Source organism: Lynx rufus, unplaced genomic scaffold (assembly GCF_022079265.1).
Source record: "Lynx rufus isolate CCGP_SWC_20201006 ecotype Redwood Valley unplaced genomic scaffold, mLynRuf1.p SCAF_9, whole genome shotgun sequence".
Classification (NCBI taxonomy): domain Eukaryota; kingdom Metazoa; phylum Chordata; class Mammalia; order Carnivora; family Felidae; genus Lynx; species Lynx rufus.
The window spans coordinates 70,069,903-70,214,081 of record NW_025814897.1 but is presented as its reverse complement, the minus strand read 5'-3'; the positions used below and the strand labels follow the sequence as shown (position 1 = coordinate 70,214,081).

At 40.2% G+C, this 144,179-nt stretch overlaps 1 protein-coding gene across 2 annotated transcripts; it reads right to left on the bottom strand.

Annotated features, from left to right (window-relative positions):
- Positions 1-47,696: 47,696 nt before the first annotated feature.
- FAR1 (fatty acyl-CoA reductase 1) lies at positions 47,697-128,513 on the bottom strand. Of its 2 annotated transcripts, XM_047070402.1 has the most exons (13): positions 128,266-128,513; positions 126,377-126,474; positions 87,103-87,298; positions 82,846-83,021; positions 74,792-74,971; positions 72,425-72,602; positions 71,352-71,396; positions 71,120-71,238; positions 70,180-70,247; positions 68,520-68,691; positions 60,485-60,614; positions 54,286-54,413; positions 47,697-51,477 (listed from the first exon to the last, which is right to left on the bottom strand). In XM_047070402.1, the coding sequence occupies exons 3-13, from the start codon at positions 87,289-87,291 to the stop codon at positions 51,315-51,317; spliced, it is 1,548 nt and encodes a 515-aa protein (XP_046926358.1). In that variant the 5' UTR covers positions 87,292-87,298; positions 126,377-126,474; positions 128,266-128,513; the 3' UTR covers positions 47,697-51,314. The 2 variants fall into 2 exon arrangements, with proteins under 2 accessions (XP_046926358.1, XP_046926357.1); XM_047070401.1 differs by lacking the exon at positions 126,377-126,474.
- Positions 128,514-144,179: the final 15,666 nt, after the last annotated feature.

The window sequence follows — 144,179 nt, the reverse complement described above, 5'->3', positions numbered from 1 at the left end:
TTCAGGCTCTGCACTGCCAGCACAGAGCCTGCTTGGGGTTCTCTCTCTCTCTCTTTCTCCCTCCCTCCCTCCCTCCCTCCCTGCCCCTCCCCCACTCACACTGTCTCTGACTCTCTCAAAATAAGTAAATTAGTTAAAAAATAATTATAAAATAAAAACAGCTTTCAGTTCTCTCCTAAAATCCTAGACCTTGTATTTTATCCCCTTGAATACTCTGATCCCCACTACTTCAAAGTCAGGATCTGATCATTCCAATATATTAAGCCCTATTGCTTCTGCCTCTGATGGTTTTCATTCTTATTGGTTTGCCTCTTTGTGTTGCTGGCTAGTTTTTTTTCTGGTCCAGGATGCTCTCTTTATAAACTGGTGGAAATAATTTGTGACCTACCTGATCATATCTTCTTCCTGAGACAACAGACAATTGCTATTGCCTGGTGTTTGGCACTGTGGGTTCATCTTAATTGTTAAGGATTGGGATAAAGCAAAGCTGAGTTACAGTCCCTGCGGTAGGTCTTCGAACTCCATTTCATGCTTACTCCTAGGGTCCAAAATTTAAGGGCCTAAGCCGAAAGCAAGTAGGGTTCACCAAGTTTCCCCCATGCCCAGAAAGTTAGCTGGTTATTATTAAGCTATTGTTACCCAGTTTCAAAGCCACCCTTCTATTCTCTGCTTTGTGCTGCTAGGGCTGGAATTCTGTGAAGAACCACATTGCAAATTGAATTAAACCATCATTCTGTGATTTTTCAGCTATAAACTGTTGTATGTTAAAATATCTTAAATGTAGTTGTAATCACTGGACTAATAAATGGCTGTATGTGTATATTTAATATTATTTAATATCCTTCCCTGACAAAATAAAATTTGCTAACCCTACGTTTGTCCCTATTGGTTTTTCTTTTTCTCTTATTGGGCTCTGAAAAAAAGCCTAATAAAAGTCTTGGATCGAAACTGCAGTAGACATTGTGGGTCTGGATTTCTGTTGGGTATTTGGCAAGTTCTTTAGGATGTGCTCATGGCCAAAATGGAGACAGGAGTTGGAGGCAAAGCCTGTGGAGGTAGGGCAGTGTTTTAAAACACGTCACCCTGTCCTGAGAGCGTGTTTTATAACATGCCACGCTGACAACTGAGCCTCACACATTCTCTGCTGCTTGTCATAACTCCTCCTCATGTGGCTCTCCCCCCTCCACCTCATGTCCTGTCCTCCTTCTGACCCTTGGCTTCATTACCTATTCACAATCCTGCACCTGGTCTTTCCTTGGTGTTTACATTTGGAACTCTGAACATAAATGAACTAAGCATTCCATTTAAAAGATTGGAACAAAGTAAAAGAAATATGAGGGAATTAATAAAGATAAAGTGCTGAAAATAATGAATCACAAAACAAATGCCAGCAGAAATGATAGATAAACCCAGGACTCTAGGAAGTTTGACTAAGAAAAAGTGCAAGACAAACAAATACATCAGGAATGAGAAAGAAGATAAAACCATAGTTGCAAAAAATCGTAAAAATCATTATAAAATATCATATAAAATGTTGTCAATAAATTTTCAAATCTAGATGAAATGGCTGATTTTCCTAGCACAACATAAATTATCAAAAATTGATTCACGAAAAACTAGACTCTCCAAACACATTAACAACCACACAATATACTAGCAAGGTTTCTCATAAATCTACCACTTTAAAGAGTAAAAATTAAATAAGAACATTAGACCTTGCTTGTTTTACAGGCAAGATCTAACTAACCTAGCTATCAAGGAACACATAATCCTACCTAAATTACTGAAACTCTTTCAGAATATATAAGTGGAAAGTTTCCCAAACCGTTTTATAAGTCTGTCATAAGCTTAATACCAAAACCTAATAAATAACATAGCAAAAAAAAAAGTCAATCTCACTTAAAAATAAATATGGAAAAGTTCTAAAGAAAATATTTGCAGCTGGTATATTAAAACAACAATACCCATATTCAAGGATGACTTATACCTCAATGAAGCACTGTTAGCATTATAGTATTGGTGTAATGTATATTTACTGTCCTCTGCTGGCTATGCCCCCACCCTTACAGATGACAATCTGGGTGTCTCAGACCTTGGGATTCCCTGCCAAGATGTCCCTAAAGCCAGTTAACTGGCCTGCACATGCCTCTTCCCCTGTCTGTTCTTCCAAGGGTGGTCTCTGCTATTAGAATATCCATGCCTATGCCCAAAGTGTGGCCAAGGGTGGCTCTTTGCAGAGGGCAAATGATGCTTGAATGCATGAATTAGTGTGTATCCCAGTCTAGGGTAGAAAGATAGGGGGAGAAGGCCATGGGTCAAGGAATAGCTTTTCCCATACTGCTACTTTTTTTTGGCGGGGGGTGGGGGGGTGGGGGGGGGATGTGGAGCAGAGAGAGAGAGAGGGAGAATCCCAAGCAGGCTCCACTATCAGCAAGGAGTCCTACTCAGGGCTGTGAGATCATGACTTGAGCCCAAATCAAGAGTTGAAGGTTTAACCGACTAAGCCATCCAGGTGCCCCACCCGCCCATACCACTACTTCTGATACAGAACCCTGAGGGATACAAGAGTTCTAAATTTGAACCTGGTATTCTAGGTTATTATGAAGATATAAGTGTCAAGGTAGGAGGACAGGACGTATTCTGTTTAACAATTTACTAGCTTGATTTATAGCTTTTAAATATCCTGACTTATGGTAAATAAGCTTTTATTTGTACTCTTGTCTCAGGCCCCAAAAAGAGTGAGCCAGCCCACCTCTTCCAGATTTAGCACAGGTGAAAACCAATAGCAGACTAATACATACAGCATGAATAAATATTAGTGGAATATATATATATATATATATATATATATATATATGGCATGTATGGGTATGTATACCTATGTGTACACATACATGCATAGTTATGTGTATATATACATCTATCTACCGATAGACAAAAAAGAATATATATGTATACCTGTGCATACATAGACACACAAATAGTTCTACATTGCACACACTCACAAATACACATACACCAGCAGCAACACAGAAAAGTCGGAGCTTCCAATTCTAGGCAAGATGAAAAACTAACGGCTGCTGTTGGCCCCCTTTCTCCCTACCAAACTAGAGATGCCAGAATAGATACAGGGAAACTGACCAAACACAGAGCCAGAACCAGAAGCCTCATCCTTACCAGATTGAAAGTAGCCAAGTTTTAATGTAGGAAGAGAATGATATCCTGAAGTCAATGGAGTCCAAAAGCATGGGTGAATGTTGGGAGCCAATATAAAGGAGTTGCAGGCCAGCAGAGGTTTTTAATTGTGCCCTCAACTCCACATTCCTCTGCTGGTGGAGGAGACTGGGACTGGTCAGGCTCAGTCCCACCACCCCTGTTAGGCTGTCCCTCTGGCCAGATATGCACCCAGGATGCCTGAGCTTTTTCAATAGGGACTCTGTCAGGGCAACTCCATGAGCAAACTCACCAGGCTGATGTCCTAACCAATGTTCATTGTCATTGTTCCAAGGGAAGAAAAGTAATGGCAGCAGCTGGAAGGACAGGAACATAGGCCTGGTAGTGCTTTAGCTCAAAAGAGCAGGGAAGTCTATTGGAATGGGTACAGACCAGCTGGCTAGGCCTTGAGCATCCATTCAATCACTTGTCATGGAGAATGGCTATATCAGTTAGCTCTTTTTACATAACAAATCATTCAAAACTCTCAGTGGCTTAAAATGACAATTATTTATTTTTGATCATAGATCTGGAGGTTGACCTCTTAGACTGATTGAGGCCAGGCTCTGCTCCCTGTGTCTCTCATCCTCCTCCGGAGCCAGCAGGCTAGCCCAGGCATGTTCTTTTTATGGAGATAGCTAAACCCCCCAAAGGCAATGGGAAATAAAGAAGGCCTCTTTTGCCTAGGCTTGGAACTAATGTGCCATTACTTCCACCTCATTATATTGTGTCACCCAAGTCACATAGTCAAATTCAAAGTCAAACGGTAAGAAAGTACATCATACAGCTTTTGCAGGAGAAATGGCAAAGTCACAAGGCAGAACATAAAATAATTTGCCATAAACTTTAAGAGATTGGAATCTTACAGAGTATGGGCTCTGCCCACAACAGACAACAAAACCAAGTAGTAACTATTAATAATAAGATACCTAGAAAAGCCCTTAAATATTTAGAAATTAAACAACAAATTTGTAAATTTGTAAATAATCCATTGGTCGAAGAAGTCACAAGAGAAATTGGGAAATTGTTTCAAATGAATAATAATGGAAACAAAACATACTAAAATGTATAGTATGCAGCAAAAACAGTGCTGAGAGTGAAATTTATAGCTTTCACAGCTAAAGTAGAAAAAAAGGCTTAAAATAAAAAAAGCAGAATTTTTACTTAGAGAAGCTAGAGGAAATATTAAAAATAAATACATAAATAAACACAAAGGAAGAAGGGAAGAAATAATAAAAATAAAAGTAGAAATAAATGATATAGAGAACAAACATTAGGAAAAATTGACAAAGCCAAGAGAGGATTCTGTGAAATATCAAAACTGATCAATCTCTGGTAAGAAAGAAAAAGAAGGAGAGAATTCAAATCGTTAACATAAAATGTTGGAGGTGGGGAAAGCTTACTGACAATCAAAATATATTAAGGAAATAGTAAGAACATATTTATGCCAATAAGTTTGATAGCATAGATGAAATGGATAAAAAAGCACAACATACTAAAACTAACTCAAGAAGAAAAATAACTTAATGACCGCATATCAATTAATGAAATCGAATCTGTAATTAAAAGGTTTCTAACATGGAAAATTCTAAGCTCAGAGCCTTCACTGGTGAATCCTATCGAATGCTAAGGAACATAAGATATCAAGCTTACCCAAATTCTTCGAGAAAATAGAAGAGAACACTTTTCAACTTATTTTATGTGGACAGCATTGCTCTGATGCAAAACCAAGAAAGATACTGTAAGAAAACAACACACTATAACTCATGAACACAGATATAAAATCTTCAACTCAACATTAGCAAATCACAGCCAAGAGGAGCCTAAGGAGACATGATGACTTAATATACATAGTATCGTAGATGGGATGCTGAACAGTAAAAGGACATTAGGCAAAAATGAAACAAATCTAAATAAAGTATGGACTTTGGTTGATAATAATGTATCAATATTGGTTCATTAAATGTGACAAGTACATGATTCTAATATAAATTGTTAATAATAGGGGAAACTGGATGTGTGATATACAAGAACTCTCTGTATTAGCTGTGCACCTTTCCTAGAAATCTAAAACTACTCTAAAATTAAAAGTTTATTTTTAAAAAGCTGTACGTGAATATTCTTATCAGAGTTATTCATATTAGCAAAAGTAGAAATAACCCAAATGTCCATCAACAAGCAAATGCACAAACATATTATGGCATGTTTCTACCACAGCATGTTGTTCAACAATAAAAATGACTGAACTAAAGAAGAAGAAGAAGAAAGATTGAACTACCGACACACAAAACATGGAAAATAGAAAGTGATGTTTGAAAAGACATAGAAGTCCTCAGAAACCTACCTTAGGAAGGAATACACTGAAAGCCAAGCAGGACCTTTACTCAGTTTCTATTGTTTCCCTGCCCTGTCCTAAATGTCAACCCATGGACTGGGGAACAAAACAAGATCCTTCTCAGATACCCCCACCAGCAATTAACTTTGTTTGTTTCCTGATTGCTTCCTCAATGCTCCAGCCCATATAGTTTTAGCTCCCTGGTGTGGAGGGGAAGCAAACTTACTGCATAAGTATTTTTCTAAACTCATTGCTAAAGTCCAGACTCAGTTTTTTAAAGTTCCAAAGCCAAAAAAAAAACCCAAACAAACAAAAAAACCCCACAAACTCTTCATTATCATTCTTTTTGCAACAACCCAACACCAAGAGGTGAAAATGCTGAGGTTTAATTTCAAATGTGGTTGGAAATAATGGGGGCTAGGACTGCAGGGGGAAAACATTTAACTCTTGGAATAAAATATTGTTTGTTTTTTTTTAAACCAGAGTTTACAATATAAATATTCTATGTTGGAGAAGGGAAATGAATCTTCCTTAAGGCTTTCCACTTTCTGGGCAGATAACATCAGCGGGAGATTCCTGGCTAGCCTTCTTTGGGTCCCTTTACAAAGTTGTCAGCACTTTTCATAAGCTACATTTGCTTCTCTATCCCCAAAGAAATGCTAAGGCTCTGAAAACATTCTCAAAGAGCAGATCTCCTGGTAATAGAAGGAGACAACAATGAGCTGTTGTGAATTGCTTCCTCTAAACGTCCCGCTGACCCCCCAATATGGCAGACTTCTTAGGTATCCTGAGCTGTAAGCCCCTGGTGGAGAAAAGGGTGATGATATTTCAAATATTCCTCATTAAAAATATAGAAATTACTCTAGAACTAAACAATCTAACACCTGAAACTAATTTTCTTGACATAGTCATGGACTTTAATGACAGCTTCATTAATTGAATGGAATCACATGGGGACAAAAATCATGTTTTCCTTAATGACTTGCCAGATGATGGATTTGTTTGGTTACTTACTTTACTATGAAGAATTTCCGAGGAAGGAAAAAGAAAGAAGGATGAGCCCTGTGTGTCATATTACAACCGAGCCTGACCAAGAGGTCCTCCTGGGGTCTTGGTGAGGAGCCAGTGTGAAAATAGCAAGTTGGATTTGGCAGGATGGGGAAGCGGTGTGATGTCATCATTAGGAACCTTATTAATCAAGGTGAAGTTCGTGAACCAGTAGCATCAACATCACTGGGAAGCTTATTAGAAATTCAACTTTTCAGGCCCCATCCCCGTGCTACTGAATTGCAATCTGCATTAAATATGATCCCCAGGTGATTTTCAGGCACTTTAGAGGCTAAGGAGCACTGGTTGGGAGCCCAAGATTTGGAGTCCAATGGACTTGGGTATTCCAGCTCCACTTACTGCTGACTGTGAATAGGGCATATTATTTAGCCTCTCAGCCTCAGTTTTTCTTTCTGTGAAATAGGCAAATAGTATCTACCTCATGAAATTATGAGGATTAAGCAATATAAGCACTTAGCGTATTTTCAGGTATATACTCTATGTTGAATAAATGGCATATAATAGTGCTATTGTGGCTTCTTTGTCCCTTCCACTGCAGAGAGGAAGTATCTTGGGAATCAGAACTGAGTTCAAATTCACGTTTTACAATTTAACAGCTATGTGATCTCGGTCGTGTTACCTGAGATTTTTCAGCCTCAAATTCTCTATCTATAAAATGGGTGTAATTTAAATGCCAGAGCCTCCCAAGTCTTAAGATATAGACCAATTACACAGCCTAGTGAAGTCATCATCCTTCACGAGATTCAGGCTGCCGGCACGATTCCTGCTTAGTCTGTGTTGCATCTCCACATGCTGTCCTTGTCCCTCTGCGAGTCTCTCACAGGGCAAAGTTCAGACCTTTCCACGGTTGCCACAAGAAATCCACTTCCTGCAAGCATTTCATGAGGTGGGTAGAAATTTCTAAAGATGTAGAGCGTGGGTCACAAGGAAGAATCACAGGACATGTGGCCCAGTCTTATGCCACCTCCCCGGCTCCTTCCTTCCTTTCCTCCTATGTCTGCCATCACAGCCCCCTTGTCATCCCAAAGACAGCCTACCTTCAGCAGACGTCGTGGAACCAGCCATGAACACAGAGTGAGAAGGGTGCGTTCTCAGGCTAGTAGCTCCTCTCTCCAGGCCTCCGGGTCCTCAGCGACACGTCAGCAGGAATTCCTTAGGCACAAGAGCGTCCCAAGAACTAAGGGAGGCCTCATGATTGACAATCCTCGTGCAGCCTGGTACCTGATGGGTGGCTGGTTACGAAGCCACTATTGTCTGCCCCAATCTTCCCCTCCTCCATAAGTCCACTTCTGAGGCCGGGGCTCAACTTCTGCAAACGACATTCTCCTTTTCCAGCTGGCTCCTTGTTCGGCTCTGTCTGTCAAGGAGGCCACAGGGAGCATGAGGGGTGGAGGGAGGATGGAGACTTTCTCCTTGGTTTGCTTCCCGTTCCTATCAGGTCTTCACCCCGCAGCAGCTGCTGGTTCCAGCCGCACAGGTGGCTCTAGTTTGCAGTTGTTCCTCACCCAGAACCAAGCCCATGAGCTCTCTCTGAAATAAGGCCCCAGCCACTGGCACCTCCCTCTGCAGAGTCAGAATCCCAGCTCCAAAGAGCTGCTTCTCCAGACTCCAAGCTCCGAGCAGAGTTCCATTTGAGCATGCCTTCTCCCTAGAGGCTGAGTCCCAGCTCTGCGGGCTCCTCCTAGAAACTTCCAAGTTTTAGTAATCTCGACATATCCCCATCTCTAAGGGAGACAGCTGCTTCCTGCAGCTACTACCTTTGTGATACCTCGTTGTCCCCTTTTTGCCTGCCCAGCTCTCTTCTGTCTGGGAAATAGTTTCGTTATGTCTCCCTGCTGAAATAATGGCATGGCTTTTGGCCTCTGACAGGATCCGTCTGATTTGGAAAGTTATGTAAAAGATACTAGTTTCCTTCCAAAACAAATTTTAAAAATCTACCTTCTAAATACCAAGTTTTGCCACTAATAAGGATATTCAAAAGAACATGCCAATGGCTTTGACAACAATTTCCAAAGAAAATTTTCCAAACTATTTTGGGCTCTGCCAGCATTGTTGGAATAGAACAGTAGTCCTGAGCATTTGGAACAAAGAGTCAAAACATGTTTCTAGAGAAAGAAATGCAGTTAGACATAACTCATAAGGCAGAACAGATGCACAATCTAGAGAGATGCTGACCTGTGTAGACACCAGCATAGACAAGAATAGGGAGAAGGTGAGGGGAGCCAGGGAAGGGCACCTATGAAGCAGGTGCAGGTTGTCACGTTTCTAGATGTTAATGAAGTCTATAACCAAAGTCGAACCAAAGTTGATTTAAAAGAACCTGGAAATAGCAGTTTAGTTAGCGGTGCTTAAAATGTCTGTGTTGACCACGGAGGAGTGGTACTTCAAAGGTGGTGGCCATGACTCAAATAGAAATTGAAATGGAACTGAAAATAATATTTTATGCTTATTTAATTAGTAAAGATAAACTGAAAATCGTAGCCCTCGTTGTGGGTGATCTTGGTCTAAAGTACATACCTACACAGAGTTGTCACAGTGTATATAAAGCAAGAGAGTAATAGCTTAAAAGAGTTAAAATGATATTCACCCCATTTAACCCAGCCATTCCATTACTAAAAATTAATCCTGGGCCACCTGAGTATCCGTCGTTTGCACATCCAGCTCTTGATTTTGGCTCAGGTCATGATTCAGGGGTCATGGTATTGAGCCCCATGTCAGGATCCACGATCAGCATGGAACCTGCTTAAGATTCTCTTTCTCTCGGGAAGCAAACCATAAAAAGACTCTTAAATAAATATAGAGGACAAACTGAGGGTTGCTGGTGGGGTGCTGGGTGGGTGGATGGGCTAAATGGGTGATGGGCATTAAGGAAGGCATTTGTTAGGTTGAGCACTGGGTGTTATATGTAAGTGATGAAGCACTAAATTCTACTCCTGAAATCATTATTATGCTATATGTTAATTAACTTGGACTTAAATTTTAAAAAATAATGATAAAAAAAGAAATAGAAGTGAACACATAGATTTATGTAGGAGTCAATGATAAGGACAAAGCATGGGCTGAGGAAGGTGGTCAGTGGTCCTGTGTGTACTTAGGATCTTAATTAAATGAATAATACATAGAAAACCTATTTTTAAAAAGATTCTCTCTCTCTCTCTCCCTCTGCCCATCTCCCCTGCTCACACACTCTCTTTCTCTAAAATAAAAAAATAAAATAAAAAATTTAAAAATGAAAAAAAAGGGTATTTAAATGCACTTGGTGAAATATTAAGTTATAAAAATCCTATAAAGGGGCGCCTGGGTGGTTCAGTCAGTTGAGCATCCGACTTCAGCTCAGGTCATGATCTCACAGTTTGTGGGTTCGAGCCCCGCCCCGCATCAGGCTCTGTGCTGACAGCTTGCTCAGAGCCTGCAGCCTGCTTCAGATTCTGTGTCTCCTTCTCTCTCTCTGCCCCTCCCCGCTCATGCTCTGTCTCTCTCTGTCTCTCAAAAATAAATAAATGTTAAAAAAATTTTTAAAAATCCTATAAAAACATGAAAAATGTTTATGGTGTGACAGTAAAGTAGAATAAAATCAGGATGTAAGATGTGGAGGAGAGTGTAGGAAAGAGAACAAGAAAGAATGTTCAGCAATGTTACTCTGTGTTACCACGGGGATGAGCATAGGGTGCATTCTGAGAGTATTACAAAGGCATCATGCCAGTGAAAAATGATTGGGGCCAGTGAGACAGAACTGAGAAGCCAGGCATGAACCGTCACCCCCTGTGGACTCTGCAAAGACTTTTGATCCTAAAATGAAGAGCCATCCTAAGAATCTCCAAGATTGCATGTGTGCTTGACTAAAGATAAGACAATTTTGTTACAAACTACAATCCTTCCCTTCTATGATAAACAGCCAAATTTTAAAGTTACACTAAGTTCTTTCTCTTCTTGGGTTGGCACTGAAGTTGGTTGTGCTCCAGGAGAAGGGGAGAGAGAGAATGAAGAGTAGAATCTGAGTCAGGCAGATAAATCTCTTGGGGAAGATTCTGTATATCTCAAGTAGGGAAGGAAGTGATAGACCACTGAGTTAAGCAGCTGGCCAGTGAAAAAAAGCCCCAACAGTTGGCCAAGCAATTAGTTCAAGAGATAATTGGCTGCAGGTGGTGAGTTAAGAGCCAAGTCTGGACTCTGACTAAAGAGATTTGCCAGGGCTTTGTATTTGACTGTCTAGGAGCCTTGGCTGACTGTAGAAAAGCTTGAAGAACTGATTTCTTAAGAGCCTCAGAGACCTCCAGCGTTCTAAAATTGATGCAGAACTGGGCTGCCATATTGGGCATAGAAGAAATTATTCCAAATAGAAGAGGAGATGAAATACTGGTTACTGAGAGTAGAGAGAAATCCTATTTTCCTGGTGGTATTTTCTACTACTAGAGAAAACCCATAGGAGTCGATTTCTTCCTTGAGATTGTCCATTAGCCTTTTTAGAGAATAGCCAAGGCTACAGGTCTGCATAAGAATAGGCGGGCTTAAAGCATAAGAGACTGTTATAAACTGAGAACAAACTGAGGGTTGATGGGGGGTGGGAAGGAGGGGAGGGTGGGTGATGGGTATTGAGGAGGGCACCTTTTGGGATGAGCACTGGGTGTTGTATGGAAACCAATTTGTCAATAAATTTCATATATATAAAAAAAAAAAAAGAATAGGCGGGCTTTCTTGGTTGCTGGGGAATGAAGAAGAGGAAGAGACCCATTTGGGTGAGGGAACTGCCACCAGAAACACTTGATTGCTTTGGAAGTACTCGCGGAACCATGTTCTACATGAGGCCCACATTCCATTAGGGCAGATAAAAATTGGAGACAATTCTGATAGAAGGTAACTGCTTTGCATAACCAAATGATCATACTTCAGAAAGAAAAGCATGGCTAGGTTTCTTTAGGAGGGACTTCTGGAGGAGATTCCTAAAAGAGATGCTCTCTGAGCTGAGTTTTGAAATAAGAATAGACATTTTATCAAACAGTGTATTGGGGAGAACAAAAGGGAGTTCTGGGTAGCTGGAATATTCAATATGAGGAGAGTGGTGGCAGGAGATGATGTCAGAGATGTGGTTCTGGCCAAGGTGGTGATGGCTCTTAAATACAGAGTTAAGGAATTGGACATTATGTAGATGTTGAGAAACACTGAACAGTTTTGTTTTCTTTTGTTTTTTAAGATCTTATTCTTGAGTAATCTCTATACCCAACGTGGGGCTCAAACTCACAAATCCGAGATCAAGAGTCACATACTCTACTATCTGAATCAGCCAGGTGCCCCCACACTGAACAGTTTTAAACACAGTAAAGAGGTGCATTTTAGGAAAAGGACTCGTGTCTGTGGGGGGATGGAATAGAGTGGGCCAAGGCTGGAGGCAGAGGAGGTAAGCAGGGAACTCCTCCAATGTTCAAGGCAGGAGAAAACGAACACCTGAATGACAGTCATGACCACAGCGACGGGAAGCTTGCATTTCCGCCTGCCCTTCCTCTCCCTGATGCCAAGGATGCAGCCCTTCCTCCTACCTCTGGCACTCACCCCAGGCCAGCGGCTGCCTGCCTGCACTAGGCTTGCCACCACGGTCTGACGCTGGCTCAGGGCATGGATGCCGGCACGTGGAGGGATCATGTGATGGGGCCCAGAAAGACAGGTTTGGGAGTCAGAGGAGAGGAATACAGTTCCCAATGCGACCATGTTATGGACCAAATTGTACCCGCCCCCCACCAATTCTCCGTTCACCCCCTAACACCCAATGGGACTCTATTTGGAGGAAGGACCTTTAGTAAGGTAATTAAGCTTAAATGAGGTCATAAGGGTGGAATCCTAATCTGAGAGGTTGCTGAGCCTATAAAGAGAGGAAGAGACACCAGAGGTATTTTTCTCTCCCTTCACGTGCATAAAAGAACGTCCCTATACGGATGCAGCAGGAAGGTGGCCATGTGTAAGCCAGGAAGAGAGGTCTCACCGGACCCTGGTACCTTGCCCTCGGACTTGTAGCCTCCAGAACTGAGAAAGTAAGTTCCTGTTGCTTAAGCCACTGTATGCCACCCAAGCATAAGGATTGTTTTGAGCTGAAGGCAAGTGAGAAGAAGCAGATAACGAGAAAAGCTTTCTTTACCTAAAGATAGGACATAAATCTCCTACCCTCTCTAGCAGGAAAAACAGAAGTTAATCACTGGAGACAACTTTAGACCTTTATCAGCCTGGTGCTGGAGAGGAATCTACATAACAAATTTTCCTTTTTTTTTTTTTTTCCAACTTTTTTAAATTTATTTTTGGGACAGAGAGAGACAGAGCATGAACGGGGGAGGGGCAGAGAGAGAGGGAGACACAGAATCAGAAACAGGCTCCAGGCTCCGAGCCATCAGCCCAGAGCCTGACGCGAGGCTCGAACTCACGGACCGCGAGATCGTGATCTGGCTGAAGTCAGACGCTTAACCGACTGCGCCACCCAGGCGCCCCTACATAACAAATTTTCCTAACCAGCTTTGATCTACCACTTGTTTGCTGTCCCTAGAAACTCAAGCTTCTTTTCCTCTGTCTTGACACACTCTAAAAATGTATTGTTATTTTGCTAAGAAGCTATGTAAGCCCAATTTCTGTTTTTGTTTTCTTTTTTCTTTTCTTTTTGTAAGCCCCATTTCTAATGAACCCTTTGAGTTACTCATCTCTGAGGGCTCCCATGTGTCAGGGTGAGGCACATGCTAATAAAGCTCTGTTTCTCTCTTGTAGCTATTCTTTTTCTCAGCCCAATGTATAGGACCCCAATCAGAGAACTCATGAGGATAGTAGGAAAAAGAGTTCTTTCTCCTGACACTACCCAGTGTATGACATTTTATTATGGCAGCCTGACTTGACTCATACGCACCATTGGCAGCTAAATCTCTTGAAGAAATTATTTAAGCTGACTGAGCCTCGTTTTCCTTATCTCTAAAATCAAATGGTAAAATAATAATAATCCCTACTTCACAGGGCTCTTGGGAGTGGTCAGATGAGGTACACAACCAGCAAATGGAGCTTACATGAAAGCTCTTTGTAAATTGTACATATGAAATTAAATAATAAATATTCCTTCCATGAGTGCCCTGGACTGATGAAAGATGAAAATATTTTCAATCATGGGGCGCCTGGGTGGCTCACTTGATTAAGCATCCAATATCAGCTCAAGTCATGATCTCACAGTCTGTGAGTCTGAGCCCCGTGTTAGGCTCTGTGCTGACAGCTCAGAGCCTGGAGCCTGCTTCTGATTCTGTGTCTCCCCCTCTCTCTGCCCCTCCCCCACTTGCGCTCTTTGTCTCTCTCAAAAATAAACATTTAAAAATTTTTTTTTTAATTTTTGCAATCATAATATTAGCTGAATTATTATACTTAACTGTAATATCCATCTCTTGGATATATTTTGAATGTACTTAATTAGCCAATAATCAAAAGCTAATTGATCACAGATGTCTAAAGGGCTTTCGGCCCAAATTCCATGAGGGTAACCCGTGCCAATAAAACTATTTGGGGAATTTCTATGTTTCATAAAAAAGAACACAGGCTTCCAAATATATGAAATACCCCAGATATAGCCTATAGAAGAGGAGACGTCCTTTAGACACATTCTAAAACCATTTTTAATAGTCTTCAACATTCATTTTGTTTTACTAATGTTTGTCACATAGAAATCTGTTAATAAGCTTGAACAGAAAGATAATCACATATAAAGTGTATTTGTAATTGACATAAATATTCCTATTATCTTAGGGTCTTAAGAGTGTTTCTCTATTTTTTTTCTCTACTGCCCCCAAGTAGCCTTGCAGGCATTTTTTCCCTAATATCATCCCGTGAAATTTTATTGCCACAGACATACTGTCTACCTGTTCATATGTATGTCTGTGCTTTATATACAACCAAGAACCAATTTTCACCTCTTTGGGGTGATATTGCCCCTATTGAGAACGCCACGGCCTTAAGAGGATTCATACAATAAATAAATAAAGCTGATTCATACAATAAATCGAATTGGTCTTCACGATGCAGCTGATGGAAAATGCACTCAATGTGAGAGATGAACCCATTTCTCAGAGGGCGTATCCAGACGTAAAGACAGACATAGCTGGAAGGGCCTGGCTTGAAGCCAAGCTGTGGTCACTCTAGGAGCTAGGTATGGCTAGGTATGTCTACTGAGAACCTGTTTGCATGAGGAGCCCAGGAATCTTCTGAGAAGGAATTTACCCTAAAGGGAAAGAGCACAAATTTGAGTCAGAGAGAGTAAACCAGTGGGAAAGATGAGCAGGTATCTAAGCCCCGCATGAGGTGTGTTCCATGGATCGTCCCTTGTCCCAGTGGACTCATCCTAGGTCCTAATGCAAAGGCGGTGCAATACAAGATCAATGGAAGCTAAAACATCCCACATGCCTCCCTGCCATTGTTCCCAGGGCAAACAGAAGCAAGGGGCCAGCGGTGGCACCAGTGCAAGGACCACGTGTGTGCACTGATAGGAGGGCTCCAGTGGCTGCTGCACGTGGGCAAATGTGACCTGTAACTGCTGTCCTTGTGCCGGTCTCACCTCCCTGAGCTGTGTGGCCTGGGAGCCATAGATCATACCCATATTACTATGGAGGTTGAGGGGCGTCTGAGTGGCTCAGCCGGTGAAGCGTTGGACTCTTGGTTTCGGCTCAGGTCATGATCTCAGGTTCGTGGGTTCGAGCCCCACATCAGGCTCTCTGTTGCCAGCACAGAGCCTGCTTCATATCCCCTATCTCCCTCTCTCTCGCCCTTCCCCACCTCTCAAAAATAAGCATTAAAAAAAAAAAAAAACCCCAAATGAACAATGGAGCTTGATATGTCCACCCAATGGCATCCAAACATCTTAGCACCACATTCAAGGGCTTTACAAGAGAGACTGGGCCTGTTTTTTAAGCTCTGGCATTGAAGCCCATTGGACTCAGGTTTGACACCTGTTTCTTCCATCAATTAGCTGTGTGATTGCAGGCACATCCCTTACCCTTTCTAAGCTTCCCATTTTCACCTCTGTAAAATGGGATAATAACCGCACCGAGTAGATTCAATTAGACAATGCATGCAAAGTGCCCTTTGCACCATCCCAACATAAGGCAAGTGCTCAAAAACTGCTAGCTGTTTTCAGCCCTTGACCATGATCATTCCACTCAATATTCCAGCCACATGAAATCGAGGAAAATTCTCAGATATGCTTCTGACCTTTGTAATGTTTCCTGTCTGGAGTGTTTTTTTAATGACATTTATCTGTCTGGATAACACATAGCCACCCTTTAAAATTCGATTCACATGTCATCTCTGAGAAGGAGATTCCAGAAGAATTAGTGAAGTTCTCTGCAACTCTTTGCTAATCCCCCGTTAGAGCTCTGCTCGCACTCCCTTCCTCCCCCCTCCCACTGGACCGTGAGCCCTTTGACAGAGAAAGCTGACCTCAACTCACTTCCACATCTCCAGGGGCCTAACACCGAGTCTGGACCAAGAAATGAGGCACTGGCGCAGGGCCTATTAATTATATTTCTAGAGCAATGCCCAATTCCAGGTGCCCCCACCTTGCATAGCCCACTTTGGGCTTCTCTCTGAAGCTTCATAAAGCCTAAGTCACTGGATTTTCTACGACCTCGGGAATGCCTGCTGCTGCTACCTATTCTGCCCAACCCAGCAGGCTTCTCTTCTTCCAGCCCAGGATGATATGCAGGTGATTGCTGCAAGGATACTCTGTGAATGTTAGCATCTTACGATAAACAGGTGGTAAACACCGCATTTGATATCCCAAACACGTATTAAGTGCCTCCTGTATGCCAGACATCTCCCTTTCAGGACCCAGTTCAGAGCACGGAGGCTCAGCGATTGAGCCACTTCTCAGAGATCACTCGGTGGCAGAGCTGGGATTCACTCCCACGCTTTCTGACTCCCAGTCCCTTGCTCTTTTATTATATCATGTTGTCTGTCTCTGTCACTGAAGCAGACCTGAGGCTTGAGGGACAGCCGACTCTGTGGGAGGAAGGCCGTTGAGGGGAGGATGCAGACGCGTTATGCTCACAGAGTTGCTGTGGGGACTTCCCTTCTATGCACCTAGAGGGCTGCCACCCTGTCCACGAGTGGCCTCCGATCTCTGCTCACCTCTGTGCTCATCCTTCCCAATTCCAGGGCCACACACACACACACACACACACACACACACACACACACACATGTGCACACAGACACACACACATTCAGGTAAAATTTTTAAAGTATACTTTTTTAAAAGTTTATTTACTTATTTTGAGAGAGAGAGAGAGCAGGGAAGGGGCAGAGAGAGAGGAAGAGAGAGAGAAAATCCCAACTCGGGGCTCCATCCCATGAACCGTGAGATGGTAACCCCCGCCAAGGTTGGGTGCTTAACCCCTTTGACGCTTAACCGACTGAGCCACCCAGGCACCCCTGCTGTTTGTCTTTTTTTTTTTAATCTTTATTTTTGAGAGAAAGAGAGAGACAGAGCATGAGCAGGGGAGGGGCAGAGAGAGAGGGAGACACAGAATCTGAAGCAGGTTCCAGGCTCCGAGCTGTCAGCACAGAGCCCTGCCGGGGCGGGGGCTCGAACTCACGAACCGCAAGATCATGACCTGAGCTGAAGTCGGATGCCCAACCCAACCGACTGAGTCACCCAGGCGCCCCCTTGCTGTTTGTCTTTCTAAACCTATGAAGTGCTTCTGAGCCGGCCTCCCAGCTTATGATGCACAACTCTAGCCAGGCATCTACTCTGGGATGGGTGGACATTACTTCCTTTTTTTAAATTGTGGTGGAACAGACCTAACATAAAATTTACCATTGTAGCCATTTCTAAGTGTACAGACCAGGGGCATTAAGTACATTCACACTGTTGTGCAGCTATCCCCACCTCCAGAACCCTTTTCATCTTGTAAAATTCAAAGTGTGCCTATTAAACACTAACTGTCCATCCCCCCTCTTCTCAGCCCCTGGGAGCCACCGTCTGCTTCCGGTGTCTACGAATTGACTGCTTTACTAAGTACTTCATCCAAGTAGAATCATACCATATATGTTCCTTTGTGACTGGCTTATCCCACTAAGCACAGTGTCTTCAGGGCTCGTCCATGGCATAGCACGTTTCAGAGTTTCCTTCCTTTTTAAGGCTGAATGGCTTTCTATTGCATGTATATAACACGTTTTATGTATCCAGTCGTCCATCAAAGGACACTTGGTGCACTTCCTCTTCTGGGCTCCTGTGAATAATGCTGCTGTGAGTGCTGGTGCACAAATATCTGTTTAAAATCCCCTGCTTTCCATTCTTTGGGGTATACGCCCAGAAGTGGAGTTGCTGGATCAAACGACAATTCTATGCTTAATTTTTTCAGGAACCACCGTACCGTTTTCTGATGTTGCTCATTTTTTTTTTCTTAACTTAGAAATTGTTCCCTTAATATTGCTGCTCTCTGTGCCTCCTTCCCACCCTGACTGGGCTTTGGGGGCCATATCTATCAGTATGTACAGGCTCATGTTTGCTGCTCGTGACCCATACTCTTCCATTTCAAGGGCTCCAGCCTCTAAACCTCTGTATCTTTCCTGCCCTTGGAACACTCCACCCGCCTCATATAGGTGAGGCCCAGAGCCCGCCCCCAGACTTTCTGTGGAAGCTAACACCCCAGAACCTTCGGATTGTGGTAGACACAGATCGGAGGAGGTGTTGCTTAAATCTGTTGTACAAAACGAGGGCCCCATAAGGGCAGCTCCCAAAAAGCAGCCATTGCGTTTGTCTCATTTGGGGAAGGAGGGACAATAACTTTGGAACTTCCCAAAGACTTAAAAAAACCCTGAATTTAAAGTAAATAACCTTGGGGCACCTGGGTGGCTCAGTGGGTTGAGCATCCGACTTCAGCTCAGGTCATGATCTCGCGGTCCGTGGGTTCGAGCCCCGCGTCGAGCTCTGTGCTGACAGCTCAGAGCCTGGAGCCTGTTCCGGATTCTGTGTCTCCCTCTCTCTCTGACCCTCCCCCATTCAAGATCTGTCTCTCTCTGTCTCAAAAAGAAATAAATGTTAAAAAGAATTTTAAAAAAATAAAAATAAAGTAAATAACCTTTGTCTCCATTTCTGGTAAAATAGCTAAGTTTATGTACATTTGTTCTTTGTTGTGGTGATTCTTTAACTCATTTTAGATTTTCAAATGCCTTGTCTGGTCCCACGGGCAGCATCCTTACAACCAGAACGTGCCTGCATTTCGGAGAAGCGATTATTAAAAATTGGTGTGAGGGGCACCTGGGTGGTTCAGTCAGTTAAGCATCCGGATTCGGCTCAGGTCATGATCTCACGGTTGGTGGCTTTGAGCCCCATGTCTGGCTCTGTGCTGACAGGGTCTGGAGCCTGCTTTGGATTCTGTGTCTCATTCTCCCTCTGCCCCTCCCCTGATCATTCTCTGTCTCTCTCTCTCAAATATAAATAAACATGAAAAAAATAAAAAAAAATTGGTGTGAGCTTGGGGCAACTGGGTAGCTCAGTAGATTAAGTGTCCAGCTTTGACTCAAATCACGATCTCTCAGTCTGTGAGTTCAAGCCCCACATCAGGTTCTGTGCTGACAGCTCAGAGCCTGGAGCCTGCTTCAACTTCTGTGTCTCCCTCTCTCTCTGCCCCTCCCCTGCTTGTGCTCAGTCTCTTGCTCTCAAAAAAAAAGAAAAAATATCGAAAAAAAATTTTTTAAAAAATTGGCGTGAGTTTAACGTCCAATAAACTCAGCCTGAATCCTCCCAAGAGAGACCGACACAAACCAAGGAGAGAAACACACTTGGGGGGAGGGGGAAGAAGCTTCCAACTATGAAAAAGAACACATGTTTCTTAGCAAGCATTACCTATTTGCTGAATCGGTGACTGATCAAGTTTCATTAAGGAGAGCAACCCAGTCTCCGTGTAGAGTCACAATCCTGGTTGGGGATAGTCCCTGGAGTTTATGTGAAAGGGAATGACCCCCCCCTCCCCGCCTCCTGTGCGCCCACCAGGATTGTGACTCTACACAGAGACTGGGTTGCTCTGCTTAATGACACTTTATCAGTCACTGATTCAGCAAGCACCTACTGGTCCACTCTATGCCAGGTACTGAGATAATAATAATGGCCCAGCTAACATGTTTATCAAGTTCAAGGGCCTCTGCCAACTGCCTTACAGGCATTGCTCAGTTGATCCTCAGGACAATGCTAATTGCTTACCATTGTCCCCACCTTACAACTGAGGTCTCTGAAGCTCAAGGTCACAGTGATAGAGGGGATTTTCACCCAGGCACCCAAATGCGGAGCCCATGTCCTTAACCACTTTGCTAAAATGCAGACAACCACTAGGCACTTTTAAGAATACAAATCTAATAAAGCATTATTGTTCCCCATTCCCTGCCCCCTACCAGGGAGCTCAGAGTCCAATCGGGAAGAATCAAGCAATACTGTTTCTTTTTTTTTTTTTTTTTTTTAATTTTTTTTTTTTCAACGTTTATTTATTTTTGGGACAGAGAGAGACAGAGCATGAACGGGGGAGGGGCAAAGAGAGAGGGAGACACAGAATCGGAAGCAGGCTCCAGGCTCTGGGCCATCATCAGCCCAGAGCCCGACGCGGGGCTCGAACTCACGGACCGCGAGATCGTGACCTGGCTGAAGTCGGACGCTTAACCGACTGCGCCACCCAGGCGCCCCAAGCAATACTGTTTCAATACTCCCTCGTAAGAGCTGTTGTAGTATGCTGGTCCAGATACACAGGTGACATCAAAAACACAACTAACAAAAGAAAAAGTGGTCTTGGGAGCTCCTGGGAGGGGCATACCCTGCCTGAGAGGTCACCTTCCAGGACTGAAATGGGAAGTAGACCTAGCATGGAGGAGAGCACAGCGATGCAAAGTCTCCAGGAGCAGAGTGAGTCCCTGACCCTAGGGCGCAGCTGGAGTTCACTGCAACATGTTGCTCTATCCAAAGCAGTGGTTCTAGAAGGGGGTGAATTTGCACCCCAGGGGACTTTTGGGACTGTCTGGAGACATTTTTGACTGTAACAAAAATGGAGGGGTGGAGTGCTACTGGCATCTCGTGACAGTGCACGAGGCAGCCTACCAACAACAAAGAATTATCTGGTCCGAAATGTCAGTAGCACCAAGAAGTTCAGAAACCCTGACGTAAAGCAAGTAAACATTGATCATCAGGGGAGCGGTCAGTCATAGAAAAGCTTAGACAAGGGGGAATTATAGAAGCCAGCTTTTAGCAGAGGACATCTGTTACAGTTGAATTTTATTCCCCCCCAAAGAGATGTTGAAATCCTAACCCCCAATCTCCCAGAATATGATCTCATTTGGAAATAGAATGGTCGCAGATGTAATTAGTTAAGATGAAGTCATACGAGAGTAGGATGGGCCCCGACCCAACATGGCTGACATCCTCGTAAAAAGAACACCAGTGACGGAGGCACGCACCAAAAAAAACACTGCCACATGAAAATGAAGGCAGATATAAGGGGGAAGCCTCTACAAGCCAAGACACACCAAGGATTGGCAGCAAACCACCAGAAGCTAGAAAAGAGACCTGCAACGAGACCTCTTTTACGCCTTCAGAAAGAAACAACCCCGTCCACACCTTGGTCAGACTTCTAGCCTCCAGAACTGTGAGAGAATAAATTTCTCAGGTCTCAGGCAGCCAGTCTGTGGTGCTCTGTCGTGGCAACCCTGACAAACCAACACACCATTTGACAATGCCTTGGCAAATGGACTTTGCATATCCTGGACCCCCAGGCATGGGCATCGTTCAGTCCCTATAATTTCCCTTTGTTTCAGCCTCACCAAGTTAGAGATCATTTTGATACTCATTCCCTCCCCAGCCCAGGGAAAGGATAGGCTGGCTCTTCAGCACACGTGTACCAGCCCTGATACCGCTGAAAACCTGAGCTCTCCTGAACGCTGACAGAAGAGAATCTCTGTCTCAGAGCAGAAAGCCAGACCTGGCCGGTCTCACCTTAAGCTGGCGGTTTCCAAAGTGTGCAGGGGGTATGGGCTGCAAGGGACGAACAAGACCTTCCATCAGAGTACAGGAAGGAAATATGAGGCATTATTTAGAATTTCTTTAAAATTAGAAATAGGCGCACCGGGGCGGCTCAGTCAGTTAAGCGTCCGACCTCGGCTCAGGGCATGATCTCACGATTCGTGAGTTCGAGCCCCACCTCGGGCTCTGTGCTGACAGCTCGGAGCCTGGAGCCTGCTTCGAATTCTGTGTCTCCCTCTCTCTGCCCTTCCCCCACTCATACTCTGTCTCTCTCTCTCAAAAAAAAAAAAAATTAAAAAAAAAGAAAGTCAAGAAAGTCTGAAGTAGGAAAGAAACTGTAGCCGTTCTGGGGGGATATCAACAGCACAGTAATGAGTGTGGATTCTGGAACCAGCTGAACAATTTCCTAGTTGTAATAGTTGTTACCTGCTTAATCTTGGGCAAGTTATTTAGCTTCTTTAAGCCTCTGTGAGGCTCATCTGTGAACAAAGATCATCAAGAGGAAACACCTCTTGATGTTGTAAGGATTAAAAGAGATACTGCATTCAGAGCGCCTCATACAGGGCACCCGGCAAGCCACGTTATGATCCTATTTTAGGACATCACTCTCTTGGACCCACATCTCAGTGCAAACTAAGATTCAGACCTCAAGCCACCACATTCTAGAACTTGCTCTTCAAATATTGGTGGGCGCTGCCTAAAAAGCAATGTTAGAAGAGACGTAAATTGGCTCCAAAACCTCCTGGTTTACTCAGTACTGGGAATAATGGCTTTGAAGTCATCTGGTAGCACGCAAAGGCAAGTCTGGAAGATACAGGCCAGTATATGCGGCATTTGTATAGAAGACAGAAAGCCAGGTCTACCAGACTCCAGTGCACCAAGCTGTCTTTATTCTAATGTGGTCAAATCAAAAACGAGTTCTTCCTGAAATGCCTTATTTTTTTCCTTCAAAGTATTATTACTTCCTGGTTTAACATCACAGCACTGGGGGCTATTCCTGCTCCCCCCGCCGCCCCCAACACTAATCAGCATTAATTGAATTTTTAAATTCAAATGAAAACATGACAGGTGGTGTTATTATGTTCTTAGCCACTCAGGCTTCTAGCTGGTTTTACAATTGCATTCCTCTCCCCATCGGAAACTCCAAGTCATTTGCTTAGTTTAAGAAGGAAGTATTTGCAGGTGCTGAATTGGCCTGGTAGAGCCAACGCGGAGGAGCCCTCTGCCAAATTACATTCAAGAGCGCCATCTCCTGGTCAAAGTTGAAACTAGCAAATGAAAGAATAAGCAGGTGCCTAAATGGTCTTGTGCCTTTAATCAGCAGCTTAACTACTTAACCATGAAAATGAGCTTCCCAGGGCTAATGAGAGTTGCCCAATTTGCAGAAAGTGGGTGTTTATTTTTGTAGCACAATTTTCCAGCTGCCTGAATCTCACGTCCTTTACAGCATATAGCATCTGCTTATGCTGTGTTGTTGGTGCATATGGTTTTGCTTAAAGGCCCTTCCTGGATGCTGAGAGGGCACAGCGAGGCCTTCCTGGTTTGACAATTAAATTCAGAGAGCCACAAAAATCTTCCAGGTTCACCCTATTAGGACCTGAGATTCAGGTGTAAGTCTCTTTATATTTCAATACTAAAGAAATAAACAAACAAAAGATTAAAAGACAGGTTGAACCTTGATAATACCATATAAAAGCAAGGAAATGAATGAGAACTGAAGCAACATGGTCCAAGGTCAGCATACCAATGCCCATCTATCATTCTGCTCTTTTGTAAAAAATGCAGGTGTTTCTGCAATAACAAGATACGTGCGTTCCTGGGGGAGGGAGAAAACACTTTCTGTAAAATTGCACACTAAAAATAATAAGGCTTATGGGAAAATAGGATTGAGGCAGACAATTCAAAACATACACAAGTTTGCAACCAGAGCAGTAACCAAAGCAATAACAATCTGAATTTTTTTTAAATGCCAGCAGAGTTTTAAAAAGAATGCTCAGCTCCTAATACATTAAAAAAAAAAATTCTACAGAAAATGAAGGACTTTGACTTGAAAAGGAAGAAAGAAGGAAAGGACTGATAGAAGGCAATGTAAGAGAAGCTGTAATGGAGTCATGGAGTTAAGGAACTGATGCCCAGGATCAGGGACCACCGAGCAGGAAGCACTCCTGAGACAGAGACTGTGGCTCAACTAAGGTGACACGAAGCAAGGGACAACTGTGTGTCACTTCCTCCCGCTTCCCCACTCTGCTTGCTGCAGCAAGCTGTGTTCCTGCACTGCGCCCTCAGCTCCTGGCCGGCTGGCAGCGTCACACATGAACCAGTGCCACCTTCCACATTTCACAGACATCGTTCCCACCGCTCATCCAACACATCTGAGCTAATTTGTGTTAAAATCACTCACAACACACAAGTGTTATAGCAAAACAGACTGAACGTGGGATGCTTCCCTAGCACACATTTGACTCTAACCCCTGCAGAAAGGGTGGATCTGTCGGCCCCACTTCTTCTTCTGGCCTTCTCCCTACAATTTCAATGTTGGATTCACAGATATCCCCATCTCCCAGCCACGGGGGCCCAGCCAAGGCTCTGGGCTTCAGTTATGTCTGAAGTGCTATCAGGAAGTGAGTAACACACTATTATTTGATGAGTTTATTTTGATTACTAGTGGGAGCATGTAAGCTAAAACTGTCTTAAGGAGGAAACTGTGCTAAGCTACTCAAAGTCCAGATGTAGATATGGCTTCAGGTGTAGCTGGATCCAGGAGCTCACATTTGGTCCCTGTATACTTCTCTTTCCCACCTTCACCCTCCCTATTTGCTGCTTTCCTTGGTGATAGGGCAGTTCTTTTCCAGGCCTCGCCCATGGATGGTACACATGAACCCTCCAGATGCATAATCCTTGTAGCTAGCTAGCAATCTCAGAGGAAACAGAGCTTCTCTTTCCCAATAATTTTTTTAAAAGAAATCCAGGAATTGCCTTATTGCCCTAGTCCACCGTGGCAGGAGGATGAGATTTCTGGCCAGGACAGGGTTGTGGGCTGACCCTAACACTCAGAGGTTGAGTCAGCCTCACCTAAACCACATGGACACGGAGGGAGAGAAGCACCCACCAAAGGAGAGCCAGATCCAGTACCTGGAAAAGGGGGAACAGGTCAACTCAGACACCACGCATGGTGGTCCAAGCCAGGAACCCATCTAGTAGCTTGTGACATTTGGAGAATCTGGTTTCTGATGATATCTGAGAGGCTATTTATCTTGGACTAAAACAAAGAAACAGAAAAGTGTGGAACTTGCCAGCTTATGTATTTTGTTTGGCTGGATAGTGCTGTTTGCCTTTTTTTTTTTTTAATTTATTTCTTTAATTAGCTGCCAACATTTAGAAATTGCAAAATTTAGGGCTTCTCTTAAACTGGAGCCACACTGCCCATTTTCCCACATGCTGACAACAGGCTGAGCTGAGTATCGGCTGCCTCTTTATTGAACAGTCCTCCCCTGTTCTGTGCTCCTCCATCCTCCCCCAGATCACTTGTTTTGTTACCCACCTGGCCCTGGAGGCATCTAAATTTGTAATTTGCCATGTAAGTGCAGCTCTGGTCACCTAGCCAGTTGGCCAAAATTCTCTAGTCAGGGAGCACCGGATCAGGTGCCTCCTGTCTTGCTCTGCTGTCTTATCCTTACAGTGTTTCAAACAAGCCTGAAAGTGAGTGGTCAGGTGCTCTATTATTAGGACTTTGCTGTCTTAGCATTAGACCTTTAAAGTTAACTAGCAGGTAAGTTATTGAGATATCTATTCTAGCTTATTCCCCCATCTATAAGCAAATGAAAAGGTAGATTTTCCCTCCCCCCCTTCTGGAAGATCAGCCAAGCATTTGTGTCCAAGAGATCTAAGTAACCTTTGCCTTGTGGGAGAATTAACAGGTTTTGTTTGTTTATTTTCAAGGGCCTAGTCATATAGAACCTTGAGCTGGATTGCTCCAGAATGGGGAGTCTTCCAGGGGCTGAAAATAGGGAAAACACCCAAACCAGAAAAGATCTATATTCTTGGAGACTTGAAGGATAGAGGGGAGATGCTGGATTCATAAATAGCCATGACTTTTGCCTCACTTAAAGTTCCCAGGAGCAGGACTCAGTATCTGTTGGGATACCTTCTATTGCAAATGATGGAAAACACAGGTAAACCAGGCTTAAGGGGGAAAAAGACAATGGAAGTTGGGCGATTTATCGGTTGGTTACTAAATAGTGCACGGGTAACTAACGTCAGGTATGGCTTGATCCAGGGATCTAAAATATATCATGAGAACTGTTTTTATCCATCTCTCAATATTGTATTTCCCTCTCTCTGTTGATTTCATTGGCAGGACCCATGTAATGTTCCCCAGAAGCTGTCTCCAAAAAATCATATTGGCTTTTCAATAGAATATATGTCAGTTACTCAGCCAATCACTAAATCCATGAGACATAGTACTCGAATTAGCCAGTCACATGCTTCTTCTGTGAAACTTAGAAAATTGGATATTATAACTGAAGGAAACGGGGGTTGGATGCTTAGTAGCAAAAAACTACGAGAGACTCCGAACAGAAACGGCTAAGGATCCTGGCCACCAGGCATAAGGGCTTAGGAATCTTAGCCAAGATCTCTGTGTTAAAGCGTGTTATAACATGCAAGGGGGGGTCACTGCTTCTGAATGGATCCAACAGAACATGGGCAAGCAGAACCAAGAGGTGTATCCACCTGCAAGGAGCCTTCTTTGGGGGTTGCCCATAAGCCCCCAGGGCTCTTGCACAATCAGTAGGCAGGAAAGTTGTGCCATGTAGGCATGCACATGTACACACACATGCACACACACACACAGAGGCACACATAGTGATAGACTTTGCTTTGCCACTAATTCCGACAGATAAAGGACTAAGCCAAATCCGTTTTGGAGTGTGATGTTTCTAACACCCAAATAACCATAATAAATTCATTTACATTCATCATGTAAACTTTTTGTCTCTGATCTACTGTCTCGTTCCTGCAGTTTCTGAGTGAGCACAACTGTATTCCACTCCATTCTCCTCTTGCTTCTTCTGTCTGCTCTAAGTCAACTCTCTCTAGGGTCCCTTGGTCACCAGGCACCACATCTCACTGGCCACAGCTGGCATTAAAGCTGTGTACCACACAGCCCTGGCTAGTTATAATCTCATTCTAATCTGCCCAAAGGAGATGGTTACATCCCTTCTAAAAGCACCTTCATTTATGTTAGAGAGAATTGGCTCCCTAACCAACACTACCTATCTCCAGTCAAAAAAATTTAAAGGGCGACTGGGTGGCTTGGTTGGTTAAACATATGACTTCAGGTCAGGTCATGATCTCACTATTGTGTTGGGCTGTCTGTGTTGGGCTCTCTGCTGTCAGCACAGAGCCTACTTCAGATCCTCTGTCTCTGCCCATCCCCTACTTATTCCCTCTCTCTCTCAAAATAAATAAACTTAAAAAATTTTTAAATTAAAAAAAAGGACTTCATATCGCAGCACACGGAGGTTTTATGAGTTTTAGCACCTTTTTAAGTCCTTACCACGCTTCAATAAAATTCTACTGGCTAATGTTGCATTTGAAAAACAAGTGTGAACACTGAGCACCTGAAGCCTCAAACTTGTGTGTATTGATATGTGCACACATACTTATACACTTAGATGCCCCATGTGTGTTTGTAAATATCCACCTGCACATAAACATATCCTTGGTTCATTTTTTGAATAGCAGGTATGTATTGAGCACTTACCATGTGTCTGACACTGCTGAATTGACAGCAAAAACTAGCCCCTGCCTGTCCTCACAGAGCTTATAGTCTAGCCAGGGAGATAAATATTAACCAAACAGTCTCACAAGTGTGATGATGGAGCTGTGTTTCACTGCTGCCCCAGCTCAGTGGCAATTACAAACTGGTTCTATCCAGCTCTCCCTTGGACAGGGAAAAGGTTCCCTCCCTGATTCTTGCATCCATCATCATCAAGACCCCCACCTTACATCCTAGGTATTCATGAGGGTGCTGAGGCATAGAACGGGGGCATGTCTGTAGTGGATGACAGGTGTTTTAAATCCGTTCTCGCCCCTTATCGTCTCTCCCGGAAGGAAAAGAACAGTCACCCTGCAAGTTTGTGCTGGAATAGACTTGTGCTTAGAAAAGCAACACTCTCTTCTTTGCTTACAGTTAAATATCTGCAGGGTTTTGCAACTCATTCCACAGTAGGGGACTTCTATCTGCCTGTTGCGGGGGAAGTCAAGGAGGTCAGTGAGCTCGGGGGCGGGGGGGGGGATGGGGGGAGAAACACGCACGTGAATTATTTTGAAATATGATCAACAAACACAAGGAAGACTAGCGTGGTGGAGGAGACCCAGCAATGAGGGATCTATTTATGGAGAATTGAATGGAATCGTTAATGGAGAAATAAGTGGGCTGAGCCTGGAAGCGATGAGACCAGGTAGGAGGTCACTGACGGTTGACCAGGTGGAGGATAACATAATGGTTTGGACCAGGGTGAGGACAGGGGCAATGTGGTGACTGTGAGCTCCGTTTTGCAAGTAGCACTACTTGCACTTTCTGAGCAGGCTGGATGCGGTGTGATGCCATTTATTGAGCCAAGGAATGCCTGGAGAGGGACAAATCCGGGGAGAGGAGAACTAAAGAGTTTTGACTTGCAACAGATAATCTCTGCATTTCATTTTTATCTTAGGGTCTCAGTGTGTGCTTTTAGGGGAGAGTGAGTGCAAGGGTGGATGAGGGTTTCAATCCTGGCTCTACCCCCCACTCCTTATTTGGCCATGATGAGGACCAAGGTGACCACACGGAAATGTTGACAGATCCCTGGCCCAGCCTGAGGAACCAGTTTTGAGCCATCCCCACCAGAGGTGGAGGATGGAGGGCAGGAAGTGGTAGGGGTGGGGAGGGTGAGAATAGGGTGAAGGTGAAGAGTGAAGAGGACAAAGTCAGAAACGGAGGACACTCTGTTCTTGAAGGACTTGCGAGCTGTTTTAAGGTGACTCAGAGTTGGGGAGGAGATGGTCACACCACACCTGACTCCCCACTGAGGGCTTGGGGCACCACCAACAGAGGCCAGCATGCCGGACAGGGCTGTGTAATAACCCAGGGGCACCATTAGCAGGGACAGAATGGTTTGCAGACACTGACCTGCATCAAGGAGTGGAAAAGCATGAATGAACTCGGCCTGAGTCCACGTAAGCAGAAATACCTGGGGGTGACTTTGAGACCACCTGGAGCCTTTTGTAAGCAGATGGGACCCACCGCGATTAAGATGTGAAATTCAAAGTTCATTCAACCATGTCTTATACTCTCAGGCTGGCAAAGCCAGGTAGATTTACACAGGCGAGGCTGGCAGTGGCCAGCAAAGAGTGGATATGGCCTACGTGGATCCCCACCCGTGCCTTGTCCTCTTTCCAATAAAAGTCCCCCCAGATTCTACTGTTTTTGTGCTAGAGTCAGAACCCTCAGTATTTCACCTCATGGTGAGCCTGAAGCTGGGCTCGAACTCATGAACCGTGAGATCATGAGCTGAGCTGAAGTCGAGAGTCAGACACTTAACCGACTGAGGCACCCAGGTGCCCCTCAAATGTCATTCACCCTTAAAATCATGGTCGGACAAGCCAAGTGGGTAATCACTGAGTGTGATCGTGGTCCAGACATATGCTAGAAGGAAGCACTGCAAAACAACTCTGTCCCGAGAGGTATTATGCCCCAACTGGACAGATAAGAGATACATCTGAAACCATTAAATGCCCTCCAAAAGGGACAGACACCTTCCAGGCAAACAGTAGGACTGCCTTCCTGGCCCTTTTGGAGGCATGTGGAGGTATGAGGCCTTGTGACAAGTTTGGTCTCACGTTCAGGGCAAACATTTAATTGTCCATGCAAGACACTCTAGAACTCTCTTTCCCCCGGCACAATGATCGACACCATCTGTTGGTGTCATTTTGGGTCCCTAAGTGTTCACTATGAGCAGAGCCCTATGCCAACCCATGATGGACACTTAGCAGGAACAAGAAATCAACCTGTTTTTACTTAAGCCAGTGAGTGTTGGAGGTTGTTTGTTACCAGGGCATGGCCCGGGTTATTCTGACTGAAACACTAAAAGAGTGAAGTGGCCAAACGTCCAGAGCATGCTAGAGCATAGGGGAGGGTATTAAAGAGCTCATAACCAGCAAAGGCAGCGATACTTTTTCAAGAGAGCGTTCCAAAAACCAACAGGCCGCCAAACTTGACACTGACTCTCTACAAGAGTCTAGAAGGAATAGGCACAAAGAATGGTGTGTGAACGCTTCAAAAAGAAAGCAGAGACCGTAAGGAATCGATATGGCTTAAAGACAGTCACAAGCAACCAATTTTCATTTACTTTGCAGAGAGGGGTTTTGTCAGGTAACTGATAGTGTACTCAAATTAGGATGGCCTTAGAATTTTATAAAGGAATTATATACAAAGATGAACAGGATGTAGGAAAACCCAAGGGGTAGTACAGTACCCCGGGCTACAACAGGGGGGATGTCACCTCCCTGAGCCTGAAGGTGAGTGAGAACCTGAAGACAGAGTTACTATAGCAGAGCCGCACCCCCTTTGGTGGAGGAACCTGGGCGGCCTGAAGTAATCTGACATTAAGGGAGCTTGGAAAATAAATATCTCGATTTGTCTTTCTCTTTCTGTCCAATTCCCTGTCTCTATTGGCCAACCTCAACTGAAAATCCAACCAGAGGGCAAAGGAACTGTTGATATAGTCCAGATAAGTCAACCTCCTGGGGCAAAGAGCAGGTGGAGAGCAGGGTAGAGGAGAAGGGTGGAGAGCAGATCTGGAGGGGCAGATAGGGGATATCCGGCCAAGATTATTAGAAAAATTAATATGTAACATATCTGGACTTGAGCGAGGTATTTGACAAAGGTTGTTAGGAATTCCTTAAGGAAGCAATACTGGTCACACCCTCTTGTCTGCTCCATAGCTCTTTGCACATATGCCCCAGAGTTGGCAGTGGTAACTATGGTTTCATCTTCTTGGCATGCTTCCCCATCTCATTTCTGCCAATATTCTCAAAGAAACTTGCCCCCAGTCCTTGTGTTTGAGATGCAATCAACTGCCACGCTTTATCTTTCCCTAATCCCCAGCTCCAAATGGTGGGCATCTGCGTCCGTCAGGCCAGAGTCCTAGGGACATTACGGCTGGAACTAGTGAGAATGATGCTATCTTGCCTTTGGGCTACCGTGCTGGAAAGACGCAGGTTTGGATCACTGGACAGCCATCTTCCCTAGCTTGGCAGAAGAAGCTGTTTATAGTATGAGAGTTTGTGATTCTCACACAAAGGAAAGCAGGGAAGAAATTCTAAAAGATGAACAAATATTCTCTGAGTTTCTTCACACTTGTTTTTCTTTTTTGAGAGAGAGAGAGAAAGAGACAGAGTACGAGCAGGGGAGGGGCAGAGAGAGGGGGAGACACAGAATCCGAAGCAGGCTCCAGGCTCTGAGCTGTCAGCACAGAGCCTGACACGGGGCTTGGACCTGTGAACTACGAGATCATGACCTGAGCCAAAGTCGGACGCTTAACCAACTGAACTACCCAGGCGCCCCTCTCTGAGTTTTTTAGTTCAACATTCCTGAGGTCAATCACCCTCTAAATTTCTAACTTACATGATCCACTCCACTACTTTTTTCATTTTTGCTACTCTGAGCTGGATTTATTTTGCATATAACAGAGATCTCTGATTACCTGTATTGTAAAGCCTTCAACATTAACCTCATAATTAATCATAGCTGATAGTGTCATCACGAATTATTAGAAAAAAATTTAATCCAAATATGAAAGGCTAGTATAGTGATAATAACAACTACTATTGAGGGCTCAGTAAATATTCGCAGGATGAATGATTGTCACAGAAGTAAGCAAAAGCCTTGCCAAAAAGCAAGGCATGGGGGCCCAGCCTACATAGTCCTGTGTCCTTCTCTAGGAACTTCAGTTCCTGCCCGCCCTAGCCCACCATAATGCCTGCCACTACTGGAGAAGCCACAGAAGGAAAAGAAGCTCATGGGCAGTTTCTTCCCTCTTCCTTACTCCATTGCCTTCCACTCACCAAGCTGCCATTTTGGGGCGTCTTCCAGATCATACGCAGAGATGCGCAGAAGATTTGAGGAAAAGGGCAAGGCCCTCCATAGGTAATGTTGTGATGTAGCCTCAGGACCCTCTGGGTGGCAGGTCCCAAGGTACAGGCTCTTTCTCTCATGGAATACTTTTATGGGTTTCCCAAGCCCTTCCCATTGCACATGCTCTGCTGTGAGTGATGAAAGCTCTGGCTGACTGCTCACAAGTGGCCCCTCAGTCCCTGCAGCCTCTCTGTACTGGCAGGACTACAATGCAGTGGCTCTCTCAAGGTGACAAATGTCCCAGGGAGAACATGCCCCTTGCCCTACCATATGCACAACCCACCTATTCACTCCACAGCCCTCTCTCCTTGCTCTGACATCAGGGTCAACTCCAGCCAGGTGCATTCCTTGGCTTCTCCAGGCACTACTCAGCCATCAGCCTGTGTAGTGTACAGAAGCTTCCCTTACATGGCTTAAATTGGAAGAGGGGGTCTAACCTCCTCTCCTCCACAGACAGGGGACGGGAATCACACAGCATGCCAACAATTCTTTTCAAAGAAATGCTCAATCCTCACTTCTACCTACCCTCCAACCCCCTACCTCCTCTTATAAATGATCCAGACACTGATGGTAGCATAAGGGTCAAAAGCTGGTAAGAGACTTCCAGTCAGCTGAGCCTTTCTTAGCCAAATTCCTTTGTTTAGAACCACACTATCCAATATGGCAGCCACTGGCCACATACAGCTACTGAGCACTTGAAATATGGCTGGTCCAATCTGAGATGTCCTGGAAGTATAATGGACACACCAGCTTTCAAAGACTCAGTGTGAATAAAGCAATATGAAAATACCTCACTAATATTCTTTATATCGATTACATGTTGGAATAATATTTTTGATATATTGGGTGAGTTAATTAATATCTCATTGAAACTGATTTCACCTCTTTTCCTTCTTTTTTTTTAAATGTGGCTCCTAGAAAATTTAAAATACATATGTGACTCTTTCTGGGAACAGCGCTGCTTTGAAATGTGTGGGCACATGGCTTTAGGGCCTTGCCCAAACTCTGAGACAGGAAAAGCCACTCTCAGGAGTCTGTTATGCGAGGTTGGTAGAATTCCTTAGGCCGCTGCCTGGCACGTGTGAACCACTCAATACTTAGGGCAGGGAAAAGACTGGAGGTGGGAGAAGTGATGCTGTTAGCTGATGGTGTTATCGATATTATTCACCTCCCTTTACCCACCTGTAAAATAACAATTGCGGCTCTGCCAACCTCACAGGGTTGCCGTGTGGTTTGAGTGGCAGAGTGTGGGTGAAATGGTGAAATGAAAGCTCCTTAAGCTGTAAATAGCTGCACAAACACAGGCTGGCGCAGTGATGATAATCACGATAGCTGCTGGAATACCGAGCCCCCGCCAGGAGCGCTGCCCTAAGCGGCCCCAGGGGCCCAAAGCACTGGCGGGCTGCCCCCCACCCCGGGCCCGGCTCATCGCCGGGCGCGGGATCGCCGCCAGGTGGCAGGGGAAGCCGAGCTGCGTCCCTGCCGGGTCCCCCTTAGTGCCGCCCCGCCCCGCCCAGGACCACGCCGCTTTCCCCCAGGACCCCTGCGTGAGGGGACCTTTTGCTTCTCCGGCTCAGATGAGGGCGAGGGATGTGAGAAGCCCACAGCTGCTTCTAAGATGTGCTCCTGCCCTTGGGGAGCTGCTGCGGGGGAAGGAAGGAAATCGACCTCCGGACAGCCCTCCAAGGGCGGAGATCTGCTGCGGAGTGGGGAGGGACCGCAGCTGTGACTGGGCCTCGGGGAATAAGGGGGCGCTTCCTCACACGTGGGATCTGACTCGGGTGTTCCCGGAGGGCTAGGTGGAGAGGTGGCGGGGTGGGCGGGGTGCGGAGGGACGTTCCGAGCGCGTGCCCAGGGCCTGGTGCACTTGGAAAAGGGGGAAGGCATCTGGAAATGAATCTTGGGGGGGGGGAGGAGGAGCGGTGAGGGCTACAGGCACTCAGTGAGTGGAGGCCTGCGAAGTCAAACGTCCAGGAATGTTCAAGATAGTCCTGCATCAGAAAGAATTGTACTGCCCCAGCGGACAGTAGCAGCTGTGTTGAGAAACTGATCGGCGGGGCTGGAAAGGGGAAGCGTTGAGTCAGAGCGCACGGTGGGTGGAACGATAAAGTGGGGCCAAGCTCAGAAGGGCCTCATGGCTAGACTCTGGGGTGGGGGCCTCTGGCAGGTGAGGCGGAGCTACTGAATGCCTTCCCATCTGCAGGGATACTCTCCAATTTCTAAACCCCAGCAGACGTCCCTGCAGGGCTCCGGAAGGGGAAGCCTAAGTGGGGGTACTCAGACCACCAACCCAGCTGTGCCCACCCCCCCCAGGCTGCTTCCCCACCCCACCCCTGCCCCATCCCTCACCCTGGGCCTCCTGCTCAGATTTCCCAGTGGTCCTGTCCCCGGCGGCCTCCCTTTGAAACTCCAGACTAAGTATGGACACAAATAGGCCCTTAAAACCTTATTTGCCAAATCGAATTCACTGCCCAGACCTGGTGTACCAGCTCAGTGAAAGAAAACCCACGTTCCTTGCTGTTCCTTGTCGTTTGTGCATATTTAGGTTGAGTAAAGGTGGCACCACTGGGTTGTCAGAATCTCTGCTCTGAGCCTGTAGGAAGGTCTTCATTCTAGGAGCAGGCCAAAGAGCTGGCTTGCCTGTTGATGATTGTGGCTAGCATTTACGAAGCACGTTAACTGTGGGCCGGGCATTGCCCAGGGTACATTACATACCTGATCACATTTCATCCACAGTGGCCCATTTCACAGGTGAGAAAACTGAGACTCAGACACTAAATGAGTTGCCTAGGGTGCTCAGGTGTCAGAGCCAGGCCTTGAGCCTAGGTCTGCTTGACTCTAAAGGTCTTGGTTCCTTCCCTAACATCAGCCTGTTCCTCTGTCATGAGAAAATGGTGGTTTGTTGGAAGGGAGGAAAAGGGACCTAAATCCAGATAATCCGCAGGCAATGAAGACAGGCATCTTCTTTCAGCCACGCAGCAGAACATGGTCGTCAGAGGGCTCTCTTGGCCCTCGCTCAATTCAGAATGGGGCCCGGGAGAGCTATGGAACGGAAGCAGGAAGGGGAACAGAGCTTGCGTGGGGCGTCACCTTCCAGGGCTGCCCAAGGTGGACTCTACCAATTTCTCGCTTTGGGCTGGCATCGTGGCTGCACAAGATGGTGGCCGCTCGTGGAGGAAGAGAAGCCTGTGCCTGTGGACACAGCACCTCACAGAGCCACCCCTCGCTCCCCAGAGCACCATAAAGGCCCACTGCTCACAGCCACTAGAACCAGAGCACAAGCCACATCCACCAGTTTCCTTTTCTTTGCATCTTCCTGGGTGAGGGTCAAGCCTCATTGCCAGAGCACTATTATCCTGCATGAAGAAACAAGAGATATTAATTGCTTTTAGGACTGACCCATGCAGGGTTGCTGTGCCCCTCACCAAATTCCTTCGACTTGGAACGAGGAATCGACAGAACAGTCTTTTCATCCATCTGTCCATCCACTGAGCACCAGGCACTGTGTTTAGGCCCAGGGAGCAAAAAAGGAATAAGAATAGTCCAATCATCAGCTTTTGGGGGCCACTGTGGGGAAACTGAAAATATAAACTCAATTTTCCCAGTCCACAATAACTTGCGAGTACAAATGGGGGCCCATTCATTCAAATAAACTCACTCAGAGTTAATTCCCTGTGAAGGGTCCCTCAAATATTTCTCAAAGTTCCCAAAGAATGTTTGACACGTAATCATGAACCAATCCATCAGTTTAACCAACACTTAACCCTCACATTACAGCCCGCCCAAGTTTCTTCCTTGTCAATGTCCTCTAAGCCTCACAGCTACAAAGGGGAGATTCTGCACACCAAGAAATGACAGTGCCCTTTCTGAAAAAGCCATAGCTACTCCAATATGGTTGCTACAAGAACACAAAGCCTCTGTGCAAAGTAGAGGAAGCTCTTCCTTGCTTTGGGTGGACTTGAGTCCCACTCCCAACCCTTTGTCTGGGTGTGCATGTGCAAGGCACAACCTGTGCCAGCCATACATGGTAGGGCTGGGAGCCAAGGCTGCCCCCCCCCCAAACCTCTAGGCCTGAAGGTGCTAAAGTGATACTGGGCTCCTTGCCAAGAAGGAGAGGATGGCCTCTCCTCACATTTGCATTGGTCCTTGTCACCAGGGGACCCTGAATTTGTGTTGTCTGAGCCCAGACTATGTGATTCACCGCCTCCCCCCCCAAGATTCACCAACATTTCCAGGGGCTTGGCAGAGAATAACCTCTCTGTGAGGGCCTCCTGTGAACAGCCCCAATGTGTTTCTACCTGCCATCTTTCTGTGTTCCGATCCCACACTCAGTGCTTCTCCCCAAACAACCCTCATGCTTATCTGCTCATGCAAACAGAATCCAAGAAGGCATCCTGTCCATCAATTCTGACCCCCATTCTAGGCTCAGCTAGAACACTCTTTGTGCATAACTACAAGGCATTTATGACAAAAGCTATCATAGATCTGTCTGTGGACCAGACAAGGGTGTCTCAAAGAAGGAACACTTGAATCAAGCCTTAAACAATGAGTAGGGAAAGTTAAAGTTAGGGATGACATTGCAGACAGAAGAACAGCCTGGGCAAAGCAGCAGAGGCTTCAGCTTGGTGTTGTTGGAGGATAAAGTGCCAGGCAGGGAGGGAGAGGGGAAGCCAACTGGAGGAGCCAACAGGAGCCAGATCAAGGTTGGTTTTATAGACTCTGTTGAGGGGACTGGACCATACTTTGCTTTAAGGCAAGGGAAGGGTATCAAGGTATCTAGCAGAGAGCGAAATGATCAGTCGTGTGCTTTAAAAAGATGGCTCTCGTTACCTAGAATGAATTTGAGGAGTACCAGAGGGGAGGGGGTGGATCTACCAGAGAGTGGGGATGTTGAAGTCCTTGGGCTAAGAGGTGATGAGGACCAGAGTTGAGCAGAGGAACAGGAGGAGGAGGAGGATAGGGAAGAGCAGGAGAGAGAAGAGGGGGAAGGAAGGAGGGTAAGGAGGAAGAGGAGGAGGATCGAGGCAAGTTCATGAGTCGTGGAACAGGGAGGACTCCCAAGTTTCAGGCTAAGATGGACGACACAGGAGAGGGAAGAATTGGAAGTTGGGAAGATGACCGTGAAGGTGTGTGTGTACATCCTTGAGGGGTGACCGGAAGACTCTGGAAACAGGGATCTGAAGCTCAGGAGAGGTGTCTGCAGCTTAGTCCCCAGCAACATCCATAAAGGAGATTGGGGAAACGCGGGATATAACTGTTAGGGAAAACCAGGGAGGGGAGTCAAGGATGATAGGGTGGTCAGTGGTGCCAGCTGGTGCAGACAGGAGGGCACATGAGATAACCACCTGCTGATAAGCGCCCGCTGGGTGTGACCAGCTAGAGTGCAAGGTGCTGAAGTGCTGGTGGTAAGGGAGAGAGCCAAGCGAAGAAAACAGGCCACTCTGTCAAGATTGGAGGGGACAGGGAGAAGTAAGAAGGCACCAGTGTGAGAAGGAGCCAGTGGAGCGAGTGCCTGCCGGTCAGTGGGGTCCATTTGAGCAGGAGAAGGAAGCAGGGGGAGCAATAGTGATTGATAACTAGGTATTCTGGAACAGTCGTGGGGAGAAGGGCACCTGAAATGGGGGGCTCCTCACTTGAACAAGGGGTGCAGCTCCTGAGACCCAGGGGAGGGTGGCCACACTGAGAGGTAAGCCTGGGAGCAGAGGGGCCCCTGCCTGAGGCTCTGACCTTTGCGGGGAGGAATCTGGACTGATGTGGGAACTTGGGAAGAGTGAAGAAGGCACTCCATGATTACATGAGCAGTGGGCAGAGCATCCCACCAGCAATGCCCAGAACACGCGTGTGTTGATTTTCCCTGCAGCCTAGGAGCAAGATTATTTGCCCTGGTAGAAAAACAACAGCCTGAGCATCCATGCTATTCCTTTCTTTCCGTTTTCTTTTCTCCAAAAAGCAAGTTATCTTGTGCAACATTAAGCTGCCTTTTTCATGTCATCGATTCAGCCAGTGCCAGGGCTTTGGTGGAAGGTCGGAAATTGCCCTGAAATAATGTTACTGTTCGAGTTTCCCAAAGGCCTCCCCAGGCCTTCTGCAGGTCTGCCTCCTCAGGCCCCTGTCAGCCATGCCTATTGGGATACTGGCTAGACCTCCCGGAGGGGTCTCTCTCCTCATAGCTTGGCTGGACCTGCCTGGATGAGAATAATCGTGTATGTTTCCGGTGTGGGAGCTGTGTCTCTGTAGCAGAGACAATATTTCAGGTTGAAGAGTCCTGGGCTTGTCTCAAGCTCCCCAAATAGCAGAGGCCTGAGAAATGAGGTCTATCCGGGGAGAGTGAGAGTTGGCCAAGTGAGAGGCTCCAGGCAGGTGCCCCCTTCAGAGCTGATCTCCCTTTCTTTCTCGCACTGTGACTTTCTCTCTTTGAAGATGCTGATGCACAGGCTCCCTGGTCAACCCTTAACCCAGCCTCCTAGGTCAGCCCTGGGTCAGGGAGAAGGCAACAGAGCAACAGGGAGAGAGTAGGGAAGCACCAAGTAAGCACATCCGAGAAAGAACATTGAGCAACAGTACCCTCCCACCCCAGCGGAAGTTGACCTTCTCTCTGCACTTGAATCTGTTCCCCTCCTGCTGGTCACAGACACTGCTGGTGCCTCACCCCTACTCCACTCCTACATCTGCCCAGCCTGTTTCTTCACTCCTCCATTTGTGGATCCGCTGCACTTTCGCTGGTCCCTCAAAGCTCAGCTGTGTCCTGTGCCCACATGCCTTTGAGTCTCCCCTAAAGCCCATTGCCTGTGCCCACCTCATGCAGCCCAGGCCGAGGCCTGACTCTTCCTTTGGCAGCTATTGCCAGCTCAGTCCTGCCCATGGCCTCATGCTGGTACTTATCCCCATGGGCTGACTTCTCAGTGCCTCCCACTCGCCTGCCATTGGCTTCTGGGCCCAGAAGCAGTGGGAATGACTGACCCACTGCTGAGGCCCTCTTACTGTAGGTCCAATCATCTGCCTGGGTCACAGTGATGACTGCTGTGCCCCTGTGATGTCACCCCCACTGCCTCTGAGTTCCTTGAGGGCAGGGAAGGGGTTGTAGCCACAGGTCCCTTCCCAACACCTGACCAAGAGCCTAACACAGGGAACATTTGTGGGCGGACACATGGAGAGATGGACAGATGGATGGATGTGTGGATCAACGCATGTTCGAGGCTGCCGGGTGGCCCCTGCCCCAACTTTAGCCTAGTGAGGCTCCATGACAGTCCAGTCCTCACTACTTCCTGGTATTTCAAAAGATGAGACTAGCTGGCTCCAGATTTTCTGACCAGATGGAGTTTAGGAGTGACAATTGGGTTGGGAAGATCAGCAAGAGTATTTGTCCTAAAGCTGCATTTCCACAGCAAGCACCTTTTTTTGTGGTAGCCCTGAGAGATGTACCACCACATTCTCCTTCGAGGGAGGACGTGCTGCTCAAACGCAGAGCGTGGTCAGCAGACAGCCTCTGAGACAGCTCCTGCAGGGTCTGTCTTGCTCTGAGAGTTGCCATACCCAAAGTTCTGCCCTAACTGGAGCAACACAGATCCGGTGACTGAGTGAGAGCGGTGGGGTATCTAGGTTCAGTCATTCGGCTTGATGCAAAGCACCTAACAGGCAATAATGACTCCCAAGCTCCCTGCTAGAGGGCTGAAGCCTTAGCAGGCCTCCAACAGAGTTGAATTTCCTCCTCTGCCAACCTGTTTTCAGTTCCTTCTTCTCACAGGTGTCAATCCCTAGTAAACAGCTTGATTCTGAAACCCCAACTCAGAGTCTGTTCCCAAGAACCCAAGTGGCCTCATTAATTTTTTAAATCTACAAAGACAGCAATATTTTATTTATTTATTTAATGTTTCTTTATTTATTTTGTGAGAGCGAGTGCACGCAAGTGAGCAGGGGAGGGGCAGAGAGGGAGAAAAAGGGAGGGAGAGAATCCCAAGCAGGCTCTGCACAGCACTGTCAGCACAGAGCCCGACATGGGGCCCAATCTCACAAACTGTGAGGTCATTACCTGAGCCGAAATCAAGAGCTGGACGCTTAACCGACTGAGCCACCCAGGCTCAGAATTGAAAGATTCTTATATTCAAGCTTTCCATAGCTTTGAGACAAATTATCCCTATCAAAGATTACCATGCAATGGCTAGGGGGTATTGGTGGGGATGATGGAGGAACTAAATCTCCTCCAGTCCCGCCCTTTCCACTGACACTGACCTCTGGTGTTCGGTGGTTTGGAAGGCATGAGAGTGCAGATGGATTTAGCAAGGGGTGGGGGGGGTGGACAGGGAGCTGGTTGCCTCCGCTGGATCTAGTGGGACAAAGGGAGCTGCAGGCTTCTTCCTGAATATCAGGCACATCCCTAATCAGACAGCCAGAAATACCAAGGTCACCTGGCTCTCTCAGGAGGGGTTTCCAGAACCTTGGGGAACCTAGGATTGAGTGTAGCCTTGCTATATGAAAGAAATAAAGATCAGAGTCTGGAGCTGCTGAGATGCTTGGAAATTGAAATTCAGGATACCAGAGGGGGGGGAGGTTCTTCAGGGCAGTAGCTCCTGAAATTGCGCATGGACCCCCTTGGGTCTTTGACTGAATACTAATCAGGAAAAGAGTTATCCTTCGGGGTCTGTGTAAGCCAAATGGAGATTCTGAATGTTACACAATCCGAAGTGTTTATATTCTGATTGGACACAATAAAGTGGCCCCCAGGCACTGAGTGGAAGAGCTCAGAAGGGCTGTACGTAGGAGTAGATCTGTTCTAGCCTTAGAATAAGGGCTACATGAAAGCCCAACTCCTTTAAGCTGATCTACCAACAAATTAACTCCTACAAAACCAAAACTCAATGTTCTTTAAAGGAAGAAAACAAAGTCCAGACTCTCAATACTGTCATATCCACATGGTTCAGCAAGCAATAAAAATTATAAGATAGGAGAAGGAGAAACAGGAAAATGTGACCTACAACCAGGAACAGCAGCAGCAACAACAACATAATGGCTCCCTAAAAAACCACACTCTGAGCGGACACAGACATTGGAATTAATAGCTAAGGACTTGAAAAGAGCTATTATAAGTATATGGAAGATTTAAAGGAAAAGATTGATGTAAGAAATTTCAGTAGAGAAACGAAAACTATAAAAAGACAGCTAAATGGAAACTGTAGAACTAAAAATTGTCATATCTGGCTTGAAATTTTACTAGATGGGTTTAACAGTAAATTAGACATTACAAAAAGAAAAAAAAAATCAGTATACTTGAAAACAAGTCAATATAAATGATCCAAACTGAAATACAGAGTGAAAAAGGGACTGAAAAATTAAGTATAGCTTCAGTGTCTATAAGACAATATTAAGCAGTCTAATACATATATATGTGGAGTCTTAGAGGAAAAGAACGTGTGAGTGACACAGAAAAAATTTTGAAGTAATAATGGCCAACATTTTCTAAATTTGATGAAAACTATTATTAACCCACAGACCCCAGACAAAACTCAGTAAAACATAAGCAGAATAAACATTAAAAAAAAAAACACCAAACAACTCAACATATCTATGATAGTCAAAGTGCTGAAAACAAAATAAAAGTAGCCAGAAGAAAACGTGCATGTTTACCTAAAAGGGGGCAATATAAGAATATTCACCGACTTCCCATGAGAAGCAATGGAGAGCAAAAGACAATGATGTACTTAAAATGATACATTTGAAATGCTAAAGAAGAAAAGCTGCCAACATAGACTTCTTTTTCCAGGGAAAATATCCTACAAAATGAAGATAAAATAAAGGCATTTCCAGATAAACAAAAGCTAAAGAATTCACCACCAGCAGACCTACACTACCAGAAATGTTCATGTTTTCAGGCCAAGGGGAAATGGTACCAGTTGGAAATATGGATCTACATGAAGGAATAAAGAACTCCATAAATGCTAACTACGTTTTGTTTTCTTAAGTTCATTGGCACGAAAAACAGTTGACTATTTGAAGCAAAAATGTTTCTGCAGTTTGCAATACTTGGAAAAGCTGAAAAAAAAGAATATTTGACAACAAAGGCATGAAAAATGGGAAGAGATAAATGTAACTACTGCTGTAAGGTTCTTATGTGTTAAGTGTTGTAACAATTCAAAGTTGACTGATGAGTAGAAATACTAGCAAGCTGAGCTGAGTAATGTACACAAAAAATAATAACTATACTACAACTAAATTGGGTTTAATCCTAGAAAAGTGAGGCTGTTTTATCATTTAAAGTGGAACAATGCACCAGGTATGCCAATTAGAGAAAAAGTAATCATAATGCTTTTCCTCATCTAGAATTGTGCTTTTTCATCCCAACAAGCTAACTGTGAAACCGTTTTTATTCCAAGCCGTTTAGAGATGCACAAGTTTGGCAAAAGACGGCAGACACATTGCACACATGCCACGCTTGTTTTCTGCACCCACGACAGATCACACAAGGCATTCTCTTCTGCTGAGTGTCTCGAGTCTCAAAATTTTTTCAACACAGGTATCAGTTATTAACCAATTGGCAACAATAGCTAAGATAAAACCTGTTTGTGATCCCCGGTTTGGAACCAGGGGAATGGGAATGTGGAATGGAGTTTTATCACAGCCACTGGATCACTTAAGAATAGGTTGGAAGACTGAACTTATGATTATAAATAATACCAATAATGCTGATGGTGACAGTAAATCAATGCTCACAAAAAATTAGCTGCCATCTGGCTTTCTTGGCTATTTGCAGTTGAAGGCATCCCTGATGTGGACTTGATGTCTAAACTGAAATGAGAAAGTTGGAGAGAGTAGACACAATTTTGCAGGTAGAGGGATATCGTGATCAAGGCAAGAGAGACTAGAGAGATTTGGTAGAACACCAAGTGGTTTGGACATGAGGAATAGGAAGAATGTGAGAGCCAAGAAGTTGTCCAGATCATGATGAGCTATTGAAACCGTGTCATGAAGTATGGGCTTGGTCCTGGGGACAGTGTGCAAAAGGGGAGTCCCTTAGGGTTTTAAGTATATAGGGGTAAACATGAACAGATTTGTGATTTAGGAAGATCATTCAGCTGCTGGAAGAGCATGCTTTGAAGAGGAACCAGACAAGGCATGGAAATCAGTTGCAAAGAGGAGGTCTGCAGGGGTGAAGGACGAACACTGCACATAGGAACCTTCGTCTTAGGGGCAAACGGGGGACTGTGCATCAGAATTAGAAACTCAAATGGAATAACTAGAAAGTTCTTGCCAAGGGAAAAATGGTAAAATGATGGGGATGGTTTTGTGTACGTGTCTTTTTGAGAAAACGCTAATATGTCTGCCCTTGTGCCAAGGAGGAGGGTCTCTGGATATGATCATGCTAAATCCCATCCGGGACCCCAGTATTGACAATTCTTCAAGAAACAGTCCATTTGCTCTGGGATGGTCACAGATAGGTAGAATTTGATGGTCTGTGAAGCCAACCAAGTATGGATATACAAAGTGTACTTGCAGGTAAAGTGCATCTGACAATACGGGAGAGGTAGGAGGATGGTCCTAACATGACAGGAGTTAGGACAATACTGATATTATACGAATGAAGGAATTGAGGGTTGAAGACATCAGAGCAGGGTGGGCAATTCTTACAGTGCATTGCGCACTATGAACTGGAAAACAATTCAAAAATTGGCCCAGGCCTGTAAGATGGATTCTGGCATAATGGGGAAGGCAGATGATGTAGTCAGGTAAAAGTGTTCCATTAGGTCATTCTACAATGCTGTTAGATGTTACACACAGCCCACCTTCCCAATGGCTTTAGCACTGCTAAGCATTCATAAAGCTCACCCCGAGTTTTTTCTAATCTAAAGCACACACCATTAGGAATCACCACGTTCCAGAAATCAACTAGGCTTCTTTGAATAGATATCTTTATCAAGAAAGACTCTGGAGGTAATACAGTCATCAGAGTTATTATTTTGATTATAACCTGCTAAGAGTTTAGAAGATAGAATTTAAGCATGATTTTACATTAGTGGATAAAAAGTCTTGTTGAATAAAAGACTTGGTAAAATTTGTCAATTGTGGAGTTTCTAACTTGGGGCAAGTGCATTGTCTGTTTTGTTAGCATCTCTAGCTTTATTAAAAAAATAAATAAATGGTTAACAGTGTAAACCACTTTCACATCCTTTTCGGCAAAGTCTCCTCAATTGCAAAATCTTGTACATGAGGAGGGAGCTTAAAATCTTGTGACTCACAGAAGGAAGAACAAAACAAACTTCACGTTATCAGTAAGTTGGAAGGCTTATTGAGTAACTTCTATGTGCCAGGTACTTTAACAGGCCCTGCTCTAAGGGACAGCTCACAATCAAATGCAGAAATCAAAGCGAAGAGGTATTTTCAATGTAATGGGGGAGGTGGGGCAAGTCCTGTTTTCATAAAGCTTAAGGCCACAGAACTCTGATCATTTCAGATTTCCTCAAAGATGACATTCTCAAATTAGCAACACTTTCAACTGCCTGCACCATGTTATGGTAGTTAAGAGAGATCCCCACGGCGCTGGTTCCAGAACTCCGCTTTAAGAACGAGGAACACCTTCTCAGTCTACCAAGAGCTGAATGGGAGCAGATTCTCTGTCAAATCACAATTAACCAATGTAGAATATGAACAAAGACCTGGTTTCAAGGGTCATTGCTGCCTAGTAAGTTGTCATTCCTTAATTGTGAGACTGAATTCCACCTCAAGATTTGGAGTTAAAAATCCAGAATGAATGGACTTTGACTCTTTATTGGAGAAAAGACACATTTTTACATTTTTGTTACTTTTCCAAATTCCATGCACCCACATCTGTAAAGTTATTTTAAAATAAAAACTCTGCTTTGGTTAAAAAAAAAAAAAAAGAAAAAGAAAACTCAGGCTCACGGCAGAAAACTTAGAAAATATGAGAATAAAGGACAAAAAGCCAAACCAACCATAACTCCACCACACAAGGCTAACTTGAACGTTTTGGCATTATCCCTGCCAGGCCAGACCCTTTTCTATGTATTACTATGTGTTTTGTATGGTGTTTTCTATAGTGATTTTTAGTTTCAAGTAGAACTTTCCAGACCTTGTCCCAGATCCTAGAACAGCACTCTGCCTGGACCTTGCTGGTACCTCACAAAGACTGACTATAGAGCCCAGAGCTTCTCCACCTTCAGTGCACTTTACAGTCACTTGGGAGTTTGTGAAACAGACTGCCAGGCCCACCCATTTCTGACTAAGTCTGGGATGGTTTGGAAAGCTGCATTTCTATGGAGTTCCCAGGAGACGCAGATGCTGCTGGTCTAGGGATCCTACTTGGAGAATCAAAAAACTGAAGACCAGAAACTAGTTGTTTAAATACTCTTGTGGTTTGTATTCTCAAAAGTACTTAGGGACACGGTAGGAGTAGACTTTTTTCTCTCAAACTAATTTCATTTATAAATGTAATGGGTCAGTACATTTAAAGTCACAAATCTATTGATATTTAATAGGTGGGCTTTGGCTGGGGAAACGGAGTGTTTTAGACAAGAGGTATTCCACAGCCTAGAGTGCACTGACCATGCACAGGCCCTCGTTGGCCCCTAACTTCATCTTCCCTTCGTCGTCTTCCTCTGTAGCACCAAAATATTTCCTCATTGCACCGCACTGCCCAGCCTTAACATGTGCTCTGCTCTATACATGGAATGCATCTCGATCCCAGCCTTGTCCCAATCAGACTTACAACCACAACTTAAATGTCAGGTGTTTATATGAGCCCTTCCCTGAAACACTAGGCAGGTTTTTAGTGCTTTTAGTATCTCGTCTTTTTCTTTCCTTGTATGTTGTATTAAAATTATGTTTACTTGGCTGGGGCGCGTGGGTGGCACAGTCAGTTAAGCGTCCGACTTCAGCCAGGTCACGATCTCGCGGTCCGTGAGTTCAAGCCCCGCGTCAGGCTCTGGGCTGATGGCTCGGAGCCTGGAGCCTGTTTGCGATTCTGTGTCTCCCTCTCTCTCTGCCCCTCCCCCGTTCATGCTCTGTCTCTCTCTGTCCCAAAAATAAAAATAAAAAAACGTTGAAAAAAAAATTAAAAAAATAAAATAAAATAAAATTATGTTTACTTGGGGCACCTAGATGGCTCAGTTGGTTAAGCGTCCAACTTCTGCTCAGGTCATGATCTCGCAGTTTGTGAGTTTGAGCCCCCACGTCAGGCTCTGCACTGACAGCTCAGAGCCTGGAGCCTGCTTCAGATTCTGTGTCGTCCTCTCTCTCTGTCCCTCCCCTGCTCTCGCTCTCTCTCTCTCAAAAATAAATAAACAAAAAGCCTGTTTAAAATTGTGTACTTATGTATGTTAAATCACCAAATCCTAAAGGGGAGGCAGTGTGTTATATTCATGTCTGGACCACTGAGAAGCTTACAGTGTGGTGAGTGATACGAATGGATAAACAGATAACTGCAGTATAAAACATAGCACCAGACCCATAGTAAGTTCTCAATATTTTGATGAGTGCTGGGTTTTAAAATGAAGAAGCCAATAAAGGGCGTGTGGGTGGCTCAGTCGACTGAGGGTCTGACTCTTGATTTCGACTCGGGTAATAATCTCACGGTTCATGAGTTCAAGCCCTGCATCCAACTCTGCTCCAAACAATGCGGGGCCTGCTTGGGGTTCTCTCTCTTCCCCTCTCTGCCCACCTCTTCCCCCACCCCCACTCACATACATGCTCTCTCTCAAAATAATAAACTTTAAAAATAAAATAAAAGGAAGAAGCCAATAAAGACATTTAGAACAACAGCATGTCAGGCAACTTCTCTGAATAGTCCAGAAACATTTATGTTCCTACAGTACTGTCTTGGGCATTGTGGAGCAGGGCTTTACCTAAGTTCACACCTAGGCTCTGCCACTAGAACTGGTAACATGGGTAAACATTTGCCTCAGTTACCCACCTATAAATCACAGATGATAGAGGGACCCTCCTCAAAGGGTTGCTAAAAGGCCTAAGTGGGTTGATATATGTAAAATGTTTACAGTACTGGCTGATACACAGCATAAATGCTCAACAAACGTTCGCTAGTGTTACTTCTACTACATGAAGGGTACAAGGCTGGTTTGCCTTTCAAGAAATCAACAACCAGGTGGGGAGAAATGACAAGAATCTATGAAAGATACAACATAAAGCAGAAAATTAGGTATTAAATGTCAAAAAAATTAAGTACTGATCTACAATCTCCCAGGATGACTATTTTAAATGAAACCACATTCTTCTGTATGTTTAGGTTCAGATGTTTTAAAAAAATAAAACCAAAAAAGCAGATCTAATACTAGGTTGAGTCATAAGAAAGCCTTAGACCTTTATAGGTCTAAGATGATCAAATATTAGCATTTTTACACGGTTCAGACTAAAACATTCTAGTTATACTTGGTCACCAAATCTCAAGATCAAACAGATTTACGCATAAGAGAGACACAGACAGCGAGAATGTATTAGGTTTTCTGTACAACCAGCGGAAAATAAAGCAATTTTGTCTCTAAAGCATCTTTGGAGGACACCTACTTCAACCCCATGAAGCTGTAATATGAAAATGAAGTTAAACATCTAGTAGAGAATCTTAAGGTAAATATTTCGAAGACAGTAACTATGAATATTTGTATATTTTAATGAACTCAGAAAAATCTCCAGTGCCTCTTTTCTTCTTGTATAAAATTAAAGGCAGTGTCTGCGATCTGTGACAAAAAAGAAAGAAAGAAAGAAAGAAAGAAAGAAAGAAAGAAAGAAAGAAAGAAAGAAAGAAAGAAAAACAATTATAGCCTTATTCCTTTCATTTCAGGCCTACAGTAAAGATATTAAATTCATACTTCTCACTTTGTGTTTTTCTACATAAATGTATTTTACAGCCATCAACTTGCAAAAGGAGCACGTCAAACTTAATGTTACTCAAACTTGTCTTTAATAAAGAAAAATCAAGGAATTATTTAACAATTAGACACAACTATGCTCAATTGACAAAGATGATTTGCTTAGGAATCTTAAGAGTAACAGAAATAGAAGAACATACCACCATAAAAAAAAAAAAGATAAATTCATTCTATGACTAGAAAATGCTTTAAGATAAAAACATTAATTATTCAATAAGAAAATATTTCATATTTCTTTTATCACAGAGACTATAAGTTTAATGAACTCATTTCTCTATCAAGTTATGCAGCATACCTTCCTGTCTCTAGTTTCTCATGCAAATGGCTAGAGAGTTTTTCTCAGAGTAGAGCAAATCAGTGCTAATGGTTTTGAGTCAGGGCTTGGAGGTGGCCTGGAAAAAGGCCATTTACACTCACCCGAACCCAGCCCAACACCTTCTTTTTTACGGTTAGTCTCTATTACCAGTGAGTGATCCCTCATCCTCCCTCAACAGATAAATTACTACAAAGGTACCCATAAATTAAAACGGTATCATTCAACGTGGAGGAGAGTGGCTGGAGCGCAATGAGACATTGACAGTCTCCTGGTAAAAACTACCTCATTCCAGACAAATACATGAAAATAATACTTTAATGAAAGGCATTCATCCTGTCCATATGCTACCCCTAAAATGCTTGTAAAAAACTCAGAATTAAATAACATTAAGATACAAGAGGTAATAAGTGCACCTAAAAAAAGGTAAGTAGCATACGTGAGGCCTGCTTCCTGGAATTCTAACCACGTCATCTCACAGGTAATTTTCAGGATAATTATCGTAAAAATACAATAAATACTATAATGGAAATATAGGGATTCATTTATTACTTTTTGGTTTACAAACAAAGGCACCCAATAATGCTTCTATTTACTTCTTATAAAAGATTATCAATTTACATTTAAAACAAAAAGCAAAAAAACCCTGAACCAGTTCCTATAGACACACACAAAAAAAGGGGAGAAGTAAGATTATTTTCCTCCCTACTTTCAATCTTTATTACCATTTTTATACCATGTTTATACCATTCTTAAGTCAAAGAACACATTGCCATGCTTCTTTGTTGACTTTTAAAACATATTAATGTTGCCAAGTCAAATTTAAATATAGCCACAAATGATGTCACAATTGACAAACGCACAGAATTATAAGAATCAAGAGTGAAGAGAGGGAAAAAGCCCAAATGTTTTACAATATAGCTCTTTATCAAATGAATTAAATGAAATGTCAAATTTATTAGGCTATCATGTTAAAAATGGAGCTCGTGTGAAAATATAATCAAACAAAACTAAAACTCTGTCTGACAAATGACATCAACAAAAATGATTTCCAAAATCTTTGAGTTAAGCTTAAGTCTAGTTGGTGGGGATTAACAACCTATGTATTCTTCACACTAATTTCAGAACTAAGTTCTACAATGATATATTAATTCATTCATGAGTTTCTTCTGACAACAGAATTCTAAACACACAAAATTAATGCAGTGGCCTCAGCACCCGCCTAGCTAGCATTTCCCTACACTGGATTACAAGAACAATGCCATGGTTCAGAAGACATACCCCCCTCTGTACTTCACATGCCTGTCAAAGTTGTACCTGATTCTTTTGCAAGATACAAAGACACTTCATCTGATTCTAAGTATATCTGGCAGAGCACAAACATCATACAAATATTAGCATGTTTTCAACCCATTACGGAAATGTATTTGGAGAGATGGAGTACTCAATGTATAGAGCATCTAGAGTTAATTATGGGCCACTTTAAATTAAAGGCATCATCATTTATTCCATTTTTAGACACTGTCCTGGTCTCTCACGCCTTACACAAGGTATGGTCCTAGACCAGAGACTTAGTATCGTTTCAAAGAATATGAATATATATATATATATATATATATATATATATATATATATACACACATACATACACACACACACACACACATACATACATATTTCTTTTAAAATAATGTTTAAAAGTTTTACTACAGAAAATCTGGCTTCACCATGGAAGCATTTTTCCTTCTCAAGATTACACACCTGCATGGAAGAAGGTGGTTTCCTTTACATTTAGGTTTTCACAATAACAAAATAAACTTCTTGCATTTAAATTGACAGAGAAAGTAAGATGTAAAGTTCTATGTAACTTTTTGTATTGTGAACTGACCTCATTAAACACATTCAAGATATACTGTTGATTTAAATATAGTACAACTTGATCAGCTAAATTCGAACATGTTATGCTAATCAATCCGTTAAACCAAACGTATGTTAAAACAGGACAGTTTACTACTATTAAGGTTTAAAGGTTTAAAGGGAATAATAATGTATCATTAAAATACACATTAATTTTCTTGCTATTACTTGTTTCTATAATGCATCTCTTTAAAACTACATGCAGAAAAAATAAATGATATCTCATTCAACAGTTTGCTACTTTAGGTGGTATGTAAATAAAGTCCTTTATTTAATTTTATACATGTTATTTTATGCACTATTTTATTTTTCTTGAAGGAATTCAGCTCTCAAGGTCAAAAGTTAGTATGTGTTTCCACACATGTGAGAACCTTTTCTTAATGTTAGGACTATCTGCAAATATATTCTTCCATAATAAAGCATTATCAGTTTTCACTGGAAAGACTGTATAAGCCTTAAAAGTCCTATTAATATAATGTACACAGGGAAGAGAGCACAAATATGGTGAATCCCTCCCCACCTGCACCCTTCTTTGCCAGTCTCAAGAAATCCTCCAGTTTATGTACTGAATTCTTGAACACAATTTCACAGGACTGATTTTTATTTGGTCATAATGTGGAGAAGAAAACTGTATTCGTCTTCTTTTTGACACCAATAGTCTTATTGAATTCGTTCTCATTTTCCTTCAAAAAATACATAGCATATGGTGATATGGATTCTCAAACTCATTAGATCCAGTAGGGTCTTTAGAATAACATATAGCCTTCTGATAATGGAAGCAACTGATTGCTTACAAAAAAATGATGTGCATCAGACCACTAATCAGAGAAAGGAAATGAGAACATGTCTTTCACATTGGAGACCACTTAATAACTTACGAAATGATGTAAAAAGAGTTTGGCTGTAATTTTAACAAAACTAAAACCCACTTCAACTGATGAAAAAAACCAAACACTGAAGAATTAAATATCTACCAACTTAGCTATGTATTCCTGTCCAAATAAATGCTTTCCACTGCACTATATATTAGAATTAGAAACTCACTATATGTTAAGGCATATTTTAATCAATATGTTCCAGAATTGCACAGTTATACTGGTCAGTGTTCCTATTTCCCCATTCCTACCCTCACCCCACCCCTTGTCCCCAGGGATCAAAATGTTAAGTCATGGTTTTGGTGGCTATTGTAGATTTGAGCTGGCATAACCACAGTGTGTTCACTAGATTTTGTAAGCATAAACGTTAAAATGTTACATAAAATGTACCATACTGTACTCCACACTCTGATCTAAGATGATTTAATGTCTTGACAAAAGGTGAGATGACTTAAGTACATTTTACATTTTGTGCATTTAGACCACCATATGCATAGATGTTCTAATGCTAAATTCTCGTCTTCAGTATCTCATAGTGCTGGATGCCCGGAAGTATGACAGAAACTTGTAACACAGACTAACCACAAAGTACCAGATGTTTCTTGCCATTTGTGATCTTGCAATAAAAATGCGCCAAATCAGGATCACAAGGATAGTATTGAAACCATACCGTATGTTCCTCAACCTGGAAAGCAAATCAAGAGACATATCAGACAATGTTTTCTAGAATAAAATATTGTTGGATGGCAGATAATCAATGCCCAGTTGCTGATCTCATCAAAGCTCAAATCCATTACGGTATAATGACTGCAGAGCAAGTCATTTTGAAATGCAGCAAGAAGAAACAAGTTTTCTTCCTCCACTCTACTGTCCAACTATTTGGTTCGAGAAGTTGCTATGACATATAGATCTCTTTGTGCTAGGCCAAGATTGGCCAATTGAAAAAGAGTTCTCAAAGAGTTTAAATATACAGATTGTGTATGAGCACCTATTCTTTTCTCCTTTTCTTTACTACCTTAATGCCCTTTCTACTTGTGGAACAATTCATCCATTTTGCTTTATGACCAGCTTTAATTCCAGTCTGAAAATAATAGCAACCCTAGAGATTGATACAAAACAGCATTGAAATACTTTTTTCAAATGATGACACCTAAAATCATCCACCCAGCTTAGAACTGAACTGAATTTCTATGAAAGAAAGTTATTATTTTAAATGCTAATTATGTTAAAACTATTTAATTCTAAAAACTATGTCTTTAAAAAAAAATTTTTTTTTAAGTTTATTTATTTTTGAGATAGAGAGAGACAGAGCATGAACGGAGGAGGGGCAGAGAGCGAGGGAGACGCAGAATCGGAAGCAGGCTCCAGGCTCCGAGCCATCAGCCCAGAGCCCGACGCGGGGCTTGAACTCACAGACCGCAAGATCGTGGCCTGAGCTGAAGTCAGATGCTTAACCGACTGAGCCACCCAGGCACCCCTAAAAACTATGTCTTTAAACATATTCCAAAAGTTTCACTTTCAGAGGATATTCCTTAAAAAAGGCATACTGAACATAGATGGGAAAGTGTAAAATATTCTGACAGAATTCTTCATTATTCCATATTTAACTTCATGTTTGTTATTGTACCACAAGTATAGATAGTGTCATTCTAGGATTAAAATGTTGGATTTTTTGTTAATATACTTAAAACTGTAACCAGTGATATTAGTATTTTTTATGATAAGTTATATTTTATTTCAATAAACTTTGATATTTAGACCAAAGAAAAAAAGAGTTCAAATCCATTACTAATGTGAAACTTATTTAAAATTAACTAGGAGCCCTTAAATTAGAAAGTCTGCAAAAGTCAAACAAACCTGACCATGCAGTCCCTCAAACAACACCTTACCTCTATTAACCATGAATAAAACAAAGATTTTTTATAACAAAAAAATTTGGGACACAAATTTATTCATTCAACAAGTATTACTGAGCATCTTTCTGTATGACCAGGACTAGGTATACTGTAGGTAAAACAGACATGCCCCTTCTGAGCTTCCCATCTAATCTAAAAAGGTTTGGGCATTATATACATCATCCTACAGACAAAAAAATAAAATATTTTTAAACATCTTTAGGTACTTCTAAGCTGTCAGACATGCAAATTCACTCCTTCACTTACAGCTGACAGTCACATTATCAAAGGCCAACTGGACAAATTCTCATCTATGAAAGCAGCATGGCATGAGTCCATATAAAAGGGCCCTCCCAGTCTCAAAGAGTAACATTAATGTTAGTGTACTCATATTTCAAAACATTTTTTATATTTTCAATGGTGTTAGAAAGGAATACAAATGTTCAGGTACATAACAATGTTACATAAATTCCATTACCTTCAATAGGCAATCCAAGACAGGACTATAATATACAAATGATGGTATAGACAAAAGAGCTCATGGGGCACCTGGGTGACTCAGTCAGTTAAGTGTCTGACCTGGGCTCAGGTCATGATCTCGCCAGTCTGTGAGTTCAAGTCGCTGCAGTGGGTTCTCTGATGACAGCTCAGAACCTGGAGCCTGCTTTGGATTCTATGTCTCCCTCTCTCTCTCTGCCCCTCCCCCAATCACACTCTGCATGTCTCTTTCTCTCAAAAATAAAAGAGCTTTGAATTAGGAGTCAAAAATCAGTATTCTAGTTTGCTCTGCTGCCTAACGCATATGACCTGCAAACACAACTTCCCTAAACCTCCATTTCCTCAACTATTTAACTAGCTGCCCTGCAAAGCCTCATAAAGTCAGAAGACCAAGAGGAATAATGTGAAAGTCTTGAAAGCTGTTATAAAGACTGTATTATAAAAACACTACAAATAAAAGAGGTTACTATTGAAATTAACTACATCTCTGAATTATGGGTAACAGTGATTTTTTTCCTGTGTTTTGAGTTTTTTTAAACAATCAGTATATATTACTTTTATAATGAGACTAAGGGAATAATTATAACCCTTGTTTCAAAAACAAAGAAAAAATTCTATGCTGAATGATGTATTATTGTATCGCTTTTCCTCTTCCAAAGATGTATTTGACAAAGGGAAAAAAACAAAAGAAAAAACACAACACTTCAAATAACTACCTCTAGTTTAAAATACATTTTTATTTTCTCCTAATATCTTTACTTCTTCAGTAGCAATACAAAGGAAGGAAATACAAAGGAAAATAGTGATTTTCAAAACTAAATTCCACCTGAACTTAGTGCTAAGGAACAGGATAAAGACAGTAAGTTTGAACAACCTTAGGCTAAATACTACCATAGTTCCAGTGCTAATGTAAGCACTTTTCCTAAATAAAATATTACACTAGCAATATACCAGCTCACCAAAAAATAAAATAAAATAAAATAAAATAAAATAAAATAAAATAAAATAAAATAAAATAAAATAAAATAAAATAAAATAAAAAACTGTGTGATAATTCATAAGGAAGACACGATGCAATCAAGCCCATGTAAAAAACTTACTTGTTCAGATGTTTTCTAGCTGCAGGGAGGCCAGACATTTCTTCATTCAATACATATTTCTTAGTTCCCATGCAGTAGTTCTCTATATATTCTGCCCAATGTAACTGCCGTACATCAATATTAAAGGTCTATAGAAACAAAACAACCATCAGTTTTTCTCTTGAATAACTTTTTCACAACTGGTCAAAAATTCATACTTTTTTTAAAGGCTAATTCCACATGACAAGATTACAAAATGTTTATAGTATTAACTTTTAAAATCTTACTGCTGTTCACAAAGAAGTTCTTAATCCCTATTTTATACCTCCCATGAAACACAGAAACATTTCAGGAGATAATCTGAAAGCTCATGTCAACATTCAAAGAGAAGTATATATGAAGTGTAAGGAAAAAGCAACCTTCTTTTTACACTAAAAAAAATCAAATCCCATTGTCCAAATAATCTATGTGTTCCTCACCACTTTATACACATATTAATATATTTCCAGTATTTCTTCCTGAACATCCTGCAAACCACATGTATTACCTTTCCTATAGAACAGTAATGACATCAAGAGAAAAAAAGACTTTATGAAAGCTAGCTTAGGAGTTTAGGTAACAGTAAGGAGCCATCTGATGAAAAGGATAGATGAATCTAAAAAATAAAGCTTTACAAAAATGTTATTTTGTGACAAAATAAGAAGGCTATGCACTGCTCAGTGCTTCTCCATACATGATCTGATTATTTTTTAGAGTGAGAAACAGATTATTCACTATTTATCATCACTTATCTGAAAATATCAAGTTGCAGACCAAAAACAACTACCATAAATAAATCACTAAAGTAACACTGCACTAAATGGAGGCTCGATTTGGGGCGCCTGGGTGGCTTGGTCGGTTAAGCATCCGACTTCGGCTCAGGTCATGATCTCACGGTCCGTGAGTTCGAGCCCCGCGTCGGGCTCTGTGCTGACAGCTCAGAGCCTGGAGCCTGTTTCAGATTCTGTGTCTCCCTCTCTCTCTGCCCCTCCCCTGTTCATGCTCTGTCTCTCTGTGTCTCAAAAATAAATAAACGTTAAAAAAAAAATTAAAAAAAAAAAAATAAATGGAGGCTCGATTTAAGATGGGAGAGATTATGAAACTATGTTAACTGGACTCCCACAGGAAGAGTGAAAAAGAATGGAACAGAGGCACCATCTGAGAAGACAACAGCTGGGAATTTTTATTTCCAAAATGATGATACATTAAGCCACAGATTCAAAACACACATACACCATACACATGCAAGTACCTGAGCATATCAAGAATAAAACTGTTGAAAGTCAAAGATGAAAATTTTGAAGACATCAGAAAAAGATGTTATGGGTTACCTCCGAAGGGACAACTATTAAACTGACACTTGACTTCTCAAAAGAAACAACAGAAGCCAAGAGACTATGAGAAGATGTCTTCCAGTGCTCAGAGAAAACTGCTAACACACAGTTCTATACAGTATAAACATCTTTGAAAAATAAAGATGTTTGCAGAAGAATAAAAACTGAGACAATGTGATATCAGCAGATGACTCACACTAGAGGAAGAAGCACACCAGAGGGTATTCTTTAAGCCAAATGAATAGGATTCTGGATTGAAGTCTGGAGACGGAAGAAGAAATGAAGAGCCACAAAAGGCCAATTATGCTGGTAAATCTATGTGAATACTTAGTAGAGTGCAATTAAGAATAATGGTGGTGAGGCATACAACACACATACACAATTAAAATATGTAACAACAGCAGAAAAGTATTAGGCCTTGCATTCTCCAAAAAAAAAGAAGTATCAATATTGTATTAGTCTTTGAGGAAGTGAGGAAGGATGCTGTAATCTTTAGAGAAACCTAGTAGTACAACTGAAAAAGAGTATATTTTATGTAACTGATACAGATGGGGAAAATACAAAACTGTAAAAAATAACCTCAGAGAAAACAAACAAAAACTTAAGTAAGACAAATAGAATGCACTAAGCGTTAGATTTAAATCTGTTATCAAAAATTAAATTATGGATTAAATCCTCCAAATAAGGGTCCAAAATTGTCAAACTGAAAAAAGTAAAATACAGTAAAACTATATGCTGCTTATAAGAGGAATATCTGATAGTTAAGGATACAGAAAGTTGGAAATACATTTCCAAGAAAGATACATTTCTACCAACAATGTATATAGGAACTCCCACTGGCCAACACCTTACCAGAAGGGTAGGCTGTCAAGTTTTGCATTTTTGCAAACTATTAAGGAGTAAATATCTTAGTCTAATTTCAGTTGGCATCTCCATTTTTATGAGTGAGGTTGAGTATCTTTTCCAATGGTTAATCATTTGCATTTACTTCTCTGTAAACTGTTCATCTCTAGCCCATTTTCAGTAGGACTGACGTTTTTTGCCATTTCTACACAAACTTTTTATATAATACGAAATGCACGTTAACATCACATGGAGATACCACCATATACCCACCAAAGTGTCTAAAATTAAAAATTAAAATGAAAAGGCCAACTGTTGGGAGGATGCATATTAACAGGAACTCTTGTACACTGCCACACAAAATGTCAATCAGAACAACTACTTTGGAAAACTGTTTAGCATTATCAACTACATTGAACATACAAATACCCTTTGACTGAGCTATTCTATTTCTAGATATATATCCTATATAAATGTGTGCACATGGCTCAAAGAAGAATTATTCCCAACAGCCAAAAACTGGAAATAACCCAAATATGGTATCAACAAAAGAAATGAAAAAATACTGTATGATACCATTTGTATAAAGTCAAAAATGGGTATACTATTTAATGCCAGAGTTCAAGATAGTTGTTACTTTTGGAAGGTAGTTATTGGGAGGGGGCACAAGGGGATCTTCTGAGGACAAAAATATTCTATTTCTTCACCTGGATGGTCACTTTCTAATAATCCACTGGGCAGTATGTGTTGTGCACTGGGATGGGGACAAGGAAGATGGGAAGGGAGAACATAAGGAATCAGTAGAAGCCATAAATCTTTTAACCTGGGATTCTCTGCAGAACCCTGGTAACTGGGACCTTCTGTTTTGATGCTGCAGGCAAGGATGAAGATTGGCTATAAAGCCTATGGCCCCATCAGTTAAGGTGTCTTACAGAATATTGCTGCAAAAAGATAAAAATTCCCAAAGCTGTATCCTGAGAGCAAGGGTGAAAAAAAGAAGTAAACCCACCACACACAGAAGTGGGCAAAAAAAAAGTGCACACTCAATGCCTTTATCACGCACGACCAGTAACATGTACTAAATCTGCACTATCTAATATGGTAGCCACAAGCCACATGCATGTCTGGGAACTTTGAAAGTGATTGGTCTGAACTGAGATTTGCTGTGGAGTATAAAATGCACACAGGGTTTCAAAAGCTCAGTATAAAAAAATTGAAAGTATAATATCATATAAACAGTTGTTTAAATTTTCAGTGATTTTTAAATTTCTGTTTAAATTATATATTATTTGGGTATATTAAATAAAACATTAAAATTTTTTAATGTTTATTTTTGAGAGAGAGAGAGAAGAGACAGAGCAGAGAGAGACGGAAACACAGAATCCAAAGCAGGCTCCAAGCTCTGAGCTGTCAGCCCAGAGCCCGACGTGGGGCCTGAACTCATGAGATGAGAGATCATGACCTGAGCTAAAGTCACTTAACCGACTAAGCCAGCCAGACGCCCCAAAGTACTAAAATTTTTAAAGAAAGACGTGGAAAGAGAAAGGAAACTGCCCCTGGGAAGATGAAAAAGAAATCTCCTTTGAGAAACTAGAAGCATGAACCAGCCTATTTAAGGCCCACATTCACTTGAGTTAGGCTAAAAACTTAATCAGATATCTTAAAGTGGTCCTGGCCTGTTAATGCCACCTGGCTAGTTAATGCTAATAATCACTCACTGGGCTACTGGCAGAAGCAAAGGCGAATCCTTATTGGAAAAGTGCAATTTCAAGATATGCTTCAAAAAATTTCCACAGAAATCCTCAAGGAATATGAATATACAGTCAAACAATAAGAAAAAAAACAAGGTGCCATGAGTGAGACCCAGCATAAACAGACGATCAGGTGTCACCACTGCACAGCCTTTAGAAGTTTAAATTATCAGACACAGAATTTAAAACAATTATGTTTACCATGTTTCAAGAAATGTCTGTAAGAGGGGTGTCTGGGTGGCGCAGTCAGTTGAGTGTCCGACTCTTGATTTTGGCTCAGGTCATGATTCCAGGGTTGTGGGATCAAGCCCTGCATCAGGCTCTGTACTGAGTGTGGAGCCTGCTTAGGATTTTCTCTCTCTCTCTCTCTCTCTCTCTCTCTCTCTCTCTCTCTCTGGCACCTAGGTTGCTCAGTTGGTAAAGCATCCAACTTCAGCTCTGGTCATGATCTCATGGTTCACGAATTTGAGCCCTACATCAGGCTTTCTGCTGTCAGCACAGAGCCCACTTCAGATCTGCTGTCTGTCCCCCTCTTTCTACCCCTCCCCAGCTTACATGAGCTCTCCCTCTAAAATAAACATTTTTTAAAATTTAAAAAAAAAAAGATTCTGCCCCTCTCCCCCGCTTGCTCTAAAATAAAAATCAAAAATAAAAAAGAGAAAGGAACATCTGTAAGATCTGAAAAACAAATTGAATTTCTAAACATGAAAATAACTGAACCCCCTTATTCAACTGGGTGGCGCAGACAGGGCTGAAAGACTGCCACAGACCTTTTATTAACCATTAGCTTTCCAGCCAGAAACAAAGAGATAAAATATGAGATAAAACTTAAAAGAGGAAAGAATGATGTAAAATATATTAAAATTTCACAAGAAGAGAATGGTGAAGAGGTATATATATATATATATATATATATATATATATATATCTTAAGTTTATTTATTTTTGAGAGAGAGAGAGAGAAAGAGATTGTGCATGCATGAGCAGGCGAGGAACAGAGAGAGAAGGAGAGAACCCAAGCGGACTCTTCTCTGACAGCGCAGAACTCGATGCGGGGCTCGAACTCAGGAACCGTGAGTTGATCACCTGAGCTGAAATCAAGAGTTGGATGTTTAACTGGCTGAGCTACCCAGGCACCCCAAAGAGGCCATATTTGAAGAAACAATAGCTAAGTATTGTCCTGAACTGCTAACACACTTCACACTTCAGATCCGGGAAGCCCACTTGTGAAACAGGACACATTTTGAAAAATTATACCTAGACACATCCACAGTGAAACTGCAGGACACCAAAGAAAAACTCTGAAAAACAGACAGGAATAAGAGAGCACCTGTAATGCAGCAGCAAATTAGACTGATTTTTCAACAGCAACAACATAAGTGAAATATTAAAGGAACATAAAAAAGAAAGTTATCCTTCACGTACTGAAATCATGTTACAGAAACAGTGAAATAAAGACATGCCAGGCAATCACAAACTGAGAGCTCACTACTAACAGACCGCCTACTAAATCATATTCTGGGATTCTGGATACATTTCAAACTGAAAGAAAAGGGTCCTAAAGAGAAGATGGAATAGCAAAGCTACTGGTAAATATTTAGTTAAATCTAAATACAACTAAACAAAGTCATATCTAATTACAGGGTTTCAATAGAGAACTAAAGTAATGTATGACTATGTAAATTAGTGGGGTGGTAATCACAGTGTAAACATTTTAAGGTCCTAAATATCATTAAAAAGAGGCTATAGAAATTGCTTAATTTAGACTTTGTTAGATATGTATGTTAAAATACCTAAGGTAACCTCAAAAAGAACGCACACAAAGAGTTTAAGTTTCAAACAAACAGAGGGCGAAATGTAGAATGATAAGAAATTAAAGAATATATGAGGTAAAACAATTTCAGAAGGAAGGTTTTTTTCTCAAAATTCAAAGAAAACAAACTGAAGGAAAAATGCATAAAGAATTCTAGTTTCTCTTTGAATCTCACTAAAGGGAAAAAAAGAACCAACATTTCAATCATACTTTGAAAACATCTCTGCCACTCTCAAGTACTTATGTTATAAATTCTAAGATGAAGCAATTTTATTTTACCACCAACAATTATGATTGAAGCTTTAATGAAACACATATAAATAGGTCAAATGTCTTTCTTTTTGCATTAATGACTGGAAAATATCCAATTATTTCTCAGGTTGCTAATGGCTGTCCAATTAATACGCTATGTTTTCTAAAATAAAACAGAAAATACTTGCCTTTTTATCTTCAGGGTTTAGTTGATTCATCAACATATTGACATTGTCAGTATTCCAAACCCAAGAATTACTTGTGAAATATTCAAGAAACACCATAGCTTTGTGAAGACGAGTTATTGTTTTCATCATCCTGTATTATGAGAAAAATTGACAGATTCATAATTCGCATAGATTAGGAAAAATCTCATCACCACCCAAGGTGCAGTTTCTATATTGAGATGGTAGCAATAAAATTATAATTCTGTAATTCATTCAGTAAGTGACCAAACCACCAGAGAATATTTCTGCATCTTGGAAGAACATTTTATAAATCCAAAATGAAAAAAAAATTTTAAGCAGCAGCAAATGAATTTAATACTGCCTAAACAGAGTTCTATTGATATATAAAATTTTCATAGGAAATACAATACTTTAAGGTCAAATTTTCTTCTATAATCCTAAGCAAATAAATGGATTCAATTAGTATTCCCTTGTTCTTTGTTCCTTAAATCACATTTTAGTTTGACTAGAATTACTAAGATTTCCTGTGAATTTATAACATAAGGAGTTATACTGTGATCTCCACTCTTCAGCATCATGGAGGCAAAGTATACAGAAATATTCGTTTGCCATTTAATCATCTCTCTCTACATACATTTTTAGAGTAATTTTCTCTTTAACACAGACAGGTATCACTCTTGATTGTCTGAATGTGCTGTGAAATCAATGACTGATGCTGAAAACTTTCTGAAATAGATATTCAAGATATTCACTTACCTCCCCAAATCCCCCATTATTCATCCCTACAGAAATATTTTTGTTTGATATTTCTTGCTTGTTCCTTTTTAAAAAGGATGAGGGACCTTAATCTTTAAATCTGTCATTTTATAGATCGTGGCTCACTGTAAGTCATTGATATCACAACACTAACCAGAGCAGTAACATCTATACAGTAATAATTACCCATGGTAAGTAGGAAAAGGGAAGAAAGAACTTTTTGAAACAAAACACACACCAAAAATTCCTGACCTCTGATAAACAGAAAAATAATTTGTGGAAAAATAAAAGAATTGTTTATATTCCCACAATAAGGATTAGCATTTACATAGTTTAGAAAGTCCCAAAATTAGGGGTCTTAGAAATGGAGAAAGTGGGAGAAAATTAAGACCACCAGAAATGGGGGGAAAGTCAAAACAGCAACATTAGCTAAGCAATTCTGATGACATATTCAATACATTTAGAAAGAAACCCTGAATCCAGAATACTAAGAGAAATTGAGACAACATGGACTATGCAGAGAAAAACTGGTTCATGCAAGAAAAGAATTCCAAAATAAAACCTCCATCAAACACAAAAAGAATTATTGGGCATTGAAGGTTGTATTTGGACAGGGATAGCTCAGACAGATAGAAAGCACATGGCGGGGGAAAAAACAAGACATGCTGCTTTTAGAAAAGATTAGACCTTTTCTTTTTTCCCTAAAAAACAAAACAAAACAAAAAGATGTAACAGATCTGTAATTAAATCAATATCTACCATTACAACCAGTGTAGTATACTTGAATAACACACATACACATATTTACTTAACATCATTTTCCAACATACATCTTATTAACAAGTTTCTCTTCCTAATTTCTCTGTCACTGACAATTCTCACCTAGTCTTATCTTCAGTTTCACTCAAGTGACAAATTACCCTGCAACCATTCAGCCATTCAAAACATAATTATGATAAAAAATTGGGAGAGGGAGAAGGAAATCTGAAAGGCCATATATGTGTAAAGTTCACAGAATATTTATCAAGCAATAAAAGTACTGGATTGAATACTATGAGGATAAAAAGAAACTTGAAACCTTGCATAGTCACTCTTTGGTTAAAATGCCCTGTGAGCAGATAGATGCCTGGGACTACATCACCATGTATGTTCTGAGTATGTATTCTTTATTATGGCAACCTGCAAAAAATAGTCACAATCCTTTAGGGTAGGGCTAGCTCTTCATGGTCATCTAGTCCAGGATTTCTCAACTTCACCATTACACACATCGTGGGCCAAATAATTCTTTGTGGGGGGCTGTCCTGTTCAGCATCTAATGGCCTCTACCCATTAGATACCAGTAGCATCCCTCCCCTAGGTATAGTAACAAAAAACGTCTCCAAATATTTTCAAATGTTCCTTGATGGAGATACTGCCCTCTATTAAGAATCACAAAGAGGGGCGCCTGGGTGGCGCAGTCGGTTAAGCGTCCGACTTCAGCCAGGTCACGATCTCGCGGTCCGGGAGTTCGAGCCCCGCGTCAGGCTCTGGGCTGATGGCTCAGAGCCTGGAGCCTGTTTCTGATTCTGTGTCTCCCTCTCTCTCTGCCCCTCCCCCGTTCATGCTCTGTCTCTCTCTGTCCCAAAAATAAATAAACGTTGAAAAAAAATTAAAAAAAAAAAAAAAAGAATCACAAAGATGTGGGGCACCTGGGTACCTCAGTCGGTTGAGCATCCGACTTCGGCTCAGGTCATGATCTCATGGTTCACGAGTTTGAGCCCCGCATCAGGCTCTGTGCTAACAGCTCTGAGCCTGGAGCCTGCTTCAGATTCTGTGTCTGCCTCTCTCTCTGCCCCTCCCCACTCATGCTCTGTCTGTCTCTCTCTCTCTCTCTCTCTCTCAAAAATAAATAAACATTAAAAAAATTAAAAAAAGAATCACAAAGATGAAAAATATCAGACTCAATAAAGTTAAGCTAGAGAGAGTTAAGATTAATAACCAAAAAAATAAGGCTATGGAACCATTTCTTTAATATCATTTCTAAGAGTGATGAAATATCTACTGCATTTCAAGAGCTACAGTGAATAATTTATACTGCTTCTATTTGCAATAATGGCATGCATCCTACTCCCCAATGACTATTAACCAGGAAGCCTTAAGATGCATGTTTGATTTGTACTTTTTGTAATTATGTTAAAATATATATGTAAGTTAGATTTTTATCTAGCTGACATGCAGAATAATGTAAACAAGTAGACACCACGAATGACATGATTAACATTACTGTAATAAAGAAGGAGGCACTATTATTAAGGCCCCAATATAAGATATAAAGCCCACTACCTTGCTCAGTAAATATCTGAACAAATTACATAATATGAATTATAAGACTTTGTACTTAACATTTATAAAATTGCCTAAATAAAAAACCTTTCTGGCTCTTGTTACTTTTAGACTATAAGCTGCTAGAGGTCAAGGATCATTCCTGCTTTGATACTTAGTCTTGCACGGGACAAACCTCAGTTAAGAAGATTCTTCACTTGATGTTTTCTATTTGGAGCAGACTTTAACTTCCAAAGGTGATTATATTACCTCCTATCCTACACGCTCACCTACAGTATCACCTTGACTATCGCTCCATCAAGAGGTAAACGTAACATATAACCAACAGAGTGAGGTAGGAATGACACTATGTAACCTCCAAGGGTAGGTAAGAAAAAGTTAGAGAGCTTTCTGCCTTGTTCGCTGGAATACTCACGCTTGAGGACCTCAGTTGCCATATATACCATTCAACTCCCTCTAAGGGTGCTGTGTTGTAGGAAGTCCAAATTAGTGCATATGGAAAGACCGCACAGAAAGGCTCTGAAACCACATGATGTGAGAAAGATGCCCAGCCACTCTAGCTGCTCTGAACAATCCCTTTTCTTTACTACTCCCACAGTGTACCTGAGCCAGACTCTATCTCTTGAAAGACCCTGAGCTAGAACCACCTACTAAAGCCTTCTAGAATTTCTGACCCACAGAAATCATGAGATAAATAAAATGATTGTTGTTTTAGGACACTAAGTCTGATGTCAATTATACTTCAGATGGAAAAAAAAAAAAAGATTCGAAGTTTGAGGTGATTTGTCATGCAGCACAGGTAACAGAATAGATATGAGTACCAGGAAAGTATCAATACAATCAGTACTGGGAATGAGGGGCTACTATAATAAACATCTAAAACATGTAGTATTGGCTTTAGGATCAAGTCGTAACAGAATCCGAAGACCCTTGAGGAGACCACTAATGAAACCTGGAAGGACGAAGAAAAGAATGTTGGTGGGAACTTCAAAGAACTTAAAGGAAGATGCTGGTGAGGGCTTAAAGGAAAGTGAGGAAAATATTGCTGGAAGTTAGAAGAACGAAAGTGTCACTTGTGGTAACATGAAAAATAAAAACCGTACCTAATAAACTTGATCTAGCCGAGAAGGTTTCCTCAAAAAGAACAAAGATGATCATTTAAAAAAATGAACTGAGTAGAATCTGGGAAGGAATGTAAAATGTCAGCCAGGAATCAGTTAAGAAAGAGCTTCCAAGGGGTGCCTGGGTAGGTCAGTCAGTTAAGCCTCCGACTCTTGATTTCGGCTCAGGTCACGATTTCACTGTTTATGAGTTTGAGCCCTGCATCAGGCCCTGCACTGTCAGTGCAGAGCGTGCTTGGGATTCTCTCTCTGCCCCTCCCCTGCTTGCACTCACTCTCAAAAAAAAGAAAAAGAAAAAGGCTTCTGAGCATAGATCAAATCCAGAAAGTAGATGTAAGACTCTTTAAGATCTCAGAAAGATCTAAAATAGTACCTCACAGAACCTTTCAGATAAACAAAAACTCACTCCAAATCTTAAAGACATGTCTCATAGAAACTCTACTGTTGAGGAGGCAGAATCTAAGAGTATTGTTCCATAGCAACCTCATAAGGAACTCAAGATAGAAAAAGGCATGCCCTAAAGAGTTCTGTGGGTATGGCTTTGATGTAATGGAGTAGATTGCTTTAAAATTAGATATACAGGAAATGTGTACAGTTTGAAAAAGAATCCTATCAGTTTACACTTAAAGGGACAGAGACCATACTAAGTGAATAGAGGCCTCTGGATCAAGACTCAGCAAACCAGAGCTTAGGGGCCAAAGCCATCTGTTTTTATAAATAAAGTTTTATTGGAATATAGTCATGCTTATTCATTTACATATTGTTTATGGCTGCAGAGTTGAGTAGTTGCAAGCTGGAAGCTACATTTAACAGCAGAAGCGAGTAACAGCAACAGAAACTACATGGCCCTTTACAGAAAAAGTTTGCTGATCCCAGCCCTAGGGACTCACAACCTTTTATGGGCAAGGAAGTAGGGTAAGAAGATGATTCAGTTGCAAACACAGGCCTTTTTTTTTTTTTTTTAATGAAAAAAGAAGGATGACTCAGAGGGCAGAGCCAAGAGCCTCATAGAACAACCAGAGAGTAGGACTGAACCCTAATTAAAAACCATCAAACATGCCTAGCTGGAATTCAAAACTGTTACAGACCAGTGATTGCGCAAAATCGTCCAGTCATTTTCCTATGCTTATCCACGTTGGGTGTGCAGGCAGCAGGTAACTTATCACTTTCATTCATAGGTTTTCAGACCAACACTTGAGGGACTATACCTGCAAAACCACTCCTAAACAGCCTCATCTGCCACTGTGCCAGATTCAGCGGACCCAACAGTGGCTTCAAGCTGATGCGAGGAAGGTCTTGGTAGGGGGGAAGAAATAAGCGTATCCTCCACAAGGGAGGAATATGAACTGTCGTGGCCAGGAGGCTGACCACAGCCAATTGCACTTTCCAAAATGGCTTCAACAATACCTTTCAACTCACTTGCTCAATTTTACATGATCTTGAACATTCTCTACATTCCCTTTCCTTGACTCTCAGAGGACATGTGACTGGCTTGTGACTGAAAGAATAAGTTGGTAGGTAGTAGTGCTGTATCATTTCCGTAGGTAGGTCAGAAGCACACGGCTCCGCCAGCCTGCTGAAATGCTTCTCCTTGAAGCCTTCGGTCACCAGATAAGCAGTTCATTTCCCCTAAGGCTACCACCAGTCCTTGAAAAGACACTATAGGAAGAGATCCTGCCGCCACTTTACGAAGAGACAGTGATACAAGGTGCTCCGCTGCCCGCCCCCTTTCAGCCCCATCTGAATCTGACAATCCTGTGAAAGTCTCCCAAGCCAAAACTGTCCTGCGGATTCCCTCCTGAATTCCTGATCCTGAGAGAAACAATGGACTGAAAGAAATGATAAAATAACTTCTGCTGTTCTGGGGCGCCTGGGTGGCCCAGTCGGTTGAGTGTCCGACTTCGGCTCAGGTCATGATCTTGCAGACCGTGAGTTCGAGCCCCGTGTGGGGCTCTGTGCTGACAGCTGAGCCTGGAGCCTGTTTCAGATTCTGTGTCTCCCTCTCTCTCGGACCCTCCCCCATTCATACTCTGTCTCTCTGTCTCAAAAATAAACGTCAAAAAAAAAATTTAAAAATAAAAAATAACTTCGGTTCTGAGCCACTAAGTTTGAGATGATTTGTTATGTAGCAACACCTACTATAAATGATTTAATAAATTTTGGCTATTCATTCATTTTTCAAGTTTACTAAGCCCCTTTTACTGTATCAGGCAGGCTTTGTTTTTACCCTGTTTTACTTTTGTAGATGTAGTTTTGACTTTTCTGCTCTAACGTGCAATAACCTTATTAATATCAAGCAAGCATGCAATGCCATCTCTCATAAATTTTACATTTGCTTTTTAGCCAGGAAAGAATGATGCCAATCACAAATACTGCATTTCGCAGATCATTCTAGAAAAACGTGAAAATAATTTTGATACACTTTGGATCTTTTTTCCATGAAGTATTTCTTTATCTAGTCTAAAGTTGTTCAACACCTCTCACATATTTCAATACTTAACATACTGGGTTAGGAATGTAACGGACAACTGAATCCACAGAAAAGCCCTACAAGTAACTCAGATCCTGATACACTATAACTGGCAGATACCTCACTTTCATTTTTTGACAGTTGATGGAAGATCTGGAATCAGCATCTTCTTTATAGATAAATACTCAAATCCTGAACTCTCCAATCAAAGTCTCCACTGTAATGCCAATGTAGTTTAAAAAAAAAAATATATTTGTGGTACATTTCACTATAATTCTGGTAAAGACAGTGGGAGGGGAGGACTTTAAGTCTGTGGGGTTTCAATAAGAAAGAAAAGAAGAAAGAAAGGCTATATAACAACCATAAGAACAAAGAAAGTTTTTCATTTGTTAAATTTTGTTTTAAACTATGACATTCTCAACCTGGAAAATTAGTCAAAAACTGTAATTACCATATTATAAGCTGAATGGGCAGCTGAGATATTTGGAGCAATTAAATTTTTAGAAGCATTCTACGTTTTTTTCATATAAAACTCCACAATCCACTCAGTAAAATATTTCACCCTTAATCCCCTATAGACTCACCTCTAAGTTTTTAAGGGGGAGAGACGGGCTCAATTTCAGCTTATAATAACAATGACAACCTTGATGCTGGACATTTCCTCTATTATGGGATTTTGGAGGATCAATGGCCCAATAAAATGAGATCCACAGTCTCCCCAAATATCCTCAATTTCTAAGAAATGTCCTAGCGTCCTGATTGTGATTGTGATTATTCAGGTTAGTAATTCTAAAGGTAAAGCTCATGCTAGCAGACTTTTCGTCTCTCCAGCAAGCTTCCACCACCTTACCAATACATAGGTGTATTTACTGCTATTCCTCTTACCACGGTTTCTGACCTGTCAACCTGAGTGCAAGATCGAGCAATAATGCAGGTACTGTATGTCTGACACCCTTCCAATAATGAAGCAATAACTTGTTGGAACACAACTTAACATTGGGGTGCCTGTATACTTGGTTTAAAGGATTCATCTTGAAGAAATGATTTAGATAATATCCTGTAGGAAAAATAAGCGTCAGAGCATTTTGAATGTTATTTGCTATTCAGAAAAAAAGACCTAAAGTTAGACCTAAAATTCAGCACACGACAATAATTTATTATCCAAACTTTAGAATAAATTAGAGTGACAACACTACCTTCGCTTTTCTGACAAAGTCTTAAATTCAAGAGTCTTCTCATTCACAAAAGGCCATTAAGCCTTATCATAAGCATAAACAAATACAGAGTTAATTCATATGCATTTTAGTGTAAGCATGGGTTGTTTAACAGTCAGAGGAACAGATAAGACAGAGCCAGTCACCATTACCTTGGGCTTCTTCCAGTCATCCTGAGGTAGATATCATACAGGAATGCTGGGGCCTTATGGCTTACAGCAATCCAGTAATGATATAAAAGGTGATTGGAGGTTAGATTTACATTGGGCCGTCTGAAGGCCTGTTCGAGAGGATTCCTCTTGAAAGTGGAAATTACATGGTATTCTGAGGAAGAAAAGTTGTGTAACAGCTTTGATAATAACCATGTAATGAAGTTTTGAAAAACAAAAATCATGTTTTTACAAAGCAAAATATTTTACCAAAGATGTCAGAGTTCGCTCAATTAAAAAACAAACTTTTCTACTCTCGATAATAACTAAGAGAATATGGGTATCAGACTGCTGAGCTCGGGTGGTTTTAGGACTGCCGCTATTTATGAATTTTAATTAGATGAATGAATTTTTGCTAAAATTCACTCTTAAAAATCCTTTTAATGTTTTACCTATGTCAGTTTACAATGTCACTTTCTATATTTCACCTCTCACGATAGCTTCTTTCTTTCTGTTCCTCTTTCCAGATTCTTATTACTGTACTTACTTAAAAAAGAAAAGGAAAATCATCATCCTTTGCTTATGAATAATTAAGTTGTTCAAATTAACATACATCAACAAGCTTAAAACAACCCAAAATTAACTTCTGCTGTAATTTATTTAGTTAATACATTATCAACACAATCAAATCTATGATCTATGTTAATACTTTAATAGAAGTGTATATTGAGATATCCACTTAAAAATAACGTTCAACTTGATTTTTACTAAACTTTTACAACACAATGAGAGATTACCAAAAAACCTAACTCATTTCAGTGTTTTAAAATTCTTAAAAGAATATTATTTAAATAATTATCCAAAAATTAAAATCGCCCTAGATTTTTATTTTTTTCCTCATATGCCCTAATGGTCAATCTTTACATTGAAATAAAAATGCCACGGAAAAACCCTAGGACAAATGACATAAAGACTTACTTTAAAATCAAAATTGTTCTGCAAGGGTAACAAAAATCGTTCAATGAGAGGTAAAATAAGACCTATTACTAAATCAATGCCAAAAATATATTTTACTTTAAATTTGAAAACATAAACAACTAAAACATTATTCAATTTCAATAGGCTTTAAGTTATATTATTCCTAATTTAGAACAAGCAACACAGCATACATACTCCGTGGATTTGTGAATTTAAACAGATTAATAAATGTCATAGAAAATATTCTGACAAAACGTATCCTTCTTGCTAACTCCTTAATTCATTACTCTTGGGGCAGCCAGCTAGCTCCTGTGATATAACAACTCTTGTAGTTGGAAGGGATATTGCCTTTGGATCAACAACATCAGGACTGAGAGCACCCACAAGGGAGGAAAAGAAGCCCTGTTTCATTGCCACGGGCATCTGTGAGGGTTGCCACAGACAGCAGCAGAAAAACAGACAAGGGTGGGCCAAGGAGGGAATATACTGCAGGATATTTTTTAATTTGTGAAGTATTGCTAAGGATCACAGAGCAGTACTGGCTAATGTGGCAACTAAAATAAGAATAAATTGGTAACTCAGTGGCTTTAATGCCTCATGGGTGTATTCTAACATAACAACTCAGTGAACATTTGAAGTTCTTTAAGATTTATTCTAACATTCAAAAACACAGGTAAAATCATACCAACTTCACCCCAGTGGAAAGGATTAGTGCTGCCTGTTGTGCAGTTATACACCATGATGTTTCTTGGTCTGCAAAGACAAAGATCAAAGCAATGAAACATAAAAAGAGGCTGGACTTATCCAATCTAAATCTTACACAATATTCAAGTAGGAAGAAATAAGGATGCTGGGTACCTTTTCTACATTGATTATTTTAAAAATTAACCTTAAAGGATTAATTTTTGTGTCTGAAGGACTATATAAAACTACCCTTTTTTCCCTCCCCTACCAAAAAAAGTTATTAAAAAAAATTGTTTTTCTTTTCATGTTTTTCTTGCTTATACTAGCAGGACTATCTGTTTTTAAATGTAACAAAAACGACAAACAACTACAGCTCGTCCTATCTCAGAGGCTCTAGTTTAAAAAACTTACGGGCTGAGTTCTCTTTTACTAGAAACAATATACACATATAATTGTATCTCTCCTTTTCTGGGATATAAAATACAGACTTAAAAAAAATAAGGCAGTTTATTGATTAGGGAAAAAATATATTAAGAGTTACCTGTAAATGCTACTACTCCCTTTTAAAAAGAGGCCTGAGTTGATTCAAGCTGCTCTAGTGTGCCATCTCCGAGAGTTTCAGATTTTTTATACATTGAGTTTACACCAAGTTTTAGTTTGGATTTAAAAAGCAACAGGGGGTGGTAGGGTTTGGGGGTTTTCTCATTTTTAATCCCGAATGAACTTGTCCCATCCTGTAGGTAGTATATGAAAATTAACATTAATTCTTAATTATAGCTAATGGAACTACTTGCTATATTACCCGTGATTAAACCAGTTCTTGCAATTGGAAGTGTAAATACCTATACATATCAGTAAGGATTAATTAACATTAGTCATTAGCTCCGTTTTCCCTGTGCAGTTACTACATATTTAACAAGTGACATTGTCACCTCATATACCTATTAACTCCGGAATACCAGGCTGCCGCAAGACTCGTGTTGACAACTACATCTACAGGAACAAGATCTGCAAGGGCATTGTTGGAGGCACGCATTGTTCGAAGAATTCCTTTCCCTGCCTTTGTTGAAATTAAAAAAACACCTTAAGATATATAAGCCAGAATGCATATATAAGACATACAGAAAACAGAAAAATATGTAGAATATTAAATCAATCAAAAGATTTACTTACCGCAATAAAGAGACCACTTGGTCCATTAAAGTTATCAATCCATCCCTAATACAAAAGTTAAAAACAGAGTGAGCTTAGAAATATTATAAAACTAGAGATTATTTGAAATCTACAACCCCATATGTATACTTAGCAGTTTTCTTCTAAAAACTAAAAGACTAGGTTCAGGCCAGAATCTCTCTCTCCTTCCTAAACAAAAGCAGTCTGCCCTGAAGTCATTTTCAGAGAGTTACCTTCTCTTCCATTAATTAACTCTCTACAAAGAGAATTTTATAAAAAGGAGTTTATACCTGTCAAACATTTTAGCTAAATTAAACTTGCACAAGTTTGATTCTGTGCTATTTACTGAGGCAGCATTGCGAGATTAGGGGGAAAAGGGAAATCCTCCTCAGGATAAAACAGAGGAAAAGAGAACACTTGTCAAAGCAACAAAAGAGACTATACTTCCTATAATTATAGAGACCCAGATTTTTCCTAAATCAATTCATCTGTTAGTTTATATCATCTTACTCCAGGGATTCATAAATACCGTAATGTCCTGCTTTTCCACAGCAAATTATCATAGAAATGTCTTATACCTTTCTTAGCTTGTGATCTATACAGGGAGAAGCCTACACGTTGGAAGGCTTTCCTCTTTTAGGTACTAAAAAGCAAATGAAATAAAATAAGGTCCTGAATATTTTCAGCTCTATTCCCTTCACCTCCACAAGGGAAACTAATCAGTAAATAATTTTAAAAGCCAACAAATGTTGATATGTCAGAGGCCAGTATCTTGTCAGTCACAAAGAAAACGCGTAAGGCAAGGTATGCTTTGACTCCAGACAATATCACAGCCTTTGATTTAATTTTTAGTTAAGATTTTTAAAATGTTTACCTGCATTTCTATATCCGTGGCATTACATTACAAATAAAAGTACCAAGAGAAGTGTCTCTATGAGAACAATTTTGCCACAGTAAGCCACGCACAGTAAATAACACCTGCTCTTCTATCAAACAACTGCCAACTCTTTTTAAACAGAGACAAAACTTATAATTCTCAATTCCATTATTTACAAAGATTTCTAACAACTTACTGGAAAAGGTTCTTTCCAACTGGCACCAACAATCGATGGCCTTACAATCGCCACATTTAGCTTTGCTCCTTCTTGTTGTACAACATATTCTGCCAATGCTTTCGTGTATATGTATGTATTAGGTCTGTCTCCTATCAATTTTGGTGTGATATCATTTACCAGGCCATCATCCATCCACCTGGTTAACAAGGAAATTGCATGCAAAAATATTTTCAGATGTTTTACTATAAAATCAAAACCACTTAACTTTGCATATTCAAACGTATCTGTTGCTCTGACTCAATTGATTTGACAACTTTTACTAAAAAAAAATAAATGGAAGTTAATCTTACTTTCATTAAACATCAACTACAAGTCCACATCTCCTATATACAATTTCTATATCCAAAAAGGTCTGAAAGCCACGAGTTCTTTCATAAATAATATGGTAGGTAGCAATAACTGATCTCAACTGATCTGTGGCCTTGTAAAAAATACCACTTAGGGTAAATATTCATACACTTCAAATATATTTGATCAGGGGTACTATCCCAGATCTCATTATTTCATATTGCATAATACACAGAGATTATATTTCCTTTCTGAAGTCCAAATAAATTCCAAAATTTAGATTTCATATTAAGAATTATAGACCTGTATATAATGACCAAAACAGCATAATATGTTGCAATAAACAGTTGCAATGAACATACATTTACAATTAATATAAAAGATCTAGTGGTCTAAGTAGTTCATGTAAAGCACTAAAAACTGTTATGTTCTCACCAGCGAGACTAACAAATACTAAAGTAAATGATCAAAATAAACTGAACCATGCTATAAAAATTCAACTAGCAACCTACTATGAAGTCACAAAATTCCTCCAATTCTCTCAATATCTCTGAAGAAAAGGTCCACTCTGATCCTATATAAAAGGAGGGTGATACACTAGGTGAGATCCATGGTCTTTCCAATTCTCCATTTCCAATTCCATTATGTATGTACCTGTCTGCAAATACTCTTCCTTACTGTTTATAATGTTACACAGACTTGTACACTTAGTGTATTATCACACTCAAAAGATACCCTACTAACTGATGAGGAAGCACAAAACAGAAATTATTAAGGTAAGCTTTCTTCTGTATGTGGAAGTACTTTTTGTGTGTGGAAGAAAAAGAACCTAACAAAATTGAAGGGAGGTTGCTACTCAACTTAGGAACAATTCCACAGTGGAGAGGAGCCTTGAAAAATGGAACAGTTGCTACATTACAACAACAACAATAACAACAACAAACTGGCTACACCAAGGAGACATTAGGCAGGAAGACTTATCACTGGGAGTTGAGTTCATAAAGCCAATCCATGAGTTACTCTAAAATTATCTGTTAGCTACATTTCTTTGTAAACAAAGAAAGGAGGTGCAGAATTAGAAGGTTACAAGCTTTTTCTCAGAAACTTAGATGTTTGGATACACCAATTGCTAAAAAGAGAAAAAGTAAAAAGCTTCATTAATTTCTACATTCAACTTCTCCCAGAGATATTAAACACTTCTGACTACTGACCTGTTGAGACCATGAGGTAAACATCTGGGACCATCTAAGAAATGGAGTTAGAAAACAGAAACCAGGGAATTACAAGAATGTCTTGGTAAGCTCCCATTCTTATTTTACTTATTTTCTTACAATCTGTTTCCTCACACTGATTAGCAGGAAAGCCTTAAAGAAAAAGACTTATTATGTGGTTATTTTAGGAGAAAACTTGGAAAAGCAATGAATATAGTGCCCTTTGGAAAAAGATAATATGAGAAAGCAGGGGACAATAACTGAAAGTGAATAGGATTTGGGGGACGAAAGAAGGCCTAAGGGAAACAGACAAGAAAAAAAAAGAAGCCCATAGGGCTATTATATGAGGATTAACAATTATGTTTAGATATGATATACACGGGAATTTTCTATAATTCTAGTCCATTAAAGAAGAAAAGACCCTACTTTTTGTTTTTGCTCTGATTCTGTTTGTTTGTTTCACTTTATGAGAAAGCGCAGCCTGAAACAAATGAAATCCTGGCCATGCAGACTTTATCGTGGATGAGCTGTTCAGAGACCTTCCTCCAACCATCACACCTGGTCAAAAGTTCAAGCTCAACACTGACTTCACCATCAGTCATGCAGATATAAATCTATACAATAAGCAGCACAGAGTAGGTATGTAATAATTTGCTGAATAAGAAAGAGATAAATGTACACATACGTGTAGGTGGAGAGAGAGAAGAGAAGTGGAAAGAAAGAGAGAGAAACTGAAATAGACCAAGAGACACATATAAATAGATAAAACTTTGGCTCCAAAGTTTGGGGATCAAAGAAAGTGTGTATAAATTTAAAACAAACATACTCTAAAGAATCAATCAGTTTCTTGGGATCCACAGGAGGTGGATAGACTACTTCATCAATATGCTTTCGATTGCAGTAGGCATATGCTGTTGATACATGCATGAATACTTCCAGATTCTTCATTTGTTGTGCAAGGAGAATAAGCTGACGTGTAGCAATCACATTTAACTGAACAGCATCTCTGTAAAAGAAAAAATGACAATGAAAAATTGGGAAGCTTTCCCAGTGAAAAATTCGAAAGGAATTGATTTCACCTGCTAAAAAAAAATTAATTTCCATTAGGAAGACAGAAATTTTTGTTTCTTTACAACTGATCCCTTAGGTCTGATTTTGTGTATTTTATTTCAATATAAAGAGCATCCATTCTATCCATTGTGTTTAAAAAGAAAGATTTTCTGATTATAAAATAAATCTTTTAGTAGTATTTAAAAAATAAAAGTACAAATTAAAATTTTTAAATAACACAGAAATAAAAACAGAAAACTTCAGTCTTTGGCTTTTATACATAGATTTTGAAGCCACGTTAGACTTCTCTTGCACTTTGATTTTTAGAAGTATACTGTTTCAGGATGTGGAATTACAAAAGAGAAGAAAGCAGAATGGTTAAGTAATTTTAAAATTCTAAGGCAGAGTCAGTCACCAGTAAGGCTAAAACAGTCAAAGAAAACTCAGACACATGAAGTTATATTATAACATATAATCCAGAATACGTTTGTTTCCCTGTGTAGTAATTAATCCAAACACTTTAAAGACTGGCTTATAAAATTCAAAGGGGTAGGGGCGCCTGGGTGGCTCAGTCGGTTAAGCGTCCAACTTCAGCTCAGGTCACGATCTCGCAATCTCACGGTCCGTGAGTTCGAGCCCCGCGACGGGCTCTGGGCTGATGGCTCAGAGCCTGGAGCCTGCTTCTGATTCTGTGTCTCCCTCTCTGTCTGCTCCTCCCCCGTTCATGCTCTGTCTCTCTCTCTGTCTCAAAAATAAATAAACGTTAAAAAAAAAAAAATTAAAAAAAATAAAATAAAATAAAATTCAAAGGGGTATTATAATAAAATAGGTACATTTTGTCACAAGATTCAAAAATGATCCATGTATTATTCTATTCTTGAAATTTATTCAAAGTAAATAATTTCACAAATGCAAAAGTAAATATGTAGAAAGCTAATCAATGAAGCATCATCTAGTAATAGTGAAAGCCTAGAGAGCCCGGATATTCACTATGAATGAAATGAATAAACTTCAACAAAGTAGTATTTTATCACAATCAAAGAAAAGAGTCATTTAAAATAATTATATGACAACTGTAAAAACATGGGATATCTGCATGAATATTTTTTAAATATACACATTATAAAAAGTAAAGCAGGATTAAGAACAAGACTCTAGAGTAAGACCTGGCTTCAAATTCTGACTTGGCCTACCTATCAGCTAGCACTGGGTGACCTTGCATCATCAGTCAAGCACTCAGGCCTCAGTTTCCTCACCAGTAAATGGGAACTATAACAGAGTCTACCTACTAAGATTTGTATAAAATTAAATGAAATGAAAAGCTTGCAAGTATTTAGCATTATTCCTCAATAGGCACTGAAACAGGCATTCAGTAAATATTACTAAAGGTAATGAGATGGTGGATAGTTTTGCTTTCTATTAACCTTTTCTATTAAAATTTATAGCTTATTACTTGAAAGGGGGGGAAAAGTTGATATAATACCAGTAATACTGTGCTAAAACTGGCAAAGTAATACATTGTTGATAACTACACTGATAAAACTGATCCAAAAGAGATTAAGACAAAGTAGTAGCAGGAAGTATAAAAAGGATATAATTACTCATCTAGTTAACCTACTGAAATTATCTTGGAGGAAAATCTTGACCTAACACTAATTTTTCAAAGAAAGAAATAAAAATTCCCTAAATTTGCTATATCTAGGGAACAATACATAAATTATGGCATATCAACATGGTGGAATACCAGCACATCACAAAAATTTTAACAATGAAAGAAATTAGAAATGTGGAAATTGTTTCCCTAAATCAGAAATCCTACGTTTACGTTTTATGTTCAAAGAGAGACAACAAAAGAATTTGTTTTAAAATAACAATCAGTGGTTTTAAGTACTTTCCAGAATCCTTACATTTTCAGTACTTAAGAAGAAAAAAAAAATCCAATTATTCTTTTAAAAGGCCAGGATAGGTCACTGATAGAATCTGGTCCACTTGACTCTAAAGCAGGGCTTTGATGTCTATCGCCTTTGCACAACAGTGGGGATGGGGAGGGTACTGATTTGGAAGAGGTGTACAGAGAATATTCTGTTACGGGTTCCTGAGGACGGGACAACAAGTTCTGGGTCACCAAGAACAAGAAATAATTCATGAGAGAAAAACTCCTGTGCATTATTTTTTCTTTAAATTTAATAGAATCCGAGGGTTCATGAAAACATACTAGAAGGATTTTTTTTTTTTTTATGAAATAATTGGTTTGAGATTTACAACCAGGAGTATAGCTTTTTTCTTCCTTATCTCAAGTGAGGTGGGAGGGAATCTGTTCAAATGGAATTCCAGCAAAAAAGACATTTCACAGAGAAGATACAGTCCACTGGACTGTAAGGCAATAAGCTATTTTCTTTTGCATTTGCAAAACAATGAAGCTAGGGAGAATAGTGTTTTGGGAGCAGTACACAAAGGATATTCTGTTACAGGTTCCTGAGGACGGTGACAGAATTTCTGGGTCACTGAAAATAAGGAATAACTTCAGAGAGAACACTTGTGTACCTGTCTACTACTCCTGTACCTGAGAGCCCAAACCTGAAGGCATATTATGCCCCCATAAATAACTTTTAGTATCTCTGCAACGCTAATAATCTCGCTCTATTTTACCACCATTCAATTTCTACTCCATTGAACTTCAGGCTGAGACCCTGACATGTTAGATCAGAAAGCACTTAATACTAAAAATATGTGTGTGTGTGTGTGTGTGTGTGTATGTATAAAATATTCTCACGGTTTGATTATATGGAGTCATAAATGCATCTTAAATAACATTAGCTTTTGGAAGATGGGGCAAAATGAACAAATCTTTATAATTATGATCCCTGTCATTAACACGGACATAGAAGCCGTTCCAAAAAAAAAAGGAAGAATTCAACTTTAACTGCCAATAAATTTTCTTGTTCATCTATCTTGTACAGACATTCTGGACTGTTCAAAATTTGCATTGATAGGGGCGACTGAGTGGCTCGTCTGTTAAGCGTCCGACTTCAGCTCAGGTCATGATATCATGGTTCATGAGTTCGAGTCCCAAGTCAGGCTCTGTGCCGACAGCTCAGAACCTGAAGCCTGCTTTGGATCTGTGAGTGTCTCTCTCTCTGCCCCTTCCCCACGGCATTCTGCCTGTCTGTCTCTCTCTCAAAACTAAACATTAAAAAAAATTATACAAAATATGTGTTGATAATACTAAGACCTTATACCAGAGATCTCATGCTTGCCATGACAGACACCTGAGAGCTTATTAAAAATGTAGACTGGGGCACCTGGGTAGTTCAGTCAGTTAAGAGTCTTGATTGGCTCAGGTCATGACCTCACAGTTCCATGAGATCATGCCCCACATTGGGTTCTGTGCCGATAGCACGGAGCCTGCTTGGGATTCTCTCTCTCTCTCTCTCTCTCTCTCTCTCTCTCTCTCTCTCTCTCTGCCCCTTCCCTGCTCATGCTCACTCACACTCTCTCTCAAAATAAATAAACATTAAAAAAAAAAAAAAAAGAAAAGAAAAAATGTAGATTGTTGGACCTCACCCTCAGACACCTTGTAATGTCTGAACTGAAGCCTAGAAAACTATATTTTAAATAAGCTCCCCAGGCCATTCTGATATCTCTTTCCTCCTTCCCCACTTCTGAGAAAATGCTTCCTAAGTGAGATCTCACCACTACTACTGCTGATTTTTTTTTTAATTTAATGAAGATGCAGACACAGATGTCTAGGGACCAATTAATCAATCTTAAGGTAAGAGACCCAGACGTCTATAATCTAAAATCATACCTAGAGGTCTTGCTACAAATTAAGATTCCCGGGTACTATCCCAAACCAGAGGGTCTGAATTTTGCAAGTATAGTCTAAGATTCTGCATTTTTAACACATTTTCCAGGAATTCCTAAGATTCATAATGCATTCTTAAGTGGAGAGTTGATGCCCTTAGACTCAACTTACCTTCTTGATCTCATCATCCATCTTCACTTCTACTCCTTTCTTGACACCTACTCTCCTATTCATAAAGTTCATAGTCACATATTCTCATGTTCCAATTGCTACATCTCTGACATCTCACACTAGTTTCTTGATACTCTCCTACTCTCAACTACACAGGCCCTGTCCGACCTTCACTTTCCTTATTCCTTAGGGGCACCAAAACCCAGGATCAACTATTTAAGAAACTCCCTTCATTATCCTCAAAATCACTCTCTCCTCATCTTTCTCAGGTCAGTATTTCTTTATAATGCATAATCTTGATACCCACTTTTTCCCACCTCAAGGTTTATAAACCACCATATCTAAAACTAAATGAGCTCTACTGCCTCTCAATTCTCACAGCACTTAATGTATGTTCTTCAGTAACTCCTTATTTTCTACACTTTATTATGGTTATTTAAGCAATCCATCTCCCTTATTAGACTATATGGACTTTGCAAACAGGATCTCTGTGCAATTTATCTTGGTTTCTCCCAAAATACTGGGTATAATATTGGAAGTATAATCTGGGTTATTTTTTGCCCTGGCAATAAAGGCTTTGTGCCATTTTTTATTTGTGGGTTAACTTAAAAAATGATCATAAAGAGTAACTTTTTTAAGCAGTTATTATATACCAAACTACGGTATTTAAAAAAAAAAATTTAATCCTTATTTATTTTTGAGAGAGAGACAACGTGTGAGGCAGGGAAGGAGCAGAGAGAGAGGGAGACACAGGATGCGAAGCAGGCTCCAGGCTCCGAGCCATCAGCACAGAGCCTGACACGGGGCTCGAACTCACGAACTGTGAGATCATGACCTGAGCCAAAGTTGGATGTTCAACCGACTGAGCCACCTAAGCGCCCCCCTAAACTATGGTATTTTAGAATGTATGGCCCAAATCTAATGTTGCAATATTCCCACTTACATGTTAATATCCATTAAAACTGCTTAACAGAAAACAATAATTTCAATGTAATGACTAAGGTTAGGTCAGTAAATATAGATGCCTTGACAAGGCAATAGAGTTTATAATTCATCTATAATTCCCATTCCACTATGAGATCACTAGTAAAAGAGAGAATAATGAAAAGATTTCCCTTTCGTTAATGGTAGCCCCGTTTACCCTGAGGAGGATAGACAGAGGGAGAAGGTTCCTTGAAAATTTGGTTCGTAAGTCACTTTGAGGAGTTTCATCCTAATTAATGTTGCCAGTCTGCATATCAATTTCCCATTTAAAAGCACCTACAGCACAATTATCCAATAAACATATACCTGTTTTTCTTGAAAACAGTTTCATAAGGCTGTGTGAATTTTCTGTTGGTTATGAAAAATAATGAAAGCTAGAACCATGGAGGGAAATATCTGTTAGGTTGACTATTTAATACTAAAAACCTACCTGTAATCACACTATCCAAAGATAAGTGGCTCTCTCCCACTCTAACGTCTTTTTTTTTTTTTTTTTTTTTTTTTCTTTTTTTTTTTTTTTTTTTTCCTCCCTTCCCCTCCCCCATGGGTTCCTGTTGAGTTTCTCAGGATCCACATAAGAGTGAAACCATATGGTATCTGTCTTTCTCTGTCAGAGTGGGAGAGAGCCAAAGCATAAGAGACTGTTAAAAACTGAGAACAAACTGAGGGTTGATGGGGGGTGGGAGGGAGGGGCGGGTGGGTGATGGGTATTGAGGAGGGCACCTTTTGGGATGAGCACTGGGTGTTGTATGGAAACCAATTTGTCAATAAACTTCATAAAAAAAAAAAAAAAAAAAAAAAAAAAAAAAAAAAAAAAAAAAAAAAAAAAACAAAGATAAGTGGCAAGTATCGAAAGATGTTATCTAAATACACATATATGTACACACATCTTTTATGAAAGTGAGATTCTACCATACCTCTACTAAGATTCTTTTGTCACTTTTGAATCATGAACACATAACAGCTGCACAGAAACAACTAAAAATAAATAAATTATTATCACCATATAATAAAAGATAAAGTCAAAGTTAAAACTAAGGTATGTAATTCCAAAGCTCATGTCCTTTCTGGTACACTCAAGTATAAAATGGACTTGCCCACGATATCACAGTGGTAACATTAGCACAGAGTAAAATAATGCATGAGAAAATACCCTGAAAACTATAAAGTACAATTAAAGAAATGTAAGTGACTACTACAGTGCCCTCACCTGGAACATAGGCAAAACATTTTAACGCTTTGGCACTGAACGGTCACATTATATATATATAGTATCAATTAAGGTTTATACTTCTATATAGAAAACTTGATGAGAAATAATTTCAAAACCCTTTATAATCAAAATTTAACTTAAAAACATTCTAGGAAGGCCTTCAAGTAATTGTGAAACCTAAAATAATCTGCACCACTTTAACTGGCATACAATCGACCATACAATTAGATTAACATTATAAAATGGTATTTTTGAACATACCATCAAAAAGAATCCTTCGAATAAGCACCATTTTTCGAAGTACATATTTGTTAGATTTTTTTTTAAAAAAGTAAACATTTAAAAAGCTTTTTTCGGGGCGCCTGGGTGGCGCAGTCGGTTAAGCATCCGACTTCAGCCAGGTCACGATCTCGCGGTCCGTGAGTTCGAGCCCCGCGTCGGGCTCTGGGCTGATGGCTCGGAGCCTGGAGCCTGTTTCCGATTCTGTGTCTCCCTCTCTCTCTGCCCCTCCCCCGTTCATGCTCTGTGTCTCTCTGTCCCAAAAATAAATAAACGTTGAAAAAAAAAATTTAAAAAAAAAAAAAAAAAAAAAAAAAAATAAAAAGCTTTTTTCTGGAAAAGGTATCTGGACAGGGGCGCCTGGGTGGCTCAATCGGTTGAGCATCCGAATTCGGCTCAGGTCATGATCTCGCAGTCCGTGAGTTTGAGCCCCACATCGGGCTCTGTGCTGACAGCTCAGAGCCTGGAGCCTGTTTCAGATTCTGTGTCTCCCTCTCTCTGCCCCTTCCCTGCTCATGCTCTGTCTCTCTCTGTCTCTCAAAAATGAATAAATGTTAAAAAAAAATTTTTTTTTTTTAAAAAAAGAAAAGGCATCTGGACAGAAGTCCAGGTTATTTTTCTAATTAAACTCATGTCCAATGTAGCCTATCCCTAACACTGCTACCAAGTTTTTTAAAAAAACACAAGGTATGACTTAAGTTTATAAACCATTTTATCTTATGCTACAAAACCTGAGCCTAATTTTTTTCTAATTTTCAGATGGGTATGTGTGGAGTGGAAAAATAAATCTGCTGGGGTATAGGCTTCTGAAAAAGTGGAGGAAGAGGAAACAAACACTATTAGTTGTTAAAACTAACACTCCTGGGGCGCCTGGGTGGCGCAGTCGGTTAAGCGTCCGACTTCAGCCAGGTCACGATCTCGCGGTCCGGGAGTTCGAGCCCCGCGTCGGGCTCTGGGCTGATGGCTCAGAGCCTGGAGCCTGTTTCCGATTCTGTGTCTCCCTCTCTCTCTGCCCCTCCCCCGTTCATGCTCTGTCTCTCTCTGTCCCAAAAATAAATAAACGTTGAAAAAAAAAATTTAAAAAAAAAAAAACTAACACTCCTACTGAAGGTAAATTTCTCTTTCTTCTACTCTGTGCTTCCCTGCCCTACACTTAAATTCATGGCAACTTCTTCTAATACACAGACACTAGCTATCCAATGTTTTTAAATTGATAACAAGGAGAAAAACTCCTTTAACACTCTTTAGGTCACCAAAAGCTACAATTGACACAGGGCAAACAGTTTCAAATCACTTTCAAAACAATTTGACTAAAAATAATTCAAATAGATCTTTTAACCATGTTGAAGTTCACATATCATATAATATCTTTACTTACCTTAAATTTTCATTAAACCTTACTGTAGCTGCACAGTGGAATATAATATTGATAGAATCTATGATGATCTCTTTATCTTCTTCACTAAGAGCCAGTTTAGGTTGGGTGAGTTCACTGCTGATCGCTATAACTTTCTCTCTAAAATCTGGATTTTCATCTCTCAATCTGTCAAAGAGCTATCCAAGGGGAAAAAGTATTTTAGGGCAGTATTTTTCAACTTTCTAAAACCCATTAGCACCCCACCAAGGATCGCTATTCTTAAAATGCCAGCTAAGTTCATCCTAAAATTTCTATTTTTAATTGCCATCATTCTGTATATAAAACACCCTATGAAGCCCACATTATTATCCCCATTTTACAGATGAGGAATCTGAGATATACAGAGGTTAAGTAACTTGCCAAGGACACAGAGCTGGTAGTTTGCAGAGTTAAATCTGAACTGTTCACGCCTTTGCTGACTAGATTATATTGCCCCTCAGACTTAAACAGTACAGACATTAGGACAATGTTTAAAATGATCATTCAAATTTCTAAAATCCAGATCTTAATATATCACTTCATTTTATTTTTGGTTTTACTCCATTTCAGTTGATTACAGTACAATACCATTATTCGTAGTCTACATAAAATCTGAGACCAAATTTTAAGGGAAAAAAGAAAGTACATTGAAGGAAAAAAAATACTGGTAAGCAAATACGCAGATTAGACTCTGGACAAACTTGAGAAATAGCATATATACAGGATTCTAACCCAAAAATTCAATATTATTTAAGTATTCCAAAAGGAATAAATTAACTAAAGATTCAGTTAGATCCCAAAATGATTACAATGTAAAGGCACATTCAGTTAGTCAGATTTAATTTTTCATCCCAGATTTTACAGAAGAACACTGATGCTATCTCCAGATCCCTCCTCTATTACACTTTGACTCTCCATTTCAAGTCCATACTTGCAGTTTAAGCAGAGATTCTCGATCTGGAAAGAAAGTCTATAGACAGCACATATAATTTTCACTTTCACTTCCCTTCCACTACTGTTAGCTAGTGACTTCAATATTAATGTGTTCTTATATTAATTATTACATATCTACCAAGTACTTCATATGAACCAGGCACCTTCTAGACACTGAGAAAACAAAGCAACAATCTTTGCCTCAGGCTCTTTAGAGTCTGATTGGAAAAATCAGACAAACGAACAATTAATATACAGTGTTAAAGGTAATAAAATAGGGTAATATTACAGTGCTATGGGACTGCATGGGAGAAACAACTAACCGAGCTGGGGAAGGACCAGAGATTATAAAGTTGAAGAACAGTGTTCCAGGCACAGAAAGCAGCATGTATAACCACCTGAAAGTGAGACAGCATTTATGTTTGGGGAGTTAAAAAGAAGTCAGTATGACTTAGCCAATGACTCAACATGAGGGATAAGGAAATGTGAACTCCACAAGGACAGGGAAACACATCTACTTTGCTCAGCACACAGGTCATAAATAGCCGAGCGCCTGGCAAGATGCGGACATGATGAACACTTGTTAAGTGAATAAATTCATTAGGTGGAAAATACTGGAAGAGCAAGAAGTACAGTTATGGATATACAAGTTCAGTTTTCTGAAGGATGGGTGTGAAGTGCCCATGTGGCATCCAGAAGACAGGTCTACTAGAAACAACTGGCTCTGTGGGTCTGGAGTTTAGGGAAGAGAAGAGCCAGGCCACCCAAATAGACTTTACTACCCCCACACAGGTAGCCCTGGGAATAGACGACCACCCAGGTAGCAGCAGTGATGAGCACCCAAGGTCCAGACTAGATGAAGCTTTTTCCAAATCTAATTTAAAATACAACCATTTGTCTCACATAAAACAGAAGGTGCTGAGTAATCACCTAACTGGATCTAGACGAGATCAAGGCCTAGGACAGAACTCTGTAGAATATCAATATTTAAGGGGCAAGCAGAAAAAAAGCAACCTGAAGAATGATCAGAAAAGTACTTTTAACACCTTGAATTTACATTTTTCATTCTCCCAGATTGCCAAGGACCTTTTAACTCCCCATCGTATCAGATATCTCCACCACCAAGACAGGCTTATGCTGTTTCACAAGTTACATCTCAAACCTGATACTCTTCCCTTTCTAGCTATTTATTCAACACTATGTCTTCCAGTGCTTTTAATTCACCGGTACCCCAATTAGTTCCCCCTTTACTATGTTCACTAATGCCCTCTTTGATATACTTTATTCCCTTTCTAGAATTTATTTTGTGGTTAATTATTTTAGTTAATCATCACCATCGTAATGGAGTTTCCTTTCCCTGAGACATTCATCAGTGGTCTGGGGAATTTTCCTTGGGGAAATTGTACCCCCCAGGGAACATCTGGTGACATTTGGAGACATTTTTGATTGTCACGACTGGGAGGGTGGGGGGAAGGGGCTTCTGGCATCTAGTGGGTGGAGTCAAGAATGCTGCTGATCACCCTACAATGCACAGGACAACTCCTGATAACGAAAAATTATCCTGTCCAAAATGTCAATAGTTTGAGAAACTGTACTATAAGACAATGTCCCACTACAGCATATTCTCCTAGCCTATGCTCTTTACTCCTGTTTCAAAATCATAGCAGGCTTTACCTTTAAGTTTCTTACTAACTTCAAGTGTGCATTCATTGATACTTGACATAAAAAGAACTCATCTTATTGATTTACTAGCAATGCTATATACATAATAGGGAATGAGTGGCCTAGGATTAAGCGGCAGGATGGACCAGGAAGGAATTAAAGGCATAGATAAAATGACACAATTTTATGGATTACTTTAGTCAAAATTTAGACAAATATATGAGGACAAAGTATCTTTTTATTGAAAATAATGGTCCTATGTTTTGGTTAAGTCACATAAGTTCAATAAATTTCAGGCTTTAATAAGCATAAGGTATGCTTTCTCTTTACAAATTAGACTTATTGGGGAGAAAAGTCTTTAGATCCACTGCCCTGGAGGTCCCAGAGGAGATGCCCAAATCTTTGACATTTTACCCGGGCCCCAATTCCAACCAAGACATTAACTTCAATATAACTGTTCCTATTTGGTCTCTCTTGACACTTCTATACCCTCTCTTCTCTCTTAAAAACTCTCTAACTTGTAGGCAGTCTTCATTATGGCAAGGATTCTATCTTATTTATCCCTCCATTCAACCCCCTACATCAATCAAGGCAAGTTCCCAGCACTGAATATGCATAGTAAATGTTTTCTGAAATATAAAAAATGAGTAACAATGAATCACCTCCCACTAGGGGAGGGAGTAATCAGGAAGGGAATTAAAGCATACTAATTACAAGTGATTAAAAGGTACTAGATAATACCTAATAACTAAAAACTTACATAGCTACTGTACTAAACTTACTATCAATGAATGTCAGATAATCTAATTCATTCATTCTGAGAGAATTCAAAGCTTAGGATTATGAAATTAATTTTACTCCAGCTCATTTCCATTTTTTTCTTAGCAATATTTTTCTAAAGGTTCAAAATACATGACATATTCTCACATCCTATATTACCCCTCTGTCATCATGTTATTTGTCCAATAATAATATGTGACTTTTCTACTTCCTAATACTGTTATGGGAAGCAATCAGTACTTACAAATTTTTAAGTGTTATCACAGCACAGTGTTTCACAGCACATTAGGTAGTTAGAAACTACGTCTTCGTTATGATTATTCTGAATACTATTTAAAATATCTGGTAATTACAGGGGCGCCTGGGTGGCGCAGTCGGTTAAATGTCCGACTTCAGCCAGGTCACGATCTCGCGGTCCGGGAGTTCGAGCCCCGCGTCAGGCTCTGGGCTGATGGCTCAGAGCCTGGAGCCTGTTTATGATTCTGTGTCTCCCTCTCTCTCTGCCCCTCCCCCGTTCATGCTCTGTCTCTCTCTGTCCCAAAAATAAATAAACGTTGAAAAAAAAAATTTTTTTAAATATCTGGTAATTACAAACAATATGTTCCAAATATTCTGAAAACACATTAAGTATGTACCATATAGCTATTTTAGAACTTGTTATACAATTTTGCCCATCACAGAGGAAACCTTCCTTTCTCCTACTGATCACAAGTCATATCCCATTTATTACCATCCTGCATGACTTTTTTTTTGGTACTAATTTTTTCAGGACACTGAAGAAATAAACTGAACTGATGATGATTACAGTAATTATACATACACACATTCTTTTCTTTCCTCCAAGTGATCATTTTCTACACTTACCTTGCCACTAATAACTTCTTCTACTCGCTCTTGGGGTGTCTGTCCCGCTTTCTGCCTCACCAAAACATACACTGAATTCACCTTAGGACAAGACCTCAGCAACTTTTCCAGAAGTACCTTCCCTAGGAAACCGGTAGCTCCAGTGAGGAGGACATTCTTGCCTTCATAGTACTCTGGGATTGAAACCATTCTGATCCTAAGGAAAACACAGCAAATAAAGATCAGTTCAAAGATTTGTTACTTCTCATGCACTAAAAATCTCTTGCTATTCAAATAAACAGGCAAAAGTCAAAGCTGAATATTAGCAAAAGGGGACTTTAACCTCTGGTTAACTGTAGTAAAGTGGAAAGAATAACAAACTGCAAAAGTGATTTCTGGCCCCTGTGTTTTCCACCTGGATCACCTCAGACAAGTCACTCACTTTCTCTGGGCCTGGGTTTCTTTAGTCCAGTTTGTACTAAATGACTTCTAAAAATTCCTTCCAGCAATAAGAACTCAAATCTTCAATTAAACCTCAGTTAAATCCTACACACTAATGAATTCTATTTCACTGTCTCCAAAAGGATTTATAACACCAAATAGAGGTCAGCAGCAAGACTCAATTGTCTAGCTTGTGTAACATGACAGGGTATCATATTCGCCTATCATCACCAGTTGAAACAAGAAGAGGTAACATCAAGTCCTTTCTCTTCCATGTCTATAGTGACAATATATCCAAAAGGTGCTTAAATCTCCCTTTTAAAAAAGTCATAGTAAGAAATACGTGAGCTGAATTATCCCCTTTGTCCAAATTCCACTAAAACAGCAGAAAAGATAGTATACTGAGAGACTGAACAAACAAAAGAACCATGATGAATGGAAAAAAACAAGATGCAGAAGGATTCATGCAGTATGTCACTATTCAAAGCTCAAACCCTTTCAAAACAATGCTCTTTGTTGTTCAGAAATGCACACACAAGATGATATTAACAGATGCATGAGAGGGAGTGCAATACAATCAGAGAATAGGAACTTCAATTTATGTTTTCTTTAAGTTAGGGAGTAGATACACGTGTTTTATGTTCTAACTTTCATAGTTAAAAAATAATTCATAACATCTAAAGATAAGAAATAGACCCATTAAAGAGCGGAAGGGAGGTGCCTAGGTGGCTCAGCCAGTTGGGCATCCGACTTTGGCTCAGGTCATGATCTCATGGTTTGAGAGTTCGAGCCCTGAGTCGAGCTCTGTGCTGACAGCTCAGAGCCTGGAGCCTGCTTCGAATTCTGTGTCTCATTCTCTCTCTGCCCCTCCCCAACTTGTGCTCTGTCTCTCTTTGTCTCTCAAAAATAAATGTAAAAAAAAAATTTTTTTTAATAAAAAAAATAATAAAATAAAAACAAGCAGAATGGAGAGAAGGAAAGAGTTTCTAGAAGAAAAAGAAGAGTAAGTTGACAGAAAAGCCATAGCAGAAGAAATAGCAACCCAAGCAAAGCAAGCATAGGAAAGGACTTATAAGGAGGCAAGAAATGTCCCAATTCCCTGAACAGAGAACACCAAGCCCAGAATCAAGAAACTGAATTAAAAGGGTGCCTGGGGGACTCAGTCATTTGAGCATCAACTTCGGCTCAGGTCATGATCTCACACTCATGGGTTTGATCCCCATGTGGGGCTCTGTGGTGACAGCTCAAGAGCCTGGAGTCTGCTTTGTATTCTGTCTCCCTCTCTCTCTTCCCCTCCCCCACTCGCACTCTGTCTCTCTCTCTCTCTCAAAATAAATAAACATAATAAAAAAAGTTTTAAATAATAAAAAAATAAATAAACTGAATTAAAGCATAAGGAAACCAGGGGCACCTGGGTGGCTCAGTCGGCTGAGTGTCCAACTTTTGGTTTTGGCTCAGCTCATGGTCCCAGGGTCGTGGGATTGAGCCCCGCGTTGGGGTTCCGTGCTGAGTGTAGAGCCTGCTTAAGATTCTCTCTCTCTCCCTCTCCCTCTCCCCCACTTGTGCACACTGTTTCTAAAATAAAAAAATAAAATAAAATAAAAGTCATAGGGAAATCAAGGGAATTAAAGGATTGCTCACAGAACAGCAGAGCCACTCAAGACAGCCTTACTTCTGGTATAAACTTGAGCTCCCAAGGCTTAGTATCCAGATCTGCTGAGAAGAACATCCAGCATGGGTGCTAGGGACAAAAGAAAAGTAGGGCTGAGCCTGACATTGCTCCAGACATCCACAAATGATGGGGGAGGTGGAGAATCAAGAGAGAGGAAACTAAAGCAACGAAAGAAAAAAGTCTCAAAGCACTTGAGCCCTAGAATAAATTTTAGGTCCTAAGCCTATCTATCTGGCTGCTGTTGGCCCTTAAAACAAATTCACAAAGGGGCGCCTAAGTGACTCAGTCAGGTAAGCATCTGACTACAGCTCAGGTCATGATCTCACAGTCCGTGGGTTCGAGCCCCACATCAGGCTCTGTGCTGACAGCTCAGAGCCTGGAGCCTGTCTGTGTCTCCCTCTCTCTATGCCCCTCCCCTGCTGATGCTCCGTCTCTTTCTCTCTCAAAAATAAATAAACATTTAAAAAAATAAAAAATAAAATAAAATTACTATAAAACTTCAGGCGACTGGGTAGCTCAGTTGGTTAGGTATCCAACTTTGGCTGAGGTCAAGATCTCGCGGTCTGTGAGTTCAAGCCCCACTTCGGGCTCTGTGCTGACAGCTCAGAGCCTGGAGCTTGCTTCGGATTCTGTATCTCCCTTTCTCTCTGCCCCTCCCCCACTCATGCTGTGTCTCTGTCTCTCAAAAATGAATAACGTTAAAAAATTTAAAAAACAAATAAACTCACACAGAATTCTGCATCAGTAATCTCATTTAGAGAAAAGCTCTTTTGGAAAAACAGACGGCAAAAAACTGAGAGGAAGCCAGCCAGTATCAGCCCCCAAAACCAACCACCCTGATCCATCATAAACATGACTAGATAACCAAAGATCACCAGATATTTAAGAAATACCTAACAAAATTAAGAAGAACCAAAATGAAAAGCAACAGAATCAACCACTAAGGAAACAAGGGCAATAAAATTTTAAAGAGAATTTAAATTCTAAAGAAATTCCCCAAGCCATTCATAAAAATATTGCATCCATAAAGTAGCAAAGTACAGGAAAAAGGAACAGAAGAATAAGAAAGCACTTGAAAATCCAAAATCCAGATGTATAGAGAAAATCCAATAAACACATAAATAAACTATTAGAATTAAATGAAGTTAAGAAGGTCACTAAATACAAAGTTTATATGGAAAAAAGCAAATGTATTTCTATACATCAGCAACACGGAAAATGAAGTAACAAAAAACTGGAACCACTTAAGATACCATCCCAAACACCAAAACACTATGGAAAACAGCAAGTATGAAGGAAGACACAGAGAAACTAAAACCCGTGCACATCGCTTGTGGGAACGTGAAATGGTTCAGCTGCTATGGGAAAGGTAGTGGCACCTTAAAAAGTTAAACAGAATTATACAACCTTGCAGTTCCATTCTGAGGCATACGCCCCAAAAACTGCCAACAGGTACTCGAACAAGTACATGTACATGCATGTTTACAGCACACTGTTCACAACAGCCAAATAGTACAAACAGCTCAAAATGTCCATTAACAGATGAATGGATAAACAAATTATGGTATATACCTACAGCAGAATACTATTCAGCCATAAAAAGGAATGAAGACCTGACCCACACTACAATCGAGGAATGAACCTCAAAAACATACTAGATGAGAGGCGCCTGGGTGGCTCAGTTGGTTAAGCTTTCAACTTCGACTCAGGTCATGATCTCACAGTTTGTGAGTTTGAGCCCCGCATCAGGCTCTGGTGCTGACAGCTCAGAGCCTGGATCCTGCTTCGGATTCTGTGTCTCATTTTCTCTCTGCCCCTCCCCCAAGTATGCTCTGTCTCTCTCTGTCTGTCTCTCTCTCTCTCTCTCTCTCTCTCTCTCTCTCTCAAAAATAAATAAAAATGTAAAAACAAAAAATTTTTTTTAATTGTTTTTTTTTTAACGTTTTATTTATTTTTGAGACAGAGAGAGACAGAGCATGAACGGGGGAGGGGCAGAGAGAGAGGGAGACACAGAATCAGAAGCAGGCTCCAGGCTCTGAGCCATCAGCCCAGAGCCTGACGCAGGGCTCAAACTCATGGACCGCGAGATCGTGACCTGAGCCGAAGTCAGACGCTTAACCGACTGAGCCACCCAGGCGCCCCCCAAAATTTTTTTTTAAACATACTAAGTGAAATAAGTCAGATACAAAACATCAATACTACAGGATTTCATTTATATGAAATATCCAGAATAAATAAATCCATAGAGACAGAATGCATACAGGTGGTTGGCAGGGGCTGAGGGGTGGGAGAGTGGGCAGTGGAGACAAAATGCTTAAGGAGCTTTAGTCTGCAGTGATGGAAATGTTTTGGAACTAGACGGAGGTGGTGACTGCACAACACTGAACTGTACTACATTGTTCACTTTAAATTTTTTTTTTTTAACGTTTATTTATTTTTGAGACAGAGCATGAACAGGGGAGGGTCAGAGAGAGAGGGAGACACAGAATCTGAAACAGGCTCCAGGATCTGAACTGTCAGCACAGAGCCCGATGTAGGGCTCGAACTGCGAGATCATGACCTGAGCCAAAGTCAGACGCTTGACCTACTGAGCCACCCAGGCGCCCCTAAATTGTTCACTTTAAAATGGTTCATTATATTGTGTAAATTTTACCTCGGTGAATCATATGTTTTTAAACTACCAGAAGGTAGAAGTAAATCTGAAAGATATTTGAGACCTCTATTCTGAAAACTACCAAACACTGAGAGAAATTAAACAATACCTAAATAAATGAAGAGATTTACTACATGCTTGGATTAGAAGACAACTTCTAAATAAATGAAATGTCAACTCACCATCCTCAGGGTCCATACAATCCCTATCAAAACCTAAGCTGTTTTTGTGGATGGAAACTAAGATCCTAAAATGTTACGGAAATACGATGGGCCAATAATAGCCAAGACAAGTACTAAGAACAACAAAGCTGGGGAACTTCATTACCATATATCAAGATGTATTATAAAGCTGCAGGAATGTGGTACTAGGACAAAGAATAATGCAGTCAATTTGCTATCCATATAGAAAATGAATTTTGGGGGTCCCTTACTGGCTCAGTTGGAAGAGCGTGTGACGCTTGATCTCAGGGTCATGAGTTCGAGCCCCATGTTGGGTGTAGAGATCACTAAAAAAATAAACAAATAGAAACTTAAAAGAAAAAAAAAGAAAATGAATCTTGACTTCTACCTCACACTACACACAAAAAATGAACTCTAGATTGACTATACACTTAAATGTGAAAGGTAAGATAATTACAGGCCTAGAAAATGACAAAGAACATCTCCATGATCTTGGGGTAGGCAAACATTTCTTAAATAGGACACAAGAAGTGCTAACCACAAAAGAAAAATATCGATAAACTGGAGGACACTAAAATTAAGTTCATCCCATAACACTGTAATAAGCAGAAAAGACAAATTAGAGGAAAAGATATTTGTGGTATGTATAATAACAACTGATTACCACCCAGAATATATAAACAACTACAACTCAACAAGGAGAAGAGAGAAACTGATAGAAAAATGGGAAAGGCTTGAGGCAAACATAAAGGAGAATCCAAATGGCATTACCAAAGAAGATCCAAATGGTCAATCAACACATGAAAAGGAACTCACCATCTGTAGTTATCGAGTTAAAATCACAATGTGATCCCACTACACTGTCCCCAATATGGCTAAAATGAAAAAGACGGACAATACACAGTATCGGTAAGGATGCAGAGAAACTGGACCGCTCACCTACTGCTAGAGGAAGTACAGACAGGTTTAACACTTAGCAAAAGTGGCATTCCTACTAAGGCTGAACATTCATATATCATACTTCACAATTCCACTTCTAATTATATACCCAAGAGAAATGAATATATACATTCACCAAAAGACTCATCAACAAATGTGTTCATGGGAGCACTATTCCTGTTAGCCCCAAATTAAAACAACCCCAATGTTTGTCAATAGTATGTTGTATAAATTATAGCATATTCACACAATGGAATATTAAAAAACAATGAAATGAAGGAACAATCACTACATACAACATGGATGAGGCCCACAAGAACGCTGAGCCAAAAAGGCCAGACACAAACAGTGTATACTATATAATGCCACTTACATAAAGTTCAAAAACAGACAAAAACTCATCAGTTAAAAGAATGGTTATCTTGCAAAGAAGAGGCAGTGACCAGAAGAGGGTGGGAGGGGGCTTCTGGGAGACTAGTAATGTTCTATTTCTTGATGCAGGTTGGCTCAGTTTTTAAAAATTCATTAAGCTGTACACTCAGGATTTATGGACTTTCTGAATGTATGCTACATGCCAATAAAAAGTTTACTTTAAAAAATAAAAACCTCGTGTGACCATAGGTCTTAGTTTGCCTGGAACAAAGCTGGTTTGTACATGCTATCCCACCTGAATTCTAAGTATAGCCCTCTGAAGTGTTTTAGTTTGCACGGTAAATTATATGGTTACTCTAGTTATAACCTGCTTCAGGTCTAAGCAAGACTATTTCAAGATTTCAGTGACTGAAAGCCTAATTAAAACTATAGCCCACTGAAGGGAGATATGAAAAAAACTGCATCAATATACCTAATAAATCCAGTAGGTATTGATAACAACTATATGCTGATTACAAATGTTAACCACAGTGTGCTGAGAATATGACCTAGAACAAGTCATCTAATTCCCTCTCTGAGCTTCATTTTCTTCATATGTAAAAATGTATTCAATAAACATTTCTTAAGTACCTATTAGATACCAGGCACAAGAAAGTTTTCCACAGGTGTACATATGCATTTAAAACAGAAAAAATATCAGGCAGTTTTTCCTTTAATAATTGAGGGTTTATAGCCTGAATATGCGATTGGCTCAACCCTAAACTAACACAACTACATATTTTTTCCCTCATCTACAATGACGTCTTTCCTCTAAAGCCTCAAAAGCAAATCTGTAAATAGATAATTTTTACCAAACTTAATTCTTTCTCCTCAAGTGTAACAGTACAAAAGCTGCTTGCTAAGACAGTTTCAGGATGAAACTGCTTCTTACCAGTTTCAGGTACTGTTTACTTGTGAGTTACATGGTTTTCTTCACGGAAGAAAGAACAGAATTCCCATAAATCTCCCACTTTATCACAATGTCACCAAAAACTTTACAAGCACTAGGCATTTTCAAACTCTAAGTATCCTTGATTCCCCCCATCCACCAATACATTTATTTCACCCTACTGCTAACTTATTGACAAAGCCAGCACAAATGAGAATTCTTTTAAGGCAAGTCCAGACTTGTAACATCTTCCACATAGCCCTGCCAATGTAGCCAGAAGCTACTAGAAAATGCCAGGAAAGAAAATGCTGCCAATCCTACAGCATGCTGTTTCAATTTCGACTGTGTGAGTTCTACATAGCAAGACATCAAAAGCTATCATCTGCTGAAAAACAACTGCAGCACTGCAATGCTGAGGAAAAACCGCAACATTATCATTCCTGCGTACTGGGGCGGAGGGGCTATAAAATGTGACTCATATTTATTTTTACTGTTCTTGAGCTGCCTTCAAGAAAACATCACTTAACAGTGGCAGCTGAGTATTTTCTTTAAAAAATACCTTATTCTCACAGAACTACAACAAATAGTACTAAAATCTGTATGGAATCACTTAAGACCCCAAATAGCCAAAGCAATCTTGAGAAAGAAGAAAAAAGTTGGAGCTAGCACAATCAACAGATTTTAGGACACACCACAAAGCTGCAGTAATCCAAACAGGATGGTACTGGCACAAAAACAGACACACAGGTCAGTGGAACAGGATAGAGAGCCCAGGAATAAACCCATGCTCATATGGCCAATTAATCTATGACAAAGGAAGCAAGAACATACAATGGCGAAAGACAGTCTCTTGAACAAATGGTGTTGAAAAAACTGGACAAAAGAATGAAACTGGGCCACTTTCTTATACACAAAACTCAACTCAAAACGGATTAAAGATCTAAATATGAGACCTGAAACCATAAAACTCCTAGAAGAAGAAAACATGAGCAGTAATCTCATTGACTTCAACCTTAGCCATATTTTTCTACATGTCTCCTCAGGCAAGGGAAACAAAAGCAAAAATAAACTACTGGGATTACACCAAAATAAAAAGCTTTTGCACAGCAAAGGAAACCATCAACAAAATGAAAAGGCAACCTACTGAATGGGAGAAGGTACTTGCAAATGATATATCCAGTAAGGGGCTAATATCCAAAATACATAAAGAACTTATATAACAAAACAAACAAACAAACAAACAAAGAAAACAATCTGTTCCAAAATGGGCAGAGCACCTGAATAGATATTTCTCCAAAGATACAGAAATGGCCAACAGGCATGTGAGAAGATGCTCAACATCACTAATTGTCAGAGAAATGCAAATCAAAGCCACAGTGAAATATCACCCCATACCTGTCAGAATGGTTAGCAGCAAAAAGACAAAAACAACAATGTTGGTGAGGATATGGAAGAAAAGGAACCCTCCTGCACAGCTGATGGGAATGTAAATTGGTGCAACCACTATGGAAAACAGTACGGAGGCTCCTCAAAAAATTAAAACAAAATTATCCTATGATTCAGTAATTCCACTACTGGATATTTACCCAAAGAAAACAAAAACGCTAATTCAAAAAGATAATGCACTCCTATGTTCTTTGCAGCATTATTTACAATAACCAAGATATGGAAACAACCTAAGTCTCCATAGATGAATGGGTAAAGAAGATGTGATATACGTATACAATGGAACATTACTCAGCATATCTTGGCTAGAGGGTATTATGCTAAGTGAAATAAGTCAGACAGAAAAAGACAAACACCATAAGATTTCACTCATATGTAGAATCTAAAAAACAAAACAAACAAACAAAAAGTAGAAACAGGCCCATACACACAGAAAACAAACTAGTGGTTGCCAGAGAAGAGGGGTGGGGTGATAGGCAAAAACAGGTGAAGCAAGAGTGAGAGGTACAGGCTTCCAGTCATGGAATGAATAAGTCACAGGGATGAAAAGTACAGAATAAGGGATTTAATCAATGGTACTGTAATAGAGTTGTATGGTGACAGTTGGTAGCTACACTCGGGGTAAGCAGAAGATAATGTATAAAGTTACCGAATCACTATGCTGTACACATGAAACTAATTTAACATTGTGTGTCAACTAAAATTAAAAAACAAACAAACCTTCTCTTATGGTTCAAAAGTTAAAGAGGCAGAAACCTTTCAAAAGACCAGTAAAAATGCTGGGTACCAAATGTTTCTAATCTTTCAAGGTATTCTTGCCAAAGTGGGTTTTCCTAGTGCTTTTATATTATGTATTTATATTTACATTAAGAAAACATATTACAAATGTACTTAAATGAAGATACATTCACTCACTTCCTACGTTCACTCACTTGAAGTCCAGATGGTACCACTTTGAAGCCATGAGATCCTAAGATAAAATTACTACTCTGAACCTGTTTCCTTATCTGTAAAAAGGGAACGTGAAATAGGTCTTATGGGCAAAAAGAGCCTGAAATGGCCACAAATGGAGAAACCATAGAGAACTTTCAAGATAGCACTCACTCAGTCAATATAAACTGCACCCTTGCAACATAACAGTACTCTCATAATAAATGTCTTAATATTAGTGGAAAGCTAATCATGCTATCTCATTAGTTTTAGAAACTTGGTTAAGATAAGTAAGTAAAGAGCAGATCCTACACCTCCCATTTCAACTTTTTTTTTTTTTAAAGGAGTTCTTTCAATAGATAAAGCTATTAAAGTGAGGGATTAGGGTATTAGAATATTCAGAAAGCCACAAAAATCTAGCAAAGAAAAAAAAAAGCAGCTCTTTAGTACCAAGAAATAGAAATTCCTTTCCTTGAATTAGAGCTGAAAACTGTAATTAAAAGTCTTAATATTCTCTCAACTAGTGTTTCAGACACTTGCTAAGAAGAAAGACAAATGTGAACAATTATGTGGAGAGCAGGGCAAGGTAGGAAGAAGGAATGAGAGGCAATTCCAAGGGCTTGAAGCCAAAGTTTGACAGAAGACTCACCAGTGATGACAAAAATACATAATAAAAATAAAGGAAAAGGAAAATCTATTAAGCACAAAAAGTTGTATCTCTCATGCTTTCAGATATAATTTTCCACAAGCCTCCTTAATAATTTTCTTTTTTTTTTATTAAATTTTTTTTTTTCAAAGTTTATTTATTTTTGGGACAGAGAGAGACAGAGCATGAACGGGGGAGGGGCAGAGAGAGAGGGAGACACAGAAACGGAAACAGGCTCCAGGCTCTGAGCCGTCAGCCCAGAGCCCGACACGGGGCTCGAACTCACGGACCGCGAGATCGTGACCTGGCTGAAGTCGGACGCTTAACCGACTGCGCCACCCAGGCGCCCCAATAATTTTCTTGCCTTAGGTCACTCAGCACACCCATGGGCAGAGCCAAATTTGAAGCAATATCTTCACACTAAATCCCACATTTTGCAGGGGGGAATAAAGTTTCTACTTGCCCTTAGTGGTGAGGTAGTCATCAGCCCACTGATAAGGACTGAGTGCACAGCACTGGAAAAGAGGTTCAGAAAAAGTGTAAAGTTGGAAAAGATGGTCTTGAAGGTCTGTTTCATTTTGCACAATTCACTACAGGAGTAAACAGAACTGCATTTTTCCCTACAGGGCCTTCAGACATATGATAGACACAAATCTGCTTCACAGAAAATGTTAACATGAAAAAAGGCAAATTCTGGTAGAAGAATTCTTAAAATTCCAAATCATTTGACAATAAAAACAGAAGAGACAATAAAAGCACCCATCCACCTGGGTGGATCAGTCCACTCTTGATTTCCACTCAGGTCATGATCCCAGAGTCATGGGAGCCTGCTTAGGATTCTGTCTCCCTCTCCCTCTGCCCCTCTCCACTGCTCATACTCTCATTAATTCATTCATAAATTCACACATACATTAAAAAGTTGATGGGCCAAACTAGCAACACAAATAGAAATGTAACTATTAACTGGTCAGGTAGACTCTTAATTAAAATTTAAAGGCAATTAGATTTACCAGGATTTCCCTGAGGGCAGCCAACAAAGAGAACATAAGAAGTTGGTCCATCAAACAGAACTTGACTCAAAGACCATCTAGATGGGCTTAATTATTTTCACTATCAGTCTGAATAAAAAGACATTATCCTCAGAAATACTCGTTCATCAGGCGCCTGGGTGGCTCAGTATGTTGAGCACCTGACTTTGGCTCAGGTCACGATCTTGCAGTTCATAAATTCGAGCCCCGCATCGGGCTCACTGATGTCAGTGCTGAGCCCACTTCGAATCCTCTGTCCCCCCTCTCTTTTGCCCCTCAAAAATAAATAAGTATTTAAAAAAATACAAATATGCCCTTATCAAAGGTTAGTGGATTTATTTCCAACTCCACTGCACCCAGCCCACTGCCAAGACCTTACCTAGATAAAATCGTTCATTGGAATGTTAGAAACAAAAAACCCGGGTCAGTAGAGGTGGTAAGACAGGGTAGAAGACAAGATGCTCTGGGGTCTGTCTTAAGATAAGCAACAAATTCAAGCATGTTTCTGCAGGTATCTATACCAAAGTAATCCTATGGATCAGTGAACTTTGAAAACATGTATTGTACTTAACTGCCTGTGAATAATAGTAGTGTTGTGTGAGGGAGCATGGTGGATCAGAATATACACTTAAATATGTCACTTTGCCATATGGATTACTGTGAGCAATCGAGATTTAACAGATACAGAAACAAGTCTTCCCTGAACTTCCCCTATCTGATTAAAAGCAGAAACTTCTGAGAAATGAGGACTGCCATGAAGACTCAGGGAGTTTTATGGTCATGAAGAAGATGTAAAGTTAGCACTGAGATGAGTCAGCACCAACAAACGTTACTAAAATAACCCTTATCTTCTATTACTTTTCTCATATATTTACCTTCCTACAATTTACTGCTTTTAGAAGCCCAAACTCCTTTTCCTTTGTCTAGTCACTTCTTCATAATGTTTTTGCACTTTTAATTAACTTCATTTGCTTTTTTATTTTAATTCCAGCGCGGTTAACATACAGTGTCATATTAGTTTCAAGTGTACAACACAGTGATTCAACAATTATATACATTGCTCAGTGCTCATCACAATAAGTGTACTCTTTAATTCCCATTACCTATTTCACCCATTATCCCACCCATCACTTCATAATTTATCACCCTTTGTTAATATGGTATATAAGCTCTCAAGTCTAACCACCTCTTTTTGGTTTTTCCTATCTTTTCTGTGAAGCCCTAGCCCACATAAAAAAAAAGTGTTTATTTATATAATATATAAATATACACACACACACACACACACACACACACACACACCCCTCTCCTCCTGTTAATCTGGCTCTTGTCAGTTTAATTAACAGGCACCAGCCATAGAACTCAAGAGGGGAGAAGGAAAGTTTTTCCTCCCCTACAATGAGTAGGAAACTAATCTCTAGTGAACCCATTTTCAGTACTGTATGAAATCAGGCTCTGCGATAAACTGCTTCCTGCTAAATAATGTAGGCCCTTTGTGGAAACGCCTTTCAGATGACCTTGATATGGTGGGAACCCCTGGGCTTTGAGTCTAACAGAGCTGGGTTGGAATCCAGTTTCACCCATTTATCTTGGGGGTGAACTTACTTAACCTATTTGGTTCTTTGGTTTTCTCATTTCTAAGATACAGATAGCATACCCAACGCTCCCTTTACTTCACAGAATCTGTGTAAGGATTAAATGTAATACACAAATGATGAGAAACGTAATTACATTTTCTTATTCATCTTCCCCATATTCTTTGGCAGTGATTCTCAGTATGATCCCTTGGCAGTCAGTCCAAACTACAATATTTTAGTCTAGAAATGTGTTAGGGGTCTTTTCTGGAAAAAAAAAAAATCACTTAATTATGAGTTTAATTTTTAGAGTAGAAAAAAATTTTATTACCAGAGTAAGACTAACAGCTATTTTATCTCTGGACAGGACACTGGTATATTCACATGCACATATACCCATTTTTTTTTTTTAATTGGGGAAGGAAATGAATGATTTTAGCAGAAGCAGGCTTAAACCAAACCTCTGAGGGCCTGACAACAACTGACAAGACATGCCTACTTACTGGCTAACAGGGTTAACAAGCTATCAAATGCTTCCTAAGGTAGGAAATCAGGCTATAGTCCCAAGGCAGCTTTATTAGGAACAACCCAGGTAATCCCTCTACCCTGGAGGGTCTCAAACTTGCAGACGGTGGTACAGAACAACTAGAGCACTCCCAACACTAGTAGTACAGCAAGAGTGGATACAATTACTTTGGAAAACTGGTGACATTTACTAACGAACACCAAAAGATGTGAAGAACAAGAAGATTAAAGAAGTATTACTTGCAACATCCTAAAAGTGGGAAAAACTCAAATACTCATTAACAAAATAGATAAATACTGGCATACTCTAACAGAAAAATTCTATATAGCAATGCAACCGAAAGAGTTCTCAATACTAGTCAAAGAACCCAGATGCCAAAATAATACAGCTAGTGTGATTCCGTTCATACAAAATTCAAATAAAAGCAAATTAATCTAGGGGTCAGAAGTCAAGCTATTGTGGTCACTGCTAGGGAGAAGGGAGGAGGTACAGTGGTCTTCTGGGGCTCTAATATTCTATTTCTTGCCTTGAGTATGATTACATAAGTGAATTCATTTTATGATTAGCCACTGATTAAACTGTACTTGTGAATTTCTCTGTATTAGACTTCAAAAAAAGTTTATTTTCCAGATGCTTTTTTCCTACATCGTTAAAAGGTGCTTTGTTTTTTCATGCCTTTTTCCCAGATCTCACTATCAGTTTAAATAATTCCACAAGAGCCTCTGAGACGACACATCCACCTGCTCAAAAAGTTGCAGTTAATTCCCTGTACTCATAGAATGAGTCTAGACCAGAGGGTGGCAACTTCTGCCCCAGGCCAAATCTCCCCGATTCCCAGTTGTTGTTGTTGTTTTTTTAAGTTTATTTATTTATTTTTGAGAGAGGGAAAGAGTGCAAATGGGGAAGGGGCAGAGAGAGAGAGAATCCAAGCAGGCTCTCCACACCATCAGTACAAAGCCCGACCTGGGGCTCGGACTCACAAACCATAAATAAGAACATGACCGGAGCTGAAATCTAGTCAGACATTTAGAACTCCTTAGCCGACCTAGCTCTTTCTTATCAGTTACCTCTCCCCAGAACCTGGCCCTAAACCTAGAGCCCCTATTTCAAAATTTTATTTCAATCCTAATAAATTCTGGACCCTCTGGACCCTGTGGAAATGAAACATTCTAGTGACAAAGTTGTATCCAAAGACCCCTGCTCCCGTTTCTCAAGGCACAAAATTTCACACCTTAAATATTTTTACCAGTCCAATTTAGAACCAAGTTCATGAGCCACAGCCCGCCCCCTGCCCCCCACCACCCCCTGCCCAGCCAAAAGGTTAATTTATAGACCCTCTTTGGGAGGCTACAGCCTTATTTTTAGGCTTATTTTTAGCCTTATTTTTAGTGCTTCCCTAACTTTAATGGGCACACAAATGACCTGGAGACCTTGTTAAAACACAGATTCTGATTCAACAGGTCTAGGATGAGCCGGAGATTCCTCATTGCTAATAGTTCCTAAGTGATGCCAGGAACCACACTGAGTGATAAGACTGTACTAGACCCAGTGATCCTGAGTGCCAAGACTATTTAACAATCTGTAATAATCTGTTTTACTTAACAAGACAAAAAGGAACAAAGAAAATATCAAGACTATTCCCCCACTTTCACATGCACACACACCTTTACATTACATATCCATGGTCTTTAACATAAAATGTGACGTTCCATCTATAACCAATGCTCAATCTTATTCATTCTGAAAAATGCAAATGAATACTACAAGATTTATTTTTTCACTTATGAGACTCACAAAGACCAAAAAATTGATAGAGTTTTTACACAAGTAAAACACTCTTTTCTTCTTTTTTTTTTTTTTAAGTATGCTCCACGTCCAACGTGGGGCTTGAACTCATGACCCCAAGATCAAGAGTCACGTGCTCTACCGACTGAGCCAGCCAGGTGCCCCCACAAGTAACAGCCTCTCTTATGTGCTGGTAGGAATATAAACTAGTGCAAACCATGGGAGGGAATCTGACAATATCTATCAAATTTTACATGTTCATTACCTTTGCAGTTCTATTTCTAAAAGTTCATCCTGCAGCTATTCTTACAAGTGTGTGCAATGATGTATTTAATGCAACATAGATAGCAAAAGACTGAAAACCTAAATGTCCACCAACAGGTGAATGAGCAAAGTGGCATATCCCTATAATGGCATATTCTGCATCTCAAAAAGTAATGAGGCGGTTCAACATACGTATACTGATAAGAAATAGCACTCAAGATAAATTTTAAAAGCCAAGAAGTAATATCCTATATGATACACCACCCTTTATGATACAGAAAAGGAATGAAAAAAAGTATGCACATGCTTATAAATACATAGATTATTTCTGGCAAAAAAAAAAAAAGCCAAAAAATTGGTAATGATAGTTATCTCTGGGAGGGATAACTTGGTAAGTGGGGAACAGAGATGAAAAGCATTTACTTTGCACTACATATCCTTTTGTACATTGTTAAATTATGTACTAGATGCATTGTGTTATATATTTTTAAAAGCACTTTTTATAAAATAGAAAAATCAGAGGGTACCAAAAAATATACGAAAGCACAAATTTTCTTCTCAATTAGCCAGTCTCCACTATATTCTGTCTTCTATTTACAAACTCATTTTCACTGTTAGGAAAAAAGTTTGACAAATCTTTTTTTTTCTTGTGCGACAGAAGCAGGAAAGTTTATTACAGCAAAAAGAACACTCTCGAGATATGACAGTGGCAAGAGAGAGACAGACCAAGAAACAGGACAGAGACAGAGAGACTGAGCTGCACTTGACAAATCGTCGTAAAAGTAAAAAGGTAGTGTTAAAAAAAAAAAAAAAAGGCGGGGGGGGATATTATCTTCTGCTAATCTTTATAACTTACATTTTTATTCCTTCTCTTTATTAGATGGAAAACTATTAGATTAGATTAAAAACCAGAAGGGGCGCCTGGGTGGCGCAGTCGGTTGGGCGTCCGACTTCAGCCAGGTCACGATCTCGCGGTCCGGGAGTTCGAGCCCCGCGTCAGGCTCTGGGCTGATGGCTCAGAGCCTGGAGCCTGTTTCCGATTCTGTGTCTCCCTCTCTCTCTGCCCCTCCCCCGTTCATGCTCTGTCTCTCTCTGTCCCAAAAATAAATAAACGTTGAAAAAAAAAATTTTTTTTAAATAAAAAAAAAAACCAGATGTTAACTAAGAAACTTGAAGAACTAGACTCTAACAGACTGGATTTCCTGAATGCAATGTGAGAAATTCATTCCTCTTTAGGATAATCTTGACCTTGGGATCAGATGCACCTCTCTTCCATCTCCCGAGAGCTCATCTATGTTCACCATGTTCACTAAGTTGTCAAGTACACAGAACTACCAAATACAGTTCTGCAGTGAAGTCTGGACTTGTTCTACCTGTGTATGTTTCTTTCTGCACCAGCATTTTTTAACACAAACAGTAAAATCTGACAAAGTATATTTGTAAGGACTTAGTTCTATGTTTTAGCAGTTATCAATTTATTTAGGAAAACTAAGCACTGAATATGAAAGTCTCAAGTTAATGTCTCACCATTCAATCAATCTTCCTATAAATTTCTACCACTTAATAGCTATTATCTTGAAATAAGGGTCCATTTAGCGGTCCTCCTATTAAAATCTGGCTCCTCTGTGCCTTCACCACATAAACAAACCCAAAGTAAAAACCTACCAACGGAGACAGCAGGGAGACCCAATGGACAAAGAATAAGATAGTCCATTTATCTTTTCAATGGGAGTCACTGACTTCCAACCAGGGGTTATTATTCTGTGTTTAACATAGCACATCCAATCCTGTTTTGTCTCACTGTCCTAGACCTTTTTTTTTTTTTTTTAATTTTTTTTTAACGTTTATTTGTTTTTGAGACAGAGAGAGACAGAGCATGAACCAGGGAGAGGCAGAAAGAGAGGGAGACACAGAATCGGAAGCAGGCTCCAGGCTCTGAGCCATCAGCCCAGAGCCCGACGCGGGGCTCGAACTCACATACTGTGAGAGTGACCTGAGCTGAAGTCGGAGGCTTAACCGACTGAGCCACCCAGGTGCCGCTGTCCTAGACCTTTAATCTGGACGACCACGTGGTAGCAACACCAAAGGAAATTCAAACACTAGATAAAAAGTTGAGCTAAATGGTCTTTTAATATCCTTTAGATTCCATAACTAAAAAGTAGGAGAAAAAATTTTAAGTATCCTTAGAAGGTAGAATTACAAAATATTCTAAACAAACCGTTAGCAAAGATTTCTGTAAAGGGTTAGATAATAAATATTTTCAATTCTGTGGGCCATTCATACAATCTTAATATCAACTACTCAATTCTGCCATTTGGGGCAGAAAATCAACCATGAATAATTAAGTAAATGAATGAGTATGGACATGTTCCAGTAAAACTTCATTCACAAAGAGGAAGGTAGTGTGAAAGTCAGTTTGCCAACCCTTATTCTAAACAATGATTTCCAATATTTCATATTCAGAAAAATGAATACAAAGGAGAAAGGCATCAAAGGGAAACCAGTATGGTCTGAAAATTCATCTCCTGTGATTTCACAACTACTATACTTACCATATGTATCATGTAAAACAGACAGTAAATATTTGTTTGATGTAATATCGTCAAAAACAAGCCAATACATGAATGCCAGGCTTCAGAAACAGAAATACACCAGAAGGCTAAATGCAAAATGAAGACATAACCTATAGTCTGTTTCAAAGTGTGTAAAAAAATCTGTTACTTTTCAAAGGAAAGCCTATTAAAATGTTCAGGGCTGAGGTTTGGGCAATATTATGTTGGAGAAAAGGCTACAAGTGAAGAAGAGCACAGGATACACTCTTGTTGCAGACTCAGAAACCCTAGATTACTATCCTTTATAAAATAATTTTGATGTAATAATCAAAAAATAACAGAGAATTTAAAGAGGTCATGAGCTAAGCCAACACTGTAGCAAGATATAAAAGTCTGTTTATATATTGATCCACGTCTAAAAGAACCTAGACTATTCTTCTCTACAGAAAAGTATAACATTATTTACAATTTTCCTTAGCTAAAGGTTTTATATGGGAGTGGGGAGCAGGAAGAGAAGGAAAAGAGACTAAGCACATGATAAATATCACATAAAAATGAAAATCCTCCAGAAAACTGCGTGTAGCTACAATAACCATGAGGGATCGCCTCAGCTTCTTGTTTTTCCTTTTGTTTTTCCACTAAAAGAGATGGGGATTAGGTATCTCTAAGTAACCTAAATTAGTTAACTCTCTAATCCAGAAGTTCATGAACAGGCTTTGGGGAGCAGGGATAGGGGTAGAGGTCCAAGAACACGTTAAAACAAAATGTTGTTGTGTATGTGCACAAGTACGCACTCCCAAGCATACATCTATACATCTTTCTAGGGAAAGAATCCAGTGCTTTTATCAGATTCTCAAAGGGTCAATGAGCCTAAACCATTAAAAACTACAATCAAATTTTATGTGTATTATGTGTGCATGCCGAAAAGATGGACTTAATGCGCAGAGAACAGACTTCATAGGTACTGGTGAAAAACCCCCTTCACATCTAATCTGGAGTAAAAATGCGTAAATGGTTAAAACAGAATTATACCAATCTCCCTTGAGGCCTGTTATGGATTGAGCTGTGTTCCCCCAAAAGAGATCTTTTGAATTCCTAACTCCCAGTACCTCAGCATGTGACCTTATTTGGAAATAGGATCTTTGAAGATGTAATTAGTTAAGGTAAATGATGTCACACTAAAGCAGAGTGGGTCACTAATCCAATTATCACCAGTGTTCTTATAAGAAGAGGGCCATGTGAAGACACAGAGATACAGAGGGAGAACTCCAGAAAACTCCATGTGACAACAAAACTAGAGATTAAAGTTATACAGCTACAAGCCAGAGAACATCAAAATTGCTACCAAAAACCTAGGAAGAGGAAAGGAAGGATTCTTTTGCAGGTTTCAGAGGGAGCATGGATTTCAGACTTCTAGCCTCCAGAACTATGAAACAATAAATTTCTGTTGGTTAAAGCCACCCAGTTTGTGGTACTTTGTTACAGCAGCCCTAGGAAACTAATAGAAGGCCAAATACCATAGCAACTAAAATTAGGGTACAGTGGAAAGATCTTCTAAAGATGATGCATGTGCTCTCATGCCATAATATCATGGACACTTTCCAACACACATGATACAGCTTCAGTTACCAAAATACACTCTACTAAATACTTAAAAATGGAATGGCTTTTCCAAATGGATGCAGGATAAAACAGAAAAAAAAAAAAAAAAGCTGTATATTCCAAAAGTAAAAGATCAAAATAAGGTTAATGTTGAGATCCCAGAACCAATCATTGGGGTGTATTCCTTACTGTGCATTGGCACATTGTCAAATCTCAATGTATAGTAGCAGATTCAGGAAAAGCAGGACTCTGATTATCTACTGCTATGTAACAAAATCACTAAAAAACTCAGTACCTTAAAACAACAATAACCATTTTAATCTCTCTCATGATATTTTTGAGTTAAGAATTTGGGAAGGATTCAACTAAACAGTTCTAGCTGAAAAGTTCTAGCTCAGGATCTTAGATCCTTTGCATCTCTCCACATGAAGTAGTTTGGGCTTCTTTGCAGCATGGCAGTCTCAGGCTAGCTTGCTTACAAAGCTGCTACAGGCTTCACAACCAGTATTCTGGTGAGCTAGGCCAGAAGCTCTCTAACCTCTTCTGACTTTGCCTTGAAAGTCACACAAGTATAACTACTCCTGCATTCTACTGGTTACAAGTGAGTCACAAGACCACTCAAATTCAAGGGGAGGGGCCATAAACCCCACCTCAGGATGAGAGAAGAGTCAAGGTCACAATGAAAGAGCATGTGCAACGGGAGATACTGTTAAGACTATCTTCAGACAACACCACCTGCCACGAAGAACATGGTGAAACAATGACAAATTTATTACTTTTGAGACTGCCAACTATTTAATCCATGTTGGACCTATTTCATGGCCCTAGGGAACAACAAAGAGTTGTTTCTTATTACATATTTTCAGCCACCCAAAACTAAAAAAAAATGGCTGCATGGGCCTCATAATTTGAAATATTTTGCTTTTACCAAACAACCTCATTTACTGAATAAAAATTTCATTTTTGCTTGTTTACTTGTCAACTTCTAATCAGTAAGTTACCACTTGGAGTTGACACACTTCTGGCCAAAAGCAAGCCAACTCATTTCAGTTTGACTATGAAGAGTATATATACTTTAAGATTTCTGATTGTCTTCCATCTGGAGGCATACTGGGAACCACTGGTCTTGTGTCTTTCTGCTATATTTTAATAACTCTGTAATCATTATTTGCTGTTTCAAAACTCAACATAAAAAAAAAAAACAAACTGCCTCTGCAAGTAAGCTGTAAGCAACAAACAAGGGGCCAAAATGCAAACTCAAAATGTACACTATTTACTGTACTCAAGCTGGTAAGAATAGTGGGTTCCTTTCTCCTTTTTCAAAAATTAAGGCTTATGAGGCATTTTTCCACAAACAAAAGAATGGCTGTAGCATCTTGGTTAACATTTCTTTTTTCAATAAAAGATGCTAGTGTCCAACCCTGTTGTGAGCACCCATTGAAGGAGATATAATGGGCACTCTGTTTGCCTACACAGACATTGGCATACGAATACTTAACTCTCTGAATCCTATCTTCCTCAGTGTCTGAGATACTTCTTGGTGGTAAGGAATCTCAATAGGTTCATTAGTTCTTTTAGGGGCACTACATAACTATTTTGTACACATACTCCAATAAGCATGCACTCTAAGGCTTCATTATCCTGGAAAGTCTTAGCCATTAACAAAATTCAGACTCCAAATTCCTTGGAGTGATGTAAAAAAACAAAAGACATCTTAAAAAGTCAAGTTCTCCTCCGTTAGAAAGTAAATGTCAATTCTACAGAATGAAGATTATCTGCTGACAAGAAAATTTAAAGTTTTCAGCAATATCCATTTCCCTTTGTTTCTGTTTCTGTCCTCAAGGCCTGTACCAGTGGGGTAGCTTCTCTACGGTAAAGCCCACGAAGAAGGGTTGAGCTCTGTTTAACAGTTTGGTAATTGCTTGTAGTAAATCCGTATCTTCAATTCTATTCTGGGAGAAAATAATTTTTACAAAGTAGTTGTCACAAGTCACGTGATTCTTTCTTAAACTATTGTGCAATGCTTTCTCCTTACCTTAATGAAAATGTTTTCATTTAAAGACATGAAATTTTTATCCTGATACTTACTCAGAAAAGTGAAATACAGGGGCACCTGAGTGGGTCAGATGGTTAAGTGTCTGACTCTTGATTCTGGCTCAGGTCATGAACTCACGGTTCCTGAGTTCAAGCCCTGCATCAGGCTCTGTACTGACTGCACAGAGCCTGCTTGGGATTCTCTCTCTCTTCCTCTCTCTGCTCCTACCCGACTTGCACGTGCTCTCTCTCTCCCTCTCAAAATTAATAAATGCTAAAATTTTTTTTAAAAAGAAAAGTGAAAATATAGGATTCAAATATACATAGGCGTACTAATACTTTAAGTGTACCACCAAACACCAGGCTTCTTGAACTTTTCCAACACAACTAAAATTGTGCTTAGCAATTCATGGAAGTTGTGCATTTGACTCCATAATATATCGAAAGACTAACACAAAAATATTTCAAATTCCTAATGTTAAGAGGAAAATATATCATATTTACCACACACATTACATTTGACCACCTATAGATTTTCCCAAAAATGGACTCAGGCAGATCTTGTGTGGTGTAATTTAAAACTACTAAAATCTGTTCATGAAGATTAAGATCTTTGAGAACAAGCTGGCAGAATCAGGTATTTCACTGGTTATACAAGTAGTTTAGATTCAGTTTAGAAGCAGTTCAGACTCCGTCTGATTATTACAGCAAACGCCTTGCAACCCTGAACAGCAGAAAAGTGCTTTGAAGCTTCTGCTTTATGTTGTATGCTGTATTTCTTGTTTCTCTTGTGTCACCTTCTTATGCACCTTTTGAATCTGTTCTCAAGGCTGAACCTAAAAACAGGTACATACATCCTCCAAGGCAGCATTTTCCAAACCACGGTAAATGGGGCTGGGAAACTGTATACTTTATCCCAACTAGAAATCAATAAAGTGTATTAGCATATCGAAGACTACCAAATGTCCCCAGGTAAAGCAGGCCACAGACCCCTAAGCCTTCATAAATTTCCCAATACAGCTAGGGAAACAACGCTCCTGAAAAGCTCACAAATTACCTTCTAAGGTAAGGATTATCCAAAAATAGGCCAAATCTCCCATGGATTTAAATCCCAATGATTTAAAAAGCATGATCTTCTGGGGCGCCTGAGTGGCTCAATCAGTTGAGCATCCCTTCAGCTCAGGTCTTGATCTCAGTTTTTGGACTTTGTGCTGACAGCTCAGAGCCTGGGGCTGTTTCGGATTCTGTGTCTCCCTCCCCTGCCCTTTCCCCACAAGCTCTCTCACTCTCTCATAAATAAACATGAAAAAAAAATTTTAAGCATGATATTCCTTTGATGCATAAGATTATTTATGAATTGGGGTGGCTGGGTGGCTCAGTCAGTTAACGATCGGTCCATTAAGCATTGACTCTTGATTAGGTTCAGGTCAAGCACTTCGTGACACTGAGCTCCACGTCAGGCTCTGTGCGGACAGCAGGCTCTGTGCTGATAGCACAGAGCCTGCTTGGGATTCTCTCTCCCTCTCTCTCTACCCCAACCCCCCCAAAAATAAATAAACTTAAAAAGTTTTTTAAGGGGCGCCTGGGTGGCTCAGTCGGTTAAGCATCCGACTTCGGCTCAGGTCATGATCTCACGGTCCGTGAGTTTGAGCCCCACGTCGGGCTCTGTGCTGACAGCTCAGAGCCTGGAGCCTGCTTCAGATTCTGTGTCTCCCTCTCTCTCTGGCCCTCCCCCGTTCATGCTCTGTCTCTCTCTGTCTCAAAAATAAATAAACATTAAAAAAATATATTAAAAAAAAAGTTTTTTAAAAGACTACTTATGAATAAACTATCAAGTCAGCTATTAGGAGGTGCAAAAATGACCAGGTTGTTCAAAAGTACCAAAGACTTCAATCTGTATACAGTTAATAACTCTGGCTGGTGCAACTCCCAATGCTACAAAGCTCCTACCACATACGCACACTCAAAAGGTGAAATTCTGTAATTTCAAGAGAGGCACTCACTGTTGGTGAAGTTGTATTGTCTGAGTCATTATTTTTACTTTTTAATTAAAAATTTGCATTAGTTAAGCTTCATACATCTTATTTGTTTTATTATACCTGCAGAATGTATTAAACAATTGCATCATGAGGATTTGAGACCTACAGTGTTCTAACTAGTCTAGACTTTAAGACAAATATATTTTTCATAATTCAACTAGGAACTATCCATATCCCTAAATGCTGAAGAAAACCTCTCTCCCTCCAAAATGCCTGGACATTGACAATTATTTTTTTTTTCCACCAAAAGTGGGAATTATTGAGCTAAAAAATGACCCAGCTAAATGGCTGGGATTAAAACAACTTGAGAAGCACTGTTTTAAGGGTCCTACCCTGACTACAGGGCCACTAATGTAGGGGCAGGTGCTCTCCCTGCCTATCAAATCTACACCAACCAAATGTAATATAAGGACTTGGAATCAGGCCCTTTACGGAATAACTTCTCTGAACTTGGATGTGAGTGATCCCTCCAGTCTCTAGTTCTGGGAATCATCAAAAAATATCTTCAAAAGGACTAAATCCCATAACAAACCCTCTTCTCAAAAATCCTTTCCTGGTTTACCTTTAAAATGTTGCCAGGTTCATAGATATAGCTTGCAACTAAATGTCAGGCAGGAATCAGCCCAGAAAGGTACAGAAAATATGAGAGAGGGGTGCCTGGGTGACTCAGTTGGTTGAGTGTCTGACTCTTCATTTCGGCTCAGGTCATGATCCCATGGCTGTAGAATCAAGCCCCACATCAGCTCTGTGCTGAATGTGGAGATTGCTTAAGATTCTTTCTCTCTGTCTCTTTGCCCATGTGCACACTCTCTCTCAAATGAAAAAAAGAAAAAGAAAAAAGAAAACATGAGGGAAGTGTTTGATGACTTTGTGGATTCTTAGTATCTGTTTCCAGCTGTGAAACTGATTTAAGCTCCTAAAAACCCTACCCAATAAGCCTGTAACAACCGTGGGTTATTGTGCTAAAGATGGGGTGAGAACACGTACAGCAAAGTAAAAACACCAAGAGTATAAAAATTCAGGTAATTCTTAGTCAATTTATCAACTGAGACTTAAAGCCACAATGCTAAAAACCCTACTGTAAAGATACTTTCTTTTCTAGAAACTGAGATCCAGAATGAAAACAAATAAGCCAAAATAAATAAGCACAACAGACCTACCAAAACTCAGTAATGAGTAACTACACTGTTGGGAATGCCACTAACCACCTGACCTTGTGCCAGTCAATTAACTGCTCTCATCCTTCATAAAATTCATTGAAAAGGAGGCCAAATCACTAATGGTTAAATGCTTCCTCTTCTAGCTCTCAAAGTCTATGTATTAGAGTTAACTTGTTTCCCAGTAGTACATTAGATCCTCAGAGAATTATTAACTCTAACAGGTCACAAAGGTTATCACTTTAAAGCAATACGCCTAAAATTCACTAGATCCTCAAACAGTCCAATGTCTCATTAGCGGCTAATTCAACTGTTCCTATCTCCTGAGGCTTCTGCCTAATGTAAAAACCATTATTATGATTTTATTTTAGGTGCAACCTACAAGTTTTTAAAACCATGTATTTCTAAGAACTTTATTTAGGATCATCATTCAAACTAGATGGATGATAAACACAATCTCAGGACTTAATAGAGAATCAATCCCTTCAGACCAAAACACCATTATCCCTTTAGACCTAAACCCCATTATCACATGTAGGAGTAATTTTAACACAAACATATATATAAAGGGGCACCTGGATGGCTCAGTTGATTAACTGTCCAACTCTTGATTTTGGCTCAGGTCATGATCTCACAATTCGTGGGATCAAACCCCATGACGGGATGCACACTGACAGCACGGAGCCTGCTTGGAATTCTCTCCCCCTCTCTCAAAAATATATAAACTTTTTTAAAAATGTACAACTCAAAATACTTTAACAAACCCTTTCCTCCACAGATCTCAACTATATAAGGGCAAGGTAGGCCAAAGTGGTTTCTCTTTTTACCTTTGAAAAAATGGTATTTATATATTTATAAATAAATATGACCTAATATATGACTTAAAAGTCATATATTCTACCTCCTATTAATTCAGGATGGACAGTACTTGGTGGAGTTCTTGAGCAAACAGTTAAGAAAGAATTCTTGAGACGTCTTTGGTGCAAAAGGTGATTTTATTAAAGCACGGGGATAGGACCCGTGGGCAAAAAAAGCTGCACTGGGATTGTGAGGAGTGACTGATTATATACCTTTTTTTTTTTTTTTTTACACATTTATTTTTGAAAGACCAAGAGAGACAGCACAAGTGGGGGAGGGGGCAAAGAGAGAAGGAGACACAGAATCCGAAGCAGACTCCAGGCTCTAAGCTGTCAGCACAGAGCCAGATGCAGGGCTCGAACTCACAAACCATGAGATCATGACCTGAACTGAAGTCAGACACTTAACCAACTGAGCCAGCCAGGCGCCCCTGATTATATACTTTTAAGTTAGCGGGGGTTAGGAATAGCGTAAGTCTCTAAGGAATTGGAAAGCAAGGCTTTCAGGACCTTGAGGGGCTATAAGATAAGGTTAGTTTTAGTGTTTAATAAAAGAAAAACATTAAGGAAGTAAGGCAGCCATGAGTTGCTTGAGGAAGGTCACTCTCTGCATGTTTTCAGGGGTGTATCAGTGGGCTGCAAGCTGTAAGGAGATTTAATTTAAGCTACGTTTCTCTTGCCTTTGTTTCCCTCATCATTTTCCTCCCTGAACAACTGTGACCCTTTTAAATCTTTAAGGTTGCTGAAGGTAGAAGGTCTCATCTTCCATAGCTTCTTCCTGCTGAATAGAGGCGTAGAGATGTACCTATCTATGGGTCAAGGTTGGTCAGTTGAAAATTTAATAGGAGTTAGGAAAGGCTAAGGTGACTATATCTAGAGTTGATAACATATGGGAGTGTCCTTGAACAGAAAGGATCATCTGCTGGCTTGAAGTTGTGGCAGTGAAGGCGTCTTGGCACCAGGTGGAGAGACATGGGAGAAAACAACAAAACATGATTAAAATAACAAGAAGGAAAAGAGGCCCAAATAAGAGTCCTTTGATAGTTGACAAAAATCTTTCTTCAGTCCAGGAGTTTAAACAATTATTAAAGGAAAGAGAGGGATCATTTAAAGCGCCAATTTGAGTATCTGTCAGTTGGATATTCAGAAATATTTTTGTGGTATCTGGAAAGTATACACAGCATTCTGCTTTTATGAGAGTGCAAGTTCCACTTTGTGCAGCAGTTAAAACAGCTAATGCCATTTTTTATTTTGTAGAACTGTTTAATGCATTTGAGTTATTTTAGTGTTTAATAATGTTATTTTGAGCCATTTAAGGCTTTGATTGTGTAATAGGTGGTATGAACCAACATACAGACTCTGTTTTGTTTAGTAAACAACTGGAGGCACTCTAAGAGAAACAAGAAAAAAAATACAGGTTAATGGTTAGAGCAAAATTATAAAACCGAGCATCTGAGTCTCGAGGGCTGCCAGGGAAAAGATTCTTAGATGTCAGGCCTGAAGCATCCTCAGATAGAGTGAGAATAGGCGGTGGGAATCAGATGGGTTTTGCTGGTTTGTAACTCAAATGTTTGTGGTGATCCCTCTGAATGGCCCATAGAGCAACAGGCAAAAAGATTGTCTATACTTGAGTTTTGTGACAATTCCTTTGAAGTTTACCTCAAGTTGTCTAGTCCAGGAAAACAACAAACATTTAAAGACAATCAGAACTCGAATTTAACATCCATAAAGTTTACCTTGTCTTAAGGAGCATTGCCATGAAACATAATTTTTTCTAACAACCTTCATTCCTAGTGATAGCCAAATCATGACTAATTCATTTGTAGAACAAGTCCAGTTTTAACAAACTAGGCCTAATTATTTACATAAGCTCAGCAAGAACAAAGATTGGTCATATAGATCTTTCAAATTTTGCTTTGCTGGAACTTTTTATAAGGAATCTCTCTCTAGATTGAACTTTCAGTAGCCTCTCTAGGCCAGAAGCCATGCCAAGTACTTGCCATCAGACGTGCCTGCATTTGGGCAAATTCCTTCTAAGAGGTCCCAAAGTATCCTGAGGTGGCTGCACCTGCCAGGAAGTGACATCTTTACTCACCTAACAAGGCTGCTGGGAACTCTGTAAGCAAGGTATCAGGCCAACATTTCCAAGGGGCTTTACTGGCTTCGTGCTTCATAAAGTCAACCTTAGTTCCTTAAAACTGTTTGGTCATATCTGAGTGTATGTATGTTGCTCTCAAATATGACATCCAGTCAAAGACTTGGTAAAATAACCAGTATTTCCAATGGTGACCTGTTACAAGGAGAACAGATTCTTATTGAACTTATGCAAACAACTGTAATTGCCATGAAAGAAAGAATACTTACTGAGAGTTTTTGAATTTCAGAGGGTTGAGGTAGGGAGAAAAGTTAAATGCTTTAGTTTGTTTACAAATGAATACTTTATCAGTTTTCTGTATGTCATAGATATCTTAAGAGAAAGTTTACTTAATCTGGAAGGGCAAACATTAGAGAACCAACAATATTTCCAACAAGAGTCACAAAACTATAATCTCCCTCCGTTTATTTAGTCCCATGTTACCAATTCTTGCTCAATTTGAATGCAACTTTTTAGTTCTGTAAATTTTTACCCATTTGTTTTATGATCTTAAAGATGTCAAATATATGTATTTGTCCTAAAATTCCTTTTTATAAACATCCTTGAAGATGAAACACGTTTTGTAAGAGCATCAGAACAATAACTATAAATGACAAAAGACTCAAAAATGGACATGGTTAACAATCTGATAGGAGAGTTCAGTATGATGCAACTGACAAGGAAACTCCGTTATTTCTGTGACACATAACACTTCCACAACTGGAATATCAAGTGATGACCCTATGCCAAAACATATTAAAACTTTGGGAATTTTATGGATATATTTGAGCAGTTATAGCATTTACCAAGCAATACAACCAAAGGCTTACCATCATGTTTGACAGGGCTTTCCAAGTAACGTACCAAATAAAAACATCCAATTGGTCAAAAAGATTTCATTTACAATTTAAAATCCTGGAAAGTTTGTTAAAACCTTAGAAAGTTATAAAGCACATCCTAAATAGGATTACAGATCATCACAAATCTTATTTAAGCACGGTGGCAATAGATTCTAAAGGCAAATACGTAGGGTTATACAGTTATTAGCAAAACCTAGCTCCTTTAACATTGAAGTTTTAAGTAATCAAAGACCTGATAAAGACAAAACATAAGCTTTGGTTCTCCCAGCAGACAAAAGAGAAAAGACCTTTGTTTACAAATTTATTTTTATCAAGAGCAGATCAACAATCCAAGAAAACTTTGTCTTTTAAACAGAGAGAAAAGCAGAATTTTAATCTTATACCAGTGTATTTTTAAAATCCATTCATTTCAACCTTAGTCTGTCCTAACAACACATAAAATTCCTTTCCAAAGATTTCCCTTCACGAACCGTCTACAACTTTCCTTTGCATTCAGATTTTGTCCCAAGCCCTTTCTCTGCAAACAACCAGTCTCATTTAGGACAAAATTACTTTATTTTACCTTCAACAAAAATGTATTTTCATTCCTTATATTTTTCTTACATATCTCCTACTTTTCTACATACAGAGTTGCCTTTTCCTATTTCCATCAGTCTTAGTTACATCTAGCAGAATTTTAAGTCTTAGAAACTTTAGTCTCCAGTGAAAACTAAGTGGTAACTAATTGGGAACTGTGACACCAGAATTTTTTAAATGGCAAATTTATGAATCTACTAAGCACAAAGCAGCTTTTCCAACAGACCCAAATATCCTTAGTTTCTCTGCAATAAGTCAAAAACATAAACCTATGTTTAATAATGCTTAAGCATTTTATCATATTTGTTAAAGACCTGGATGTTCAATGAATTCAATCCAGTTTATCATCCAAACAAAAGTTTCGGGTTACCAAAGACCTTGAAAGCTAACTTAACAATTTTCCATGAAAACCCTGAGACAGATAAAATTAACCATCATTTTTAGCCACCTTTTTGCTGACAAATTGCAACAGAGATATTCAAGAGCTTATCTGACCTTCAGTAAACCTAGGTAGAAAAAGTCTTGTATTTAGTGCTGATAATTCTAAAGACATGTGCATCTTAATTAAACCAACAAGCTTAAATTAGTTCAAATACCAAATATGTTCCACTTGGGTCCCCTCATGAAGTCCATCACTTTGTTCACCATTGTCAATTTTTACCTGGGGTCCCAGTGAAGAAATCTGAAGTGGGCAGTGTTAAGTCCAAGGGAGTGCTCTTCACTCCTTGATAGCGAGGAAAGGAGGAGGGGCTAATGGTGCCAGAAGCATGGAAGATGCAGGTTGCACCCAAAGTTGTGCAGAAACAGGAAAAGGGGGAGTGGAATGCAGAAGAGGTGAGATGCCTCCAGGAATGCTGGAGGTGGATAAAAGCCAGTGGAGAGAGAAAGAGGTCTCCCAATCCTAAAGCCGTCAGCTTGGACAAATGAGTATATGCAGATTATTTTTTTTTCCCCACCAACAAGTGGAAATGGGCAGTCCATGTCAGGCCAGAGACAGGGAACTTCCCCGAAACAACGGCAGCTGCTTGGGAATATACCTTAAGAGTCTCCTTCCTGAGGTAGACTAACAAGAGACAATTGGTTCCAATTATCATAGTCATTAACTCAAGAAATGAATAGTAAAAGCCCCCACATACAGCTAGAGTAACCTGAGTCTATGACGAAGGAGGAACAGTGAAAGAGAGAGTGTCAGCGTCCCCTTCATTAGGGATGGCCTGTGTTCCTCCAGCAACCTGGGTTCATTCAGAGGAGACCTGTTTAGACAATCATCCAATTATCAGGAGGAAGTTTATCAGCCTGGTTAGTGGCCAAACACATTTGGGCAAACACATTCTGCAAGTGGCCCTCAGGTCCGGATCCTGATTTAGGGCCATGAAAGTCTGGACATAGGATACCTCAGTCCACTTTGCCCTGTTTCTTGCAGAAGAGATCTAACCGATAGATTGCATTAAGGCTAGTCAGTGTTACAGAAAATCGGTCCTTTCCTAAATTTTCCAATTTGAATTGATTCTAGTGGGTTAAAAGGCATCCCAAGGGACAGATCTGGGGACTGAAGATCCCATGTTTCTAGAAAAGTAGAGAGGGTCCATTACCAAAAATCCCCGCCCTCAACTTCCAGGGGGTATACCACGAAGGATACATCAGAGGTTCTTGGCGTCAAAGCGACCAGAGGCGTCCCTCAAACAAAACTGTTATGATCACCAACCAGCCACTAAGGGGCCCTAGGAAAGGGATGCTAGCGTCCCTTAGCTTCCCCATTGCATCCTATACTACAAATGGGTGCCTGGTGTATGGACCAAAATACTGTGCCCATGCCATGCCTTGAAAGCCGTGCTGTAAAAGGCTGTGCCTTAGTTTACTTTGTCTTGAGGAGCATGCCATGAAGGTCATGCCTTAGTTTCCTTGAAGGCTGTGCCATTTTTAACCAACGGAAAACACTAGAAAAGTTTCACCATTCTGTAGTTAGTAGAGGACATTGACAGAAAATAGTAAAGACAGAAACCCATCATGATGTAAGTGACATTCCAACACATATAGTCTTTACAGACAACTTCCCTAGGAAACAGTTCCCGGTTGGGTTTCAGCTGGCTCCCAGTAGAAGTTTCTCGGCCAGAAGCAGCTAGACCAGGGATGTGGAGGGGATCACATTAGACCAATAAGGAGGAAACCTCACACAGGAGTCTTTAAGATCAGCAGTCGTGCTAGTCACTTAGGTGGCTGTCTCGTGCCCAGCACAGATAACTTTGTAAGGACAGAAATAAAGAGAGGGCATCAAGTATCTGGGTCTTATTACCACCCCGGCCAGAGTACCAACTTCCAGCCAAAAGGCAGAATTTCTCCTCCACAGGCTAGAGGATTACAGCCTGAGCAATCAACATGAAAGTGTTCCAATAAGACCATACTCCTTGAAAAGCCCCTGAAATAGGAGTAAAGGAAGAAAAGAGAAAGTATTCACCAACTTTGCAACAAGGCTCAGAGTCCAGAAGGGAAGACTCAATGCCCCACCCTGGGCGCCAGATGATGAAATTTGAAGTTCACGAGCAAATGGCTAAGAAAGAATTCTTGAGATGTGTTTGGTGTAAAAAGGTGATTTTATGAAAGCACAGGGACAGGACCCGTGGGCAGAAAGATATGCACTGGGGTTGTGAGGAGTAACTGATTATATACTTTTAAGTTAGTGGGTTTAGGGATAGCATAAGTCTCTAAGGAATTTGAAAGCAAGGCTTTCAGGATCTTGAGAGGCTAATTACTATTAAGACAAGGTTACTTTTAGTGTTTAATAAAAGAAAAACATAAAGGAAGTAAGGCAGCCATGAGTTGTTTGAGGAAGATCATGCTCTGCATGTTTCAGGTGTTTATCAGTGGACTGCAAGCTGCAAGGGGATTTAATTTAAACTACATTTCTCTGCCTTTGTTTCCCTCATCAGGAGCTATTATAGGAAGTACCAAACACGTATTCCAAAATCTTTGGTAAAATCATTCAACATATGTATTATGCTGGCGATAGTTTATTTTTCCCCAAGAATCCAGCTAAGAATTGGTATATTTTGGGGGTACCTGGCTGGCTCAGTTGGTAGAGCATCCAACCCTTGATCTCGAAGCTGTGAGTTTGAGCCCCACATTGGGTGAAGAGATTACTTAAAAATAAAATCTTGGGGCGCCTGGGTGGCGCAGTCGGTTAAGCGTCCGACTTCAGCCAGGTCACCATCTCGCGGTCCGTGAGTTCGAGCCCCGCGTCGGGCTCTGGGCTGATGGCTCGGAGCCTGGAGCCTGTTTCCGATTCTGTGTCTCCCTCTCTCTCTGCCCCTCCCCCGTTCATGCTCTGTCTCTCTGTCCCAAAAATAAATAAACGTTGAAAAAAAAATTAAAAAAAAAAATAAAATCTTAAAAAAAAAAAGGGACTGGTCTATTTTTTTTTAATTAGGCATATGTATAATGAATTTCACAATTTTTATCACTCAAATATGAAAAATATTTGCTTGTAAAAGGTGAGCAGTACACAGAGAAACAAATTTGAGTTAATTTTAGCAGTATGCTTTTGCCTATACATTATAGAATGGTTTATTAAACTGAATCCATAAACCTGTAAGGGTATTTGAATGAGTTCTGAGAGTCTTATTAGAATTATATGAAAAACTAAGTATGCATGTATAGTATAGTAATCCCCCCTTACCTGCAGGGGATACATCCAAGACCCCCAGTGGATGCCTGAAACTACAGATGGCACCAAACCCTACACATACTGTTTTTTCCTATATATACATATATTCCTATGATAAATTTCATTTATAAATTCGACACATAAGAGACTGACAATGATAAAATAGAACGATTATAACAATATACTGTAACAAAAGTTATGTGAACGTGGTCTCTCTCAAAATATTTTATCATACTTCTAATGATGTGAGATGATAAAATGCCTACATGATGAGATGCAGTGAGGTAAATGGTGTAGGCACCGTGACTTAGCATTAGGCTGTTACTGACTTTCTGATATGTCAGAAGGAGGATCATCTGCTTCCAGACTGAGGCTGGCCATGGGTAACTGAAACCATGTAAAGCAAAACTATGGACAAGGGGGGGATTACTGTTTATTTTTCTGAGGCTAAAGCACAAAGATTTGAGGAGATGCTCAAAGAGGTCCATGACCTTTGGCTAAAAATCTCTGCATTATGGAACATATTTTAAGATTTTATTCTCAGTTAATACTTCAAAGTATTTAAGTCAATACTCCAAAATAATAATATATAATGGTAAAAATTCCTTAAATGCAAGGATTTCTCATATGACTGTCATGCCAACATTTCTGGCAAAAATTCCATAAAAGACAAGAATGATATAAACTAGATATTTCAAAGTAATCTAAAAACTGTCAAACGATTAACATTTAAACACACACATACAAGCCACCATTTACAATCTCAAAGTGATTTATATTTGAAAGCTGATGCCACACACACACAAACATTCTAGATGAAATGGATCCATTAACACATGAGGTACTAAGGTACTCAGAAGGTTTTTTAATGGAACATGTCAAATAATTCACCAGACAGACAGTGATTCAGTCATAAAGAAGTGTGTCCATGTTTGTAATACAGAAATTGGCTTTTTTCAAATATTGATTTAAGATCTAAGTATGTCAATAACATGCCGTAGGGTTCTAAAAGATATAAAGAGATACAGATTTAGGGGCGCCTGGGTGGTTCAGTCAATTAAGCAAACAGCTCTTGGTTTCAGCTTAGGTCATGATCTCAGTCGTGAGATCGAGCCCCACATTGGGCTCTGCACTGAGAGTGAAGGGCCTGCTTGGGATTCTCTCTCTCTCCCTCTCTCTGCCCCTCCCCCTCACACATGCACACGCGTGCACTCTTGTTCTCTCTCAAAATAAATAAACATTTTTTTAAAAGATGGGACTTTTTCTATGAAGCTAAAGTTAGATTTTTCTAACTACATGCTTTCTCCAGGTGATCACCCTCATCTCACCCCCTAACATTCTTTCTCCTTGTCTAAATCCTAGTTTAATTCAGAAATAATGTCATCTCTCATTTAGAATCTCTATCACCAATTTTGGTATATGATATCATGTTGCCACATTCTGTTTTATATACATATACTCAGTCATTACTCCTGAATTACAGATTATTTTATATAATTTCCCCTGCTTAGCACAGTATAATATACAAGTCTCAAAATATGAACAATTTATACGAACAATTTCCACTTCACTTAGATTAGCATGTCTATTTTTACACTCATCATGCTGTTTAGTAATAACTGGTAAAAATGTGTAGGGATTTGCTTCAAAATAAAAATCGGTTTATAATTTTTAAAATTGGTGACGTGCATTTTATGTTGGCAACTTTCCGTAATACAAAGTTTAGTTTTCGTCTTTGTACATCTGCCCAGTGGAGAGTAGATAAATTTATTTCAAAACACATTTCATTATTTACACAGAAGTTTCAATGAAACTTTAACAGCTTTTGTGCGATACTTTATTTAAATAATTCTTTGATTAAACTCAGACAAAACATATATTCACTTTTAACTATTTACTAAGTACCTACTACTTTCTCAAATATCCTGTCTTAGTAAATGTAGGATATCAAAAATAACACATCCTCTCTAATACATTGAGAAGCTAATAGTACTCTCAAGGATCCATGGGAAAAAAGGGCAAGGAGAGAATGCAAAGGGATGAAGTGAAAGAAAAAATAGTAAAAAGCTACTATAGTTTTTAAAAAGAGATCTAAGACACCCACGTTTTTAATTAAACAGAGGGCATACAGTTTGTTCAGGCTGGACAAGTCTAAAGGTTCCCTTCCCCACTCCACTTTACAGATGAGGAAACTAAAGCTCAGAGAGGGGAAATGACTTGCCTCAAGTTACACATCAAGTTGCTAGCAAAACCAAAATTAAAACTCAGATCTGCTGATTCACAGTACAATTTGAATTTTCCACATCAAAGAACTTTCTTCTATAATATTCATTAGCTAAAAAGAATGACTATTTTATTATTAATATATACTTCAGTTCTATATATTATATCATACTAAAAAGAAAAAAGGTTATAAGCTAAGTAGAGGAAGGAAAGGAGAAGAAAATGCACACAGCAAACTGCTAAGGCAATGTACATGCAGACTACATGCATATACCACTCTTCCTTAATTCTGAGACACACATTTGACTTTAAGACACAGTAGCCATTGGGAGTCCCTCTCTACTTATTAGATGGAGTGCTGTCCAATTCATGAATCATTTTTGTTTTTTTGTTTTGTTTTGTTTTTAAATGCTTATTAATCTTTGAGAGAGAGAGAGAGAGAGAGAGACAGAGAGAGACAGAGAGACAGAGAGAAGGAGGGGCAGAGAGAGAAGAAGACAGAGAATCCCAAACAGGCTCCGTGCTGTCAGTGCAGAGCCCTATGTGGGGCTCAAACTAACAAACCATGAGATCATGACCTGAGCCAAAATCAAGTGTCAGATGCTTAACCAACTGAGCCACCCAGGCATCCCATGAACCATTTAACAGAGACAATTAGATCGTCAAATTAAAAAAAAAAAAAGATAGTATCCATTGCATAAACATTTTATTTTTTAATTTTTTTAACGTTTATTTGTTTTTGAGACAGAGAGAGACAGAGCACAAGTGGCGGAGAGGCAGAGAGAGAGGGAGCCACAGAATCCGGAGCAGGATCCAGGCTCTGAGCACACAGCCTGACATGGATATCAAAAATATCAAACTCACAAACTGTTGAGATCATGACCTGAGCCAAAGTTGGACACTGAACCAACTGAGCCACCCAGGCGCCCCATATAAACATTTTAAAATAAACTCTGTAGGGGCGCCTGGGTGGCGCAGTCGGTTAAGCGTCCGACTTCAGCCAGGTCACCATCTCGCGGTCCGTGAGTTCGAGCCCCGCGTCAGGCTCTGGGCTGATGGCTCGGAGCCTGGAGCCTGTTTCCGATTCTGTGTCTCCCTCTCTCTCTGCCCCTCCCCCGTTCATGCTCTGTCTCTCTCTGTCCCGAAAATAAACGTTGAAAAAAAAAATAAAAAAATAAATAAAATAAAATAAACTCTGTAAATTACACCTTCATTTCAAAAAACTACTAAAATATGGGGCGCCTGGGTGGCTCAGTCGGTTGAGTGTCCGACTTTGGCTCAGGTCATGATCTCGCGGTCCATGAGTTCGAGCCCCGCGTCGGGCTCTGTGCTGACAGCTCAGGGCCTGGAGCCTGCTTCAGATTCTGTGTCTCCCTCTCTCTGATGCTCCCCCGTTCATGCTCTGTCTCCCTCTGTCTCAAAAACAAATAAATGTTAAAAAAAAAAAATTTAAACAAAAAACTACTAAAATATGAAAACATACACCTCTAAAGGTAATATAATGCACCCTTAAAAGACACACAAATAATCACCATCATTTAAGAGCCAGTGTCACAGGACAAACACACAGAGCAACAGTCCCATCTTCTAATGTAACAGTTACTGAACACCTAAGGCTATGTGGCATTTTTTTTCAATTGTAGTTATTAATATAAGTAAGTATTTCTTGCCCTTGATCTTACATGCATGAGATTTGGAGTTTCACAAAGCAAGGTTTGAATCGCAGCTCTCCTCCTAGCTCTCCAACCTTTGGAAAGTTACTTACTAACTTCTCTGAGCCTCATTCTCTCATCTGTAATAGGCTATCCACTTTGAAGAACTGTATGAGAGCTAAAGGTAATAATTTATGTAAAGGAACAGTACAGTACCCAGATGAAATATTATATTTCCTCCCATGATCCCTATGGGCCAAATTAAACTAAAAACTAGACCCTGTTCTTCTTGACTTATAAGATTCTTCCATCTGCATTGCAGAGATCGGAATAAACCTGTACTGATCCTGGGGCAAATCCTACTAGTTTGCTTTTGAATAATTATTTGATAAGAAAAGCTTATTTTATTGTCTTGAAATTCATCTCTTTTCTTCTTTAAATTGGGAACAGAAAACAATGACAAATTTTAAGTTAAATTGGTTACATGTAAATTCAGCACTTTCATATTGTCTTACTGAACTGAAACTCTAAGCCCATTACAACCCCCTACAAGAGAGGAACTACAGAACCAATGTGTGCAAAGAGGAAAGGGTGTAAAGTCCAAAAGACACAGTTGAAATGATTCACTCAAGTGAGTGGTTTGCTTTGTTTAACCTTAAATTCATGTATTAAACCCTAAAAGAACAACATTCAGAGTTCAGAAGAGCCAAGACCGTATCTCCAAGCCTCAAGGTGATTTAGTAACCTGATCCCTCAGATTAAACAAATGCCATCTTTCAGTACGTACAGTTTCAGGATGTGTCTAGTCACTTCCAAGACAGGAAAGTATCTACCAAAGTATCTCACATGCAGCAGTATACACTGAAATAAGGCCATCTTTTCCTCTATCCGAAACATAGTTCAGACTAGCTCACCCACATATTTCCTATTAGCTCATTTCAGTAGAATGACTTTTCCCCCATATATTAAGTAATGCCCATTTACTTAAACTGGGAAAATACAAAGAATATGAGCATTTTTAAGCCACCCATGATCTTACCAGCCAAAGATTAAAATGTTAGAAAGGAACATACCAACATCTTTCCTATGAATCTGTACACCACATTTTAAGTTTGTATAGAGCCACTAAATATGAGTAACTACCAGCTTATACCTTAGTATCTTCATTCTGGTTTTTGAGACTAAATTCACATAACTTTTTTCCTGACTTAACTCAATGGTTCGTCAGAGTCTCTCAGCTACACATGTTGTTGACTACTTTCTCTATTTCTATCCTAAGTCTTCCAAAACAGTATATTCTTCAATATCTACAAAAGTCTCTCCAACTCCTCTTCTTCTCTCCCTTCACTGTCTCTCTTCTATTAATTCCTGACAATTTATTTTAAAATGGCTCAGGCCAGGGGTGCCTGGGTGGCTCAATCGGTTAAGCAGCTGACTTCAGCACAGGTCATGATCTTGCCGTCAGTGAGTTCGAGCCCCACATCAGGCTCTGTGCTGACAGTTTGGAGCCTAGAGCCTGCTTCAAATTCTGTGTCTCCCTCTCTCTGCCCCTTCCCCATTCACATTCTGTCTCTCTCTGTCTTTCAAAACTGAATAAATGTTAAAAAAAAAATTGTTTTTAATAAAATAAAATGGCCCAGGCCTGACCTTTAGATTTGCTTGTCAACTGTGAACCTCCAACAGTTAACACAGTGCCTGGCATGAAACATACGCTAGTTAAAATTTACTGATTGACTTTGTCACTTATTAGCTGTGTGGCATCAGGCAAATTAAATCTCTCTGAATCTCAGTTCCCTCATCTAAAAAACAGGGATAATCAAAGGAAGATGATACTCGGAAAGCTCAAAACAGCATCTGGCACAAAGTAGCACCCACTAAATTTTGCTATTATTATCAACATAATCTAGTATAGGACTCAAAAATGTTCCTGATTATTTTTTGGTTGAACACCAAATCTACCTCTCAATAACCCAACTTATTTTCAACATATTCTCTTACCACAAAAATCAAAAAAATATTTTCATGCTCTTTCCCTTACTACCCGTCTCCAATCCATCATCAACTATTGGTTTTCTCTTTTTTTTTTTTTTTTTTTTTAGTTTTTTTGGAGTGAGCAAGCAGGGGAGGGGGACAGAGGGAGGGAGGGAGGGAAGGAGTGAGAGAGAGAGAGCGAGTGAGAGAGAATCCCAAGCAGGCTCCACACTCAGCATGGAGCCTGATGAGGGGCTAGATCCCACTGCCCTGGGATCATGACCTGAGCCGAAATCGAGAGTCAGGAGCTTAACGGACTCAGCCACCCAGGCGCCCCCATCGTCAACTATTCCAATTCTTCTCTCCTAACCACCATACAGAACCATTATTTATAAAACTAAGCTACAACCACAGACTTAACTGATCTCCACACTTAAATCTTCATTCAAATGTTCCATCCTCCTTAAAATCCATTTTTATGTGTCATTCTCATCCACAGTTGCTTACAGCTTGTCCAAACTTCTTGAATGTCATCCTCAAGTCTTCCAATAACCCATATCCAAACTCTTCAAAAGGTGTCTCAAAACTCACCCCTTCCTGGAAACCTTCCCTGATTAACTCCATACCACTCAGATTACTTCTTTGCCCCGAGTCACCTCGGCACCTCAGCACTTAGGTATTCTGTCATCCTAAGGGTAAAATGTGATCAGTGAGTAGCAATACCAAGAAATTTCTTCCACAAAATTATTTCTACTTCCTAAAGAACGGTCCATTAGCTATGATGCTTTGTTGAGCTGGCTAAGAAGGAACTATCGTATACAACATATTCCCTCTTTGGTGTCTGTCCTCAGGACTTCTTGTCTGTCAAGAAGTGCTAAACTGTTCACAAACCTCTGCCCTATCCTCAAGCAGAAACTACATCTCGGTGCTTATCACCTCCTTGAGGCCGTTTAAATTTTCTGGACATGTGGCAGTGGGCCGCTTTCTTTTCTTCTACCTCTTCTCTGCCCCCAACCTCTGCCCACATCCACAAATAAAAATTCCCAAAGGCATCAAACAGAAAGGCAGCAGTAGTGACACACACATACCATGTGTTTCTTTCCTCTAAGTGAAAAAAAACGTTGAACCTACTTAGGTACAAAACTCTTCCCAAGGCTAAAAACCTCCCCAAAAAGCATGATACATAATCAAATTCTACTGCGTGGAACTGGTTGATCCTACAGTAACAGAATTGTACTTATGTGTTAATTGTCACTGTATTACTGTAAGAGATCTTGCATCATTTTTATGCTGTATTACATGCGCCCAACAAGCTAGTTAAATTCCCCTACAGGGCAGATTTTCTGAAAGTATCTTCATGCTTTAAACCAACATGGTCTAATTTTTTTTAAACACGAAATTAAACGATTCCGCACTGCCATCCAATCGAAAGCAAACAATATTTGTGCCTTTACTTTTGGGAGGGTGAGTTTGTGTGCTGCTGTGGCAAAACAATCAGATGAACTGTCCCGGGATGGTGGGGGCGGGTGGGGGTGGGGGGCACAATCAGCGTCAGTAGTGAGAGTTAAGTCTGAGTGCTTGGCCCACGATGAGTAGTGAATGAACCTATAAACCTGGCTTGACTAACTCCTACCTGAGACACTCTCCAGTCTCTCCCAAAAAGCAGTTATTCTTGCTCACTTAGTCATAAAAGATCCACACCTTTTAGCTATCATACATAAGCCTACCTCATCTGCTCCTTGTATACTTTCTCCTAACTGGCCACCTAACGCCTTCTAGTCAAACAGCCTCCATCCACACCTCACCTAAAACCTTTTTCTCAGGGACCTTCCGGTTGGAGTAGGTGCCTCTTACTCCAAACCCACGTGTCCCGGTCTGTCCAGAGATCTTAACCTTCCAAAAAACAAAAACAGAAACAAACAAACCCTACCTCCCTTCACTCCCAGCTGATTTCCCCCCATCCTCTATCAATGCCTACTTCCAAAAGGCCAGTCACTTTCCCCGGTTCCGCACCTTCTCCCCGGGCACCCTTTTCTGAGCATCACCCTTTCCCCATCACTTTCTTCCTCGTCGGACCAGAAAATCCTTCAATCACAGGCCTCTTTTGCCCCCCTGGAGCACAAGAGCCCGCTCCTCCGTTAACTACCCGCCCCCCCACCTTCGCCACTTCTATGAGGCCTCCCCACACCAGACTGAGCCCCCAAGGCTCGGCGGCTGCAAACCAGGCCCCTCCCTGCGTCCCCGCTCGCCAGCCCGGCAGTCTGGAAGGCGGCGGCCCCGTCCCAGCCGTGCTCAGACCATCCGGGCAGAGACAGGCGGGCGCCCCCGGCTGCGGGCGGCCCAGGGTGGGGGCGGGGGCGGGGCGGGGCGGCGGGTGTCGCCTCCGGCGGCCTGCCGCCCCGGCTCCCGCAGCCGCGGCCCGGGCCAGGCGACGAGGGGCCCGCAGCTCGCCTCTCCCGCCCGGCGTCGCTGCCTCTCACCTAGACTCAGAGGCTCGGGCCTCGCTTTCCCCCTGGCCGTCCAGCGATGTCTCCGCCGCCGTCGCGCTCTCCTCACTCGCTCCTCCACCACCCCCGACCGGCTGCTGAAGAGCGGACGGGTAGTGGCACGCCCATTGGCTGCGGCCCGCACTCGCGTCAGCCTCCCCGACCCGGACCTCGCGATGTGACTGGCTGGCGCGGAGCCTCTTTTCCACGTCTTGTCCGGATTGGCCTGTCTTGTCTCTCGCGCCCCCTAACCGGGAGGATACCTCGACCCCCCCCTCCCCGCCTCGGCCTCCCACCCCCTCAACCCCGTTTCCATCTGGGCGGGCTGGGGGCGGGAGCGGGCGCGGGTGGGACGCGAACGGCCAATGGGAGCGCCGAAAGAGGGCCGGGAGGCGGGCTCTGCGGCCGGCCGGCCCAAGCAGAAAAGTTCAGCCAATGGGCGCGCGCCCCACATCCCGGGCTCAGGAGCGCCTCTCTGGCCGCTAGCGTTCCGGCGGGTCGCGCCCAGGGCCACACCCGGCTGGCGGTGGCGCGGGAGAGGTACCCGCTGGAAGGGTGGGAGAATGCGGCGAGGCCCGTGCGGGGAGCGCGGGCGGCCATTGTGGCGTGCTCCCGCACCGCCTACGCGGGGTCTGTGAGCGGGGAGCTGTCGCTCGGTGGTGGACTCCCGGAACCTCGGCGCGATGCTTTGTAGGGAGCGAGCAGAGCGTGCGCCTCGTCCAGCCCCGTGGACCAAATCAGGCCGCAATGCAAAACTTCCCGCTGGTGAGAGAAGTTGAGTAACGGTTACCTCAGGGGGATGGGAAGGGCACAAGGGAACCTACGGGGAGCTGGAAACGTTCTGTCTCTCGATCTGGGTGGTATCCATATGTAAAAATGTACCCAGCCTTACAGTTCAGGTTAGTGCACTCACGACACTTTAATATAGAATATTGTATAATCCCTCTTTTATAAAAAAAATAAAATAAAAGGATTGTGAGAATAGCTGTAATAACATTCCCATGACGGTGAGACTCCCGCGGTATCAACAGTCTCACTAGGATTTAGCCAGCCATCGTTCAAAAACTGCGAATCAGAGGAGGAAAAAGAAAAGGATTGTTGAGAATTTTAAATGAGTGAAAGCTCTGGGCACAGAGACTTAGCGCGCACGGGTTGATACTTCAGGATGCGCGAAGATGGTTCCGAGTGATTTTTCTTTGAGGGTGTAGGGCTTATTTCAGTGCCTGGCCCCGTTAGTGGCCCCAAAGCACCCATTCTGCCTCACCTAGTTGGAAACTGCAATAATTTACCGAGCTGCCTACTTTGTGGCCGACCAGAGCTCCGAACCCAGGAGATTTTCATTGAAATACCATGGCTTCTGCCCTGGAGGAGTTCACCGACCGGCCCAGCGCGCCAGGTACAGTCCTTCCTGCAGGAGGGCCCAGGACCACAAAGCCAACAAAGCCGCTTGCCCTCAGGGATGAAGCATTCCCATAGGTGACGCCAGATGGTGTGTGCCTAGAACCCAGTGCAGAAGCAGAATTGTGAAATCGCCGGGCCAACGTGAAACACTTGTTACAAATGGGTCAATAACCACCTTTCCAGAACAAACATAAGACCTGTGGGCCAAATTCTAGTGAAACTCTTGTGAAAGAGCACGCACCGGCAGCAAAACAGATTACATGATTCATATTTACTACTTGAGTCATTAAGCGGTTCAATTCAGATAAATGCCTTGGTTTAAAGTACTTGTCCCCGAACTAGGCGTGTAAAGTCAGGTAAGACAGTATTTTTCCATAGAGCATAGGGTATAAGAGGAAGACCTCAAATGGATCATTCCTATATAATTCAGGGTGAGGGAATATATATAAAGAGGATCGAGCCCAGCCTAGGGAATTGAGGGGCATATTCTCAGAAGAAGAACTAAGTTCACCACTGCTGAGATTTATCGGCATGTGCAATTCAGACACTATTTCTGGAGAATACTTTCATTGCAGTTTTTTTAGTTTCTGTGCAAACATCTTGATTTTTTTTAATAGATAGATAGATACAAACTATTACTTAGTTCTGAGGAAAACACATGAAGAAATTAAGTAATTGCTGAATGAGTACATTATGAAATTCAAAAATAACTTTAGGTTTGAGAGCATAAAGGCATCTCATTTGATTAAAGTCATTGTGTATGTAACATGCACCTCCAGCAGAGACATTCCCCACCACTGGCCCCCCGAGATGGGCTTTCTGAAGGAGGACTTAAAATTAAAACAATGGCTCACTCTCCAACATGGTACAAACTCACGGGGAGGGCATATTGTTGGATTGGCCAGTGTCCCTCAGTGCACCATCATTCTTAAATGGATCCAAAGAATTCATATATCTACAAAGAGTGAGTAATAGTCTCCACAAAAGGTGATGAAGGATTTTGCCCAGCGTCTAACCTATAAAATGTAGTAATACCAAAGAAAGTAGTCATTCATTCAAATGCTTTCCCCATCTTTCAGCAAGAGCCCTGAGAATTGGGCTGCCATATATATTGGAATCAACTGCCTTGTAATTTTATTCAAATATAAAATACCTGTATGTGTTTTTGATCCTTGCTATAGAAACACCGTTCTGTAAACAAAGGTAAATTACACCAAACAAAAATAATTTAAACCTATTAAAAAATAGTTTACAACCTAAAGAGAAATACCATGTATTACTGAGAAAACATGTAGGAATAAACCCAGAAACACATATGCTACACATACCAGTATCTCAGATCTCTGCCTATAGGCCCAGCCAAAACAAGAATAATAAAAGCATCTTTTTTTCTCTCTAAATATAGATTGGCAGGGGTGCCTGGCTGGCTCAGTCAGTAGCACATGCAACTCTTAATCCCAGGGTTGTGAGTTCAAGCCCCATGTTGGATATAGAGATTACTTAAAAAGAAAGAAAGAAAGAAAGAAAGAAAGAAAAAGAAAGAAAGAAAGGAAGAAAGATTGACAGGATAAAAACATTTATAAAAATTAGTTCTTTGAATTGTGACTCTTGTAAGTTTGGTCCTGGTTACCCATTGATATTATCCATAGGTTGCTAGTCTTTGTTTTCCTTGTCTGTCTTTTGGGGTGTTTATCATAAGGGGGAAAAATCGTAAGATGGGATATTCCTTTCATCTTGTTCTGTCTTCAGAGCTTGGCTTTAGTTCTCCACCAGCTGGAAGGTACAAGTGTTGGCTTGAGTCAGGTAACCAGACAAACAGGCTGGCAACCCAAGACGCAAAATGACAAGCAGCATTCTCTTTGTCCAACATTACCAGCTCCTAAGGAAGGTTGTCTTAATGAGAGGTCCCTGTCCATGAGGGGGCTTGTTGCCTCACCTTCATTAGTGTTAGGAAACTCTCATCCTAATGTCAACCACCCAATACACAAATTAGCTGGTCTATAGTTGGAAGCATCTCATCTTCCCACAGATAACAAGAGACACCAGGTTCATAAACACTGTTCTTACCTTAAGCCTGTGACAATGAAAGTCTGCGTTCTTAAGCTGACTCTGGGAATGAACTTACTGGATTTGGGGAGGGCTGCATCTTTTGCACTCTTTGGGGACTCCTCTTATGTCTATGGTTAAGGGATAAAAGGCTTATTGATTTAAAAAAAATTTTTTTAATGTTTATTTTTGAGAGAGACATAGCGCAAGTGGGGGAGGGGCAGAGAGAGAGGGAGACGTAGAATCCAAAGCAGGCTCCAGGCTCTGAGCTGTCAGCACAGAGCCTGATACTGGGCCTCAACTCATGCACCATGAGATCATGACCTGAGCTGAAGTCAGATGCTTAAGCTATTGAGCCACTCAGGCACCCCAGGCTTACTGATTTTAAACCATAAAGAGGAATACTGTTTTTTGATTCAAATAAGTATATTTTCTGACTTAAGTCAAACAGAGAAAGACAGTACCATGTGATTTCACTTATATGTGGAATCTAGAAAACAAAACAAATGAACAGACCCTTCAATGAAGAGAACAAACTGGTGGTTACCAGAGGGGAGGTAGGGGTAGGAGTGGCAAAAGGGATTAAGAGGTAGAAACCTCCAGTTATATAATAAGGCATGGAGATGAAAAATACAGCATAGGGAATATTGTAATAGTGTATAGTGATAGATGGTATCTACACTGATGGTGAGCACTGAGTAATGTATAGAATTGTTAAATCAAAATAGCTCTGAAACTAATATAACACAACATTGTATGTCAATTATACTTCATTTTAAAAAGACAGTATAGGGGCGCCTGGGTGGCTCAGTCGGTTAAGCGTCCGACTTTGGCTCAGGTCATGATCTCTCGGTCCGTGAGTTCGAGCCCCGCGTCCGGCTCTGTGCTGACAGCTCAGAGCCTGGAGCCTGTTTCAGATTCTGTGCCTCCCTCTCTCTGACCCTCCCCTGTTAATGCTCTGTCTCTCCCTGTCTCAAAAATAAATAAAACGTTAAAAAAAATTTTTTTTAATAAAAAGACAGTATACTCTTGAATATTTAGACTTTTATCTTTTTTAAAAAGATTTTTCACAGAGCTCTCATCCCTAAACAAACGCCCTCTTGATACTGATAGGAAGAGCAAATTAAAAAATTAACAAGGCAAAGATAACTCTCATATAAGTTAGTAAGTTTTATGTTTCTGAGTTTATACCTAACTTATGGCTGAGATTTAAAATGAAAACTCTAAGATCTCTTTTTGCATGTCTGTGTCTAGGTGTATATGTTATGTAATACGATACTTTTCTACCTTCATATGATATTGCCAAAATTACTTTGTAAAAGAGCTCTATTTAGTCAGGTAAAAAAAAATAAGCACTCGGGGCGCCTGGGTGGCGCAGTCGGTTAAGCGTCCGACTTCAGCCAGGTCACGATCTCGCGGTCCGTGAGTTCGAGCCCCGCGTCAGGCTCTGGGCTGATGGCTCAGAGCCTGGAGCCTGTTTCCGATTCTGTGTCTCCCTCTCTCTCTGCCCCTCCCCCGTTCATGCTCTGTCTCTCTCTGTCCCAAAAATAAATAAACGTTGGAAAAAAAAAAAAAAAAAAAAAAAATAAGCACTTGTATAAATTAAGTATACCCAAAACTCAGAAATACAGAAACTAACCCAAGTGTTTTTCAAGTTCACAAGATCTAGAACAATTTTTGGTAAATAAAAGCTAGTTGGTTTAATAAAAACAATCATGTCTTCAGAGTTGTAAACATTAAACATAATGAAGACATACAACTTTTTCTACTTGGGTTTACTAATCCAATGAGTTTATCTCTACTAGATGTTTAAGATTGTAAAATTATAAATTCAGTTTAAAAATAAGATGTACAATAAAAATAAATTCTTTATGTATGTTAAACACAGCAGTACAAAATAAAACTTGGAGAGAGCCATATGTTTTCACTTTTAAGTTCTTTCCTTCTGTGATTTTTTTTTTTATTTGGCTGATTTATCTACAGAAGAATAACTTAAGATTATGCTACCTTTGTTTCAGTAAGCAAAGTATTGTGTCTACTTAAAAGTAGTTTCCAAAATCTTTTTGGAAACTTGAAACCTTGAAGTTATATTAAGTTAAATTGTGGATATTCATTGGATATCTAGATCATTTTCAAATAAGGAAATATACTAAAACATTAATTGCTGAACAAAAGTATTTATACTTTTGGCTTCTTAATTTTTATACAGAGAAAAAAGATATTTAAGATAGTAAACATACCTTTTACCACCTTAAAAAATTGTACTATGAAAAAGCGTAAGTCTCTAAAAATTATAAATTTTTATAATTATAATTTAAAATTATAATTATGTAGTCACAAGTTTACCAACCTATTGCAGGATGTTAATATATAATAGTTCACAATTACTTGCTTCCTGATTTTCACTGGAAAATAAAGGTTACTAATGGTTAAAATTTATAATCTATATATGAAAATAAAACTACTAAAAATAATAACAAAGGGAAAAAAACATTTGTGTACAAAGTATAGGAGGAGAATGGGATGAGTTTTTAAATAAAGAGTGTATGATGAATGTAGGATGTGTTTTTGGGAAAAAAAGGAGTAGTTTGTCTAAAGTAAAATGACTAAGTGTTCCAGAATAAGAAAGAGAAAAGGAATAAGACAAAATCTAAATGGATGTAGAAAATTGCAGTTTTGTGGAAAACAAATTTTATGTTACAAGGTCAAAGCTAGCCAAAATTAAATGGATCAAATATAAGAGTTTTGTAAAATGACCTCAATAATATAGAAAATGAATTTAATTTTCTCCCCATTAAAAGGACAGTTTCTTAGATTATTGGTCTGCTTTTAATAAGAGATTATAAAAGGTTTTTCTTTTGTGTTATCTGCCAAGGAAATAAAGATTTTATGACTTATCAGAATAATTTCCTGTACTTCACGTTGTTTTTGTCAGATCTGATTACTTAGGAAAACTGAGTCTTCGATACGAAAGGAGCTGAGGGTTTGTTTGTTTTTTTAACAATTATATGACTTTCTATATTTACCTTTAAAATCTTTTAATTGCCACTTTAATTAGATCAATAGCTAAGCATTTTGTCCCTGGGATACTACTTAATGGAGTATTTTTTTTTAAACTACTTTTTTTTAACGTTTATGTATTTTTGAAACAGAGAGAGACAGAGCATGAACAGGGGAGGGGCAGAGAGAGAGGGAGACACAGAATCTGGAACAGGATCCAGGCTCTGAGCTATCAGCACAGAGCCTGACGCGGGGCTTGAACTCACGGACCGTGAGATCATGACCTGAGCTGAAGTCCAATGCTTAACCGACCGAGCCACCTAGGCGCCCCCTTAATGGAGTATTTTAAACGTTTAAGTGTTTTTGACAAATTCCCCCAAATCAAATTCAAAATGAAGTCTTTTGACCTGGAACCAACTTTGGAATTTCTATAAGGGTCCCTAGGTGATCTCAAAGATTTGTTGTCTACCCTTATGAAATGAGATTAAACTAATCAGCTTTTTTGAGATGTTAATTGTATGAGAAACATTGTCAAATACAAGTGATAATTAACTTTCTTTAGATCTTATTTGTGTATGTTACCAATATTTCAAAAATTGTACAAAATTCCTAGGAATCTGTGAGTGTCCTTACTGTCTATATAATCAGTCATAATTCTAATTATTACTTGAAAACATTGCATGTCACAGAAATAACCAAATGTTCTTTGTTAATTGTATCATTTTTTAATAGTGAACTCTCAGCAGATCTTTAACCATGGCTATTTTTAAGTCTTTTGTCATTCATAAATCATTATTGCTTTACTCTTGATTGTTCTCTGAGAACACTTATAGTCAACTACAAGCAAAACTGCTTCATCTCTAAAGAGATCATGGAAAGGACGCTGACAAGTACTCTAAAATACTGGTTTCTGATAACTCTAAGATTACATCACTAAAGGGGATATGAATTTCTAGAATTCTTTTTAAAAATTTTTTAAATTTTTTTTTATTTGAGAGAGAGAGAGAGAGAAGGCAAGTGAGAGGGGCAGAGAAGGGGAGAGAGGAAGAGAGAGAGGGAGAATCTTCAGCAGGCTCAATGTTTGGCACAGAGCCTAATGCAGGGCTTGATCCCACAGCCCTGGGATCATGACCTGAGCTGAAATCAGGAGTCAGACACTTAAACCAATGAGCCATCTGGCCTCCAGAATTTCTAGAATTCTAATGGAGAAACTGATTGGTTCATAAAACTGCTAACCCAAGATCAAGCAAACAGAAAGTAAATAGATGGGGGCTCCTGGCAGGCTCAGTTGGTAAACCATGCAGGTCTTGATCTCAGGGATAGGAGTTCAAGCCCCACTTTGGGCATAGAGCTTATTTGAAAAAAAAAAAGAAGGTACATGAATGAACTGATGATGATGATTACAGTTTTATGACTTCTTATTTAAAGCATTGTTGGACCTTTAATATTTTGTCTTCCAGATTTAAGAAAACCTTTTTCTCTCTTTTTCTGAAGCTATCTGTAACTTATCTCAATTTGATAGTCTATGCCTTTGTGAACAAAACTTAAAATATTTATCTTTTTCTCTCTGATCCCTCCAAAATTTAGAGGCTCTTCATAAATATTCTTATTCATGATGATATAGTTGTTTTCATAGGTTCAATGAGAATCTGTTCTCTTTATAATAGAACATGATTGGAAACATTGATTACACTATCAAGGCTTGGACCGTAATGTCATATTTGACAATGATGTACATAGACTCAAATGTGACCAGATGGATTTAAGGAACTAAGGTTGACTTTAGGGAGCTAATGCTTATAAAGCCTCTTTAAATACCAGCCCCATGGCTTGTTTACAGGATTCCCAGCCCTACAGGTGAATAAGGAAGGTTACTTCTTGGCAGGCCCAAAAACCTTAACATGTATTGGGTACTTGAGAAGAGAGGAATTCACCCAAATCTATGTATGCTATAGGCAAAGTGTGATAGCAAATTCTTGGCTTCATATCTTAGCCTTAAATGGCTTTTAAAGGCTCAATCTAAGATTCCTTATTAAAAGTTCCAACAGAACAGACTTGAAAAGAACCTATGTGATAAATCACTATTCTTGCCACACTTATGTAAATAATCAGGCCAAGTTTAATGAGACTAAACTTATTTTACAAACAAAATAGTTTCACTGTAATTATATTTAATAAAAATGGGATTGACTCTAGAGAGAAAACTACATTTCCGTGAAAAGCTATCCACTCTTACAATGAAGATTCTAGCCCTGAGTGCCTGGGTATCTCAGTCGTTAAGCATCTGACTTCGGCTCAGGCCATCATGACCTCACGGTTGGTGAGTTTGAGCCCTGCATCAAGTGAGCTCATGCCCTGCTTCAGGTGAGCACTGCTTCTGTCTCTCCCTCTCTCTCTCTCTGCCCCTCTTGGGAGTCTTTCTCTCTCTCCCCCTCACTCACTCATTCCCTCTCTCTCTCAAATAAATAAATAAATAAATAAAAAGACTCTAGCCCTGTTTATTGTCTTCGAGGTTTAGTTATCTGACTACAAATTGGTCTGGATCCTGAAATTCTAGTTTCCTCCAGTATGTGGCCACAACTCTGCAAACTAACATTTACCATTTTTCCCACCCTTCTGACTTGAAATCACAAAGAATGATTTTCCCTTTTCCCTTAGTCCTACAAGCTAAAGCTGGATGACCTGATATAAACTTCAGAAAATCACCACAACAGATCACAGATAAACAACCTTCATGTCTACTCATGTGGGCCACTCAGAAAATTCACTGGAACACCCAGTAAATGTAACAACGGACATTCAAACTACAAACCAGGAAATTTGTCAAATTACAACTGACATCTTCATTCTACCATATAAAGAAACTTCTTGCTTAAATCTATAAATCTTCTCAACTGGCTGTCCTCTGGACTCAGAAACTAAGTTTTTAACCATTAACATTTGTTTTTCTTTAGTTTCTGTGAAAAATACCCCTCAGTAAATGCCTGATTGCTCATATCGTATGGAGATTTAACTTAGATGAACAGCTACCCTCATCTGCACCATTGCGTCCTGAACTAGGATACAGCTCTTTAAATGAACGGACCTATCCTCAAGACTAAGAGACTAAATCACTGAGAAATAGAATAGAAACTCAGATTCTGGACCATGAATCTTTTGGGGGAATTGTCAAAGGGGGAGAAGGAAAGAAGGCAGAATATGCCACTTTGGCATAAGGACTATTTTGAACTGAAGGCACTTAAAAAACAGATGCAAAGAAGGGTAGTCTAATCTCCCCTGTTCTTCCTGAAAGCGGGAGATAAACACTCCTGTGTGAAAGTGTGCTCCCTATACCAGGAAAAAAGGAACATTCTTCAATGGGGGGAATCAAAGCCAAGAGAATCCTGTATAAATAGACCATGTTAAAATAACACTTATCTTCCTTTAGCCTCCCCGTATGGTGTAGTTACTTTTCCACAATTGCCTTGTTTTTTTCAACCTAATGTAAAAGCGTGTGGGTTTGCCATTTCTGTGGGTCTTTCTTATGAGAGGTCCCATGTCATATAAAACATCTCAGTTTATATACTTTTCTCCTGTTAATCTGTCTTATATCAGTTTAATCTCAGGCCTGGCTAAAGTAGAGGTAAAATTTTGCCTCCCCTACATTCTCAACTATCTACTCTATTGATTAAAGTGTCCTGGTAGCTCACAGATGTTGGAAAGAAGAGGAACAGTATTTGTAATATTCTTGATACACTGTCTGTTATCTTTTGCAAGAATAATTGTGAAAAAAAGAAGCCATCTTGCTGGTCAGTTTCTTTCCTCATCTGATTAGATGGTCGTTTTTCCCCTTTTTTGTGGGTGGCATTGTCATTGTTCAGACCTCGTTTGGGGGCAATGAGGGTCTCCCTGAGACCTGGAGACTATTCTTTTCTTTTTCCTGTCTCCTTTTTTTCTTTTTCTTTCTTTCTTTCTTTCTTGGAGATTAACTCTCTTTGTACATAAATCAGAACAGAGCTCCTGTAGATGCCCAAAAATGGGGATGACTAGATGATCATCTGTATTCCAGCATCACATGTGTCCAAAGTGTCAGCCATACACTCTGACTCACCTACTTCCTGCATTTGGGTGGTGCTTTTTGAGAACTCTGCATTAAGTCTCTAAAGATAAGTGCTGTCACATCCTTGAGCTTCTAAGGAGAGCTCTGCTTCCAGAAATATTTGCAAACAAAGGCCCCAAACTGGGAGAACCTCAGGCAGAAAACCACACCTATGTATAAGAATTTGTCATTAAATACAAAGGTGTGACTCTTCAAGGAACTAAGATTTACATTTGATGCAGTCTCTAATCTCTTACTCTCCAGAGCAGAGAGCACAGATTAGTTTTCCATAAACAAAACCAGTTCATTAATGTTATATTTATCAGAGCAGCCAATTGCAGGGTTTTTTCTCATGAATTAGGCAATGGTTGGCTTGAGAATAAGAAGGCATAGTGATTAAGAGCCCTGACACCAGAACTGAACTCCTGGGTGTAGAATCCTAGCAACACCACTTACTAAGTGACCTTGGGCAAGTTAATCCTCTATACCTCGGTTTCCCAGGGGTAAAATGGAAATGACAATAATAGCACCTATCTCATGGGGTGTTGTGAAGCTAAGTGAGTTAATATTTTAAAGCACTTAACACATGATAAGCCCTATCTAGACACTTACCTTTAAAATTGTTAAATCTTTGAAAAAAGTGCAAAAGACTTCCTAGAGCCAATAATAATGCCTATCTTCTAGTTTTTGAAGATTTACTAAGTGCCAAACACTTTGAAGATATTATTTACAAACCTCACAACAAGGTAGGTCTTACTGTCTCCATTTAACAGATAAGGAAATAGAAAATTAGGGGATTTAATTAAATTGCCTAAGAGCATATACGAGGTAGCGGAGTTGGGAATTCTAATATCATGTGTCTAATTCCAAAGCATGCACCTTTCCGTTGTGCAGCATTGTTTCCTTAAACTTCTTACCCATCTGCTGCATTTATTTATAATCCACTCTATTTTAAGGACGCCTGGGTGGCTCAGTCAGTTAGGTGTCTGACTTCAGCTCAGGTCATGATCTCGCTTTGTGAGTTAGAGTCCCAGTCAGGCTCTGTGCGGACAGCTCCGAACCTAGAGTCTGCTTCAGATTCTGTGTCTCCCTTTCTCTCTGTCCCTCCCCTGCTCACGCTCTGTCTCTCTCAAAAGTAAACATAAAAAAAAAAAAGTTGTTTGGGGGGGGCGCCTGGTTGGCTCATTTGGTTAAGCATCCCACTTTGGCTCAAGTCATGATCTCACAGTTCACGAGTTCGAGCCCTGCTTCAGGCTCTGTGCTGACAGCTCACATTCTGTGTCTCCCTCTCTCTTGGCCCCTCCCCGGCTCACTCTTTCTCAAAAATAAATATAAAAAAAAATTTTTTTTAAGGTTTTTTTTTTATATCCACCCTATTTTAGAACTGGTCTTCAGAGTCACTTTGGCCATACCCTCTGTCCTATCACAAATAGGTAAATTGAGATTATAAGAAGTTAAGTGGCTTTCCCAAGACTACATAATTATCTAATGACTGTTAAATAGCAATTGAATGCCAACCAAGCATTTGCTGATAAGGAAAGTTATGTACATTGCTTATCAGAGTGACTTTTCACATTGCAAGCAATCAACCCTAGCTATTTTTATCATTGTTCATTTGTTCATTCATTCATTTAACAAGCATTTATTAGGCATTTCTTACAAATCAGGTACCTGGGAATAAAACAATGAACAAGATAGGATTCCTTTTGAAGCTCACACTAACTGTCCCATCTGGGAGCCACTTAGATATATGTGACTATTGAGCATTTGAAATGTGGCCAGTCCAGATTGCAATCTGCTAATATGCAATATGCTAGTTCAAAAAACACATAGGAATCTGAAGGCATAGTACCAGAAAGTAAGCTAAACTACTTCATTAATAAATTTTATATCAGGTACATGTTGAAATGACAATATGTGGGATATAATGGGTTAAATAAAAATATGAAAATCTTTTCATATGTTTTTACTGTTTTTAATGTGGCTAGTAGAAAAGTTAAAACTACATGTGGGTTGTGTTAGGTTTCTATTGAACAGCATCAGTCAAGATGGCAAAAAGAGATAAACACAATAAAATATAAGTGCTATGAGAACAGTCAATAGAATATTCTATGGGGGGGTGCCTGGGTGGTTCAGTTGGTTAAGCATCTATTTCGACTCAGGTCATGATCTCACAGTTTGTGAGATTGATCTCTGTGTTGGGCTCCATGCTGTCAGCACAGAGGCTCCTTGAGATTCTCTCTCTCCCTCTCTGCCCCTCCCCTGCACTCACACTCTCTCTCTCTCTCTCTCTCTCTCTGCCCCTCCCCTACACTCTCTCTCTCAAAATGAATTTTTTAAAAAATAAAAGGATATTCAGTGGGAACTCAGAGGAGCAACTGCCTTGGTGACTTAAGAAAGGCAAGCAGGGGAGCACCTGGGTGGCTCAGTCGGTTGAGCCGCCGACTTCGGCTCAGGTCATGAATTCGCGGTCAGTGAGTTCGAGCCCCACATGGGGCTCTGTGCTGACAGCTCGGAGCCTGGATCATGTTTCAGATTCTGTGTCTCCTTCTCTCTGACCCTCCCCCATTCATGCTCTGTCTCTCTCTGTCTCAAAAATAAATAAACATTAAAAAAAAAATTTTTTTTTTTTAAAAAAGGCAAGCAGGGTTGTTGGAGGGGTTGTGGGAGCGGGGGATGGGCTAAATGGGTAAGGGGCATTAAGGAATCTACTCCTGAAATCATTGTTGCACTATATGGTAACTAACTTGGATGTAAATAAATAAATAAATAAATAGAAAAATAAGTAGGTTCCAGGCTCTGAGCTGTCAGCACAGAGCCTGACGTGGGGCTGGAACTCATGGACTACGAGATCGTGACCTGAACTGAAGTCGGAGGCTTTAACTGGGCCACCCAGGCGTCCTCTCTGTAACGCTTTTTTTTTTTTTTTTACATATTTATTACTTATTTATGTGACTATGTTTAAAATATTTGCTAGGGATGAGAAAAGAATAAATTATTAAATTCATATTTAATTATTGGTCCACTAATGAATTTTATTTTTCTAGAACTATATCTTACTCTCACAAACCTTGAAGGGTAAAAAGTCTTGTGCTAAGGTGAGAGTGAAGAATCTTCATCTAGCCAGTTAGAGCAGAAATCTGGTCCCTGAGGGGAGAGGTCAGTGCACAGACTGACAGGTATGAAGTCTGATAATATAAAGTTTAGGAAAGGATGTGAAGAAATAGGAACTCTTTCATTAATTGCTTATAAATTAGTACATTGCATTTTGAAAAGCAATTGGCAGTTTGTAGTAAAATTGAAAATGGAGATTTCATAGAACTCAGCCTTTGGATTTCTCTGTCCCTGAACAGTGCTTTGCAAAGCCAAACTCAGGCACCCCAGGCATGTGCGGGAGGAAAATAGAAGAGCTTCTTATTGCATATATATTTTTTAATGTATTTATTTAAAAATGAAAAAGAAATTGAGCTTTACTAAAATTTAGTGTAAGGATTGAAGCTGGTGCCTTCATTCAGGGTGAATTTCAGAAGTCATATGGATGCTGACAATTCTCAAATATAAACATCCAGGCTTATCTTCTCCCCTGAACTCTGCCTACTATGTATCTTTACTTGAAAGTATATGATTACATGAAAAAGATGGGAAGAGTAGGAAGTTAATAAATTTGTAAATAAAATAGATGTATCAAGGGGCACCTGAGTGGCTCAGTCGATTGAGCATCCATCCAATTCTTGATTTCGGCCCAGGTCATGATCTCACGGTTCATAGGATCCAGCCCTGTGTCAGGCTCTGTGCTGACAGTACAGAAGCCTGTTTAGGATTCTCTCTCCCTCTCTCTCTTCCTCTCCCCCACTCTTGCGTGCGCTCTTGTGCTCTCTCTCTCAAACTTTAAAAACTTTTTTAAAAAAGAGATTGCATTATATGCACTTTATTTAGGTTTATTAAGGTAAATGACAAAATTCAAGCGACTGTTCTCTCACTACCATGGGCAGAGCACAGAAATGGGGACCAGAATGGAAGGGAAACTGAGTCGAGGCATTGAGACCCTGACTAGGATCAGACCCCAGAGAAGAGGAACGTAAGGAGGGATTAACTGCTCATCCCCAGTGTAAAGGGAAGGAAATATCCCACCCTCTACCTAGTCCTGGGGAGAATACACACAAGTCAGGCACACAGTCTAAATACAGGCTCGTCTGTAGTAATAAAACAAAAATTCTGCCAGTCAAAAATTACTCATCCCATTTCTTTACAGTCAAGTGTTTAGACTGTAATAATCACACAAAAAACTTTGTGTGATAAAGTTTGGACAACAAAGAGGAAACAAATATTTGTCAACCTTAGTTTTCATTCTGGCTTATTACATAATAAAACGCTCTGCATTCTTTTGGTTGACTCATTAACACATTATAGTTTTCAATACACAGGGTTTGGTGAGCTTTGAGTGGTAAAAAGCTCTCCATTGCAATAGTTACTAAAATTTATTGACAACCAGGTTAGAGTAATGTTGGCCAGAAGAACTTGAAGTTCAAGGCGAAGTCTTAGAAGTTAGTTGTATTATGTTGTATTATCAGGGAGAGAATCATGTTCTTTCTTTCAGGTTTAAGTAAAAACCTGGTGGAAGCTAGATTTTAGAGTAATTGGTTAATGGTATTGTACCCTAATGTTTCCAGAATACAGGCACAGCTCTTACTGAATAAAAACATCAAAGGGCCTGAGGGAATCTCACTTTTGATTTTTTTTTTAAGTTTATTTATTTTGAAAGCGAGAGAGAGCAGTGAGAGCGCCCACGCAAGTGAGGGAGGGGCAGAGAAAAGGAGAGACAGAATCCCAAGCAGGCTCCATATCAGTCCAGAGCCCAATGCAGGGCTCAGCTCATGAACTGTGAGCTCCTGAGCTGAGATCAAGAGTTAGACACTCAACCTACTGCACCACCCAGGCACCCCAGGAATTTTACTTTTGCAACTGGTATTCATAATATTCAAGAAAGTAACAGGGATGCTAAGGTATCAGAAATAGGTTTTATTGTATAAAGCAAGCATGATGTTACTGGAGGTCTGCTAGGAGAGCTGGCTGCCAGGAGGCCTAATGGACTGGAACAACAATGTGGATAAAGGGACGGAGGTGTGTAGGAGTTAGAGGGGGAACCCATCAGATCGTAGGCTCTGAATTTGAGATTTGCTAGTCCAGAAAGTATAGTTTGGACCTTGGGAGGAGCACGTTCTCAGTGAGAGATTTATAACTAAATTTTCTGAGGTTGATGCAATTGGCCTGGATGCCAGTTGATTGATTTATAATTAGGGGATATATATTTCTTGTCACAGTATGCTCATTTGACCTCTTCAAAGCTTTCCTTTTCACAGGACCACAGCCCCCTCTAGGCTGA

Bases quoted from the DNA above. Each gene is read 5' to 3' on its own strand.
- FAR1 (XM_047070402.1), bottom strand. From the start codon at position 87,291: ATGGTTTCAATCCCAGAGTACTATGAAGGCAAGAATGTCCTCCTCACT. The intron at 83,022-87,102 runs GTAAGTGTAGAA...CCCCTTGGATAG, and splicing joins AAGAAGTTATTAGTGGCAAG to CTCTTTGACAGATTGAGAGA. The intron at 51,478-54,285 runs GTAAGTTTTTTA...TTTGCTTTCCAG, and splicing joins GCTAGAAAACATCTGAACAA to GTTGAGGAACATACGGTATG.